The sequence below is a fragment of the Xiphophorus couchianus genome, chromosome 7, assembly GCF_001444195.1.
Source record: "Xiphophorus couchianus chromosome 7, X_couchianus-1.0, whole genome shotgun sequence".
Lineage (NCBI taxonomy): Eukaryota > Metazoa > Chordata > Actinopteri > Cyprinodontiformes > Poeciliidae > Xiphophorus > Xiphophorus couchianus.
The window spans coordinates 33642399-33786577 of record NC_040234.1 but is presented as its reverse complement, the minus strand read 5'-3'; the positions used below and the strand labels follow the sequence as shown (position 1 = coordinate 33786577).

General features: G+C 37.6%; 2 long non-coding RNA genes across 3 annotated transcripts; both read right to left on the bottom strand.

Annotated features, from left to right (window-relative positions):
* Window positions 1–79551: 79551 nt before the first annotated feature.
* Window positions 79552–85221, bottom strand: LOC114148850 (uncharacterized). Its single transcript, XR_003596366.1, has 3 exons — window positions 85206–85221; window positions 84814–84893; window positions 79552–79627 (listed from the first exon to the last, which is right to left on the bottom strand). It is a non-coding gene; the product is annotated as an uncharacterized LOC114148850 (long non-coding RNA).
* Window positions 85222–92757: 7536 nt separating this feature from the next.
* On the bottom strand, window positions 92758–134573 carry LOC114148477 (uncharacterized). Of its 2 annotated transcripts, XR_003596292.1 has the most exons (6): window positions 134293–134573; window positions 130574–130706; window positions 129470–129526; window positions 127130–127311; window positions 121570–121701; window positions 92758–93340 (listed from the first exon to the last, which is right to left on the bottom strand). It is a non-coding gene; the product is annotated as an uncharacterized LOC114148477 (long non-coding RNA). The 2 variants fall into 2 exon arrangements; XR_003596293.1 differs by lacking the exons at window positions 130574–130706; window positions 134293–134573 and adding an exon at window positions 129633–129766.
* Between the last annotated feature and the right edge of the window lie 9606 nt (window positions 134574–144179).

Sequence of the window (144179 nt, the reverse complement as noted above, 5' to 3'; positions counted from 1 at the left end):
ACTGGTTGGTTTCCTCCAGACATCTCTACTTTGGTCTCATCTGTCCAAAGATTATTGTCCCAGAAATCATGTTGGTTTTTTTAAGCCACGTAACTAGATGGTTTTTTTGGGGGGGGGGAGTGTTTAGATCTAAAGTGTTTTTTAGAATTTTGAAACAAGTTATCTTAAGTTTCCAAACTTTTTTTAGCTGTTTTGTAATAAGCTTAATCAGTCAACATGTTAGCTGAGTCAAAATAGTTTCAAAATGATCTTATTGCCGTTTATGTTTTTTCATTTTGACATTGTATGACCACAAACCTGAATGGTGATGATGGAGATTAGGTAGGAAAACATGTTTTATACATGAAGAAAGGTAAAATATCCTTAAAGTAAAGTATCATGCCTTGATTGAAAACAAATTTAAGAACAGATGAAATCATTGACATGTATCAGTGTTGATGGATTAAAAAAAAGCTAGCTAGAGTTTATCCACTCACAAAAAAAAATCATTGGGAGAATTTCAAATCCAAAACACCTCTAACAAAAACATACGTTTACATGACATTACATGTATTAAAACTAAATCTGTATTTAACTAATTGCAGTTTAAATAATTGCTTATGTTGTGAAAATAAACCTTAAAATGAAAGTGCTTCTTTCTGTGACCTTAAACAAAAGTTTAACAAATTAAACAGAACAAAGGAAACAATTTTACTCTCAAGGCTGAAGAACAATGTTGCAAAATCAGAACTGAGTTATTGTGACGAATCAACATAGTAAAAAAAAACTCGATGTGGAATAATAAAACCGTATAAAAAATACGTGACCCGGCTCTGACTTCTTGTTGAGAGACCGTCAAGGACAATTTCATCTATTCCCAACATTTCCCTTCCTTTGTATTTTATCAGCGGGATCCACGTGTGTCAAACAAGCCGTTTGGGTTATTATGAAGCTGTTTATGCGTGTGGCACTCAGCCGGATCACGTTTTCTCCGTTCTTGTTATCTTTTCTCCATTACTCCAAACACTTTCTTCTCTGTGTATTTGTCCTTCTGCCACCAGCAGCATTTTGGTGTTTTCGTTGGCTTTTTGTGTCATTAGCTAACAAACGCAAACATAACTCCAATTCCTCCCCAACCCGGTGGAGATCCAACCAACGGGTCGAGTGAAGGGTTATAATAAGCTTCCTCTGCTGCGAACAAACATCAAGCCGATGACGAGAAACACTGACGCCAACGCGAATACTGGGACGATTAAACTTAAAGATTCAAACACTGTTAAATGACCTTTACAGTCTGATATCTCACCAAGTTTTATTTGTTCAGTTTTAATGTCTGATTCTAAGATACACTGCAAAAACACAAAATATTGCCAAGTATTTCTGTCTGGTTTTGAGTGCAAATGTCTTAGTACACTTAAAATAAGACAAAACTAATTTAGCAAAATATATCAGCTTGTTTTAAGTCAACAATTCTTGTAAACAGATTTTAAAAAGCACCAGCTCCATTGGCAGATTCTTTTCTACTTAAAGCAGGAAAAATGTCCCTCTGCCAATTCAACTAGTATATTTTTTATCTATATAAAATAACGATAGACTTAAAACCAGCTCCTATATCTTACTGCAAAGTTACTTTTAAGTTATTTTTGTCTTATTTCAAGTGTACTAAGATGTTTGCAGTAGATCAAAATACTGAATAAGAAGTGATGTTTTTGCAGTGCAGGTTTAGAGTATGTCACTGTAAGGAACCAGATGTTTTTTATTTTGTAGGTTTGATTAGGCCTGTCATGATAACAAACTTTTCTGAATGATAAATTGTCCTATAAGTTATTACAATTAAAGATAATATTGCAGTTTTGAGTCTATTTTCAATTAATATAATGGTAATGTCCTCATAATGCAAGAAAACCTGATGAAAGATCAATAAACTTTAAATTCTAGTGAACATGTAACACTGGAGCTGGAAAATATTTTAAATATCCAAAATAAATAAACAAAACAACAAATACAATCAATTATGAAATCTCAGACATCCAGTTTTTGGTAGAAAGAGATAAAGGAGAGAAACAATAAATCGCCCATGGAAATTCTTCAACTCGTTTTAATTTATCATCCAATTAATTGATTTATTGCTGATCGTAGTTTGGCTGAAACTAGCTGATGCTAGTTGTTGCTATTTGATGCTAGTTTTGACTGAAAGTAGCTAAGACTACCATCAACTAGCATCAGCCAAACTAGCATCAGCTAGCTTCACCCAAAACTAGCATCAACTAGCATCAGCCAAACTAGCATCAGTTAGCTTCACCCAAAACTAGCATCAGCCCAACTAGCATCAGCTAGCTTCACCCAAAACTAGCATCAGCCCAACTAGCATCAGCTAGCTTGACCCAAAACTAGCATCAGCTAGCTTCAGCCAAACAATTTTGTAATTTGTACAAACTAGCAGTTTTGTTAGTATGCTGTACCATAAGATCTGGGAGAGAAACTACCATGAGAGCAGAGACACAATCCGGGATATTCACAGGAAAATCATAATATGGAAGCAAGGCGGGAAATGGGGGTAAAAAACATTCGTTTACCGACCAAAACGGGAGACTTGACAGGTATGATCCATATCTCTAATTGGTCAGAGATATGGACCTATCAGAGGAAGCTGAGTTGCTGCTGTGCTGTTTGCTGCGTCGCTGCCTGGTAATATTGCAAAACGACAGATCCAGTTGCTTCTGTGGCCCCGACAGAACCAGGGCTGTTCCTCTGCATGTCGTGCCTGCAGCCCTCCAGGCCGGTCGCGGTTTTCTCTGGGCTTCATCTCAGCTGACCTGCTCAATTTAAAACCGGGACGTCGCCTTCACTGCAGCAGGAGGGAATTCTCACGAGCTGCTAAACAAGAAGGAGTATTACATTTTGTCCAGCTTCCTTAAAAATAAACATCCACTGCTGATTACAGCTCCGGGAGAGAAGTTCCTCTGTGAAACCTCAAAGCTCGGCCTGCTGATTGTGGAGCCTGAATCCACACGGGCAGCGAAACAAAGAGAGGAGCCGGCCTCACATGTGGTCGACGACGGCTCAACTTACCGATTGTCCCGACCAATTACAGCTACGCATGAAAGGACTTTTTAAAATGGCCGCTCTTTTGTAGGTAGACGCTCTGATTGATGTTTATTTTAAATGTCCTTATCCCAGTGATGAAAGGTCAAGAAATCCTGAATTTGTGACTGATGGTCAAAAACGTAAAACAATAAAGGAGCGATCCACCTTTTCAACGCCCCGTTTCTGACAGTAATTGCTTATTTTCCCCACATTCAGTTTGACATCAGAACATCGGAGGAGGTTTGAAAGAATCCCTAAAAGTATTTTCTCGTGATTTAAACACACAGTGACGACCCTCAAAGAAACCTTTAAACCACCAAGGGGTCCCTTGTTTGTTCTTCAGCTTCCAAGTACATATTTTTGATGATGTTTCCATTGTTAACAACAGAAATCGTTAGGAGAATGCCTGAGGCGAGCAAGAAGACTGATTTGTTTTCTTGGAAAAGGTAGCTTCAGACTAAATGATGAAGAGAAGAAAACAGCCAGAGTGTTGTGGTTAAAGACTTTTGGAAAAGTAGCATGGAGGAAAAATGCAGACACGGATTAGGTCTAAAAATAAGCACCATCTCTACGGCTTGTGTTGGCTTTTTGTTTTGGGTGAAATATGTGTCTGGTCGCTTAGTTTTGCAGGTTTCTCAGTCGGTTTTCCACACCTGTGTCCCGTCTCTTCTCAGCTCACCTGTCACCATCGGTAATCACCTCCCACAACTAACAGCCTGTTTGTTTTCCAGTTAGTTTCCTGTTGTGGTTTGTTTCCGAAGTCGGATTTAACTGTTTAAGTTTATCTTTTCACAGATAGGAGTAAATTTTCCTTTTTCTCTCCAGCCAGAACTTGAATTTCAGATTCCACAATTTCAGGTTGACGTAATTTGGCAGGACACAAATACAGGAAACTCTGGCTTTCATCTCCAGTGATCAAAAGTCAAAGTTCTGAGGAAGGGTCAGAATTTTGACGTTTTCTTACAGAATTCTGAAATTTTCTCAGAATTTGATTTTTCCCCCCAAAATTCTGACTTCTTTCTCAGAATTCGGCCTCCATTTTGGCACCGTCCGACACCATCAGCCGTTTAAAATCAGAAATCAGATGCATGACGCCGCTCCCGCCTTCGGCCATTAGCAGCTCAGCTGGTGAGCGTTTCTAATTGGAGGTTCTGGTATCGCTTCAAGAGTAAAACGTCTCTCAAAAACATCCTGGTTATTATTTCCCCCCCGGTCAGAAGGAACCGTCTGCTCTGCGGTTTCATGCGTTACACCTTCAGACCACCGGCTGCTGAATCTTTTAACCCTCCTGTAATAAATTATGATTCTTTGTTTTCCGCCGCTGGCCCGATCATCTCCGCTGAGGAAAAACACAGAGCTCAGCACTGCAGGGAGAGGGAAGAGAAGCAAAAAGGAACAATTACTCTGATTTTAAACTGGGATGTTGGAGTGAAATGTTAAAGTATATGAGACAGCAGCATAAAAACCACGAGGGCTTACCGTCTGCACCAGCCTGCAGGAAGCTGCTTCGCACCGACGAGCGAAGGAGATAAAATCATAAATCTCATGCAAAAAATAAATAAATAAAACTATCCTGGCCTTTGAAGCCAAACATCCGCTCTTAAAACTTAAAACGGGTTTGCTGCAGCAAAGTATTTTGTATTAGTGGTTGTGCTTGGCTGTTCTGTTCTGATGGGTTCTGATACCGGGACAAATGGTAGTCAAGTCTGGAGGAGATAAAATCAGAGATAACCTTCAGCAGAACCACAGCGGAATATCAAACAGCCAGCCGAGACGCTGAAGGAGACAGGGAGCGTTTCCCGATCTGGAGGGGATGTTTGTGCTGCTCCATCAGAACCACATGGATATCAGAACCGGGCTTTCTTCACCTGTTAGCCCTCACTTCCAGGTGTTGATGATCTGTTTTCATTTCATACCAAATATCTGATTTTCCTCTCAGACTGCAGATGTTTTGGCGCTTCCAGAGGATTTTTAAAGTAGTTTATAGGTTAGTAATAAAGGCTGTCAGTCAACCTGCCAACTGCAACGCAAAGAAATTCAAAAATTATTCATTTAGTACAGGAAATATTAACAAGATGCACAGAATCAACAACTGAACCCAGACAAGAGAAGTGAAGAGAATCAAAAACATTGAAGTTTTAAAAGTAAATCACCTCACGAAGGTTTCAATCAGATTTCAAATATTCCCTTTAAAGTTTCAATCATTCTGTGGTTTAATTCCCTTTAAAACTATTATAACTTATTCAAGATCTCCTGGAAAACTATTCTGCAGCTTAACCTCAACAACAAAGAGACAAACATACTTTTTAATGTAATATTTATACCTGGTTTTTTATGTAAAATTGTTGATTTTTGTGTTTTTATGATGTAAAGCCATTTGAACTGCCTTCTTGCTGAAATGTGCTATAGTAGTAAACTTGATTGATTTTATTGAGTAGGTCATATTTGATATTTCTTTCCTTAAACAAGTTCTGAATGTTTTTAGGGAGCAGGTTTTTGTTTTTTGTTTTTTTGCAGTGTTAAATTTGACTAGTTTAGCAAATCTTCAGACCCTTCATTGGCTAAACAAAGCATTGTTGTGGTGATTATATTATGAACCACCACACTGATTGAACCAATGCTAACCAGAGTTTGCCCTAAATTATTTTCATTGTCGGCCATTTTGACTGCCAGACGATGAAAAAGGTGGGATATTTACAGATGGGAATGAATTTGTTTTATGTTGATACATTTTCAGATTATTGTGGTTTAAAGGCAACTTGTTCAGTGACTTATAAACTAACAGCAGTATTTTAAAGTCTGTTCTCTCAGTGTAGGGACTGTAGAACGGGGTGATGTGCTTTAACTGCCTGGTTTTAGTCAGAACTCCAGCAGCAGCTGCAACTGGAGGATTGATTATTTTAGGCAGATCTGTGAAGACACTGTGGCAGTAATCAATAAACACGGGATGAGTTTCTCTAAATCTTCCTGTGACATTAGCCCTTTATAATCCTGGAAATGTTCTTCAGGTGATAGAAGGCCGACTTTGTGACTGTGTTTATGTGGCTCTGAAGGTTTGATGTTGTCATAATCTTCAGGAATATGTGTGATTTCCAAGCAAGTTGCAGATTGATCAGATTTTTATTCCATTTGCAATTATTCTGGGATCTTTTCAATCATCACCAACACTATGGCGTTCTCATTGGGTTTGACCCGGACAGGCTGCTCAGCCTGGTGAGACTGAGCTCCTAACAAACAGTAACTGTGTGTGTCTGTCTTCACTGGACACCAGGTGTTGGCCAGCTCACCTGCCAGGTGTGCACTCCAGCTCCCAGCTATCGACTTCTATGAAAGATTCCCCAGGTTTCCCGTCCAGAAACAGGAAACAGATTGGTGCTACTTTCTGTAAACCTGCAGCCAAACCTGATTAAGCTGTTGACAAGAACTCTTTACTTTTCTTGCAGCGGGCTTAGAAAATACTTCTCAGCCAGATTCTGACAGCATAAACGGTTCCAAGAATCTCCCGGGTGTTAATGCAGCTGCATAAATGCCAAGCAGAGCTTTGTTGAAAAAGAGCATGCTCACTCAGCAACTCTTCCCTGCATGGACAAAAGGTTGAATTACTTATTATAACCTGAGCTATTATTTCCTTTCCCTCCGAGGCCAATTCATCTCAGAGTGAGACTTGTACTGGGGATTCATTTTCCAGGGCCGATGAATGTGCCGCCTTCCTCTTCCTCACTTCTCAGCAGACACGCAGTCAGCATCACACTTCAAGCTTTTGTTCCGACTCAACAGGATTCAGGTGAGATAAATCTGGAGACGCTTTGCCTCCGTAGACGATGCCTGCAGCTTCATGTACTGGATGAAACTTGTGCTTTTTCTTAATATTAACTCCAAACTGAACAAATTCATTTGAGTCCAAATAATCAAGAACTTCAGCATATTTATGTTGCTTCAGTAACTAAATATGTAGTTACATTTACTAGAGTAACAGTTTTGAAAAAAATTTCTTTTAGGAGTATTTTTACTACTCAGTACTTTTTTACTTTTACTTGAGTAACTTTAATATAAAGTATTTCTACTCTTAATTTAAAAGAAACTGATTTGGAAAAATTTTCTTTTGCCTAATTTTGTTATTTTTTGTTACTTATACAAATATTTTTAATTTTGGTCCTTAAAATATCAAAGTTTCCCCTGAACTTTATATTTTGGTCCATCTGGTTATCACATTTTTTTATATTTTAAATGACTGCTAATCTGATCAGTTACTCTATACATGAGTAGACTTTTTAACCAAATACTTTTTAAATCTTACATTAGTAATTTTATTATGAGGTATTTCTGCTCTTACTTGAGTAAAATTTCTGGGTTTTCTACCTGCTGAAGAACAAACAAGTTTTTAACCTGCAGTTTCACTCAAAGTTTTTTATTGAAAGAAACTGATTTGGAAAAATTTTATTTTGCCTGATTTAGTTATTTATTATTGTCATTTTTGTCCTTAAAATACCAATAGCTAAATAGCTTAAGTTAAATAGCTACGTGTTTAACTTTATATTTTTGTTTGGTCTGATGGTGAAATTTAAAAATTTTAAATTGATTGATAATTTCATCAGTTACTCAGCAGACTTTTTATCAAATACTTTTTAAATCTTACTTGAGTAAAATGTTTGGGTTCTCGTCTCACTTTTGTAAATATGTCACACCAACAATTATGGAAAATAAATCATAATTTCCATTTGTTGCTTTCACAAATCCTCTAAAATGGCTTTGTTCTTAAAACTTGCTGTATTTTTTGTATTATTTTGTCTTTAGCCATTCTTATTAAACGGAAAATTAAATCTAACAGTATGTGAATATTGAGCGATGATAATTAGGGCTGCATGTTTTTCTCATACATGCTGTGAGGAACAGATGGTTCCAATGGTTACCTTGTAAATAAAACCACCTCCATGTTTAGCTGCTTCACACACTCCACATCTATCACATGTAATCGTGAAAGAGCAGATGGAGAAACTGTGTGCTAAACATGAAAATGTGCTGAAACAATAAATAGATATGTGGTTAAAAGTTGACTGCTGTTGGTCAAATTAGCTAAACAGGCTTTATTTCAGTTAAAATAAGTTTAATTTGAACAGTAGTGATCAGCTCAAAAGTTTACTTTTTAACTTCATCCTATAGTTTTTCCAAACTTTTTTTAAAAATAGACAAGGGTTCTTGTTACTTGGAAGTTAGTTTTTCTCTTATTTGCACTAAAAACTGGACCAAACAATCTGGGTTTTTTTAGTGCAGTGTTCTGGTGCGGAATAGGAACAAGTTGTTTTCGCTACAGAACATGTTGTTCCCATGATCAGATTTCTGATTAATGAAAAACAAAAAAAAATTAATCATTCAGTTTAATAAAAATCCCAAATAAATTGGATGATTGAATTCATTGGCTGTTTCACAGCCCTTGAATCCTGCTGGTGTGACTGCAATAAAAACTAAAGCTGCTTTCAGGAAATATACAGCATCTTTTTCAATATGAGATGGACTGAGGTGAACATTTTTATTGCAAAATGCCAGAATGTGTAGAAGAGAAGCAGGTAGATGGTCTCTTCAGTTTAATATAACTTCTACACAACAATATACTTGGCACATATTTTTTAAAGCCATGCTGTGCAGCATCCACCGGAGCCGCAAACATTTCTGCAGTTCCCATGGAAAGTATTTTCTTTATTTAGGGTCCGACAGGCACACATGTGAAAGGAATCAGGACGGCGCTGAATCCGCTGCTAAATCACAGATTTACAGTCAAGCTCAGTGAGTGACATCTGTTCAAAGACACCGAATATCCTCTTGTCCACCCAGAAACGTGATAGGTGTGGCAAAGCAGCTATGTGTGAACAGAAACAAACTCCCAAACCCGATCCGCCCTGATTCACCCCGAAGCTTCAGAATTATCTCCCAGGCCGTTTCTGTTTCGTGTGCAAACTAATAAACCAATAACATTAAGAGCAGTTTTGTTTTTTGGCACCCTGACTAACAGAAATACTTCACGGCTGGCTACTGTTTGCAGATGCAGTTAAGTGGATACCAGAAATAAGTGCGCGGTGAGTCACAGACACTGCAGAGTTATTTGTTCCCGTGCTGCCAGCTTCGCGCCACACCGTCAGGACGGGCCTGAACCTGTTACCTCCATAAACAAAGCACACCGGCTCTGTGGAAAGAAAAACTTTCATTAAAACTGCATTAGTCGCAGTTGGGATGGTAGACAAGAGCAATATTTTCCACCCATGCTGCTAAAGAAGTGGAACTAATGTGTGGGGTGCAATTAAAATGCAGCTCAGAAAGTTTCATTTGTTCTAATTATTGCTGCATAAGGAGGTCACTGAGGAAAGATATATTCTGCAGCAGACACAGTCGTTTGGCTAATTAGTGGTTTATTATTTAAAATATTTAAAATTTTATATTTAGTATGTTTTTGTTAGGGGTTTTTTTTTCCACAAGATTTGAAGCGCAAAAAGGGTTTTGAAATTCAAAAGAAACATTTAAGCCAGTTAGATTGCATTCAGATTGTGATGTGAACTAATTAGGTTTATTAAAATGAAAGAAATATGGATATTATCTTTTAGCTCATCACATTGAAAGGCGTGTGCAGGGGAATGAGTATAATTTAAATATTGTAGTGAAGCAAAACATGTTCATGAATATAGAAAGGATTCAGTTTTACTGCTTGAACACAATGAATGAGGTGCAAATATTAAAATAAAAACTGAAACCTCAACTTATAGAAAGTCATCTCATGAACTGGAAGCTTTTTCTGCATATTTTTTGGTTTAAATGAGGTCAGGAGCTGATATTGTCCATCCAGAGAGCGATGGCATAACGCATGGCTACTCTTGCGTACTTTGTGGTTTGCACAGTAAGACCCATGTGACTTTCCACGCTCTCCCAGGCAGCACAGAGGTTTTCTAATACAGTCTCACTGCAAAAACACAAAATCTTACCAAGCATTTCGGTCTAAGTTTCAGGTGCAAACATCTCAGTACACTTTAAACAAGACAAAAGTAACTTACAAATGACTTCTCAGCAAGATACTGGAGCTTGTTTTAGGTGAATAATTCATTACTATTGAGGAAAAAGTTATTGTTCTATTGGAAGATCATTCTCATATGAAACAATTAGATGATGAGTATTTAAAAAAATCACTTCATCACGAGTAACCAGCCCTAAATGCAAGTTTGTTGAAAATAAATAAACTGGAAGACATTTTCCATCCATCCATCCATTTTCTGTCCCTTAGTGGGGTCGGGAGGTGCTGGTGCCAGCTAACGTTTCGGGCGAGAGGCAGGGGTCACGTTAAAACACCCTGGACGGGTCGCCAGTCTGTCGCAGGGCAACACAGAAACTCACACCTAGGGAGAATTTAGAGAGACCAATTAACCTGACAGTCATGTTTTTGGACAGTGGGAGGAAGGCGGAGTACCCAGAGAGAACCCACGCATGCACAGGGAGAACATGCAAACTCCGGGCCGGGAATCGAAACCAGGACCTTCTTGCTGCAAGGCAACAGCTCTAGCCGCTGCACCACTGTGCAGCCTTCTGGAAGACATTTTAAATATCCAAAATAAAAAACAACCAAAAAATAAATAAAAAATCTAAAACAGAAATAAAAACCATAAATGAAATGGATTATGAAGTCTCTGTATAAAAACATTTTTGGCCTGTAAGGAATATTGATAATCAGAACAGTTTTAAAATTGTTTGTGTGATTAATTGATTAGTTGGTTACCTGCTTATTGTGACAACAGGATTAGAGATAAGGAAGCCTGTAGATGTTATACTGTACTGTATTAATGAATATTAAGTCATATTTGGTGTTTCAATCAGCAGTTATAAACTTTTTTCTCATTTGTGTCACATGAAATGCCACTAAAACACGTTTGCAGTAGAAACATGAAAACATTGTGACAGAGTTGAACTAGCAGGTGCTCCACCTGTTTGCTGCTGATATTTTTAAAGAAATAAAACGGAGTTGCACTCTAATGTGAGTTTGCAAACTTTGCTTCTTCCTCCATCCTGTGCAACCCAGAACCTGCTGCTAGCCTCTAAAGGACAGCAAGCTGCAAGAGAACCTTAAACCACACGCAGCCTTTGTGAACACGACAAATGTTTGTGTTCTCGTGAACTTTTAGGGTTATCAATCAACTCCTTCTTTCAATTCACGGCCCCTCCGCTCCCACTCCCACCACCCCTCTAATCTCTGCGGCTAACCATTTCTTTGAAAAATAGAGAGAGAAAATTTCATGGTTGGTGGCGGCACTGTGAAAATGTCACTCTGTGGGTTATAAATAAAGAAGTATGTGTTTGTCTCTGGGAGTCATTTCTTTCCCCACTGGGATTTGTTCTGCTGTGGCTTTTCTTATTTCCAAGCCGTGAACTTTCTGTTTATTAATGTTCCCAAATATCTAATGTGCCCATGAAAAAAAGCACGCTCGCTTTTTTATCACACAGTCCCACTGCAGAAACGTTGGTGTGCCTGGGTTTCTGAGGCTGTATACAAAGCTTTCAATCACGCGTCCAATCGATACGAGTTTTGACACACCAATAAAACAAATCGAGTCACTCTGGCGCCATTCCTTCGCTCTGAAGCTGGAGTTCAAATGTTTAGGTGAGGATTATGAATGACTCAGTGACAGAGGGAGGGAAAAGCTGGTGAAAAAATGATAACCTAAACATATAAATTCTCACATGAACATAAAGGACGTGTGCACCCTGGGTCAGTCCAACAAAAGGACCTGCTGATGTCATATCCTTTCGAGAAACTTCCTACAAAAGAAATGTCTGCCTGCCTGATCTAGGCAGATGATGGATTTATACAAAAACTCTGTCGTGTGTACTCACAGCTGCAGTGGACTTTGCATGTTGGCCAAAGGTATGTCAAAGTGTCAAAGTGGGCCGTAGAATATTTGCAGAGCTTTGTGTCGGCGCTTGGAGTGATATTCAGAGTAAGATGTTAACTTGAAGCAAACAAGACTGAAGATGTTTTAAAACAAAAAAGCTGAGAAAATCCTAATTAATATTCTCCTTATGCAAAGACCAATATGTCAAAGGTGGTGAAAGAGCCGCATTATCCAGCCATCTGTTCTGGTTTCTGCATAAACAAGACAGAGGAAAAAAAACAAGTGATGATAAACAGCTCAGTGATTTGATCAAATGATGTGAAAAATATGCACTTCAAGCTGTTTTAGTGACTAAATTTGGTGAAAACAAATGTCTCCAGCTACTTTTGACGTTGCAATCAGTACAATTTGTGTTTTGACAAATTGACTAAATGCAATACAGTAAAATAAAAAAAAATAAAAAAAAGTCAAATATAAGTAAACTGTCACACAAAACATGTAAACTCCAGACAGAAAGAGCCTGGCAGGATATCAACCTCATTCTGCTACTCTGTGACCATATGGGAGGTACGTGGCATGAATTTTCAAAATAAGATGCTCAATTCAAGTTTTTCAAAGAAAAAATTCTTAATTTTGAGAAAAGAAAAATCTAAATTCTGAAATTAAAGTCAGAATTTGGAGATTAAATTCAAAATTCTAATATTAAAGTCAGAATGTTGAAATTACAGTCAAAATTTGCAGGAAAAAAAAGAAAAAAGTTTAAATTCTGGGATTAAATTCAAAATTCTGAATTCTGAGCAAAAAAATTAGATTTTTGGAATTGTAGTCAAAATTCTGAAGAAAAAAAGTTTAAATTCTGAGAAAAAAGTCAAAATTCTGAGGGAAAAAAAATCAGTATTCTGGGAAAATGTCAGAATTTTGTAAAAAAGAAGAATTCCAAGAGTAAAGTCAACATTCAGAGAAAAAGGTCAGATTTTTCTTTTATTTTCCCATTGTCCTCTTCTGCAGACAGATTCACCCTGTGCAAGTGATTAAAAATCCAAGCTTCCAGCCTCTCAAAGGAAATGACATTGTGAAAAATCTCTGCTTCCAAAAGGCCTTTAAAATCAAAGCAATAGGTCGTTTGTGCAAGAAGAATGTCAATAACCTCTGAAAAACACAGAAGCGTGTTCACGCCCTGTGTTAGAGTCAAACATTAACTGAATGCAAAAGGCAGAACAAAAAATTACACCAAAATGCAGAACAAGCTAAACCTGGAGCACAAATCCTTTCGTCTGCATGTTCTTGTCAGTCACTCCATTCCACAGTAATGTGCTGTGACAGTAAAATCCCACCAGATATAAATTGGAGATTATCAGCAATAGATTAGTCCATACTATTTGTTCACGGCTGTTATCCATGCCAATATGTGGAAATCAAAACTCTGAATGCCGTATCATTGCATTTCATGCCCCAACCCAGCATTTAGCTGCTTTATCCTGGTAATCAGCCCCTCCCACTTCGCCCCAGCTGGGGCTGAGATGCTGATGATACCATTTAGCCTCAGTGGCATTTCCCCACCCATACTTTGATCCAACAGCCAACATTGTTCAAGTCTGGCCCCTACACGTGTTGAGGGGATTGGACAAGCAATTGGCAGATGCTGTTAACTGGCTGGTCGCAGCCTAACAGGAAGTCTGGGGTGAACATGGTGCTTCGCACGCCAAGCTGGTGCAAAGTGTTTGTGTCAGGGAGAGAAGGACTTCATGTCTTCATGCTCAGACGCCCTCGCATGTGATCAAGGGTCTGAGAAGGTCAGTAATTATGCAAATATGTCCATATTTCTGCTTTCCTCGCAAAGATGAGTTGAGTTCATTTTTACAAGATTACAGGCAGACATGGTCACCGTGGCTTAACCTTTGCCAGTGATGGACTCAGGCCCAAACATTCAGACACATAAAGACAGTAACAAAGTCGGCCTTCTGAAGAACATTTCCAGATGAGAGGACGAACATTGCAACAAGATCTAGAGAAACTCATCCATGCATTTAATGTAGGTCGCATTGATTACTGCAGCGTCTTCACAGGTCTGCTTAATCGATCCTCCAGCTGAAGCTGATCCAGATTGCTGCTGCTGGTGTTCTGACTAAAACCAGGAAGACAGAGCACATCAACCCGGTTCTGAAGTCCCTACACTGGCTCCCTGTAGCTCAAAGAACAGACTTTAAAATACTGTTGTTAGTTTACGAATCACTGAACGGCTTAGCACCACAATACATTAAAGATCTGCTGCTGTTGTATCAACCTTCCAGAACCTCTCAGGTCAGGCATCAGAACCAGAACCCAACATGGAGAAACAGTATTTAGCTTCTATGCATCACAAATCTGGAACAAACTTCTAGAAAACTGCAAAACAGCCGAAACACTGAGTTCATTTAAAACCTAAAACACACCTGTTTAGAGTTGCTTTTGATTCATAATAAATGAAATATTGACCAACATATTTGATATTTATTGATGGATTTAGTGATGGAACTTGACAAAATACATTGTCTAATGTTTTTATGTTTTCATGGTATAAAGGAGTTCAAACTGCCCTGTTGCTGAAATGTGATATACAAACATACTTGATTGATTAATGTCAAAACTTTGACTTTAATCCAAGAGAATTCGTCGTGGGTATAAGTATCAATTTCACTTGTTTCCTGGACAATCATCCAGAAAAGACATGGTGGAAATCCTTTGTTTTAAATGCCCTCCGGTAGAATCCATGGACATATCACCTTTCATGACACTTTTTCTGTAGAAGGATACAGATGTCTGGAAGACGGTGGGATAGCAGAGGTTTCGCCTGGGCTTGTCACACCTTACATGTTGCATGCAATCTTTGGGTGTTTCACTCAGTCTTCTGTTGAGACTAAAACAGCATCGGGGGGCTTTCATCTCTGGAAAATCACCGTTACTTACCCCACTGTCAAAACCATTTATCAAATTTGTCTCGTTCAACATTTCACAGAAATTACGAGTCGCTGCCTTGGAGGATGGATGATTCACTTCGAGGGATACTTTAATAAAGCAGGAGGAAATTCGATAAATTTACAGCAGAGATCCCTGAAGCTAAACCTTTTACAGATGTTTAGGTGCAGCTCTAAACAGCTGTCCCCTCTGGCCTCTTTCTGAAACTGGTGCAGCTCTGAAAGACTAAAACAAACTGATGTATTTCACTCCCTTTCCTTATTATCTGGCAATGACATTGTTATTTACAGTCCTAATGCAAACAGACACTGATAAATCACCGTCAAACCACCTCAGTCACAACTTTACCTGCAGTTTTTTGAGTTCACTGCAAAAACACAAAATCTTACCAAGTATTTTAGGTCCAATTTCTGGTGGAAACATCTAAATACACTTGAAATAAAACAATATTCATTTACAAGTAACTTTGAAAGATAAAAATGTTTAACTAAATTCCCTAAAAAAGATAAAGTACTCTTCCACTAGCAGATTATCTCACAACAAGACATGTTTCTATACTATAAGTGAAATAATCTGCCAGTGGAACCGGGGCTGTTTGATAAATATTAAGAAATTATTGGCTTAAAATAAACACATTTCTTGCTGGAAAGTTACTTTCGTCTTATTTCAACTGTACTAAGACATTTGCACTATAAACTAGACAACAATACGTTTTTGTGAGATTTTGTGTTTTTGCAGTGTTAGTTTTGTTCTTTCTTCCTCCGCTGCACAATGCAAACACTTTTGTTTTATAAGGTTTGGAAAGCATGCTGCAAGTGACCTGAAATTTATCGACATTAATGTTTTTTCAAAACTATTAAGCAACTTTTAAATCATTAGAGTGACGTACATACTGCGCCAGTTCGATGCTTTGAAGCTTATCAAAAATAAGAAAGAAGTGCTACGTCGAACAAGATGGCTGTTAATGTATTTGGAAGCGTGGCGAACACGGACTGAACAGAGGAGCAGCTTCCTCCGCTACTAGCAATGCACAAAATCAACATTATTGTTCACAACTTCTTCTGTTCACTGATCGGCTCGGTAGACATTTTACCAGAGAAATCAAACTCAATGGGAGAAATCCCAGACGGAGCAGTGAAGAGAGATGAGAATCAAGCGGAATTGCAGTGGACATGCTAACAAATATGCCACGTCAACTGGTTTTTAATCTGTGCCTACAGGTTAAGCGTATTGTAACCTGGGTGCAGGACTTTTTCATCGTACCTTGGACACATTCAGAAGGAGTCAAACACAAAATCTTCAATCTGTGTATTTTGCAGTGATCCAGTTGACCAGACATTTTGTCTACCAGTTGTCTTACACTTATTCCAGATCTAGTCCCTTCTTATGGAACCAGACTTGGAGTTCATTTTGCCATTTGGTGTCTGAGGGTCACACCTTATGATGCTGAGATTTGACTCTTAGCATCATAACTCCAGCTGGTTGCAAATCAGATCATTTTCCTCCTTATTGACCGTCTACATGCAGAGCAAATTATCGCTGCGTCAGCCCATTCTGTCTGAGCGCTGAGCTGTTTTTCCCAGTCACTGTACAACACAGATAAAGGTTTAGCTGCAGTGAGCTGCACCGTCTCCTCAGCATGCCCTTTGACCCCTGGCTCAGCACTCTGCAAAATCCAATTTAAGTAATAAAAAATGAACGTAAACTCTACCTTGGCTGGTTTGGATACTCCTACAACCCCGAGGTGAGTTTATATCCTCATTAATCATTTTGTGTAGGGCTATTAATTGTCTTAACGTAAACCTCTTTTCATGTGAAACTCAGAAATCGGTGAACTGACATTTCAAAAACATGAAAGACTCTTTAAGGTTAATAAAAGTGGAACTTTTCAGAGGACAAAAAAAAAACAGATATAAACTGACGCCAAGAGGGGAGGAGGAGGAGTCCTGATCAATGCTCTGCAGGAGACAGAGAAGAAGAAAAGATGTTATTCATAAATCAGCATTGATGGGGGTGTGTAAGAATCCGCTGCACCCACCCACACTGCCTTCCTTCCCTTATATTACTTTAATTGAAGTTGTTTAATAATTCTGAAGCTATTTTGCCCTGAGCATGCACCCATAAATCCCCATTTCTGTACACACACTTAAGCTACACTTAACATTCCTCCATGCAACTTAATCTTTCATCTTCTCATCCATCCCTCTCTCCCGCCCTCCGCCCCCCTCGCTCTTGTCTCCAATGGCCTCTCTTCCCTCTTGGATCCTTCAAGTCTACCTCCTCTCTGTGATTCCCACCCTGTCTGTCTCCCCTTCTGTCTTTTTCCTTTAATTATCCGTCCTGTCGAAAAGTCTTCATCTTATTTGTCTCAACCTTTTTATTTCTAGCGCTCCGAGGGCTCATACAGTCCCGGTCAGAGGATTAAATGCGCTCATCATTAGCATAAATATAAGATATGGTGGGTTTGAACTGCTGCCTGTCTGGTGGTTTGATTTTACAACACTTACAAAGAAAATGTTTAAAAAAAAATTGCACCAAATCTTACCCAGTATTTTTGGACTAACTTTAGTGGAAACATCTTACAAGACTTGACATTAGACAAAACTAACCTTTCAGCAAGACATAGGAGCTTGTTTCAGGTCAATAATGATTTAATATAGATTTTAAATACAGATTATTTAAATTACAGCAAGACATTTTTCCCCATTTATGAGTGAACTAATCTGCCAGTGGAATGAGTACTTTTTCAATTATATTAAGGAATTATTGATTATAATAAGCTTCTATATTTCACTGAAAAGTTACTTGTAATTCAGTTTTGAGTTATTTCAGGTGTATTTAGATGCTTCCACTAGAAACTGGACCAACAATACTTGGTAAGATTTGGTGTTTTTGCAGTGTATTGTGAATTATCTCCACTCCAAGCAGGGTCAAAAATATAAATGCAGCCTCAAATGTACTGTATACACATCCACTGATATTTGGCAATATTTCCTTTAATAAGTGGCAGAATTACACAAGGTTTTGTTAAACTAGTTTAGCTCAAAGATCTCACTTTCAAGCATATTTCATACGTTTTCAATGGGTTTAACATTATCCAGCCCACAACATGTTTGGATGTTTGTTTTGTTTGTTTGTTGGTAGAGCAAATGTTTTCAAGGTTTTAGCCATCTATCTGTCTGTTGGGTGTAAATTAGATCTGGCGATATTTCACACTCTGTGTGATTCACCAGTAACATGACCAAACATAATATCAGATTCCACGGTTCCCGACACAATGATGTCAAGATGAACATTAGTGATAAAGCCCCACTCATTTTCAGTGCGTGCCTCCCAGATATGGCACCAGTACAAACAGAGCCAGCTCTGGTATGCTGCTGCTGCCGCCAGAGCTGGCATTAACCAGGCTGCTGTAAACAGCACTTCTGGAAATTCCTGTCATCGAGAGAGTAGGACAGATAGGTGTTTTAAATAGTTCCAAACCTGCTTCCAGCCAGGTGCAGATTTGGGGTTTCGGCGATGATAAGTCCTAGGGGCGGTCTGTCTAGCACAGCGGTCTACAACCTGAGGCTCCGGAGCCGTAAGTGGCTCAGAAAAACTAAAAATGATTCAATTCTATTTGAAATTACTTTATTGGTCCCCAAAAGGAAAATAAATATAGTTGTTTCTAATTAATCAAAGATGGGCAGGAAAGCGCTCCTGTAGCAGTTTGTATTGCAATGAATTTGAAGAAGCCTCTGACTGAAGACACCAAGTAATGTTCTTAATCATAGGTATAACAACAGAGAGGTTTTAAGTTGTTTGTTTTTTTGCCATGGAGTAATTGCATTGAATTTCCAGAATTATTTTTTTTTTGTCTTTTGGTTGGAATTGTGTTGTTTGTTTTTTTTACTTCATTTACATAAAAATTTTATTTATTTGTTTTGCAAAGTTAAAGTTTTTTCTTTACACAAAAACAGAGGTTCATTGGTCTATAGAGCAGTGGTTCTCAAACTTTTTTCAGTGATGTACCCCCTTAAAAATATATTTTTGGTCAAGTACCCCCTGACACGGGCAAAACATTTTTGGAATAAAAAAGAGGTACAGTGCCTTCTTTTTCACTTTATCTATACTTTCAGCAGCATTGCTCCTACGCTTTAGCCACGTCTCCATAGTTACAGTGTAATCATGATAACGGCAGGTCGTTGACAAGTGCCCTGGGTCCATGGGTCAAACTAACTTGGTGGGGGGGTCCGTTTTATTTTAAAGGATATTGAAACTAAATACTGAATATAAAATTCAGTGCATGAACACACATTTATATTTTATCAAACTTTTTACAAAATAATTTTTCCCAAAACTTATTATGAGGAGCCTACTGATTTTTTAAAGATATTTTGAAAAGCTTCACGTACCCCCTGCAGTACCGCCACGTACCCCCAGGGGTACGCGTACCCCCATTTGAGAACCACTGGTCTATAGGACCCTGCAAGCTTTTCACCTTGAATGTGTGCTTCACTTGTCTAAGTCTTGTGTGTGTGTGTGTGTGTGTGTGGGGGTGTGTGTGTGTGTGGGCGTGTGTGTGTGTGTGTGTCGTTTAGGGAACTGACGGTCTGACGGGATACAGTGCCCTGCTTCCCCAGTGTCCGACCTCTGCTGTGACTTTTTTTAATTTTTCATAGTTTGTTTCGTAGTTTTTATGTCTTTTTTATGTACATATACACCTGCTGTCACATTAACTGCCCATTTGAGACTTGAATAAATCTGAATCTGAATCCTCCTGAGCGTTGCGCTAAGACTGTGGGAGTTTTAGCAAAACATCTTGGAACTAAATATGTTAACTATATTAGAAATCTCACTGGAAACGGAAGACTTAAAAAACCCTGAGACTTTTCCAAATATGCCCCTGGAAGAACATTTCTTCCAATTCATTGTTTTGCCATTAAATTACAGCCAAATGGCTGTCTGAGAACAAAATGTTGCCTTAATTAAATCAAGCATATCCTCACAATTATAAGAAATACACAATATGAACACACATTGTTCTAAAAACTCAATACCAGTTTTAACAGCATTTGTCTGGATAAATGAAGTAACTGTGTTGAAGAGGTGAGAGTGGTGCTTTAGCATGCTAATGTGGGTTTGTCAGCTCCATTAAGGAGGTCCGCCGCGGCGCTGCTAGCCCGTGCTCCAGAACATGGCTTTTCTGCAGGAAGGCCAGGTTTCCCTTTGATCAGCCGGCGCAGATGTGACTGAGCGTGCATACATTAAGTCGCATTGGGGCCCATTAGGAATATGTGTGCTTTCAGGTGCAGCGCTGCCTAACAGGCAATTATACCGAGGAGTGAAGAGAAGTGGAGCCTGTGTGGTTTAATACAGTCAGATGCTTTAAATGTGCACATGTTGGCAATATTTTTCATGTTTGTATTCCAGTAAATGACATATTTATGTAAATGAGTGTCTCATAATCTTATCTATCCGCATGGGAAGCCTTGGCTTGTGCCATCAAGGTGAACATTACCTTGACACGTAACACTGACCTAAGACATTTTCCAGCCATTGCACACCGTTTATGGAAACGGCTGTGGCTTCTTTCAGCGTTCCTCCTGACAGAAACCAAATTCTGCAGGATTTCAGTCCAATCAAACATCCGTGGGATGTTCTGGACAAACAGGACTAATCCACGGAGGTCTGTCCTTGCAACTTTCAGACCTTAACCCTCCCACGGTCTTAGCAGACCGAGTCATTCAGACCCCACAGGATCTTTACTCTGTGCGCGGTCCGGCGGAGTCGCACTGACCTAGTGTGCACTAGTTTGTGTGTGTGTGTGGTTTTGTAAACCGACAGTCGGACTGCACAACCTCCCCACGTCCCAACCGTTACATTTTTCATGCTGCTTCTGAGGATTAAAGGTGCAGTGTGTAACTTTTATAAAAATAATATTTTTTTACATATTTAGTAAGATTATCATTACATTGTGACAGTATAAAGCAGATGATCTGTGAAAAGACATCGAGCTCCTCTGCCTTCTCCCAGAGCTAACTGCAGAAATACAAACTCAATCAGAAACAACCAATCGGAGCCAGGAGGCGGGTCTTAGCGCCATCAATCACTCTCATGCTCCTCCCATGCTGGTTGCTTTTTACTGAGCCACAGCTGATTCACCAAAACGTAGCCTAGCTAATGCTAGTCACCAACGACGGGCGGATAAACAGTTTTACTGAAACTGTGAGTTTTTTCTCCATAATTAGCACATTGAGCAGCATACAGGAGTTTGATTGACAGCGCTAAAACCCTCCTCCTGGCTCTGATTGGATGTTTTTGACCCGGATAGCAAATGTAGCACTGCGAGGAGGCGGAGGAGCTAAATGTTTCCACAGATTATCTGTCTCATATATCACTCAGACAGCATGACATTTGTAATAAAGATGGAAAAAACCTATTTTGTAAAAAAGTTACATACTGCAGCTTTAAGGCGGACACCCTGTGGAGTGAACTGATTCTTCTGGCCTCCATCCAGACCTCTTGACCGTAAATGTTAACTGGAACAGATTTGCTGCTAAACCAAGAGTTTCGCCTTTTTACCAAGCTCTGACAGACAGATGCAGCACTTCCATCAATCCGCCTAAACCTGCAGCCCACAGCATCAGTTTCATGGCTTGGGTGGAAAAAGTGGGGTTTGTTTTCCAAAAGCTCAGTAACTGAGTTGATCCATTAGCTAATCATCTTTCTGTATGCGATGAATCCATTCTTCTACACTTTATTTTCTCAGTTTTCTTTAAACTCTGAAACACTCAGGCCGGTACGCCACACACTGTGCCTTTAAACATGACTAATAATAAAAACCACACATAGCAAAAGTCCTGCAAAAACTCACTTTGTGGACAGAAGGAAAATAACAGTAAACATAGCCTACTGAAGTTAAAAGATATATTTTCTTCCAACAGAAACAAATCTAATATAAAGGAAGGTGATTTTAGAGGTAGTGTCTCAAACTGTGTTGATTTTCACATAAAGGCCATTTTTTATTAAAGCAAAAATGACTCTAAGATCTTTATTTTTGTGTTTCTGAGAAAAGAGGGAAAAAAACAACAATAAAAAAAACCTTCAGATGAAATGAGCCCCACTTAAAGGTTGAGTAAAAATAGTTCCACATCACCCCAAACTGTGAAGAGAAACACTCGGACTCGAGGCGCCATTCATCATAAACGCTTGGTGCGTTTGTGCATCAGTCCCGCCGCGGCTGTGAAGTGTCAGGAACTGATGAATAAGTCACAGCAGTCCTTCTTAAAGCCCATCCTCTGTTCCTCTGTGTGGAGCCGTGCATTTAGTTCACAGATTCACCTGAATGCACCGCCGCCATTATTCTCTGACATATATAAAGACGGCTGAAGAGAAAAGAAAAATGGAGAAAGGGGCTGTAACACAGAGCATGCCATCAGAAATGCAGGTAAAATGGTTCCTCTATTTAGCTAACGCCTCTGAAGGCCGTTCCCCTCCGTCGTTTTCACACTTTTTCTGCACTTCGTCAAAGTGCTTTGGAAGCAGAAAAGACGGCGAGATTTTTAAGGAAAACTACCCCACCTGAGGAAGACAGGTGGGCTGGTCACAGATAAATGCTTTAAAGTTTTATTTGGTCAAATTCAGTGTGGAAAGAAAACCTTTGACACTTTCGAATTTTAAATAAATAAATACCAGAGCTGCTCAAACTTTCTCCAGCCAAGATCAAAAAGTCAAAAGATAATTGGCAATTTATTGCCAAGTAAGACATCGGCAATAATGACTTCATTACTGCCGATGTAAAAAATTATTTTTAAATATTAAAATATTTTTACATTAAAAAAAATTAAATGTAGATTAAAAAAAACTTACGTTATTTTTTTATTAAATTTAAACAAATTTTATTAGATGCATTTTTTACTTAAAGAATATTTCGTTTCATTTATTTTAAAAGAATTTCATGTAATTAATTTAATTACATTTTAATTAATTGAAATTTTATTTAACTATATTTAAATTAAATACCAGAGTTTTAATTAATTATAATTAAATAAAATTTTATATTTCTTTTATTTAATTAAAACATTTTAATTAATGCATTTTTTATTTAAAAAAAATATTTCGCTAAATTTGTATTATTTAAGAAAAATAATACATTTTTAACCAAATCCCTTAGTTTCAAGATATTTGATTTCATAAACAATTTATTTGTATGATCTTTAGCATTAACTTTATATACAATTATCATAGCTTTCTTCTGTGTCACAAAGGTTAAGTGTTGGTTTTATATGTCGCCTCAATTAAACAATTAAAATCCCAGTTTGACTTTCTTAGGATTCAGCAGGTATGGAATATTTCTCCTGTCCTGCAGAATTCAATGTGGCTGAATAAAAGCTGTCACTTCATGAGGATCTTAAAGCCTTTAGCTGCATTAACACAAAGGGAATCTGTGTCTAAATGATGTTTCAGACCAGTAAAGCCTGAAACATGACAGTAACGCCTTACAGCACAGGCCTGGCTCAGCAACCTAATAACCAACCTGTTCTCTTGTCAAAATGTCCTTGGGCAAGACAATGAACAGCACATTAATGCAGAAATGCTCAGAGGGATCGCAGAAGCAGCTCATAAACAACGGCACATACAGAATGTAAATATGAAAGTAAATCTAAAGCACTTTTTAGACCTTAAAACTAAGTTAAAAGTTTGTCCTAAAAGAAGAGCTCCACTAAAAGCATTAGATTGCTCCAAAGCCAAGCTGAGATACTAAAACCTCTGGTGGAAAGTTGTCAAATAACGAGAAAGGTTTCCTAAAAGGAACTGCCAAGGAGAGTCGAGAGGCCCGCCAATGATCTCAGAGTTGCCCCAATGTTGCTGTTTTCTTATCATGTAATCTATCTGAGCTTTTAAAGTGGTTTCTATTCAATCCTCTTTCTTCACCTCAGTGTCTGGATGCCAGTCAACGTCCAGCGCAGACAGTATGTGTCAGCAGGCTGCTGAGAACTGGGATCCTGTATTCCCCTGTAACAGATGGGGGCAGATAAAACACAAGTACCCCCACCCTGCCCCATTACCACACGAGACAAACATCTACGGCTCTCTTACCGTCGCCTCTTCACTTCACGTCTATTTGTATGCCTGTGTGGGAAACTACAAAGCACATGTTTGGGTCTACATTGGAGATTTACTGTAAATATTTAGCAATTTTTTATTCTAATTAGTTGGACGTGCAAACAATATTTTAGTTTTTTCTGGTGCTACGCTGCAAAAACACCAAATTTTATAAAGTATTTCTAGTAGAAACATCTTACTACACTGGAAATAAGACTAAACTAATGAACAAGTAACTGTTCAGGAAAATATACAGGAGCTTTTTTAAGTCATTAACTCTTGAATATAGATGCAAAAATTACTAGTTGCACTGAAAGATTATTTCATATTTTTCCCATGGAATAATCTGCCAGTGGAACTAGGACTTTTATATTGCTTTATCATCTATATGTTGTACATAATCTTAAAACAGATGAGTTTCCTAAAATCCAAGGTAAATGAATCGGTAACCGTATCCTGTAAGGCGTGGGCACTCAGAGTCACAAAGCATCTATTTTACCCATTTTCATGTCCCACCAAACACCACTTACCTCCTACTCAAAGCTAAAGGAAGACTAAACATGACAGAAGGTAAGATTTACTCTTCAGAAGCCAATCAGACAACACCCAGTCATTTTGTGCAAAGCAAAGTCCCAACATGTAAACATGTGCAGTTTACATTAGTCGTCTTTAATCACTGCAGTCAAAAATACAAAACAAAAAAAAACAGTTTTACAGTTTGTCTTCACAACCAATGTGGGGGAAAAGACACATCTGAAACATTAAAGGGAAGATATTTTCCATTTTTCACAGTTTCTGAGAAGAACCTGAAGAGAGTCCTGTCATTATGTTCAAGTCACTCAGGTCTGAAAACATCTTGTTCATATTTGCAGGGTTTGGTTATGTGGAAGTGCCAGCTCAGAATAAATCATTCACTCCATTCTTCTCCACCTACAGTAACTCTACCTTTATCTCAGGCTGTGTTCACTGGCCCTCCAGTTGGGACTCATGACCTTTAATTCTCATTAGCTTTGTTTACTTATGCAAGGTTTCCTAGTTTTACTGGAAGCCAGAGGAATTTAAGTACTGGAAAATGCTGCTCACTTGATCGGTTTAGTTAGAGCCATTTCGTGTAACCTTTGGAGAGAGCATGTCAACGTAGGGTTAGCATCAGGCCAGGCCTCAACAACACCGCTAATTACCCACCAGTATTTTTATACGTGGCAATCTCTTTCGCTACCGGATGTCTCACTCGTTCAACCCACTCACTCTTTCATTTCACTCCTTCATTTCTCATCCACACGTTGAGCAACACATTCTCTGTTGCGATACGTCCAACTATCGCAGCAGAACTGGGTCTCAAGATCGAGTAGAGAGTTTCAAAATTGAGATGTTTGATTGGGAAATGATGGAGGCTAAGCTAGTTTTAGCATGATGCTAAGGCAGGGGTGAGCAATCTGGTCTCTGGTCCAACACACTTGAATCCAACAGCTGAATCACCTCCAGTCAAGTTTTCCAGAGTCCTGCTAATGACCTCATTATTTGACTCAGGTGTGTTGAAGTAGAGACCCATCTAAAAGTTGCAGGAGACCGGCCCTGGAGGCCTGGAGTTGCCCACCCCTGTGCTAAGGGTTTATCAACACACATGTCGGTGGGTTTTAACCCGTTAAGAACGAACCAGGGAGCTGCTCCAGGATGATTAAGTGGAAACAGATCCTAGTTTTGGTCTGTAAGGCAGACACCCTGTCTACTTTTAAAACTAGACTGAAAACGTTCATCCTGACCCATTTCTGTACTTATGCTGCCACTTTTTCCTCCTTTTCTTCTTCTGCTACTCTCCAATTTGAAGCTACGCCTGGTGTGGCATTCTGTTTGTGCCGAGTTTCCTATCTAATGCATCTACAAGACAGTAGTGTGTTTCCATTAACGATAAATCTGCGCAAATTGAAATTACAAAAATAAATTTGCTTAATGGGAAGACAGTACTTTCTACATAAAACTCAAATTTTTCAATAAAACGTATCTACGCTTGAATGAGGTGTTTTTGTTTGGTTTTTTTGTCCATATTGATGTATTTCACAAAACTGCAATGGAAACACTTTTTTCACATCCATTGAGTCACATGATCAAATCCTTGCTGTTACTACTGGCAGAAACGACACAGAAGACAACAGGAAGTGGTAGTTGATGTTTTTCTGGACGATGAGCAGCTGGCTCCACCAGAGCTCTCACAGTTGTGTTCAATCCACAGCTCTTCTGTAAAATGGCTGATTACAATTTTCCTATAATGCCGTATACGTAGTTGCTCCCAAGTTTAAGCGATTTGTCGTTCCAATACCTGAACAAGATGCCGACGTCTTCTCTGATGGCTGAATTTTGAATGTATCTCATGTAACTGTTTACATCCGTCACTCCCATTATTTTTAATGACTTATCATTAAAAATAATGATAAGCAAGCTTGATGTTACTACTGGTGGAAATTATAAAAAAGTCGACAGGAAGAAACACCACAATTTCAATTATTTTTTTACGTTAGCAAAACATAGACACAGATTTGCAAAGGAAACACAGCAACTGTTTCTGTTTGCTGGCATCAGACCATCAGATGCTCATGTAAATGCCTAATAACCTCATTCCTGACACACTGGATCCTTGGAAATAAGATAATATTTGATTTTATTATCTGATTAAATATAAAATCATATATATTGGTCTGCAAGTAAAACAACAGACATTTATGTTGAACCATTCCTGCACTTCAAAAATACTGAAGCTTATCAAGTCTTTTTGTTGGTCCTAATACAAACTTGAAATACGACAAAACTGACTTGTAAATAACGTTTTAGCAATAAAAAGTTGCTTTTTAAAGTTAATATTTATTTTATGTCAATGAAAAAGTTCTAGTTCCATTGGCAGATCATTTCATTTGGGAAAAATGTCTTGTTATAAGTGAAATAATCTGCCAGCACAACTAGTAATGTTTCATCAATATTGAGAAATTATTTACTTAAAACAAGCTCCTATATATTGCTGAATGTTACTTGTTAGTTAGTTTTGACTTATTTCAACTGTACAAAGATATTGTCTTTAGAAACTAGACCAAAAACACTTGGTAAATTGTATCTGTAGTGATCACATTGAGATAATGTTACTATCAACCTGTGTTGATAGTAACATTATCTGTGTGCACAGATAACGCGTGCAGGAAATTGTGAAAATAGATGTTATCCACAATAACGAAACATGAGTATTGTGTTATCTCAGTTTTGCATGTTGAAGTTCCTGGTTCCTTGTTCAGTTTGAGTTTCAGTCAAACTATTTAAGCCGGATCTTGTTATTGTCCCCCAGCAAGATAATGACATAAACTCAACAGTTGGGACTTTATCTGGCATTTCTAGTCTGTGGTCCCAATAGAAACGACATAGAACCAAATGTCACATAATTCATTCTGCCGTTCAATGATCAGCCCTAAGACGCAGGCTCTGATTTTCATGTCTAACCTGCTCCCAGATGCAGCAGTCGTGCCTCATAAATATTCAGGATACGGCGTTTCTTATCTGATTGCTCTGGTGGAGCAGTTTATTTCTTTAAGCCTGTTACTGAGAGCTTAAAGATGCAAAGAAAGATACTGGCAATCATAAAACAAGCACTCCCCACACAACATAACTTCAAGTGCTGATTACTTTCATTACAGGGGAGTAATTAGCCCCTGAAGGGGAAAAGGTAGCTTCAGAGATTTGATCCCATGCTGATTTTTAAAGCATTGGTTTAATCTCACAAGAGTTAGAATAAATTAAGACTTCTCACTGGGGGAAGCACTCGTTATCAGAGCAGACACTTATTGGTAAAAGCAGTTCGAATCCAAGCATCCAAAACAATGCTGGGATTAATTACACACTTCCTAAATTTATCACCCAAGCACAAAATTCCTCCTTGATGAAGTCCAGGAACAGTAAAATCCAGTTAATGTGATTTGGCACCAAAACTGCAGCAGAAGATCATTTCATTCCCGTGAGCTTAGCCAGCTGGAATCGGACCTCTTCCAGAAACTTCTCTGAGATGCTGTAGGTGGTCCATGTCGATTTGCTTCAGTGAACGCTGTGAGAAATTATCACCTTCAATAGGAACGAAAATCATTTTGAAAATATTCGACCAGAAAGAGGAATAAAATCAAACGATATCAAATAAAGGCTATTTACTGAAAAAACAACATATTCAGAGCAGTAATAAAGCCAAAACTGTACAAAAATATATACATTTTGCATGTAAGATGAAAATCATTCTTTTTCTGCAAATATATTTGAGCTACTAAATCTCTAATGGCAGATTTAGCCTCACCAGTTTAAAAAACAAAAATAACTCCTATTAAATTTTGTCATCCACACTGTAGAAAAAAGTTTGTGTATGCCATATAAACACTTAAACATTTCTGCTTAAACCACAGCTGCTGGTATTTTATAATAAATTAAAGATGTTCTTTTTTCTTTTACAGTGCATTCATCTAAAAAATAATCAACAGGTTATTAGACATCAAAGTAGATGCAGATGCATCCTTTGATGTCTAATAATTGAGCGTATTAATGCTTAACATGCTAAAAAATAATCTAGAAATTAATAAAAATGTATAGAAATTAATCACACGCAGAAAAAGTTACCTCCTGTTTGCCATCAGGTTACTTAACTCCAATCATCTGCCCACTTATACTGTCTGAAATGCAAAGATATTTATGCATTTAGCAGCATATTATTCTAGTTTTATTTTTTTTTACCTGCTGCATTGACCCTTTTCAACCACATCACTTAAATTTGAAACAGCTAGCTTAGAAACCGACTCATTCCTCCTCCCTCCTGACCTGTTGATCAAATTACCACATTGCCTGAATTCACACCACATGATTTATATCATTATGTCATAAACAGCGTTTCCTTTAAACCGGAGCAGCAATAAAAACGTACAGAAGACGAGATGCTGACCAGTTGGTTCCATACATTCTAGGCTACATGACGGTGCAGCAGTGTCTCCATGGTTACCAATGGTTCAACACCCCTTCTCCAAGAAAGATATGTGACATCTTTATAATCATACCTACCTACTTCTAAAGTATATGTACTTTAATCTTGTTACCTTGTAAAAAGCCTTTGCTGCAAATCTTGATTACACCGAAGGCTGACAGTCATTATGATTGACAGCTGCTGTATCTTTATTCACTTAAGTTTGGTTTGCATCCTTGTCTGTTTCTGAACGCGCTGCATCCTGTGACCATTTTTAAAGTGAAATCAATTAAACAGAAGCAATATTACAGGTTAGATGAGCTTTACAGGAGTGCAGTCGTTGTTTTGACGTGCGTAATGGCGGAGTGGGCGGGGCTCTACAGAGCGTGACGTCACATGCAAAGGGTCAGTATGTATTTATGGTCACGCTTATAGTTTTTCAGTATTTTTCTGTGTTCTGGTAGCCAAGCAACATTTCCTTGTTTGTCGTGTTTTTGTGCAAGAAATATAAAAGAAGTCTTTACAAATTAATTCATCGTTGTTTTTATTCCAAATCAGATTCTAAAGATAAAAGGTCCATTTAGGAAATGCCTGATATTTTCTGAACCTGTGACTCTTACCAGTTCATTCTGGGAAAGCCCTAAATGTTCCCAGCCCACAGGGGATATGTAGTCTATCCACCAGGTTCTGGGTTTGCCCCAGGATCTTCTCTCAGCGTGAAATACCAAGAAAACCTTCAAAGGGAGGCGTCCAAATCAGATGCCAACGCCACGTCAGTGTGGCTTCGCTCTGCGTTCTGTCTGCATGACACAGATCCTCACCTTATCTCTGATGTGGTATTTAGACCAAAAGCAGCGGAAAGCGGTGAGCTCTGCTTCACAGCTGCATTTCATGTGTTTAGAGGAGAGAAGAAGCAGTAGCATCGTTTCCATTACAAAAGTACACAAAATGTTGTCTAAAACACTCGATTTTGTAATTGAGGGGTTTCCATTAATTAAGAAATTAAAATCATAAATAAGTTTGTTCAGGCTATAAGACACTTAAAAACATGCCATGCATTCATCCTCTAGTGACTTCCTGCTTTCTTCTTTGTCGTTTCCGACAGCAGTAACGTCCTGTTGTTGGTCACATGACTCATGTAATGAATTTTACAGCATTTTATATTTTACAATTTATAGCATTTTATATTTTATTTTTAATTTTTATTTTATCTACAACTACTACTCAGTGGTAGTTGTTATTGTGTCTTGTCTCTATGCTGTAACTGCGAAGTAATTTCCCTGCTGGGATGAATAAAGTACTTCTATTCTATTCTATTTTATTCTATTCTATTCTATATGAAAAAAGTGTTTCCATTAATCAACATTTTAATGTGTAACAACAGCACAAAATGTTAAACTTCAAATGTTGACTGTGACGTGTTGATGATGTAAAGCACTTTGAACTGCCTTGTTGCTGAAATAAATAAGAATAAACTTAATTGACTGATTGCAGTTTTGCAAAGCACACTAATTTTAGTACAGCCTAAAAACCATCTCATCCTAGTGCAAAAATGCTATATTTAAATTAAAAAAAGATGTAACACTATCAGCGATGATTGTTTTGTCAATAGAAAGCTTTCTGCTAATGTCACAAGGAAGAAAAACCCGTTTTAACTCGCCTTTTATTTCTCCAAGATTCAGGTCATGAAAGATAAACACTGCAAGTGTGGGACAAATTAAAGCTACTCTTTATGAGTGCTGACAGAATAAATGCTCACTGCACATGTAAGAGGAGAAATAAATAAGTTGGCTTGAAGCAAATGTCAGCTTTGTGTTCCCTCAACAGAGAGTCAAGTTTCACTTTTAATAAACAAAGACTGTAAAACGATGCAAGAAACACGCAGATGCAGGGGTTTGTCACGTTAAAGCCAAACTACAATCTGTTGGTTTATTTATATGTAAAGATTCATGGTGCTGAGACACAGAAAAAAATGAAACAATCTGTACCAGCCTTTTGCTTGTGCTTTTCAGACATTTAGATTAAAAATGTCTCTGATTAACTATCTCTGGAAAACCAGGTTTTCACAGAAACCGATGCAGCAAAAAACCTTTGAGAAAAAAACGAAAGACGCTAAAGACGGCGATGAATGCTACCGATCAGCTCATCTGCTTCATGTTTAGTAGTTTCTTAAGTGTTGGTTTATAATAATGACAACATAAAGATCTATTCAGCTGCTTAAGAAAGTAAAGTCAGCGTAAAGCACAGCTTTAGGGAGGAATTGAGCAGCAGGTGATTCCAGTGATCAGACCTCTGATACAGACATAAAACACTGAAGTGTTTATGCAAAACAATGTTTTTCTGCAAATGAGGCCCAGCAACCTATTTATATTCTCAAGAGGCTCGTTTCTCACCATCACAGCAGAGAGGTGTTCGTCTGTGTTGTTTTTCAGATTCAAACAGTTTCTAAACTTCCTGTTGACCACAGCTCAAATGAAAAGCCTCAGTTTGCTTTTTCTGCTCCACTGCAGCAAAAAATAATGCTTGATTAGTTTTTTTGTTTTTTTAAAATCTTACGCTTCATTGTGCTTCTTTTCCAGGGTCTCTTCCAGGGTAGCTAACCTTTTAATATTGTGCTTAATATTTGCTGATTTCATGCACAGGCCACTTTAAGAGATGCATCTCATAAAATTAAATCAATAAGCTAATCACAAACTGCTACATTTTGATTCAGACTTCAGATTTGGGGTTATCTGTGTCTTGCTAAATATTTAACAACCATACATATTGGTTCAGTTTATACTTATACTGTATTTATGCTCTTTATATTTAGTTTATTTCATGAAATTTAGTTTGAATGTTCTCTTATCTCCACCATAATACCTCTGTAGTCATTATAATCTTTATTCAAAACAGCTTCTGGAGAGATACAGAGATTTTCTACATCATATTTAATCTGCTCATTGATCCACTCTGCAAATACTAAAGGAAATATAAAACTAAATTACTAATCTGGAGGTTAAAAAGCCTTGCAATAATATTTCTACACTTTGAACTTAAGAAAGCAGTAAATAATTGAGAAGAAAGATAAAATGATACATGATTTTCAAACTTGCTGATGAATAAAAATTCAATTTCTTGATTTATTCTTGTGTTGTGTTTCTGCTTTGTGTACTTTTTCTGTCTATTTTAGTTTATTTAGATCAATATTCTGTTTGATATTCAGTTTTGTTCAGCCTCTTGTGTTCCTCCCACCCTCACAGGTGTCCTGTTTTCACTGCACTAACTGTGTTTCCATTGGAAATGTTGCCAAACCTTGTCAATATTCCGCTAATGTCTGAAAAACATAAATTAGCAATCGCTGTTTACATTAAATAAGAAACGCAATTAAAATCACACGTGGATAAGTCATTAAAAACATGCAGCACCATAATCCCCTTACCACTTCCTGTCATGTTCTTCTTCGTGGTTTTCTCCAGTAGCAACATCCTGTTGCTGATCATTTAACTTGTGAAAAAAAAAATTCCATTACAGATTCGATATGGCCAAAAAAAAAACATCATCCTTGCTCCAAAATCTTTTATCAAAAAAATATTTTTTTATTGCTGTGTTCCATTTAAAATTAATAAGCAAAATTATTTTCTTAAAATGTCAAATTGCAGAATTATATGGTGAATGAAGATGCACCTTGTGAAGCTTTAAATCCATCATCCATCCTCAATTTTTATATTTTTAAACTCTTTTATGAATATCTATTCTGTTCTCTTTTTGTTTTTCGGTTCCACTTGTGTTGTCCTTCATTTTCTTAGTGAACATCTTTCATTATTTTTCTGCTTGATTCAACAGACTTTGCCAGTATGAAACATACAGTAGTCCTACTGAAATTTGGAAGTTTGTGGTTGTAATGTGACAGAAGGTGAGATTTACGTGGATATTTGTGTAGAACCCTGAAGGTTGTGGAGAAATAAAAAAGTCTCCACAACTGTTGCTATCAATACCAAATCATTACCGGTTTAGCAAAAGTGACAAACCTCATTTCAAATACACCTTTTCCTGTGATTAACTGTAACAGGAACTCATGTTAATGCCAATTTGAATTTAAGTCCAGCGCTCCCGTGGAAAAATTTTTTATCAGCACCAGCTCATGGAGGATATATTTTCGCGTTTAGCTGCTAAACGCTCCACTAAGTTGACCAGCTGCTCGTTAGCTGTGTTGCTGTTCGGTGCTTTGAGGCCAGTGTACTGTGAGTTTATTACAGCTGTTCTTAAAGCCCTGCATCACACAAATTAGCCCTGCAGGAAGAACTTGATTTGGCAACAACAGCCCAGTGTAAACATGATGCTCATTTCTTTAATATTTCACTAAACACAGTAATTAGAGCACGCAGAAAGTGACAGTTTTATTTTTAACTTACAATAAAATGATCAGTTGTTGTCATAAAATAGGTTATAGAGTAAAGATTTTAGAGAGGGTATTTCCATCATCAGCTGAATATAAATTTTCAATCAATGAAAATAAAAGTTGAACATCAACTGTAAATATTGAGTCATCAGACAGTCACCAGCTTTGTTTCCATTTACCTTAAAATTGCTCAAATTCTAATTACAAAATTTGATTTACTTAATGGAAACACGCCAATTTTTAAAAAATGCATATTTTTAGCTGTAGTTTATTTCATAAAACTGCAATGGAAACACTTTTTTGGTCACATGTTCAACAACCGGATGTTACTACTGCCAGAAAAGACGAAGAAGACGACAGGAAGTGGTGGGAGAGTGATGATCCTGCATGTTTTTAATAACTTTTTGCGTGAACAAACTTATTCACATGTGATTTTTATTTGCATTTGTTATTTAACAAAAACACAGCAATTGCAAAATTCTGTGTTGTTTTTTTTTTACTGAGTACCTACAACGTTTTGTGCACATTTGTAATAAAAACGCAGGTACAGCAGCATCCAACAGTCTGTCATATTAAACAGTAAATTTTCCATTGGCGCAACATTATTTGTAAACTCAGCATGAGGAATAAAATCTATGTGGAGGTCCTCTATACATGGGCTGCTACAGAAGTTTTGAGAAACCTGTAGAAGTTTCTGGCAAAAACTTTTTTACATCAGACAAAAGTCTAAAATGCCACAAAGGTTTTCAAATTGTGAGCTTACAGCTAAGTGTTCAGGATGTGAAAATGTTATTATGTTTCTTATGTATTAAATAAGAGAGATTCAGGAACTTCCATATTTTCTAACCTTTTTCTTCTGTAAATTATCATAACGCAACATAACTGGTTCCAATTAGACACATTACCGACCTAATTACATATCCTGCATTCAATAATAGCATCTGGCATTTAAAATGTCTGCTCTTGTTTTCAAACTGACAAAGTTCTGTTGAATTATGATGATACAAATTATTGTTTTCTTCTTTCTAACCATAAATATCTCAGCTGAATTAGAAAAATTTTAAATTTACTGTCACATTTAATAAAAGTTTTAAGTAGTTTGCTTTTTGAAATAGGAGAAAAAAAAACTGGTATGAATAAACTATTTAAAAAATGGCTTTACCTTTCGGTTTATGGAAAGTTTCCAGGATTTTAACAATTAAAGCTTTTGCTATTTTCAGCTTTTTGGCAACAATGCTGGTTTAAAAAAAACAGGCAGCCACATGCAGGCTCACTGCTGAGGCAGTTAATCTGTCTAATTAATTAGCTCGACATCAACATGCTATTTTACAAAGAGCAGAACGTCAGAAAAGGGATAATTTTCTGCACAACAAGTACTTTCAATTTAGAACTACAGCTAAATTTGTCTGCTGTCTGTTGGCTGGTTTTCTTACCGCAGTGTGTGTGTGGCTACAAGAAAACAAAACATCACAATCTTTTAGCTTCGTCTACGGATAATGGTGGTATTATAGACATTAACTTAAACTGATTTTAGAACAAGACCTGTGAGGACATGAAAAAGCAAAATCCAACAAGTAACAACATTATATCTTGTCAAATGCAATCATCAATATAATCAAAAATAATCTGGTTCTGGGGATTCAGAGCCGACCAGAACCAGAACCAGAAACAGCAACAGCAGACCTTTCCAGGCCGACTTTGTAACCGTCTTTATGTGTCTGAAGGTTCAGGTTCTGGATCGTTCCTCTTCAGGTCTAAAGATAATAATTTAAATGTAGTTTCTGTTCAGCTGGAGAAAGTTGTGGCTCATCCACACAGTCAAAACTTTTCTCAGTTCGGAAACCAAACTGAAAGGCGTCGGTCGGCCGTTGCTAAGATTTAATTGTTGAAGCAGCTTTTCAATCAGTTTACTGATAAACGAAGGTTGGAGATCGGCCTGTAATTCTGAAATACGTGTCTAAGATTGTTCTGTTTTACTGTTTTATTAGTGGTTTGACAAGAAGGTTGAGGTTAGGTTAATCCTAACTCTAATGTTCAATTTACCACTAAACTCCAAATTACTAGCAGTATTCAGTGTGGTGCAATAAATCAGGATAAATTAAAGGAATTATGGTTTATAGCTGAGGAAAAATTCAAATCAATAAAACTTGTTTTTTTTAAGGCCTTGTATTTGTTAGTGTTAAAGGTGATTTTTAAATTATTTTTTTCACAGGGAAACTGAGATTCTTTTTTCTTTTTTCAATCAACACACCTTATCTTTACTCGTGCTATTTAGAAAAACGACAGTTTATATTTCCTACGGGGCCGAGAGAATCCGAGAAGCCGAAGCACCAATTCAGCGTTGAAATAAATTCTGCTTCTCGGTGGGAAGTTGCCGTTTTTCTCCACATTAAACTCTCCAAGCTGCCGGTAAATTTGGCCCAGCGGAAACCAGGCCGCTGCAGACCGGATGAAAATGAACTTTCTGTTTCTCTCCAGAAAGACAGCAGTCCGCAGTGTGTGATTTCTGGAAGGGCAGGGAAATAAATAAATAAAAAAAAGCACACATCATGAGTGTTTGTATTCATGAATGTGGCAGCGTGGGCGAGTGAGTCTCCAGAAAGTGACAAAGATAACAGGGCGAGGAAACTGATAGACAATTGCTGGGTGACTTGGCTCCTATTTCCTGCCTGTCCCCGGTGATTACCTCGGCCTGCTCTGTTTTTCTCTTTATTCCTGTGCACATTGTCAAACAGCATCATCTCGCAAAGCCTCCCTGAGCCCAGATGAGAGATGGAAAGATTTATGTAAACAACATCTAACACCTCGACATGGTGGAGAGGGACAGAGGAAAGCGGGGCGAGGTAAAAGGAAAAGGCAGGCTGAAGCACATAATTCAGACGTGGAGGTGTGACAGAAACAAACCTGCAGAATATTGCACATTCAATTTATTTCTTTTCACTTTTTCTCTCCTGCTTCTGTCGGTGCTGGAGTGCTTATTGTCACTGTGTGGAGATCAGGAGCTTTGGATGCAAGGTGAAGACAGACCACCTAGTGAAGCAGGCGGCGTTCTGGACTTTATGAGCGGTTCAAGTGCTGTGTGAACGATCTGGGCGAGCTGGGCCGGCGGCCAGCGCCGATGACACGGCAGACGCTGCGCACGGCATAAAACGTGTCTGCTGCAAAACTGTTTTCTTTGTCTGCCAGAAAGTAAAAACTTGATTGGGAACAGAGGTGCCTATTACAGTCAGAAGTAATAATAGGGTCGGGTGACGGCGTACATGACAGAAGACGGGGAAAGAAAAAAAAAGGCCTTCTGGCAAACATTGTAGCCGAGCAGGGCGTGTGCAACGGCGGGAGTCGCTTGTGCTGTTTGGGTGCTTATTTACTGCAGGAAATGGTAGCAAGGTATGCAAAAAATGAAGAAGAAGAGTCAGAAGCTTTACAGACAGGCAGACAGAATCACTGTGATGATCGTTCTGTCTTTTGTCACACACACAGCAAGCCAAGAAACTGAAGCTGACGTCTCACAAGGGAGGTTTTGAAAAGAATAATGCTGTTTTTGATGGATCTGGACTGAATGTCATCGAAGCTTTTAGAGAAAAAATGGCTGCTGAAGCCGTCTGAGGTGAAAAAGAAATATGCATGTAGAAATAGTCGATTTAGTGGAGCTCATTTTCTTTTGTATAGTTCGAAACTCAACCACAGACATGTGGCCCGACTCCAGTGGTTCTCCGTGTTTGCGGGCCACACCCCACTTCAGCGGCAACAAAACATCCACACCACACCGATCAAGAAATGGGTCGTGTATAATTTCTGATTGGAATTTATTCACCAAACACTTTCCCCTCCACTTAAGACAAAAATGTTTGGTGTCTAAAGCCGGCAGACCGCTAAAGAGCGGATCCGTCTCCGGCTCCCAGGCGCCGCTCTTCATACCATAATCCCTAATCCTAACCCTAATCATAAACTACGTTTACAAGTCATAAAACATAAAAGGCTTGTTTTCCTGTTTACTCTTTCTCTCAGAAGCGACCTACAACTGTTTAGGCCTGTCACCATGGAAACAAGCCTGGCCGGTTCAGTATGACCCTTTGCACGTGACGTCACGCTCTCCAGAACTCCGCCCACTCCGCGATGATGGACGTCAAAACAACCACTGCGGCTTCTTTAGACACAGACACCGTATCGCTTCTAGTTAGTTGATTTCACTTTAAAAATGGCCACCGGATGCTGCGCGGTCGGAAACAGGCCGGGACTTAAACCAAACTTGTCAATTTATTTTATAACTCTTAATGAGGAAAGATTCAGCCGGTGGCAGCCCTCGGTGAAATCACGGATTCGCACTTTTTTACAAGGTAAGATAATTAACGTTCATATACTTTATATGTAAGTATGATTAAAGCTATCAATATAGCGTTATGGAGAAGGTAAGCTGCGTTTAACTATTGGTAACCATGGAGACAGTGCCGCACCGTCATGTAGCCTAGCATGTACGGAAAAAACTGGTTAGCATCTCGTCTTCCGTACGTGTTTAAGGCTGCTGCGGTGTAACGGAAACGCCGTTTATGAATCATGTGGTGTGAATTCAGGCAAAGTCGGTAATTTAATCGAAAGGTCAGGAGGGAGGAGGCCTGGTTCGGTCTCTAAGCTAGCTGTTTCCTAAATACCGCCCTCTGTGAGCCCCAACCAGGCCTGCTACGTTCACAGACACTTTAGCTTCGACTCGAACAAGTAAAAGTCAAGAATAAACTGGCAAAAACAACTTTGGGAAACAATTTCAGTCGCTCTGTTCAACATTCCCGTCCCTCACTTCCGTCATGGCGCCTCCAGTATATCCACATCGTTCCGACTCTCAGGATTCTTTATGAGCTCCAGAATATAAAAGTTACTATCCTTCCAGTTTGAGCAACGTTATTCCCCAGTGAGTGTTTCTAATCTACAGTCACAGGCCCATCCTTAGTCTATAGCCTCATTTCAGACCCAAAAGGTAAAATAAAGATGGTTTTGACAGCAGCATAGCTCTGCAGACTTCCTGTTCTATCTTCCCTCAACATCCAGGCAGCTTGATTTCTACTCTGGTTTTCACATCACTAAATAGTTTATAGACTTCCAGGTGGACTTTGCATTTACGTCTGTGGTTAACGGTTCCAACATGACGGTGAATGTTTCTGTTTCTCCAGGTGGACACGTCTTAACTCTGAGGCGTCTTCATTTGTTTGGACAGCATTTCATAAATGACCTAATGAGAAATACTGTAATATTAAAACATAAGACTGGTTCTTGTCAAATACAGGCTGTCTCTCAATGGGTTAGCTTGTTACTGCTTGGTGATATAAATATTGGAGATGAAGTTTGACATATTTATGTGTCTGAGGCTCTTATTATGGAGTAGGTTAATAAAGCTGGTTGGGCAACACTCCAACATTTTAAATCATTTGTGTTGCAGGATTTTGAGTTCCCAGTAGAAAATAGAAAGAGTTATAGATGAGAAATTATTTATCTTAAAGCTGAAAATATTTCAGCTGGCTGGTGCATAGTTTAATTTAAAGGACTATTTCACTGTTTTTAGAAAGCTGGAGTACATTTTATACACGCTAGCTAAATATTTGATTGGTTGAGATGTTTAATTGCACACTGAAAAGGTTGTCAAAGGTTAAAATGAGTTTTGGGAAACCATTTATTTTAATCATGTAAACGCAAAAGACCATTTTTAATGCTTCTTTGGCAGAAGGACCAACCTGCATGTAGACCGATACAAGCGTGAAAAAATAAGAACATTTAAAATATAAGTTTGTAATTCGCAAATCCTCTTCTTCATTTTATGATTTTCAAAACAAAAAACAGCAGAACAGCAATAAAAGCTGAATATGTTGTTCCCACCCTGTAATCTATCATTCTTTAAGAGTACTTCAAGTTTAGTTATAAACAAATAAAGCAATCACATCGCTGAAGGCCTCGCATTTTAGATGTTTTATGAAATGTATAAATGAGTATAAATATTTAAAAAGCCTGTGTTTTAGAATGGGAAATATACTTTAAAACACAACTCCAGGTTTAGAATAAATCTAGTTTATTTATGTTGCACCAACATGCAGCAAATGTTATCTCCAGTCACTTTACAAGACTCACAGCTCAGATTTATATACACAAAGATATATCTATAATAAGATCAGGCTAATTATGTAAACAAAATTCATTTAAATACATATATTACAATTTGAGCAATTTGATAATACGACACAGTTATGTTCATTTTTCCAGATTAAAAATAAATAAATAGTAAAATAAAATTCCTTTCTGGAGGAGCTTTTAGCATCAAGCTTGCTGTTCATTTATGTGATAGAAATAATAAATCTAAATGTTTTAGGTTTATACTGGCAGCATAAACCTGATGAAATCAGAGTTTTCCTGCCTTCTGCTGAAATATTTCATGCACTGTGTTGACTCAGCTCCTCTCAGACATAATAAGGACAGAACATCTACAACATGGTAATTAGGCGCCGTGCAGCTGTGTGTGGTCTGTTTACATGAGCCCATAATGTATTGTCGAAATGTACCTGAGGGATGAGAATTTCTCATGTACAGCGCGACACGACGCTGTGAAATGTTGGACTTTGATCCTTTAATGCAGCCCGGTTTTAGCGGTAAGCTCCTCGTTTATCCGCTGTGAGAAAAACTCTGAGGCGTCTCTGACCTTTGACCCGCTCAGGTTGGTTCAGGAAACCCTCCGGTGTGCAGGCATGAACACAACGCAACACAACGAGCTACCAAACAAAGAGTGAGACCAAAACAATTACACACAAGTGTCATAAATAACGTCAGTGACAGCCCAGATGCTCAGCCATCCCTGTTCCACTCAGGCCTAGTCAAAGCACATTAAAGGTGTTTTGTGTCGCGCACAGGGCTGAGCATTGTTCTTTGTTCAGTGCCGTCAAACTGGTGGTGTAAACAGAAAGGTTGGCTTTCAACTTGGCTCAGGTGTTCAGGAACAGAAACATGCGACTCTGTCACACGCCGTCACCAGCAGACTTTATTTATTCAGAACAAAAGTAAAACCGTTTCCATCCTGAGGCGTCAAGGAAACGTTAATTATGTGTCATGAAGCTTGAGATCAAAAATAACTGTGTGTATGTTGGAGAAATTAGATTTTTATAGCAAACATAAAACATTCCTTCAGCCACAGCTGGGTAGTAACTAGTTACATTTACTCGATTACATTTACTTGAAAAAATTTACTTTTAGGAGTATTTTAGACATATTTTTAAGTATCTGCACTCTTAATAGAGTAAAATATCTGGATTTTCTACCGACTGAATGAAAAAGAAACAATGTTTTTACCAAAAATTCACCAGACACACACACCTGCAGCTTGGTTAAAGTTTCATAAGCTTTTTATTGAAAGAAACTGGTTTGATTTGCCTGATTTTAATGTTTTTTGAATTAGTCCTTTCCATCCTTAAAATACCAAAATTTCCACTTAACTTTATGTTGATGATGCAATTTTTAAATATTAAATGACTGATCATTTAATCAGTTACTCCGTACCAGAGTAGATTTTTTTGAGTAATTTCTTGGTACTTTTACTTGAGTAAAAATATGTTGAAGTAGTGCTAGTTTTACTAAAGTATAACTTTTGGTTACTCTGCCTTCAACCAAAACTAAAAATGTCCTGGCATTTAAAATAATAAGGAGCTAAAAGGAGTTAACTTTTTCTCCAGCAAACATATTTTTTGATAAAATCCCCCAAACCTTCTCAGTTGTAGTTTCTGCTGTTTAGAAAATAAACTGACTCACATTAGGACCCGATGACTGTTACCCAAAGCCCACTTTGGCACATTTCTAACTTTTATTTGCTCTGGTTTTCAGTTCTCTGCTCCAGTCAACATGTTTTGGTCTTTTCTCATCAGCAAAAACAATCATGTCCTTCAGAAACCATCTTTGTGTTTAATCAAGTCCAATAAATGGCTGTGACCAAGGCAGTTTTAGGGTAAAAAGACACCAGATGTTTTGGATTTCAAATAAAACTAAACAAAAAGATGGCTAATAAAAGGAAAGTTCTAATGTTTTGCATTTAGGAAGATCTAAATACATTATGAAACGTTTCCATCTGCATCAGCTCCATTTGATGAACTGCCACATTCTTAAATTTCAGCCACACAAATTATTCAGAGGAACACAAAACAACAACATAATTAAAAACTTTTTCATTTAAACGCCAACAGTTTCATTTTTACATTTACATGTCATACATGAAAACCAATTTCACACTCTGCCCTCCTTTTTCCTTTCTCTGCTAAAACACCTACAGTTTTCTTACAAACCATTTTAAAAGGCTGACTGAACACAAGTGAACTCCATTTGACTCCAGTTTTCCATTCTGAACAAAGTTTTCATGTTTTCTCACCTTCTTACATTATCTGCTTAAGTAGAAGTACAGATACGTTTATGAAAAACTGTTCCAGTAAAAGTACAAGATGAACTGTTTTAATCAAGTAAAAGTAAAAATGTACAAGCTTTGAACTAATTTTCACCTTCAAGAATACAAAATGATTGAAATACTTAAAGTTCTAGTCATACAAAACACATTATGTTTTTCTTTTGCTGAGAACATGCTCTGTGTTGGTATAGAAATAAAAGAAAAACACTGATACGGTCCAGTTGCGTCCAACTGAATGGAGAATTACTGACATTATTACATGTTTTTTGTGCAACCTGTGGGTTTTTACTGTTATTAACGATACATACATGAAAATATAAGGATTAGAAAGTACAGATATTTTTCTTAAAATGCAGAGAATAAAAGTAAAAAGTCACCAGAAATATAAATACTCAAGTAAGGTGCAGATACCTGAAAAATCTACAGTAACAAAGTACACTGATAACTTAGTATTTTAATAGTTTTAACAGGAAATAAACCTTTAAATGAAACGTTGGCACTACCACAGAAGCTAACATCCGTCGTCTTCATCACTTTTTGATCCGACAACCAAAAATCACAGGTGAGAAAAGTTGAATACTTTTCCTGGATTGGCTGTTTTTCAAATGTTAGCCAGTAAGAATTTCAGCTTCCGAACTAAATAATAAATAATGAGATTTATTTCAAATATTTTTTTTATATGAACTGCAGAGAAATTCATGAATCTGTGAATCCACAAATAGGTGAGAGTCGGCTGTAGTTGGGTAGCAATGAAGAGTCAAATCTCTGTAAAATACTGTAGATTTATGAACATTTACGTGGCTTCCTGACGCTTCTGCCACTCAAAAAGCAGTTTGTAAGTTTTTAACAGCGGCTGGTTGGTTGAGAGTTTACCTTGTTTCCCTGTGAATAATTTCAACATTTCAGCAAAGCTAACTGAAGAAATTTCAGACATACTGCATGTTTTCAAGATTTGTTTTGGTAAATTTATAGCTTGTGATTTTAGCGATGCTACACAGAATGGAAAATGCAAGCAAGAATTTGGATCATGTGTTAAAAAATGTAATTGTTAGACACTAGTCAGCAGTAGGATTTGAGGATGTTCAGATGCATGTAGGATTGTTTGTTTTGAGGACATTTTATGCCTAAAAATCCACCAAACCGAGACAGTTTGAAGCATAATGAAGTTTAACAAACTGAGCCTCGTTTTTAAACCCACAACCAAACTGATGCGACCTTTTCGTTTTTCTCCATCTTAGAGCTGAAAATGACTTATTTTGTCAGAGTTAAATGAAGTCCTGGATTCCTCCATTAACTTATTTTAATGTCCAAGTTAAAAAAAGAAGTTATAATCCAGCTTTGCCAAACTTTTTTAAACAATTGGGGATTGTGATGGTTAAACAATAGCAGCACATGCGCAGCATTAATGTAAGAAACACATGTGCAGCATTTATGTAAGGCCTCAGAAACACATGTGCAGCATTAACGTAAGACCTCAGAAACATGTGCAGCATTAACGTAAGGCCTCAGAAACACATGTGCAGCATTAATGTAAGGCCTCAGAAACACATGTGCAGCATTAATATAAGGCCTCAGAAATATGTGCAGCGTTAACGTAAGGCCTCAGAAACATGTGCAGCGTTAGCGTAAGGCCTCAGAAACATGTGCAGCGTTAACATAAGGCCTCAGAAACATGTGCAGCGTTAGCGTAAGGCCTCAGAAACATGTGCAGCGTTAGCGTAAGGCCTCAGATACATGTGCAGCGTTAGCGTAAGGCCTCAGAAACATGTGCAGCGTTACCGTAAGGCCTCAGAAACATGTGCAGCGTTAACCTAAGGCCTCAGAAACATGTGCAGCGTTAATGTAAGGCCTCAGAAACATGTGCAGCGTTAACCTAAGGCCTCAGAAACATGTGCAGCGTTAACCTAAGGCCTCAGAAACATGTGCAGCGTTAATGTAAGGCCTCAGAAACATGTGCAGCGTTAACGTAAGGCCTCAGAAACATGTGCAGCGTTAACCTAAGGCCTCAGAAACATGTGCAGCGTTAACCTAAGGCCTCAGAAACATGTGCAGCGTTAACGTAAGGCCTCAGAAACATGTGCAGCGTTAACGTAAGGCCTCAGAAACATGTGCAGCGTTAACCTAAGGCCTCAGAAACATGTGCAGCATTAGCGTAAGGCCTCAGAAACATGTGCAGCATTAGCGTAAGGCCTCAGAAACATGTGCAGCATTAGCGTAAGGCCTCAGAAACATGTGCAGCGTTAGCGTAAGGCCTCAGAAACACGTCTTTCCCACAGCTTGGCCTTAATGACCAAATGATTGGCACGCCTGTTGTCTCTTTTTCCACTGACAGAAGTGCTGACCGGCCTGATTTCCTGGTTCCCAGCGCTGGTTCTGTCCAGGAGGCAGGAAGAGAGGCGCACATGTTGCAACACATCGTCACCAGGTTTCCCTCAATGGCTTTATAATGATCTTAGGGAGGAATTCTTTTGTCTATCCTTATGGAAACAGTGTCTGTTGGTGTCTGACGATGACAAATGAGCTGCATACCGGCTCTTCTCTCTTCCGGAAACTGTTTTGAAACTTCACACCTACATCTTGGAAAAATACTCTCTGCTTTGTTTACAGTTTGTGATGGTGAGTTAAACAAAATGTGATAGAGTAAAACATAACATGTGAAGAGATTCTTTACAGTATTTCAGTGTTTTAAATAAATTCAACTAAAGTAAAGACAAAAAGAGCAAAAAAAAAAGCACTTAGTTTTGTGAAGTGAAAAAACAACAAAAATTTGTTAGACTTAAACCATTGTTCTGGGTTTTTGGTGAAAATAGACAAAACTGGTTCAGAATCTTACTTTAAAACCAAATCTTTCTTTTAAATTTGAAAGAACTGTCAGTTTACAGTGAGCATCATTCATGTGCCAAGAGTTTTGCTTTGCTCAAATGAAAACCATTGCCTGTGGCTGATGAGTTCAAGTATCTTGTTGTGTTGTGATACGGTGAAGCCAGACGAATCGAGGTTTCATCTGCAGTAATGAGGAAGCTGCTCCAGTCTGTTTCTGAGGCCTTAGGTTAACGCTGCACATGTTTCTGAGGCCTTACGCTAACGCTGCACATGTTTCTTTTGATTTCCTGAACCATCTGCGCTGAAACCTTCACTAATGGTCATGAGACCCTGAACATCTCCAAAAGAACAAGATCTCAAACACAAGCTGATGAAGGTGAAGACCTCCATCATAGAGGAGGAGCTTAAAGTGGAACCATTGATGCTTTGTGATTGTAGAGGGGATTCAGACGTCTGATTAAATCGATGTTTTCAAAACACAAGATTCCAAAAAAGGTCCTGAAGTTTCTCGTGTTTATTCCAGCAGCCATTGTACAGAGTGGTTATTTGTTTGTAGACACAGCGGATGTGCGCGCAGCTTGACTGCAGAAAGAGACGGTTGGCCTTTAAACGACGTAGTTACCTAAATTTATCTTGATGTTTTAACATTAGCTAGCATGTTGTTAGCATGCTACAACTGTTTATCACCATGTGATAAAAAAAATTAAGCTACTAAATTGATATTTTTAGCGACCCGAAGCATTGAATGTAGATGAGTCGATAAATGACGAGAGAAAATGGCCCAAACGTTGGATAGAAAAAACAGAATCCATATTTAGCATACACAGCACAAATAAAATAAAATAATTTCTTCCTACTTTGGTCTCAATCAGAAGGAAAATGAACATGTAGCTGCATCCATCAGGTTAGATAATAAGCTAATCCTTCAGAAATTAAAAACGGAGCAGGTTGAACACAAGGCAGTGTGAAGTACAGAGACGATGTGCTAAAAATAAAACCTCTGACTGCTGAAGTCAAAGCTTCATGCGGGAGTTAAGCCGGACGAAGAGAGGCGATCAGCCAGGGCTGCGAGTTCTAAATTATTTTATTATTCTCATTGTAAATAGTTTAAATAGTTAGAATAATGTGTTCCTGCCCGCGTTCTGAAGGCGACACGCGCAGCACAGCGGCCGCTGACGCGACGCGTCGTCACCTGATAATCCCTCTGCAGCGCATACAGCGGCAAAAAACAAAAAAATAAAAATACAGCGGTAAAACCAGCTGACCAATTGTGCTGGAGTTCCACTTTGGTTGCTAGGTAACAGTGGAGTGCGTGTCTGTTGTGACTTTACAATCAAGAAGTTTTTGAAATGGTTTATTTTCCAGACACCAAAAAGCACCAAAACCATTTAGCCAAAACTTGAAATATTTGCACGTTTTTTGCACAAAAATAGGCAAAAAGTTATTTTTGCGTAAAAAGTTCCCTTTAATCCTTCAGTCCTCACTGCGCCAATCAAATTATACAACATCCTGAACATTCTTTCTAGTTCCAACTAAATTGCAGGGGTTGCTTCTGAAAAGTCGATCCAAACTTTCCGGTAACGTGATGTGAAGTGACTCCACACCTGCATCTGTTTGTGCAGCAGCTTCATCTGCGCTGCTGCTGTCAGATCCAGGTATCGCTTCATTTTCTCCTCTGCCCTTTCCCCCTCAGCACGTCACTTCAGCATCGCACTTATCTCTAACTTCAACCCGTCTCTGGCTCTTTTTTCCCTTCCCCGCTCTCCCCGATGGTTTGACATTTCTGTCTGCCTGACAGATAAAATAACCTCTCTCCTCTCTCCTACTCCAGCTTATTTTATTCTGCTCTCTCTGTGCTGTCAGGGCCAGTCAGTGTCGCTGCTTCCTGATGTTTTCTGACTCTGCCTTATCTTGTCTCTCGCTCGCCTAGTTTAATCTAATACTGCACAACAAGCACGCACACATGCAGCCACCAAACACATTGTCCTTCTGCTCCCCAGTCCTGCAGGCAGATCCGTTTTCACACGAGGCCACAGCCACATTGTTCTTCTGGGCCTGAAGAATAACTGGGGCCCATCCCGCAGCCCGCCTTTCTGTAACCTTGTTTTCTCGCGCAGGTTAAAATATTTTCACACCAGCTCTGAGCCGGGGTAGATAGAGATTCACGGGGCAGGAGGTGAGGAACGTTTCCGGTTCTCTGGTCGGAGCGGCGGCCCAGCGGGGCAGATAACAGACACCCCGAAGGAAAACAGCCAGGCAGCCACCGGCTGTGTGTCAGTAAAAAAAAATAAAATAAAATAACTTTAAAGATTCATGTGTGGGAGCTTGGCATACTACACTGCAAAAACTATCAAATCTTAGCAAGTTTTTCTTGACTTTCTAGTGGAAATATGAAACAAGACAAAACTAACTGACTTGTAACTTTTAAGGAAGATATAAAAGCTTGTTTTTAAGTCAATAATTATTAAAAACTCTGCAAAAACACCAAACATTACCGAGTTTCTAGTGCAAATATGAAATAGACTGGAAGTAACTTACTTTCAGAAAGGGAAGAAATACCTTTTTATATTACTGTGCAGTAAAATAATGTTCATATGAATGTAGATTGTTTCTCATCTTTTCACTTTTTACACAGAAAGTACTCCTGACCCTGTCCGTCTGTCTTCTCCTGCAAAAATACAAAATATTACCAAGAATTTTCTAGTGGAAATATTTTAAAATAGTGAAATAAGAGCAAACTCACTTACAAGTAGCTTTTCATCGAGACACAGCAGCTTGTTTTCAGTTAATAATATTGATGAAAAAGTTCTGGTTACATTGGCACATTATTTCATTTATAATATGGAAAATAAATTCTCGTAATTCAAATAATCTGCTAATGTAATTAGAATTTTTTCATCAAAATTAAGGAATTATTTACTTAAAACAAACTTCTACATTATTTCTAAGCTATTTTTGTTTTAATTCAGTCGATATTTGCAGTATAAACCAGACCTAAATGACTTGGTAAGGGTTTTGTGGTCTAGTTCCACTTACAGATTATCTCACACATAAAATGGAGAAAAACAATGTAGTCCTGTCATGATTATTCCTCTGCACAATAAATCATCCCAGAAATGATTGTGATTAACAATAATATTGTTGTTTTGAGACAATTTTCATGGTATAATAATGTGAAGTTACTCTCACAGATACATAAACTTAAATTTTGTGAAAAACGCTTAACATTGGAACTGAAAGACATTTAAAATAAAAAAAAGACCAAAAACAATAAAAAAAACAGAGATAAAAAGCACAAACAACCACAACCATTAATTAAACAGATGATGAAGTTTCTGTAACCAAAATGACCCTTAAAAAAATATTAATCATCAGAATGGAAATTACTGAGTTCTGTGATTAATTGATTATTGAGGCATTTTTCATAGAAAAAGAATCTATCAGACTACTTGACCTAAAACAAGCTCATATTTCTGAAAAGTTACTTCTAAGTTAGTTTTGTCTTATTTCAAGTGGGCTTAGATATTTGCACTGGAAAATAAACATAAATACTTGGTAATATTTTGTGTTTTTGCAGCGTTCACCATGTTTACCTTCTGCTGCATTGGAGATTTTGTCAAGTGAAAAACGAGAAAAACGAAAAACATTTCTACTTTGAGTATTTTGTAGAGCTGCTCTGATTTTTTTTTAAGACATTTATTTGAATAACTTATGCAATTGAAGTTTTATTTCCATCTTCAGTCGCGTCATTTTTCTTATCTCGTATCGATTCTCGGAAAACTTCATTACATCCCAGAGACCCTCATTGACGTTTAAGTCCGATCTCCACCGAGTCGTGTTCGAAAATGATCTTCCTCTCCGCTCCGCATTATGCAATCCCAGATGAAGCCAATCCTGCCACCGTCGGGTTGGGGAAGACAGACTGTCCCAAGTGGGGGAGTTTATCAAGGACTCTTGTTCATAACTGTGAAAGCACAGAGCAGCAGATCGATAAGAGAGATCGGTGCCTCGTGTGGAGCTGAAATGAAAAGGTTTACTCCTCAGTCTGGCCGCGCCATCAGCTTTCACCTCAACTCAGAAGATCATTAAGCAAAACAACATTTTGCTTATACTGAGGCAAACGTCCTTCACCGTCACAACAGTCAGGAAATTAACACTCCAATTTAATATTTGTAAAACATCCGAAGGTGCTTTAAGTTGAAAATGAAACTTTCCATCCATATGAAAACATATTTTTACTTAATAAAAGCTCAATTTCTTACTAAAAGGTTACTTATATGTCAGCTTTGACTTATTTGAAGTGTACTAAGATATTTGCTTTGAGAACTAGACAAAAATAAAGATTTTGTGTTTTTGTTGTGTAATAGACAAACAGACGGATAGATAGATAGATAGATAGATAGATAGATAGATATTTTTTGTTTTATTCATACAGAAGTTGAGTGCTTCACTTTATTTATAATAAAAACTAAGGCGAGATACATGAATAACTCTGATAACAAGCTAGTTCGCTAGCTTGTTATCTATCTACCTTGATAGATAGATCGATCGATCAATCAATCGATCAATAGATGGCTTCTTAGCTGTCTAGCCAGCTAACTCATGGCTAGACACTAGCTACAGTATGTATCTATCTAAGTAGATACATAGCTAGTTAGCATACCTGTTAGCTATCCATCTACCTTTAGAGATGGATAGGTATTGATCCTGAACTTAATGTCGTGTTTTGATTATTGATTCTATGTTCCATTGTGTTTCTGTGTTTGACATGATGTAAAGCGCTTTGAAATGTGCTATACAAATAAAATTTGATTGATAGGTAGATATTTTATTTAAAAGTTTATTCTTTATAAGACATCAAACAATGGTTTCTCAAAAGCAGTAATATGATGCAGAAAAAGCTTGAAATAATTATTTATAAATCATTTCTGTCTTTAATTTCCTACTTAATGTAAAAATAATCATAGTAGAGATTCTTTATAACTTCAGTATTCAGTGGAAAATGTTTCTATCGGAACCTTAAATGCTGACCATGTTTATGCATGTTTCTGCTAATAATTTGTTTGGAAAGGCCTGCTAAAACAAATAATCAGATTAATCACAATTAATCACTATGCCTAACTTGGAAAGCTTGAAATATAAACATGCACTCAGTTGTGGTTTTTGCAGGAATGGTGCCATTAAAATGCAGACAATTATCAGATTTTTTTGTAGCAGAAAGCAGGTAATATAATCTCCCAGTGTTCAACAGCAATTAAGGAAAATGTACGCCACTCTGTATTTTTATTTTTAAGTTCTTGTGTGCCTCACCTCTTCCTGATACCGCTCTGGGTAACTGCCCATATCATGCACATTTTCAAAAAAATGTTTTATTATCTTAAACCAAACATGTCTGAAGATTGTCAGTTTTCCAGGTTTTAATATTCAGGATTTTAATTTTTTTAAATTTTTTTACAGAAGTGTGGATGTTGACTCCCGTGCAGGTTGCCTCTCTTCCCCGTTGCTCCACGCACGTTGCCAATAAATCACAGCACAGGCGCTGAGAAACACATCAGAGTGATACTGCTGGCGGTACCGGTCCACATTAAAGACGAAAGGCGGGAGAACGGCTGGTTTTTCACACAATTCAGTTAGCACAGGATGAGAGGCTGACATCTAAATTACCCACAAAGTGGTTCAGATTAATCATTCATTCTCCTGCAAGCCCCGACAAGAAGGCACAACAGATTATTCACACACACACGCACGCACACACACACACACCAACTGTAAGTGTCACCATTGTTACGCAGCTATAGCAGGCCTTCCAATACGAATATGTTAATAGTTTATACCCATATGTAACAGCAGAGGCTGAAGGTCTATGAAAGTGGTTGGTAAATCACTTTTTATGGTCCAACATAAACAAAAGCTAAAAGTGGCGCAGTAAATCAGCAGAAAACACACATCTGTGTGATAAGCTGTAAATGAGGTTTATGTTTTCTCATGATTACTGCAGTTTAAATGGTGTCAACAGCTCTGAGGTTTGGGCAAGTACAAGCAGATACTGTTCAGTTAGACGAGATAATGACTCACATTATTACGCTTTAAAGACGAGAACCATCAAATAAGATCAGGAGCCAAACAATGTTCCTACTTCCCTTTGTTTACCTCCACCAGGCCGCCCAGTGTTCCCAGTATTCCCATCTGGTCAATGAATGAGAGAGATAATGACTAAATATGTTCAGGATTCTGTAACTCCAGATCTCCTCATCCTTCCACAACCAAAGGATTTCACCTGATCCTGACAAAAAGTCATGTTTTCTTCTGCAGGCTTGTTACGGTTTTTTAAATTATTATTATTATTATTATTAATAAATCATCCAACCTATTGGAGCAAGTAAACAAAAACTCTATTTAATTAATAAAAAAAATTAATTCAACCCTTTTACAAATGATTTCACTACAGACTCTGTGTTTGATTTCTAAAATTTTCTTTAAACAGTTTCTTAATAATGCAGAAAAGGTAAGAAATTAAAAAGAGGGAAATGATTTGGAGGAATTTAATCTGTAAAAATCTATAACAAAATCATAAAAAGTTAAACTTATTTAAAATGTGTTAGCATATTTTTTAAAAATTAATTCTAAAATAGCCCTTATTTTCTGTAAAAACAGAAAAAAGACAGAATTGGATAAAATGACTACAAAACAAGTAACAAAAAACATTTTATTTATTAATTATTTGTTTGTTTGCTGCAGTAATTTAGTTTAAAATTAACATGTAAAGTTTTGACAATCACAAATTTGTATGAAAAAATCAGTTTGAAGAGCAAAACTCAATTCACTTTAAGCAACTAAACGTCAGTCAAGCATCTTTAAACACAAAACAGGCAAATATATATAAAGATAATAACAAATAAAAAACATATATTACTAATTTACTGACTCAATACTTCATTAGACCTTGATAGAGAAATATATTTTATTTTATTAAAAGTAAAAATTGATCTACTGTCTTTGGTTTCTGTGAACAGATTCTTCCTCAGGTTAAAATATTTTCAGGTTACCTGAAGAATGCAGAAAACCCAAAACAAACTAATTCCTTCCTTCAAAGAAACTCCAGCTTCAAACACCAAACGTTTCGGTCCTTAAATGTTAAAGACATTTTCTTTGCGTATTTGTCCTGACTGTATTAATTTCTCTGTTTATGTTTCTCTTCTCTCTGCAGTCAGACTTCACTCGGTGTCTGTTTCCAGCTTGTTAACACTCGCCGTCGACTCGGCTCGTTCGCCCAGCAGGCACGTGAGCGGCCACCTAAAACACGCCAGGCAGCCATCAGTCGGCGGCTGGCTGCTGAGGAGGAGCGGCGGGGGCCAAAGCGGCGGCTCCTGGGCGTCAGCTGGACCTGAAGGACAGCGACAGGGACGCAAACAGACGACAAGACAGGCAGGGAGGTTTTCTGTGTTTCTGCTGAACCCAGAGAGGCTAAAAACAAAAGTGAACCTGTTGTGGAAACAGGAAGTTTCCACAACAGGTTAACGACACACATCATAAAAAAAAAAAGCTAAAATAATTCTTAGTAATCATTCAGTTTACCTCAAAGTGCATGAAGTTACTGCAGTGTTCAGAAAATGTTGCTTTTTACTCACCTTCACATCTTAAACGTCTAAAATGTTCATGAGGTTTTTAAATCCTCTGAGATGAAATCAGCAGATTCGTCAAGGACTTTCACAAATCAATACTTGATCAATTATAGATGACAGTTTTGTTACGGTCTATAAACATCTCGTCTGCATTTCAACCTCCTGCCTCTGCTGGGGGGCTTGCAGACAGTTTTTATGTGCAGCCAAAGTAAAAATTATTAAACAAAGATATAAAATATTAATAGGTCAAATATTTAAGTAATTTAAACTAATTATTTGAGTTTATTCATGACAACAATGAAAGTAAAATGAGTAAAAATATTAAATACTGTATTTTCATGTGCAGTCAAAGCAAAATAAAATAATTAAATTAAGTAATAAAATTAAAATAATAAGAATTATTTAAGTTTAATAATAATAAAAAAAGGAAACTCAAAATTAACAAAAACATAAAATATTATGGCATTTTCATCTGCAATCAAAGGTAAATAAAAATAAAGTAATAATAAATAAATTAAGTAATTTAAACAAATTATTTAAGTTTCTTCATAATGAAAAGGAAGAAACTCAAAAGTTGATCTTTTTTCAATTAAAAACTCAACATTAATAATTGACGAGATTAAGAGAATTATTTTTAATTAAACAAAAGACAAAAAATATAAACAGCTTTTCTGTTGAATGTTTATTTTAATCCTCTGGTTTTTTTTTTTTTGCTGTATTGAGACTTTATTTTATTAGTTATTTCATTACTTTTCCATGTAGAGTTTTGTGACAGTTTTGTCTGTGAAAAACAAAAATAACATATAAAATAAAATAAAAAGGATGGAAATAATAAACCGCATCATGGTTTAAAGGGGGAAACCAGAGTTGCAGTGAAGTGAAACCGACTGCTGGCGTTATGTAACTTTTTCTGCTGCGGTTTGACAGTCGGTTCTGTTGATCTGCAGACTGAATGTTCACAGAAAGGAGACAAATCGCCGCTCCAGCAGACGGCGTGCTTCGTACGGAAACAACAGAGGTTCAAACCCTGCAGTGAAAGGTTTTCTGTTTACCTCCAGTTATCAGAATTCATCTTCATATTCCTGTTATTCGCCCATGAAAGCGCGTTGTTGCTCAAACGATTGATGGAAATGAAGAGAAATAAGGTGGAGGATCTGGATCTTTTAGTTCCTCTTATAATTAATTAGATCCAACAGCTGGAGGCATAAATGTCATCAGTCTGGGTTTGTACAATCTTCTTCACAGTAAATTTCAAGTGCTTTTCAAACTTTGGAGATTAAAACGATACAAATTAACCAAAAAATACAGTTTAAATTCACTATTATACAATTTATTGCTGTTAATAATGCCTATGTATATTCTGCAGCAGTGATAAGGTTAAATAAAGAACAACAACATTTCATTTTCAAGTCTCACTCACCATCTACACTAATTTAACACAAATAAAATCCCCAATTTCAATAAAGTTTAACGTATAAAACATAATCAATCTTTATTTTAATTACACATATTAATAAGTTAGTGAGAAATTAGGAATAATAAATATTCAAAAATAAAACGAAAAATATTTTTGCTAAGTTTTTTAGCATTTAGCAAACAGAAACGACTGAAAATAAGAAACATTTTGTGTGATTTACATCCAGACAGTGAGGTTTAAAAAAAATGTTTCTGTATTTTTGTCTGTAAATATCTGATCCCAACTGTAAATAACTTTTTCCAAATTTAGGCTTCTAATCAAACGATAGATTTTACGTTACCAAAAATCTGTGCAGTTTGAATGTGAAGCTCTTTCCAAACCTTGAGAACATGTAATCCAAATTCAAGATTTTCAAGGATTTCAAGCACCGGTTAAAATCCTGATTGATGAAGTTAAACGGAGAAATCATGATTCTGTTACAAGAATACAAAACTCTCAACTGTGTTTGGAAAATAGTTGCTGAATCTGATCAGATTCAGCAATCTGAGGTTCATTTTCTCAGATTGATTCCTTGTGACAATTTTTAAAAAAGAGAAAATAATTTGATGTCGTACATCCAATTCTTGCTTTTAAAGATTCTTCTAACCTGGAAAAACATTTCAAATCCAGTTTAACAGTCAACCGTATAAAACCTAGTCGCATAAAAACACCAGAGACTTCCTGGTGGAAACTTTAACTAGGTCACAGGCGACTTTGATAAGTAATGAGGAGGACGACAGACAGATTGCCACACGAACGTTAAGCAGGAAAACTCTGAAAATATCTTTCCTACCTGTGAAATGAGGTGAGTTATTACGCTCCAAATCTGTGGAGATGGAGTTTCTATGAATAGGCCCCCACATGGATACACATCAGGCTACAGCCACACTAATTAATGAACCAAATTCATTATTATCATTGGCTCCAATTCAGGTTAATAGAGAATTAACACTGAAGGAGAGGAAGAGGAAGATTCACTAGAAATAATCTGAATATTATTGACTGGTTTTGTTCAATTGCCAAGTTGTTGCTGATTTTTATGGAACATTTGGTGTTTAGGGTTAATTTTTATCTTATATTTATTAACATGAGAGGCCAGGAGATTTGGATCGTCAGTGTCAGAACCAGAACTTGAAAGATTGAGTTTCATGTCGTCCAATTCTGAAAAACCTGAGCGATCACCGGAGGAGGGTGGAGAACCAGCAGCACAACTTCAACATATTTTTACTCAATTAAAGGTAAAAAAGTATTTGGTAAAAAGTCTACTGAGTAACAAAAATTATCAATCATTTACTATTTAAAAATTACATCATCAGACTGATCAAAATATAAAGTTAAGTGGAAATTTTGGTGTTTTAAAGACCAAAATGACAAAGATTCATATAAGTAACAAAAATAACAAAATCAGGCAAAAGAACATTTTTCAGTTTCTTCCAATTAAAGACTTATAAAACTTTAACAAAAACGTCTGTGTCTGGTGAATGTTTGGTTAAAATATGTTTTATTCAGTGGGTAGAAAATCCAGAAATTTTCTCAAGTAAGAGCAGAGATGCTTCATAATTTATAAATTACTCAAAGTACGATGCGGTAAAAAGACTCCTAGAAGTACATTTTTTTCACAAAAGTTACTCAAGTAAATGTAATTGAGTAAAAGTAACTAGTTACTACCTAACTGGAGATCACACACAAACCTCTGGTACAACAGGTTCGGTTGTACAGTGTGTGGCAGGAGCAACACACACGACCTGATTTCATTCACCAACATTCAAATCTATCAAGACCAAAGTTCAGAGCAAACAAACATGGCCGACTGGGAGGAAGCCATGGCGATGATTTATGGATTAAACGAAACAGAAAAAACAACACAGCGATGTTTACAACATCCACCAGACTTTCTGGGAGTTGTTTTGTTTTCTGTGTATTTTGGATTTCTCTCTGTATTTCCGTCGCTTCGTTTCCTGAGACTCCATTCACACCAGTTTGATTTAGTCTGATTTCATCCAACTCCAGTCCGTTTGTATAGAAAGTCCAGTTTGTTTGGGGAGGTGAAAATGAGTAATCAAACTCTGGTTCGCCTAAAAACCTCGGCCTCTGTTCAAATAAAGTGAACTTTTCAATTAAAATGAGCAGGAAGCGGACTACTGCGTAGGGAATTCTGGGTAAATACAACCAAAACAAATGGGTTAGCATAGCGCTAGCGGGAGCAATGGTTTGTCGTCTTTTACCGACGACAAAGGAGAAATCCTACAATCGCTAAACTCTGACGCCACTTCATTTTTGTCTACATTTTGTGAAGAAGGAAGTTGAGCTCAGTGTCTTCAATGGTTCTTGGTGCAGCGCCCCCACAGGTGAGGAGGGGAACAGCTCTTCCAAAGGGTTTGGATCATTTCACACAGTGCAGTGTGAAAGCGAACCAAAGCAGCTGAAAATGTAACAAATGTTGCAACTTTGTTCCCCAATCAAACTGAATCCACCGGACTATCTTTTCTCATTCTCCTCTGGGAAAACCACACACGCCACGATGAATATCCCAGATGTGAGATCGGAGAGGTCCAGACGTTCTTTCAGCTCTAGACACACCAACGCGGCAGGAATATCTCTTAAAACGACCTGAAGAGTCATCCTGATAACTGAGGCTCCTTCAGGGACAAATCGGCATGAAAATCTTGTTTACGTCTGTTTGCATCTGTCGCTGCCATGATTTTCAATAACCTATTGTGAGAACAAGTAGAACCACATGATTTTAATTTAATTTCCAATTGCAAAATTATAGGGTTCTTTACATTATATCTTTAGAGTATAGACAAAACTGTTCATATATTTGTAATGAAAACGCAGGTAGTGATCATGAGAAAGGTGATCAGGCCAGAACTCGGTAAGAGTATCGAAGGAGAGCAATCCAGGCACCAACCGGCCCGTTGCAGTGGGTCGACAGCAGCAGACGGGAAATGCAGCCAGATGGCAGCGAGATTTTATTTTTCTGAGGTAAAAACTTATAAACTGTTTCCTCCAGTGTTTGTTGCAATAAATAAAGCAGCGAGTGACTCCATCAACCTTTTATCGCTGCTTCCATTACAGTGAGAACAAGCGTCTTCACACCGTTCAGAGGTTGTGGCCCGCTCCGAGTTATTCCAACAGCAGAACGGTAGGAGTGAATGGATCCTTTTCCTCCTTCCTCTGAGACTAAACACCAGGAAACCGCAGAGTGGGATTTTTCTGAGTCAACCCCCCACCACTACCACCTCCAGTTGGCACAGACATACACACACCACCCTGTACACAGGAATCAATCTCCCCAGACATTTTTACTTTTATTACTCCCCTGCAGCTACTAAAGCCGGCTCCGCCTCGCTCATATTTGATCAAACCGAAGAGGAATATTGTTTTTGTTTTGTTTGTTTTTTTCCTCTGTGCAGCTGGATTCCTGTGTAATAAGGTGGAGCTGTGGGTTTGTAGCCATGTGTCACCATGAGGGAGGGCGAGGAGTAAACACGCCACATCGTTCATGCAGAAGCAGTTGGAAACTTTATTGAAAGCAAAGCCGCAGTTGTGTACACACAGCCGCTTGTAAAACTCTGTTTGGGGTGTTTGCAGGAGTTTCTGGAAGCTTAGAAACTTCCTTAATCTGCTGACTCACAGCGCCTGGGTTTGGACCCGATGTGGCACAGCCAGGCTGACATGTTTTATTTTTAAATTAGAGCGCATCAGCATTTTCTGAGGAGCAGCAGGCCTTACAGGATAATATCCCACAGAGAGGAGCAGAGCGCACATTTTCCATCGGATAACTCCACTTGTCTTGTCCGGATCAGAAATTTCGCTCAGCGCTAAACGTCATGTTTTACAGTGTAAATAGAAGAATAACTTCATAAATCACCACCGTCTGCTGCTTAATGAACAGCTTCCAGACTCTGGACACAACAGACATAAACATGTGCGAGAATCAGGAAATTACAATTAGGAAATGATTTTAAATTTATTAAAATCATGAGAGTTTTAAACAAAACGTCAGTGTGTAATGGACTGTACATAAAACAGAGACACGGAAGTGCAAGATTTTTAATTCTGCAAGGATAATATTCATAAATCAGTCTCAGTAAATACAGCTGGAAACTAAAGATCAGACCTGAAATCTGGCTGAACCTTCAGAGTCACATAAAGACAGTTACAAAGTCGGTCTTCTAGCACCTGAAGGTCATTTTCAGGGCTAGAGGACAAAACTAGAAACTGAAGTTAATGTGAAGGGAATAAACAATTATTAAATTTAAATAACTGAAGTTACAAATCCATTCATGTATGAAAAATGGCCGCTGCGTATCGACATTAAACACTCATGAACTTTGTTAAACTCTAGCCTCGTTACACCAAAGGCTAGTTAACAAAAACTATCAATTTAGGAAGAAAATCCATTTAAAATGGAAAGTTATGCATTAATGTTTGAATGAAATTGTTCAAACATTTAAACCAGGTAGTGCAATATTAGAAATATGAATCCAGAAGCTTTATGGTTCATGATCTCACAGATTATGCAGCAGTGTTTAAAAAGAACAAATTCTATTGAAACAATTTAAATTATTTCACCATATTCATCCTGTTTTCTCTGCTGTTGGTAACAGATGAAAACTGAAAACGTGAAATATTCTGATTTACTTTGGGTCCATGTTCAAACCAAACTGGTTCAACATCACAGGATTCTGTCCTTTCATGTTTGCTTATAACTAAGTAGAAAAAAATCAGTTATACTGTTAATGAGTTTCTTAAGAGAACATCTTGTTACAATTTCTGACATCTAAACAAATTTATTTACAACCACAATTTATTCAATCCTACAACAACACGACCAGGAAAGAATGTTGGACTCAATCATTAGCAACTCAGCAGATTAATCCACCGGGATCTTAGACAACTTTAAAATACATAAACACATTCAGGATGCTTTTAAAAGAAGAGACTTTTTGCTGTCCAGGTGACTGGGTTGGTTGGTTGGTGGGCCATTAAAATGCTCTGTTGCCTCTAAATGAGGAAACTGGCAACTGACCAAATAAGAACAAATGGGAGGAAAAAAACGCAACTGAAAACCTTCAAACAAACAAAACTGCATGAATGTTTCAGTCAGTAGTAAACGCCAAACGTTTCCTCTTTAGGTAATGTGTGGATCTGTCTTTAATACAAAGGAGGGAGCAGCAAACAGCTGAGAGGAAAGGCTACAGGAATCATCCGGGATAAAGAGCCGTTCGCAATGCAGACTCACAAACAGTAACACACCAAAACAACACACACACACACACACACACACACCGGCTGATCCGCTGACACAGCGCGCCGCTTTCTACACAATAAAGACTCCTAATACATTTATTCAAGATTTTAGATATGTGCATGAGCCAACGCCAGCCTATTATCTGGGTGTCATATTAATGCTTTCATTTCTCTCTCTCTCTCTGCCGCAGCACAATGGCTGCATTGTTCTGCCATCATAAGACAGATTATAAAACGGGTTAAGTGGTTCCCAACCCACTGGGAGCCCATCTTTGGCTAAAATCATTGTTTTCGTGTAATTAATATAAAATGAGGTTTTCAATAAGAGCGCAGCAGAGATAAGAGGTGTTATTGTTTGTGACTTGCAGGTAGGCAGCGTGACGGTCGGGGGGCGATGTGGAGCGCGACGCTCGGCCAGATGATCCGATCCGTCCGGTTCCTCCTGGGCTTAATGTCATGACTGAGTGGAAGCAAAAGCTAAACAAACACAAAATGTTTTTGCATGATGGGATTTTTTAAAAAGGGACGTTTTTCTGGTTCCTGTGAATTTCTACCTTATCAAACATTTCTTTAACGTTTAACTCACTTAAATCTCTACCAGTAGCATCCAGGCTGGCTTTTTTAAAAATTTATTAATTTAACTTTCCTCTGCTTATAGTTTTCTGTCCTGTAAACTTGTGAAACAGTAGGAAGCCAATCGGTTTTATGCAACAAAGAAAAATAGTTTTTCTATAAAGACAAAATGATTACAGTGTTTTTTATCGTTAGATTTGAACAAAGAGCTAAAAGAGTTGGATGCAAAGGTCATCCAGTTAAACTTCATAAGAAGAATGGAGCTGAGCTGGAAAGTAAATCAACTTTACAATATGTAGTTAATGTACTTTACATTGTACAATGTTAATGTGTGATAAACTTTACCATCTAAAGTTAACGTAACTTTAAGTTCATGTAAATTACCGTATTTTCCGCACTATAAGGCGCACCTAAAAACCTTCAATTTTCTCAAAAGCCGACAGTGCGCCTTATAATGCGGTGCGCCTTATAAAGCGGAAAATACGGTACACAAACTTTACACTGTGAAGTTTATTGTAAACATGTTACACTATAAAGCTACAAAATGTACATTAAGTTCACAGTAACAGCATAAATTACATTGTTAATATCAAGTACATTTACTTTACATTGAATTATAGTAAATATTGTTAATGTGGGATGTAAACACTGGAGGAAGAAAGGAATTGATGGAAAACATGCAGTTTTTTTGCAAGCTGTTTTTCACGACTCCATGTTTTTGTAAAATGAGAACTGAAACGTGGATTTGTGGACTAAATCGCAACTATTTTCAACTTTTTTCAGATATTATATTACAATCATTTGAATTTATGTTCTTGTTTAGGAGAAAACGGAAAAAGAGACAATAAAAGTAAAAACTGTCCTGTTTGAATTGTTATTGTACAGGCAGACAGAAAAACAAAACGGCATGTAAACAGAGAAATGTACAAGATTTGGGTTGTCAAACAAAACGCCTCCAGGAAACCACAATGGAAAACGGTTCGACACGGTCTGAGATTATGGAGATTATTTGGAGGAAAATGAATAAAATCCAGTGTGGATTATGAAGCTGAGTCATAGCAGAGTTGTGTTTTATGATTATGCAGCTTAGGGCTTAATGACAAACATATTGTTGCTGAGTAAGATCCATGACTTTCCCACTATTTCAATATTTATTTCTGGCTAAAATAGATTCATATTTAATCCAAGTTCCAGCCACTCACATCCTACATGTTTATAGTTTAGATTGAGTTTGAAAAATCTCTTTTAAAATCATTGTTTCAGAAATAATCTTTTCCTTTAGTCTTTTTAAGGAGCTTTGACAGATAATCTAAAATAAAGTCAGGTGGATTCATTTAGGAGAAACGTTGAAATAAAAGAGCCTCATTATTTATTCTTTGTCTTTCAAATCGGATTTAAATTAAATTGGTTCTTGAAGAATTAAACTGTTTAAGTGTCAAATTCAAGCCGAAAAATTGCAACTTAGCACAACGGAAAATGTTTTGTCTGTTTTTCAACAACAAAAAAGTTTTTCCCGCCAAAAGTGGAAATTAGTAAAGTAGGAATCTTAGATTTTTTGTCCCAAAACAATGTTTTTATTTACAAATATAACTTGATCTGACTCTTCATACAAACTAGAAGGATTAACAAGCCCAAATAAAGTGAACATAAATGATTAAGATAAATTCCAATAAGAGATCTTTAACATTTGACCCGGTCTCAGGGTTAGGGTAACTTTTTAAATTTCGTTGTTCTTGTGACAATGACAATAAAGATTTATCTTATCTTATCTCGTCTTCAAATATCAATTTGTCTCCTAAACATCATAAATACACAAACAGAGAAATCTTTGAGGTTTTGCAGCAGGAGTTGTTGGATGGACTAAAAACATTTAGCAAAGGAGGAGCTGAGGTTGCAAATTAGTAATAAACACGCCGACGTTTCTGGCACAACTGTGGAGGTAGAAAATTTACAGAGGCCATATATTTAGCAGTAATTGTTAGCCTGACAGTGATATATCTTTTCATTTTGATTTTAATTACCATTTTACACAAGTTTTCCTCTTTCTTTTTTCTTGACACAGGAGGCAGATTAGTAACATGTGCTGACGTACGGGAGAAACGGGGGTGCTTTCAGGTTGGCTCCGACGTCAGGCGCCTTATCTCGCATCCGACTCGCTTAATGAGACTCTGTCATTGTGCTTCTTTAAGCCACGGGACTTTCCACGCTCTGCAGAAGCTTGAGCGAACAGAAAGGGAAGAATGCACTCACGTCAGCACACGCCTCGCTCTTCAAAGACACATTCGACTGCAAGTGTAAAATGATTGCTCCTCAGTTTGAACCAATTATGGTTTGCATGATCGGAGCCATAAAAACCTCCCGACACCGAACCTCCGGGGCATTTTCTCTTCTGGTCCTGTCTCAGCGCTTCGCTTTGAGGGACCGCCTTTTTCTCTCCTTCCTTGTTTGACTTAAACAAGTAAAAACATAAATGTAATCCGCACTTTCTCATGCAAACAAACGGCGGTTTGGAGGATCAGAAAGCGGCGCTAAGAACAGCCAGGAACCGCTTCGTCTCCTTATCTGACTCACTACATGAATCTGGGAATGCAGATAATGACTGTAAAGATCAGGCTGATTAGCAAAGCTCTGTCCTGCAGATCGCTGGTACCATTTATGTACAAACTGTCAGAGTTCGACTCAGGTCAGCGCGAGGTCAGACAGTAAAACTGATCAGGCCAGCTTATATTTAAGTGCAAGTCTCCTGAGTGCGAAGTTTACACACTGAAATAACTGCAGTTAACCTCTGATTTGGTTTGGAACCTATAATTAATGTGGAAATAACTTTTTAACCAAAAGCTTAAATCAACCCGAGAGTTAAAAAGGCAAACAGAACCTTACAGAACTGCCACAACAGTTTTTAAACAACTTTATAACTTCTGACTGCAAAAACAAAAAGAAACACAAGTATTTGTACTATGAACAAAATCTTACACTATTTCGGTTTAGTTCCTAATGGAAACGTCTTACTACACTAGAAATAAGACAAAACTGACTTGGAAGTGACTTTGCAGCAAGATTTCTAAACTTGCTTTAAGTAAAAAAAAAATAAAAATGCTTTTTTAAATGTTAAAATGTAAAATTTTGTTTATAGGAAAAATGTCTTGTTACTTTTTCATCAATTTAAAGAAATTATTGACTTGAAACAAGATCCTAGTTCTTGTTAAAAAGTTACTTAAAGGTTAGTTTTGTCGTATTTCAAGTGATCTTAGATATTTGCACTGGGAAAGAGTTTGTGTTTTTGCAACGCTCATTTTGTTTAAATGTATTCCGTTTATTTAAAATGTGAAGAAAAAGCTGGTTATTAGTTAGTGAGGATTGAAGCATATCTCTGATAGTCGAAACATAAAACAAAGAGGATTTCCTATGAATCTGGTGAAACGGATCAGAAAAACCTCCGAGGATCAGTCATGCTTTACAGAGGAACTCCATGCGGTTCTGACAGGTCCAGGTGTCTCGTCTTTACCTGCATGTTGATGCCTTTAACGGTTTTATAGTGATCATAATTTATGTTTGATGATCATTTTTGAGAGTTTTCCCAGGAATGTTCAGGTCGGATCGGCCCGGCGTGTTTTAGCTCTGAACCAACGTTTCCACACCGACGAGGTTTTAGGATCAGCAGTTAAACTTGAAAACAAAGTGCTGTTGCCTCGTTATTTATTATTATTCATCAGTTATTTCAGTCTCTAATTCACTACCAACATATTTAAGCTTCTGTTTCTTTTCAAAGTTGTAACTAAATTGTTTCTTTACCTTGTTGTAGGTCAGAAAAACAGAAATGTCCACCAGAGTTGAGTAACTAGTTACATGTACCCAGTTACATTTACATGAGTAACTTTGTTTTTCTTTTAAAGTGTACTTTTAGGAGTATTTTTACTACTCTGTACTTTCTAGTTTTACTTGAGTAATTTCATTATGAAGTATCTCTTCTCTTACTTGAGTAAAATGTCTGAATTTTTTACCCACTGAATGAAAAACAAACATATTTTAACCAAAAATTCACCAGACGCAGACCTGCAGTTTTTTATTGAAAGATACTGATTTGGAAACTTTTTTTTTTTTGCCTGATTTTATTTCTTTGCTATTTATATGAATTGTTGTCTTTAAAATACCACAATTTCCACTTAACTTTGTATCTTTGATGCCATTTTTAAATATTAAATGATTGATAATTTGATCAGTTACTGAGTACCTTTCACCAAATACTTTTTTGAGTCATTTCCTGGATGTTTACTTTTTACCTTTAATAAACAGGTGTAAGTACTACTCTTACCTGAGTGCAGTGTTTGGCGCTGTACCACCTGTGGCAGCCACTCGGACTTAAGAAACTGTTTTGAAATGAATTTTTCTGGCTGGTTTTTGTACACTGGCTGTTTATTTAAGGATTAAGTTCCTGTCTGTGTTTCTGTCTGCCTGTCTGGGGAAAACAGTGGTGCTGTGGGCTCACCCTCCCTCTTGCTAAACAAAGAAAAAACAAGGGAAGTCGCCATGGCAACCAGTGACCCAGAATTATTGGAGACGTTCATTGGGCAGGTTTCTGTTTTTCTAATTTCCAAATGATTAAAAACGCGAAAAGAAAAAAAAGTTTTTAGGACTGTTGTTGAATTAGTACCTTTAAAGAATATATCTAAAGATTTTTTGTTTTTGCAAAAACTACATATGTTACCGACTTAGAGGACATATTTCTGTTTTTTCTTTTGACAGTTCATGATAGAAATGAAGCAAAGCAGATCTGATTACCCGCATTGTTGGAGAAATGTGTTTTTTCAGCCTAGCAGGAGTTGTTTTGATTTGTCTGTCAGTTGGGACGTTGCATTAAAGAGTTCATGTGAGGTGAAGTGTGCAGAAAAACTCCAGGCTGAGCAGGAAGCAGGCAGACGGGTGGACGGATTGGTGCACATGAACGTCCTCCTTCAAATTTACATTTTAAGAGTCAGGAAGTCGTAGAAATGAAAGATTGAGTGGAATAGAAAGAAAAGCAACATTGGATGAACATCAACAAATGATGTTACGCGGTTATATTGTCAAGCAACACGCTATAAATGTCGTTTTGCTGTCCTGCAGGATTCACGAATGTCAAGAAATGAATTCCAAACACAGCAAGAATTTGAGAGAAGATGGGAATCCAACAAACTCTGGACTCTGCAGACCAACATGAGCATGCTAAATGCTAATTAATGTTCATAGCAGAACAAAATTCAGAAAGACAGAACCAGTAAAGCTAGTTAGGAAGAGTTAACGAAAATAACTTTTTCAAGATTTGGGATTGGAACATTGGTTCCAGAAATGTCCTTTGGGCAGTTGATTATAATACAACCTTTTCTCACTTATCCACGTTTGGGTCGTTGGATAAATCAGTCCAGAAAGGAAACCCAGACATTCCTTGTTCTATATTTTGCTTTGTTCAGTCTGGACCCTCGACGACTGAGAAACCTGCTGGACTGTGTTGAAGTTTTCAGTGACCGGATCTGATTTTACCCCGTCGCTAACGTCTGGCCGTGACGTAATGCACCAACCGTGAAGGAAGCTTCGCTACGAAGCTTACCGGGAATTAGGTGAGCTATAAACAACCACCCTCCACCGCAAAGAGCATAAAGGAGGACGTCGATGTCAGCAGTGAAATATCTAAAATATTCATCTTGCTTTGACTTTAGTTTGACTGAGTTTGGCTTTCGAGACTTTCCTTGAACAGATTAGCATAAGTCTATGGGCGACGCAAAACAAATTCATTACAGTTTTTGCACCAAACTCATTCTCAGATAAGGAGATTTTAGCTGTTTTAGTTGTTACTTTAAATCCAAATAAGCTGCTGCTGACCACGCCCCCAACTCAATGTTTACACTCACATGTGAAAATGACTGCAAACAGATCGCTTTTCAAAGAACCATCCATCTTTGAAAAGCGTTAGTAGAGCCTCCTGCTCAGCAAGTGGTTTCTGGATGGTAAGTCAACAACTAAACACTTGTCTTTTCCAGCAGCCATTGTACAGAGCATGCAGCAGTAAAACTAGCTAACCAAACATGCTGGAGCTCAGCTTGGGTTGCTAGGTAACGGGGCAGAACTCAGGCGAGGTTGCTAGGTAACAGGCAGTGCCTGCTGATTTGTGATGCTACATTCTGAAGGTTTTTGAAATGGCTCATTTTCCAGACACCAAAAAACATAAACTTATTGCCAAAAATCGTCTGGGCTGTTTTAAGAATCAGTAGAAACCCAAATTATAGTCCAAAAACGTCCAAAATGTGAATTTTGTATAACGGGTCTCCTTATTCTTGTGTTTTTGAGATGCAAAGCACTTTGAACTGCCTTGTTGGCAAAATGTGCTAGACAAATAAACCTGATTGATTGGTTTAAGACCTTTATGAGAACCACATATTTAATCTTAAGTTTGGGATCGTAACCTAACCTCAACCTCCAGGTCTGTCAGAAACACATTGTTTGTCTCTTAGTCACATTTTAATCGTCTTTGGACGAGACTTTCTATTTACAGAACTGAGCTGCTGCTGTTAACTCCACCCTCCTTTATGTGAACCACAGTCATTAAAAATCATTTAGCTACTGTACCACTTTTTTCCTGTTTGCTGAGAGGAGTGAGTGCAGACATGTCCGACATGTCACATTTAAACACCGTCAGACGTGACTGAAAAGGGAAAAATAAGAAAACGACATAGAACAAGAAACAAACGGCAACTAAAACAAATGTGACGACTTGTTGCCAGGAGCTCCCCAGAAAAACGTCTCCCCGCTGTGAGAGAATCGAGATAAATACGACATTCCTCGGCTGTCGGTTCTGCTGCGTCTCACCTAACATGTAGTCTCATTTCCGCACCTGTGAATTTGTTTCACCGGTTCCCATCCGCTGACACTGAGCAGCCGCTCTCGGCTTTATGGTCTCCGGCGTCGGCGGCTCCTGCCACTCCCCGGCTTGATTTGCTGCAGGCTTTTGGCCACGCCGAAGTCTCACCTTTACTACTTGTCAATTAAACGTCTGCTTTCTGCAGCTGCGGGGTCGGGAGACAATCCAGGCCTTTCAGGAGCAACCTGAAGATGGATGCAACACGTCAGCTCGAGTCCAGCGGAGCCATGTAAACTAAACGAGTTTGGCCGCTTTTCGTGTTTCTGTCCCTCCAGCCGTCAGACTGGAGACACAGAGACGCAGGTGAGCCAGGTGAGAGGATGTAGAACACCAAATAAAGAGGATTTCTTTCACTAAAACTATATTTTTACATCTTCAAACGGGGATAGAATCATAAAAATTTACTAGACAGCTGCAATATCGGTTTTACCTCGTAAACTTTTACTCTTCTGGTCTTTCCAACTCAACTTCTAGCAAATTTCCTGCTGAGGTTTTCATCAGCGCTGTCAAAAGTCAACACATTCTCTACTAAAGTAGAAGTACAGATACTTGTATGAGAAAATACTCGAGTGAAAGTAAAAGTACAGGCTGGAGTCTTTCAAAAAGTAAAACGTCATCTTCAGCTTCAAGAATACAAAATGACTTGATAAGTTTAAAATATTTAAAAAGTTCTAATCACACAAAATTCTTCGTTTTTTTCTTTTGCTCTGTGTTGGTGTAGAAATTTAAGAAAAATACTGATACGGTCTAGTTTTTCTTCAAACCAAATCTCAGGATAATTTAGATTGCACAAAACACAAAGCTTTTGTCACTAATCCTTCTTTGAGCCAAAAACGTGGAAGGATTTTAAAATTAAGGCTGCAGACGGGGGAAATGTTACTCAGGGTAATGTCTGCGGCCATGTTGTTTTTCTCATGCTGCACTATGTTCTCCTTCTTCTGCTTTGCTTTAGTTGCATCCAGCTAAACAGTGAATTTCCACCACACACTTTTTGTGTGAGTGGTGGATTTTTTCCATCATGCAAGTAAAGAGTCATATGTGAAAATGTAAGGAGTAGAAAGTACAAATACTTCTTTTGCAACATTAAGAGTAAAAGTAAAAAGTTGTCAGAAAGATACTCAAGTAAAGTTCACTCTAGACAGTATTGTGTTTATTGTGCCATTTTAAGTAAGGCAAGTTCATACTTGTAATGAGATTTTCTCCATTTTGAGGAGCTGGAAACACAGCAGGTGCCCCTGCAGTTTCCCCCAAGTCCACGGTAGCAACTGGGAAACTGCCGTTCATAAGATTGAGGGTCAAAAATAATGTTTACGGGGCAAAAGGGAGATTTAGCGTCAGTCTTTCTGACTGTTTGGAGAGAAATTTAGACAGCTAGCTTCCAGAAGGGATTAGAGGTTTGTATGGGATGGGTTCTTCTCAATAAAAAAAGGATAATGCTCCCCTCTCTGTTGCTTAAGTGGGTTTTAAACATGGGACTGAAATGAGTCAGCTTTAGTAAATGAGTAATAAAGAAGGAACTTGTTGCACCAGCAGTGGTTTTGGTGTTTGTGAGTGTGCGTGGGGGGTTGATCTGGCTCCAACCACCCTGAGGGGAAGGGCTGGGTTCCCTCTGGAGGAGAACGCATTCGTGCATTTCTCATTTTTAATTAAAGCAAATGACTAACAGGCTCTCTGCTCGCAGTGTTTTCTTTTATCAATCAATCATGATAACGGTAAACCGTGCTCTAAGAAGGAAGGCCTTCTCAGGGTGTTTTCACACCTGATAGTCCGGCTGGGAACCAAAGCTGAAACATTTGTTACATTTTCAGCTGCTGCAGTTCACTTACACAAAAAAAAAACTGTTCCCCTCCTCACCTGTGGGGGCGCTGCACCAAGAACAACACAAAAACCACTGAAGAAGATGTTAAGCGGTGCCAAATTTGAGCAATTTCTCTTTTGTCTTTGGTAACAGATGATGAGCCTTTTCTCCCTCTGACCCATTTGTTTTGGTTGTGTTTACCCAGAATGCCCTGATTTGTAGTCCACTTCCTGCTTTTGGAGCAGATTAAACAGGACTCATGTGAACACACCAGTGGTGGTTGTACTGAAGTAAGACTAGAACTACTTGAACATATTTTTTATTCAGGTAAAAGTAAAAAGTGGCCGTTCAAGAAATGACTCAAGTAAGAGTAAAAACTATAATAATAATAATATGAAGTTAAGTAGAAATTTTGTAGAAAAATCACAATAATTTATATAATTAAAACAATTTTTTTTCCAAATCGGTTTCATTCAATAAAAATTGTATAAAACTTTAACAAAAACTGCAAGTGAGTTTGTTTCTGGTGGCTTTTTGGTTAAAACATGTTTGTTTTTCATTCAGTGGGCAGAAAATCCAGAAACGTTACTAAAGATTAGAAATACTTCATAATGAAATTACTCAAGCAAAACTAAAAAGTACAGCGTAAATATACTCTTGAAAGTTACCAAAGTAAATGTAACTAGACTACCAGACCCTAAAAGAGATGAGATGAAACAGAAAAATGCCTTAAACAAGGAAATCTGCATTGGGTAATGAATATTTAGAAAGTTGAAACGATGTTGAATTTACATCATAATCGATCTGAGTGGAGATGAAGCTCAGGCCAGTGTGGTTTATTTTCCCAGTGATCCCAGTAAAAGGAACCAAACTGCTGCTGTATTTGTGAAGACCAGCAGTTCATCATGAAACAGAATTAGCTTCGCCTCCCTGAACGCTCCCGCCGCGTTCGCCTTGGACCGTCTCGCTTTGATGACAGTAAAACTCCAACATGGCCTCACTGAAAGCTGAACGGCCGACCTCTGACCTGCCAATTTGGAGCGCTGCCCCGCGGGGTCGGGGACGAATGAGGTGTGACGACGAGGCAAAGCAGGAGTGAAGGAAGGACGCTGATGTTTGGGATGACTGCAGTCGGCTGGAATGTGACCTCATGTTTACCGTTTTTATGGATAATTTGAGCCTAATAGCTGTTTGTGTGGGATTAAAGCGCTTTTCTGTCCTTCGGAGAAATTGTCGAGTTCAAGATAGGTTTCAATGACGGCATCAGAGTAAAAGAGAGACACTGAACCTTGAGACTTGACTGAGGAAAATGTAAAATGATCTCAGTTCGGTCTGAGATAAACATGAATTTCAGGCACTTAAAATAATAAATTGCAGGAAAGAAAAATTCAAAAACTTTAAAACAGTTAAAATAACTGTTTAAAAGCCCATATTGAAAGTAAATTGTGCTTCTTTTATTAAGTTCATCCAGAAAAAATCCTAAAAGTTTCTATTCTATGATTTTATGTAGAAAAAAGTAAATTTCTGCCAAAAATCTCAGAAATTATTTCAATTCCCAAAATGTTTGAGCTCCAATAGTCAAACATTTGCGAGAAAAAACTCGCAGAAAAAGTCACAAAATTTTGCATTTAAAACTTTGATGTTTTTTTTTCTAGAAAATGTTTAACTTTTCAAAGTCAGAAATGTCCTTGTTTCTTCTAGAACTTTGTTCAAATTCACCTCAAATTTTTTCTCTCATTTTTCCAGCAAATGTTGAACTTTTCAAAGTCACAAATTTACCTGTTTTGTTTTTTTTCTAAAAACTTTGAGTGTTTTTTTGGAAATGTACTCCTCTTTTTTCACATGGAAGTAGTTCAAAACAAAAAATGTCCATAACTTAATCTGTGTGACATCATCACTCTGAGCCGTATGTTTTGTAATAAATAATAACAATAAAAAAGTTAACTACAGAAAATGTGAAAAAGGAATTAAATATCAAATTTAGTCAGATAAATTCATTTCTCTGTTTTTTTAACCTTTACATGAGTTTGTGCAACAAAATACAACTGAGCCTGTTTTCTCTCAACTCTTCATCAAAAATCTATTTTATGTCTGTTAAAAAACAAATAAGTTTATTACATAATTTATAAACACTGTATGTTGCAGCCAGACTTCACAGCATCAACCTGCATGTTTTGTTCTGTCACAGAAAAATGTAACAAAGGGAAACAAAAATAAGATGTTTAAATGTTTTAAAGTTCTCAGACTGAAATCCTGGGAACTTGTTCACCGTAACCCGGGAACTTCTAAAACCAAACGAAACTATTTGCCCTGATGATCGGCGCTGAGACATCCATCCCTGCCTCCTACCAGGAAAGCTTTAGTCATCGCGCTGCGCATCCTTCCCCGGAAAACGTTTGAACGGCGTCCTGAACCGCTGAACTCAAGCCTCAGGGACGCTTAATGCAACTTACATGAAGTCACGCTCGCCTGAAAGTAAAACAAATCCTCTGAAAACACGCAAAAGCCTGTTCAGCCTGATTACATCACATTTTGCATTTTAAACATTTCACTACACACAGCATACGGTGAAAGGTTTCCACTCTGCTGAAACCTGAGCTACATATCAGAAATAATGCACATGAAAACCAATAGAGCTCGATGATTACCTCCTTAAACTGGGAAAAGCGTTATTTAGAGAAGCAGTCGTAGGTCTCCATGGTAACAATGAATCAGCTGCAGTGAAAACATCCTAAAAGACGATGGTTGCACACAGTAACGACTCACATGACATTAGCATAAATACAAGCCGCATTGTTGCGTTTTGCGAAGAAATACTTTAACAATTTTTTGTGATGTGACAAGACAATTCTTATATCTTTTAATTACTGTAAAAACATAAAATATGCAAATAATGTCAAAGATGAAAATCTTTGTAATAAAGTTCCTCCATATTTTAAAGAGGATCTCTTATGTGAAATTCACATTTGTCACATTTTTTACTTCTATTTGAGTCTTTTTTGCCTCTAAAAACAGGACCAGTGCTTAAAAAACAATAAATTTAGCAGTATTTTAATTTTTTTGGTGTCTGGAAAATGAGTTGTTTCAGAAACCTCACATTTGTTGAGTTCCAGCATGTTTGGTCTGCTGGTTTTGTGCTGTACAATGGCTGCTGGAAAAGACAAGAGTTTTGCTGCTGACTTATCATTCAAAAATCACTTGCTGCATTCATGGTAGTTGTGCAGAAGGCTCCACTTATGCTTTTCAAAGGTGTACGGTTGTAAAACTACCCATCTGTTTGCAGCCATTTTTATGTGCGAGAGTAAACGTTGAGTTGGGGCAGCTTATTTGGATTTAAAGTGACAGGAGGCCCCTAAACAGGTAAAATCTCGTCATCTAAGAATGATTTTGAGCAAACAAAATGTAATGAACATGTTTCGTATCGCCCATAAATCTACCCTGACTTGTTCAAGGAAACATAATCGTCCCCATTTAACCAAACTCCTTAAAATAATCCGCTACATAAAGAGACAGCAGTTGCTTTGTGTGCTTTAGCGTTACAGTCATTAACGCTCAACTCTGTTTATGTCAGCAACAAACTTGTCACCCCTCGCCTTCCTTTAGCGGCGCTTTCACCACCTCTCACCTCAGTCATCTGCCAGCTAAAATTACCTCCATGTGACACATGCCGTCACACTGAGCCACACCCCCCGCCCCGGAGCGCACAAGCAGACTGAATGATGGCTGCACAAATGCGGAGCGTCAGCACATCACCTGACAACTTATTAAACCCCCACACAGGAATCCGAAATAACCCCGGGCCTTTCGGTAATTATACGCACTTATTAGCTACTGTGTTCCAAGTGTGAACATCAGCGCTCCACCCTGGAACTGTTTCTGAGCTTTAAGGGAAACGTTTGGACAAATAAGACGATTAGTGGAATAAAAACAAAAAAAAACCGGGTGAACTTAAAGCTTAAAGCAGAGCATGCATTTTGATTTTTATCATATCACAATGTTTTCACTGCACTCAAGTGTCCCAAGCAATCACACAGCTCTCAAGCTGTTGGTGTTGGCAGGAGAGATTAGGATCTGTGCACGAGGAAACTATTTTCTAATCATGTTGAACGCATCAAACTCTTGTTGATACACACACACACACACACACACACGTTCCCATATGTCTAATCTCAGCGATGAGGGAGTCTTTCACCAAGCATGCACCTCGCATTCCAGGATTCGACATAACAAGAGCCATATGGAGAGCTTGGAGAGCGATGAGAGGGGCCGCTGACGGCCCGACGAATGGAGCTGCAGATAACCGCGGCTACAGCAGCGCGACACGGGAAGATCAAAAATATAATGTCCGTTTCAGCTCCTGTCCTCTGACCTTTCTTTACATTTGGTCTAGATTCTTTACTTTTTTGGTTTCAGAGAGATTAACTTTATTTTGTACATACAAAATGAAATTTATGAAAGATCATTTATTAGGTGTTCTGCACTTTTGGCCTGCTCTTCTTTGCAGAACTGATTTGAAATTCAGTCATACTTTAGTATTTTTAAGCAGAAACAAGCTATTAAGATTATGCCACAGTGTCTAAATGGGATTTAGGGCTCTACTTTGACTAGGCCACCCATCGTTAAGGCTGAAGAAAATGTTCAAAAGCATCACACTTCCACCACAATGTTTGGTTGCTATGACCTTCATTATCTCATCTTGCTACTTTATTGCTGATGTTTCCAAAAGATAAGCAAGGATCAGCAGGATGTTGCTTTTTTGGGCGATGGGGGTCAAATGTAAGACAGAGAAAAAGCTCTGTGTGTTTTTGTCTGGAACTCTTTTCTTTTTTTGCTCAGTTTCTTGATTGCTTATTGACTGAGGTGAGTAGTGCCGACACTTTTTAATCTTTTCTCTCATCTTTCTTTGTCATATGATTTAGTGACGATCGGCTTTCACTGCTCAATAACTTTAAAATCCACAAACAAGACATTATTACTTCTCTTAACACTCTGAGGTCATAAAACGTTCACACATCAGTCTAATTGGGGTTGAATTTAATTAGTAACAACTGTGCAAAGAAAATCACATTTTAGCAAAAAATCTGAACTGTGTAAATAAGGAAGCTCATCTTGGCCGCTTGCTTCCCGAATCTTGTTCTTTTGGTCATAATTCATAAGCCATAACCATCTGAGTCTATAAAAATTTAAAACATTTTATCATGATTAAAAAAACAAAAAGATAAAACGAATGGGGAAATATTTAACGTCTTGTGGAACGATCTCGGTATGAAACGATCAAAACTAAAACAGGCATGTTGCTGGGATCAGGCGCAGATGAAGCCTGGAGTCGTCTTTGTGCACAAAAGTGTTTTATTTATCTGCTCAACACAAGAGAAACAGCCCAACGCTCCTGAGCCTAAAAAACCAGCAAACTGACGCAAAAAGTCACGTTCAACGAGCACACTACACATACTGTTGTAAAATACATGGTTCGCTTCAAGATTATTGATGCGTCTGCAGCTCTTTACATGCACCTGACCTTTGACCTCAAGAGAGATGATCTATCTGTTGGTCGATCTGTAAAACGTCTCCTGGCAGCAGACGTCTACTGTCCAGAAACACTCCCAGGTCCAAAAGCGAACACGGAAAAACGGAGTCGTCTGGAACGCATTCTTTACTAATGAGGAGAAAAGGGAAACCAGTCGAAGTCTGAGAAACAAAGACGAGGCGGTGGGCTCATTATTTTTCATTTTCCTCATCAGAAACACTAACAAACATTGTCTCAGCTCATTTCCACTGAGCGGCGCGGCAGCGTGTGTGGGTGAGTACCTGTTCCTGCACATTACACCCCACAGCGTGATGTGTGCATACGATACTGCATGTGCACATGTGCTTTCACGCCTGAGATTTCACATGAGCATGTGTGAGTATGTTCACTGTGTTGCAGGAATAATACGCTTATTGTATTTCTGACATTCGGGGTCACGGAGGCCAAATGTTCGTTTATCTTCAGGACATTGTTTGTGTGCGGTACTGGAGCCGCAGGGTCCTTTATCTGAAACCTAAAGCTGCTTCTGCTGCTGCTTTTCATTCGTTTTACAGTGACCTCCATTCAATCGGAACGCCGGTTTGTTGATTCGTTAGAACGGCAGAGAAGCAACGTACAGATTTCATTTCTTATTTCTCAACACAGACCTACAGTCACTAGCCGCGTTTCTATTGCTCAATTTTACATCTTGAAAATAAATTTACTGAAAAGAAAACTCGATTTGGTCGTATTGAAATTAGTTTATTTTTGCAAAACTGCAGTGGAAACAATTTTTCCGCATTACACAAGTCACATGGTCAACTGGATGTTACTACTGTTGGAAACCACGAAGAAGAAGACAGGAAGTAGTCAGACGCCATGATTTTCAAAAAGTTATAACAACTTTGAAGAATCTGAATTAATATGAGTTACAACATTTAATTTTCCTTTGGGATCAATAAAGTATATTTGAATTTGAGAATGATGTTATTCACATGTGATTTTAACTGGGTTTCTTATTTAAAGTTTATATATTGACAAAGTTTTCCGCACAATTGTAATGGAAACGCAGCTACTGACTGATCCAGTACGTCCTGTTGTCTTCTTCATTTCTGCCAGTAGTAGCATCTAGTTGTTGGTCACATAGTGGAGAGTTTCTATTTTTAACCAGGGTAAAACTATCAAAGTAAAATATTCTTACAATAGAAAATATTATCAACAAAACTACTGATTCATCTTATAAACACACCTTTTCTATTCTCTTCTATCCAACAAGTGCCTTTTAGTCAAATTCTTACTTTTAGTTAATTTATTAAACTCAACTAAATTAATAAGTAGGACCTAAATCATGATTTCATTACTCAGAATTTACACAATTCTGCTGGATTTTTTTTTTTCTAATTCACACCTAGAAAATTTGCTAAATTTATTTTAATAAGGCAAACTCACAAAAACCCTTTATAAGTTTTGGATCTGTAATAATTTACACATTCATTTCAAACAAGAAATCTGACAACTTTACATGTTTAGTTAAAGTACCTCATGTTTAGTTCATTGTTGAGAAAAGAAAATTCATTTTAGATAAAAAATAAAAACGGCGTGTCAAAGTTTTAAGAGTTTTCTTTTCTTTTTATCCCACTTTGTGCTGATGTTTGTCCCAGAGGCTCAGCCGCATCAACGACAGTAAAGGTTACACCTGTACACTGAAAACCTTCAATAAATGTAAACAGCGCTACACATTAGCTTAGCATGGGAAATAAATCTGGTGTCACACTGTAAATAAATGAACCAGCAGTTTTCCATTAGGTCTTTATTTCATTATTTCTTTCTGCTGACTGCTTTAAAAACCTCTTTAATGCTGCAGTGTCAATTTTCCGCGTTGTGAGTAAACTAAAAGCACATAAAATGTTATTTTTTGAACCAAAAGTCAAGATGAATACAAAAGAACAGCAAAACTTTGGGTTCCTTTTAGAAAGAGACACATTTAGCACTAATGGAAACATCCTGCACCTTAAAGCAGACGTTCCTCCCTGCCTTGCAGGCTCGTCCTGGACGTGTGATGCCCCTTTTCCTGCAGCTCAGTGTGTTGTTGTAACCAAACCCTCTCTTCCTCTCCCCTCCGTTTGGGTAAATATATACTGGCCTGGCCTGTCTGTCTGCCTCTGAGAGCATGAACTGCCCTGCCCTGCTAAACAAAAATACTCCCGTTCTGCAGCCTGGCTTCTCTACAATAACTCAGGGCCGGGATCAGCAGAGCAAAGGTTGCCATGTTTTGGTTGTTAAGGATTAAATGTCAGTCAATAATGATCCAGGAATAAATATTATGTTTTCAATGTTTGTATAAATTTAGCTTCTTTAAAAGTTTAGCCAAAAACAGGATGGCTGTTATTCAGCAGTATTTAAGTTTTACAAAATATATTTTTTACATATTTGTTGAAATTGTCACTGTGTCATAATAGTAAGAGAAAAGATCTAGCTGCTCTGTCTTCTCCAAGTCCTAACTAGAAACGACCAATCAAAGCCAGGAGGCGGGTCTTAGCGCTGTCAATCACACTCTTCTGAATTTAGTTAGCATAGCCACCGATGACGGTAGATTAACGGTTTTCCTGTAAACAGTCAAATCTTCTTCTGTTATTAAAAAAATTAAGTAAAATGAAATAAAATAAAATAAATGCTACTCTGTTAACACATTTAGCAGCTTGTACATGAAGTTGATTGACAGCGATAAGCCCCGCCCCTGGCTGTGATTGGTTGTTTTTAGTCTGGACCGACGCATTTCTTCAGACGGCTCTTAAAAAAACAAAACAATCTTTTTCACAGTTTATCTGTCTTGACATGGTGACAATTCAAACAAATATGTAAAAAAAACAAACATTTTTAATAAAAGTTACATTTAATAAACTTGGGACTTGCTGCTGTAATAGTAAAAATAAAAACAAATATTTAAAATAAATAAATATAGAAGTTTCTATTTGATTCTATATTTTATTGATATACAATTACATTATTTTAGATATTTTTTTATTCAGTTTGTTACTGTGCTGCTGTAACAAGTAGATTTTCCCCACTTAATAAATGTCTATTCTGTTCTAATAAATGGTTAAACAGCATTTTGATTTACTGTCACATTTCGTTCTTTATTATAATTCCTTATAGCTTCCTACTTAGCTTTTCTTTCTTTATTCCTGTGTTTATTTTCTATAACTGAGCCAATCTTCCTCATTTGTTCTCTGAGCCACTTTTCCTCTTACACAGAAAACTGCCTTTCGTCACTGTGTTTATGAAATCATATCTGAAATAATAAAACAAATCATGAAGCATATGTACTGCAGATCGTTGCATTTTTTAGTGTTACGTTTCTTGAGGAGACATTTGTTTTCTACAATGAGACCAACAAACTGCTGAATTAAACCATGTGCAATGAGGAGCTTAAAGAAAATAGTCATACTGGGAACAACAAGGTGGATTGATGGGTCTGGCTGTTCGGTGTGTGGATCTTTATGGATCAATTTGTATCTTGCTTATTGGAGAAATAAAACCAGATGTCTTTAATTATTAAAGGATTTATGAGTGACAATATACAGAGTACTGCAGACCAAGACTAGGGGCAAATCTGAACTGAATGTCTTCCCAGGAAGCAGCAAAGTCTGAGTATTTGAGTGGAGGTCACTGACATCGTTCGAAAGGTCGCCAGAGCACCAAGAGCGGTTGAGTTCTTCCTACGCTGTTTTCCCATCTGATGGTCTGTTAGATTCAGTTCGATTGACTCAATAAATGTTGCAAATTTGGCCCCCAAACAATCAAAACTAACTGAAAAACCTGTTTCCCTCCTCACCTATGGGGGCGCTGCACCAACAACCACTGAAGGAAATGACACGGAAACCTTCAAACATGACGGGAGCCCAAACTTTCTTCTTCGTACAATGTAAACAAAATGGACTGGGGTCAGATTTTAGCGGTTGTAAGATTTCGTTTTTACCTATTGTAAAAATCATAAGCCATTTCTCCTGCTAGTGCTAGGCTAGCATGTTTGCTTTAGTTGTATTTACCCAGAATGCTGTTCACTACGTACAATGTACAAACTCTTTGTATGAGTAAAAAGGTTCTGGTGCTACTTGTCCGTCTTAGCTAGCAGAAAAAGCTACATTAGCTAAGCTAAGGCTATTGTAAAACTAGCAAAATAGTGCTATTTATCTTAGTATTACAAATATTTGGGTAGAGTACTCCAAAATTGTGATTAAGTAACAGTTATAATGTACTTACACTTTATATAAGTTGGATAGAAACAAGGCGAGAGCTACTTCTAAGCTTGTGGCTTGTTGTCATAGCAACCGCCTGCCAAGATGGCTGTCAGATACAAAGTTCCCGGACTTTGTAACTGTGAGGACAGTGTATTACAGCAGTCTCTGGTCCACTTGCCGTCCACATATGCATTCGAAACATCCAAAACTTCGAAACTTCAACCAAACCGAGACCGAGGTTCGGTTCGGTTCTGGTACGGCCAGAGTTAGTTTTTTTGGTCGATTACACGTTCACACCTCCCAAAACCAACCGGACCTTTTAGACAAACAGAACTAGAGTTTGATTAAAGCGGGCTGAAGACTGTGGGCATTGTGGGACGCTCATGGTACAGATGTCTCTTCCATGTTGCATAAATGACGGGAACGACACCGGGGTAGAAAGGGACCTTCGACCTCCATGGGAAACTTTATTCTCAGGTTCTGGACAAGAGATCAACTGTCACGTCTTGGATTAAGGAGGACCAGATCTGTGGACTGCTGAGCGGGTCGTGGGAGTTTGGTTTTCTGGTCCAGCAGTGTGTTGTGGATCTGGACCAGGCTTAGGTTTGGGACCTCGAGGCAACCTGTAAGGGGATGCTGTGGGAGTGGGGGCTTCTTTCAGAGGCTATCGGGTTCTGGTGTCATCGGAGTAAAAGCTGTTCCTTCACTAGGAAACATCCAATCAGATTTGAGGACAGGATCTTGGTGGTAGAGGAGGGCATCTGGTTTGGACACTCAGTCACTTTGTACTTTAGCAGTTTTTGTCATTTCAGACCTGATTTGGACCGGAGCGGGCCTTCACAGGGAGTTTTGTACCAAACAACCGTTGGTTGATCCACCACTGACACATTTTGCATCCACTTTTATGAATTATTTTCTAAATTCTGCTTGAAATTCAATGTAAATAAAAGTGTTTCATGAATTAGGTACACAAGTACCATCCAGAGGTTGCTTAGAGTTTTTATCTTCTTTTTATCTGCATTTTCTCGACTGCATCATCTTTTTAATACTTACACTTTCCATGCATTTCGGTGTTTTTTCCTTTTGGGGAAAACTTTTTATTCTTTAAAGAATTTTTTTGTCTTTGTGAGTTTGTTGTTTGTAATTCTATGTAATAATTTGATCTGATTTTATAATGAAGGCTGCTTTATGCTAGTAAGTTTGATTGCTTGATTGATTCTGGTTCAATTAGAGTCTGACTAGAGCCTGTATCAGCTGCTCCGAAGGAAAACAGGAACTAAAATAAACAGAACCATTTATTTCTGTTTATTTCTTAAAAAAAAAAAAAAAAAAAAATTTAAATATATATTTTTTAAGAAAATAAAAAAATTCTGTTTATTTCCAAGAAATAAATGGTTCTGTTTATTTCCAGAATTAAACAAGATCTCTGAGCGAAACTGGCTTTAGATCCAAACTGTTTAACAGCAAATGGACGTCGTCCCAGTAACACCATCCACTGGTTTGTGGTTTAATTGGCGAGGCATTCTACTGGTGTAGGGATGAAATTAAGTGAGAATCCACGTCCACCACCTTCCTCACTGTGCATTTTAAACAGCTGTGCCTCATGAAGTTGTCCAAAATGTGAAACTTTCCAAACTTACCAAACAGCTTTTGTAACGAGGCTGTAAGCGTCTTTACTTCTTCACCAGTGGGTCCACTGGGAATGATGGGAAGAGCCTGAAGACCAAGAGGAAGAATTCATGAGAAAATCAAACGACCGTTTTGCATTTTAACGTTAAACGTTTGAAAATGCAGGTGTGTTCGTTTATAGTGCACTTTAAAAATGTCATGTTTTTAATCAAATTAATTCATGTTTTCAGAAGCAGAGCTGCTCTGCTGAGTCATAAGTAATGGTAACATATGACTCCTAATTAGCTCCCCAGAGAAACCTGATGTTTGCTGCTGGCCTTTAGACGCCAGAAGGTCAGAGGTCAGTGCAGTTCACTAATTCACTACTCCGAGGGGCAAATAGCAGTTCTTTCATTTTCCTTTTTTTGCAAACTTAAGCTATTAAGCTACTTATGAATGTTTAATTTTGTTACTATGCTACAGCATGTAGAAACAGCTAGATTAAACTACTAAAGCATTTAGTTCACAACTGTATTGTATCTTAAATTTTAACAAATTTGGAGAAATGTTTGTATTTGTACTTAGATAAGCAAGTAAGAGTTTCCAACATTTATGTAAAACAACTTGCAGCATTAAAATAGAATAGAAAAATTATTAAGTGACACACAATTTAGCGAGACGTGCTGATGATGCAAAATCCTGGCTGGATGTTGTTACATGAAGGAGGGGAACCTTAACTTATATACGAATTATTATTATTTTTTTTTTTAAATGCATAAATGCACACTGCAAAAACACAAAATGTTACCAAGTAAGTTTGGTCTATTTTCTAGGCAAGACGTCTTACTTAAGATGTTCAGCAGATTATATGAGCTTATTTTAAGTCAATAATTCCTTAATATTGATAAAAACGTTCTAGTTCCACTGGCAGATTACTGAATTTATAACATGAGGAAAATATCTTGTTATAAGTGAAATAATCTGCAAATGGAACAAGTTCTTTTTTAAAATCAATTTTAAGGAATTAGTTACTTAAAACAAGCTCATATATTTGCTGAAAGTTGCTTCTTAGTTCAATTTGTCTTATTTTAAGTGAACTAAGATGTCTCCACCAGAAACTAGACCAGAAATACTTTGTAAGATTTTGTGTTTTTGCAGTGTGGAATGAAGATTTGGTGTTTTTTTCTGTAAAAACACCAAATCTTACCAAATATTTTTGATCTAGTCTCTGTGAAAACATCTTAATACAGTTGAAATGAAACAAAACTAACTTACGAGTAACTTTTCAGTAAAAAAGGAGTTTAAATCAATAATTCTTGAACATCAATAAAAAACTACAGGTTGCACTGAAGTTATTTCAAGGAAACAAATCTGCCAGTGGAACAAAAACGTTTTGATCAATATTAAGCAATTATTGACTTAAAACAAGCTCCTTTAAATTGCTGAAAATCAATTTTTTATTATTTCAAGTAAACTGAGATGTTTCCACCAGAAATTAAACCAAAACTATCTGGTAAGATTTGGTGTTTTTGCAGTGCATCACTTGTTTGCACAATGGTTTCTCTCTAGAATACGCTAACAGTATGTTTTGTGTTCTTGTAATCCAGTCATCCAGTCCCCCTTACTCCACCCTTCCTCTCCACGCCGCTCTCTAAGGAGTTAGAAAGAAAGAAATCCAGCAGACAGGAGCCCAAACCAGTCATCAGCGAGAAGGAGAGCCCTTGGTTAGAGGCTTCAAAGAGAGTATTTTAGATGTGTCTGAACAGAAAACAAGTACCGTACATCTGAAATTCAAAAAAAAGAAAAGAAAAAAACTCCCAGCATCCTTGACCAAGTTCCAAGAAACGATGAAAATCTTAATTTATCGGAAGAATCTCATGAAACCCGTGAAGGGAGCGAACGGGCTTGATGGTTGGTGTTTTTTAGAAGTGCAGGATGTTTCACTGTGTGAGAGGAACGTCCTCCAGAGAAGAAATCAGGTGGTTTTTATTGTTTCAGCGGTGATGGCTGTGATTGTGTTTGGCATACTGATCAGGACAGAATTCCCAAAATTCATCCATAATTCAGGTCAGCATGACAGATGGGCAGGTTTACTGTTTTACTGATGTAGTGAAACGACGAGATGAAGCCAGGAGACATGAGCAGGAGAGATGTACTACATTTTAGAAACTAAATATAAAGTCTGGTGCAGCGATTTTCAAAAAATACTCAAACTGCTTTTAAATATTTCACGTTTTGTCTCATTACAATCATTTTTATTTAAGCCAATTAGTGTGAAGTGACAGAAAAAGTCTGAAATTTAACACCAATTCTATTAGATTAACATACATTTAGACTTTGACTAGGCCTTTCTAATACATAAATATGATTTGATGTAAATTGATGTGGCGTTGCGTGAGTTTTGTGGTTTTAGGGATACATTTTCACTCAAAAATTAAAGTCATCCTAAAATACAAGCAACTCAAAGCATTTGTCTTTTTATTTCTGTCTGTTTTGCTTTTATTTTAGTTTCTGCAAATAGGAAGGTGGAACTCAAACGAAGACTTGGACGCACCTTTTATTTCTAACTTGGCTAATTGAAGCTATTTTTTTTTAGAAAAGGGAACATATCCTGCTTTTCTTGATGATTATTGCATTAAAATTACTTTTTGAAGATCATCAATAAAAAAAATAAAATAAAATAAAAACATCAACCCCAAAAGATAGGAAACTGTCTGCCATTTTTAAGGCATATGTGCAACATTTTTAATAAATAATAAAAAAAAGTAAAAATAGGTGGATATTAGCATTTTAATGATTCGAGTCTTTGGGAAATCACTGTAGCTGAAAATAAGTCTGTCTTTTTGGTATTAATTGTTTTATTACTTTTAACAAACATATTTTTAATTAATTTTGATGTTGTGAAGTTGTTATAAATATTCTATATAAACATTGACTTATTTAGATTCCCTTTCAACAAAAGTCTAACTTCTTCAATAGTTAATGCAGTTTTTAAAACAAATAAAGAAATGCATCCAAACTTATTTTTGCATCATTTTTTCCAGGATCTTAGTAAGGAATTGAGATGAATATTTTATAGCGTAAACCATCTGCGCAGCGTCACTGTGTGGGTCCGGTTTATGCAGAGTGACAGATCCGTCAGGGTTCATCCCTTCCCATGTCAATAAAATGTGGAAAATCTGAGTTTGTACCACAGGAAGAAACAACAGATCGATAAGTCCTGAATATGAATTCTGCTTCGTTTGGGTTGTTCATGTTGTTGCCATGCATGGACGGCGAGTGGGTCAGAAACTCGCTCCGCTCCGAGCCACAGATCATGACCCCTGCTGTGTTTACTGCAACAGCACTGTTCAATAAAACATAACGTTTCTATATACATATACTGTGCATATACAAAAGATGCACAGTGGGGAATCCAGAGCAGGTACGCTCTAAATGTAGAAGAAATAAAAACGTCCATTTGGAAGAACTAGCCTTGATCGCATCGTTCATTTTAATCTCTAAAGTAATAATCTCTCAATGCTTACGTAGCTAATCTGCAGTCATGGAGAGTCTAACTTATTCTTACAAGTACAGAAAATACAACTGATGTTTGCAACTTCCTATATGACGGCAGAAACTACAGCAAAGCAGTTTGTTTTGGGATGTAATGATATTTATATTAGAATATGTGGTTACAGTGAAAAAACACAATCTTACCAAGTATTTTCATCTAGTTTCTAGTGCAAATGTCTTAATGCACTTGAAATGATACAAAACTAACTTACAAGGAACTTTCCAACAAGATGCACGAACTTATTTAAAGTCAACAATTCCTTTCTATTGATGGAAAAGTTCTAATTTCATTGGCAGATTATTTCACTTATAATATGGGGAAAATGTCTTATTATAAGTTAAATAATCTGCCAATGAAATTAGCAGATTATTTCATTAATAGTGAGGGATTGTTGACTTTAAATATGTCCCCATACCTTGAAGAAAAGTTACCGTTTTGTCTTATTTCAGCTGAACTAGGGTGTTGGCACTAGAAACTAGATGAAAACATTGGGTAAAATTTGGTGTTTTTGTAGTGCAACACAAAATCTTACCAAGTGTTTTGGTCTAGTATCTTGTGCGGTTATCTTAATACACTTAAAATACGACAAAACTAACTTATCAGTAGTTTTTCAGAAAGCTATATAAGCCTGTTTTAAGTGAATATTTCCTTAATATTCATTTTAAAAATGTACTAGTTCCAACAGCAGATTGTTTCACTTATAACAAGACATTTTTCCAATTTTATAAGTGAAATAATCTGCCAGTGGAATGAGAACTTTCCATCAAAATTCAAGAATTATTGACTTAAAACAAAGTATTATATCTTGCTAAAAAGTTAGTTGCAAGTTAGTTTTGTTATATTTGAGGTTTATTAAGATGTTCCACATGAAACTAGAGCAAGCATATTTGGTGGGATTTTATGTTTTTGCAGTGTAAGGTTATATTTCTTCTCCATGAAGAAATGAAATCCTTTCCCAATTACAACAAACCACCAAAGAAGAAACATCGGCTTCCCTACAGAATACGCAGGACTGAGAGTACTGTAGTTTTGGAATGAAAATAGGTCTGAGAAATAAAAAGTATGCACTTTCATCATTTTTATGATCAGTAATGACTCAGTAGTGCATGTTCAGCCCTACAGTAGAAAATTACCAATCATAAAAAGTCAAACAGAGAATGCCAAAAACATTTTCTACCTCTGTTCTTGTCAAAGTTAGTTTCTTCTGGTCACCTTCAAATCGTTCAAAGCTCAAAGGACCTATTTAAAAAGTACAACCATTACTTGTTACTTTTACGGTCCTTGGACAAAACACCAGAACTTTTCTGATTAAATTAAAGGAAAGTTCAGGAACAGTCACAATTTACTGCGCATTGCTGTGCTTTGTTGGCTGGTAGTTTGATAACTGCACTGCAAAACACAAAATCTTGCCAAGTATTTTGGTTTACTGTCTAGTGCAAATGTCATAGTACACTTCAAACGAGACAAATTGGCGAATTGGAACTGGAACATTTTTCCAGTTGTTTTTTTTCCTGCTTTAAGTTAAAAAAAATCTGCCAATTCAATTATTATTATTATTAGAATTGATTGTTGTTTTAGGTGGATAATCAAAATTGATTTACTTGCTGAAAATGTACTGTTAAGTTACTTTTCTTATTTCAAGTGTACTAAGATATTTGCACTGGAAACTAGACCAAAAAACCTTTTAAGCTTTATTTTTTGCAGTGTGTAATGTGGTGTTTACCATTATGTGTGTTACCTCTTGTAACCCTTCTATGTTCGTCTCAGGTCCGGTAGGTTGATTTCCCGACAGAAACATTCAGGTTCACCGAATTTATTCTAACAATAGAGGAAATAAAGCTGGTGGTTAACATCAGTCCAGCAGATTCTGCTCCTATACATTAAATAAAATATAATAAATGACCCTCAACAAACTGCAAAGCAATATCTACCAATGAGCAGTTGGCAGCAGTCAGGAGTTGTAAATTTAAATATAGCTAAAATGGATAACATTAATAATTATAACTGTTAATAACATATACAAAACATAGCAAAATTACTCATGAACACTGTATATGATTAAATCTGTCTAAAATATATGTTAAAATATAACTTTTGTAAAGAAAACACAGAGCTGATTCTGATACAAACCACAGTTTCAAATGGCAGCAGAGAAAAAGGGGGCGGAGCTGACGGTCAGTGGTTGCTACGGCAACCAGCAACTGCCAAAAGCGTCAGAACAGAACTCAAAACATCAACAACAATTGGTTGGAGAAACAACTTCTTGACCAAACAAAATACATTCAAATAATAAATAAACTAATTTTGACAAACTTAACATCTATAATGTTGTTAAAACAAATCCTGACACCTTTGACCTTATTTTACGTTGTAAGAAAAGGCGCCCCTTGTAAAGAGTCACAGCTAGTTCTATTTATTATCAAATAAATCTTTACTTGTGCTTCCAACAACTCTGTTTACTCAGACATTAGATTTGTTGAGCATCGATTAGCATTGTGAAGTTTTTCATTGCTTTTGTGTGTTTTGTAAGTGATTAAAAGACGTGGAGGAAAGATCTACACTTAGGAAACAAAAGTCCTTCTTTTCACAGACTGACTTAACGTCCTGCTGGTGTGTGTGTGTGTGTGTGTTTATCTGAGCTGGTGTCGACTCCAAGGCATCAGAATCAGCAGAATCTCTGTTTGGGAGTGTTTGTGTTGGTGTTTTAACAGACTCTGGCTGATTGTTTTTCTACCTTTTTTTATTTTTTCAGGTGGATTTGGTGTGGGAATCCCTGTGGGAGGTCAACACAAAAAGCTCGCGAACACACACGCTCTTTACCTTACACTCCTGGTGTAAACAGTGGCAGCGGCCACTTCGCTGTCGTCACAGTTTGTTTCTGTTGGGGCGCCTCACCTGTCAGCAGGCAGATGGCTGTGGGGGGCAAAGGTCACAGCGGGGGGTTACAGAGGGTTCACAGATGAGTGATTAGACAGAGAGAGAGTTACACTGAGGTGTCAGTTGGCTGTTTCTTCACTCATCTGATCATATTTGAACTAAAGCGACTCTTAATCTGAATGTTTACAGATAACTTATCTCTCACTAAGTGCTACTGATTCTTGTTTGCCGCCTTTATTGACAATAAAGCTATTCACTGCCAGCAGATTCAACCGACTGGAACAGAGTTAAGAACAAATACTGTGTTTTCATCTCCCACAGCATGATTCCACCACTCCCATGCTTCACAGCTGGTTACGCTTTGCTAGGTTTGGGTTGAAAGCCTCATACAGACAGCAACAAATATTCTCCGTTTCATTATAGCCAAAAAATAAATCTTTGGATTTTTAGTCACATTTCTAATAAAAATGTGTGAAAAAAAACATAATTTTACAAATGCGGTGATTCCATTAAATAAGAGATGCAATTAAAATTACATGTGAATGAGATAAATCATTAAAAGTCATTGTAGTGACTGATGTAAACACAGGAGATGTTCTAATATTTCATGTCATCATCAGAGGAGATGCTAACGTCTCTGTTGTGTGTTGGAGCCTCTTGGGAGTTTCTGCTGTGTTTTTGGCGAATTTACATGAAAAGCTACAGATTCAACATTTTCAAATGACAAACTTTGACAATGACTCTGATCTCTGGTGGAACCAGGAGGCCAGTGGCTACAATGTTTTACTGTTTTTCACCCATCTGCAAAAAATATATATATAATTATGCAACAATGCTGCTGTATAAGAATTGGTTTGATGCAAAAAACAAAACAAAGTTTTTCCAGTTTTGGGAGAAATACCAACTAGTTGTTTTTTTCCCAAAAACATTTTTGCCCCTCAAATAATTACTGTGTTTTTATTAAGCAAAAAAAAAAAAAAACTTTTTTAATTCCAATTTGTGCAATTTTACAGTCAATTGAAACACAGCTTCTGATCCCAAACACACATCGACTTGACTTTAACTTCTGAGTCCAGTGACGACATCATATTTGATTTTAATCTATATAGATCCCTATAAACTTATCTGCACATTTATTTAAAAGATAACCATGAATAATGCCTACACATAGCATTTTGTTTTGCTTAATATGAAACATTGTACATTTCGCTTTCTTTTAGCTTCAGAGAAGGTGGCAGAAATCTGAAAGTCAAGACCTGCCAGATAAGTTACAGTTCATCATAACATTTGCTTGGATGCATAAAACTATTCCAAAAATGTAGGGAAAGTCAGGTTTTAGTTAAAAAGTGCAAAAAGCATCTTAATTTCAGAAATGTCGAGTACAAAAATAAACAAAAACAAAACCATTGGACAGACTTTATTCAGTTTATAAAGGAAAACAGTTATTGTTCTCCAGATAGTGAAGGTGGAAAAACCTCAAACTTACATAGTTTTACTGAAACATGTCCACAGGACAAAACACATCCGAACTCATTCTGGGGTCGTGAAATTTAGCTAAAACTTAAGCATTCATTCCTCTCCAAGCCCCAATCCTAATGAAAAGCATAAACTTTATTTGAAATGAACCAATTCTGCAAATTATTTCAGTTTCCTGATGGCTATAAGAAGTACGGAGTCGAAGTTCAACTCGCTTATGAACTAAAAATAAATGTGGTGTATAGTTGACTGTGTATGAATAGTTCTGGCTCTGTGCATATTAGAGAAAAACCAAAATAAATGACAAACCTGTGCACCGTATTCTTGTTTATTTTCTCCTTTCCGTCCCTCATCTTCCTGTTAACACTTTTCTTCCTCCGCCGCCCCCTCACTGAAAGCCCAGTCCTGCAGATAAAGGGGTAGACCCCTAATTTACCATCTCCTCTGTTCCCACAGCCTACCAACACTCCCTCAGAGGTCAGAGGTCAAACTTAAATGCTGCCAGACTATCTGGGAATCTTGTGGGCAGTTACATTTTTGTTCAGCTGAAGTCAAATATAGTCATGGGTGGCAACTGCTGAAAGTGCAGCTCAGTAAACAAAACTAAAAAAAAAAACCCACACACCCATAATCAGACTTTATTGACACAAGTGCAGCCATTAGCAGGAGAAATAATCAAAGAGGTTCGGACAAAGGCTCCATTTTCCCCGTCAAGGTGTTGGAGCAGAACATCAATGCTTCTTTGATTACAGCCTGAGCATCACCTTCAGAGCTCCACAACAAACCATTGGAAGAAACATTTCACTTGCAGCGGATTTCAATAACTCATTTTGTGCAGCTTGTTTGCAAAAAAGTCAAGCGGAGGGACATTCCAGCGAGACTCCTCTCCTGGAAGGGAAGACGCCATGGGAAAACACGCTGGATTAAAAATAAAATAATGCTGGGGCATTCATGCCAGACCCTCCAAGCAGCGCGCATTCTTCTCATAAGTGCCCTTCATTGATCGAGGCGGTCGGCGGCGGAGCGCTTCGTTTTCACCCCCGTCCCTCATCCCAGACGGACCAGCGAGTCAACAGCTCTGGCTGCGTTTTTAAGTGCTTCCCGGGTATCCGTCGTCGCGTTTGCCCCGGCAGAGCGCGTTCCTTCGCCCGCGTTAGCATTCAGTCCGCATAGGTCAGCCTTTGTGCTCACCCGGCCGCCGCGTCGCGTCGTTACAGTTCATGTTTGGGTAAACAAGCGCAGAAGAAAGTCAATCGAAGCTGAAATCGAACTGCACACACACAGAACATGTTTGCTAAAAACACCGAGCGACAAGGATGGAGAAGAGGAACGTGGGGGTGAAACAGCCGCGAGGTAAAGATTTGTGACATCAGGTTAAAATAAATAAATAAAGGTTCAAATCGAAGTGAACCAGTAGACCAAACATGGAGAAGCAGCATTCAGTCGCTAAGCACCAAAAAACTGCTAAGATGCTGAAACACTGAGTTCCTTTAAAGGGATATCTATATATGGATATCAAATATGACTTAAAAGAAATTGGACTTTGTAAATTGGGCCTCTGTCTCTTTAAGAACATCCTGCTCTTTCTGAAACTCCATCTTCAGGAAGTCATCACAACATGGCTCCTCTATTAACCCTTTAAGAACATTTTTATCAGCGTTTCACTAAGAAGTAGCTGCTATAATGAGCTCAGCAGATGCAAAGCTCCACCGGGTGTTTGCTAATTGCTGCTGGCTGGTCTGAAGGAGTGAGTTATTCACAGAGAGCGCTCTTTGAGGAAATGGCAGCAAATTGGAATTACGAAAATAAATTCACTTACAGGAAACACGTCAGTTTAGAGGAAACTCTTTGTTTGATAAAAAGTTTTTGTTCTAGGCTGGGTTTGTCTTTGTGTGTCTTTATAAATCCCTCAATGCTTATCTTTACTGCCAGATTACAAAAGACAAACGAGATTGGAAATGTGAAATATCATACCAAACAGGAAACAACCAAATCCCGTTTGCAGGGATGATCCAGAGCTGATTAAATGAAAAACTTCCTCGTTCTGAGTTTCTGCTGACCCGTCTGCTTTGTCTGTCCTCGTTTTCTGCCTGCTTCAGCACCAACATAATGAGTCACACAGTTCACTTTAAAAAACACAGCAAACAGTTGTTAATATCCAGATTCAGACGTTCATAAATCCAAGACTGAAATAATCAGGGCAAGACTTTTATGTTGCTTTGTTTGAACTGCGGTGCAGCAAACTGCACCATGAACAGTGTGCAAAACGTAAATTAAATTTTGAAAATGTAAGTTTAAAGGAAGTTAAATTCAGCACAATGAGATGCATAAATCAACAAAAACAATAAATTACATGACAGACATCCCAAAATCATGAGATCACATGATCCTGCAGCCAAAAGCCAAGGCTTAAAAACTCCATTACAGGATTTACTTAAGAAGGTAAAAATCAATCTGCGAAATTAAAAAATGTGCTTCATACAGAAAAAAAAAATCCTGCAGGAAGAACGTCAAAATGTCCTGCAAAAAGAAGCTTCTACAAGATTATTTACCAAGAATCCACAGATGAAGGTAAACATTAAAAAACTTCTTTTTTCATGCGGTGTATTTATCATCTACCTCTAATGCTCGAACCTGGAGCTTTTCCATGTTCCTCAGCCAATCAGCAGATTTAACGTCCCGCCATAAGTCATTGGTTTTCCATGAAGCTTGAGTCATTTCTAAATCCTCCCCCCCCCCAAAGAAACCTTCACACCGACTTCACAGCCGTGTGTTTATATGCAGGTTGGACAGACAGCAGATCTCGCCATGAAGAGCTGCATCAAGTCACTGCAAAAACACAAAATCTCGGTCTATTTTCTACTGCAAATATCTTAATACACTTAAAATAAGAAAAAATGAACTTAGAAGCAACTTCTTATCAAGATATAGGAGATGGTTTTAAGTAAATTAATTCCTGAAAGATTACCACTTTGCCAGTGGAACTAGTGCTTTTACAACAATATTAAATAATTATTTACCTAAAACAAGCTCCTTTATATTGTGGAAAACTTACTTGTAAATTAGTTTAGTCTTTTTTCAATGATACTAAGACATTCGCACAAGAAACTGGACCAACATACTTTGTAAGATTTTGTGTTTTTTGCAGTGTGGCAGTTCAGCTACATTTCTTTTATTTTTTTAATCTGTTAAATAATCCTAAACCCACAGACGTGTCCTGCTGAAGCTCAGACATGTGAGAACATGCTCTGTTTGTGAATTCACCTTTTAATATTCACGGGACTAGTGGATAATTCTCCATTGGTAAGATCAAGACTTTTACACTGCAAAAACACAAAACCTTACCAAGTATTTACGTCCAAATATCTTAGCATACTTAAAATAAGACAAAACTAACTTAGAATAACTTTTAAGAAGATATTGGAGCCTGTTTTAAGTCAATTATTTCTTAATATTGATGATAGAAGTCATAGGCCCACTGGCAGATTATTTCACTTTTAACAATAAAATTGTTCTTATGTCCAAGTAAAATAATCTGCCAGATTATTGAGAAATTATTTAAAACAGGCTTCTGTTTCTTGCTGAAACATTCAAATGTAGTACAGTATATTTGCACTAGAAACTAGACCAAAGTACTTGGTAAGATTTTGTGTTCTTGCAGTTCTTCGCTCTCACACTCGGTGATGAATCCGTACCTTTTTCCAGCCGTACGCTGACACGTCCTTCACCGACCTTTTGACGGGCGCGCCGCTGCCGTATCTCCTGAGCAGCAGACGCCTAATTATTCCTAAAAAAAGAAGCGGCTGTTATGAACCGACAACAAGCTGCTGAGAAGCTCTCGATGCAAATTAATCAGGCCGTCCGCGAGCGCCCAGAACAAAAACAAGTCCGTCAAGAGAGCTAGCAGGAATATCACAGGAAGCTAAATTTAAAGCAGTGAAGGACTCGGCATCATCAAACTGAGGAAACAGAGCGACAGCATCCTGTAGCTTCAAAACTTTACCATACTGATACTTAATGTTTGTACAATATTATAATGCAGCACTTATTTTTTGCCAAAAGACGATTTAGGCAAAAAAGAGAGAAAAAAAATCACTTTTTGCAAAAAATGTCTTAGGCCATTATTTCAGCAACGTGACAATATTCATCTTGTAAAAACCACGGGTGTTCAAAACGGGGTGCAGGGGTCGTTTTGGGCCCCTGGACTGATTTTGTGTGTCCCCCAACCGCAATTTAAGAATGAATTAAATAAACTAAAACAAAACTACAGCTTTTAAATTAAAATCTGTTTACAAGAAAGTTAGATCTTTTCCAAGCTTTCTGGTTTCTCTGTTTTCTTTTTTCTTGTTGCCTTAAGAGTCCAAAATTTGATTTGGCATAATTTTATTTTCTTTTTAATCTTTTTCTTTCATTTTTATTTTATTATTATTTTACTGTTTTTATGGTTTTTAATATTTTTGAAGTATTGAGCACCCGGCCATTTTGAATCATGTTACATATAAATATTTATTGTGTGTCGATGTAAAGTTTTCTGTCTGGCAAGAAAGTTGAATATTTTATATATTTTCTCTCTTTTTTTAAAATCGAGTCCAAAATAAAAAACAAACTGGAAGACTTATTTAAGAATGTGGAAAAACCATTCAATGTTCTGGATCTACGATCGTTGTAGTAAAATAAAAAAAATTAAAAATCAAGCTTATTGCACCCTGAAGGCTAATTGTAAGACACGGTGGTGGCAGCATGACTTTTTTCCCTACAGGAATGGGAGGGAAAACCTCTTAGAAGTTGCAAAAGGTGTGAGACTGGAATAGAAGAAATGGTTTAAAAACAAAACATTTTCATGTGTTTGAATGGCCCAGTCAAAGTCCATATCTGCATTGAATTGGTACGAGATGAAAACAGACTTTTTCCAACCTATTCGACTGAATTTTGGTCATTTTGTAAAGTTTTTGTAAAATGGAAAGGTTGTTGGTTGTACTGATGTAAGAAACTTGAATACAAACAAACGACATGTAAATTTCCTTCTACTTGACGATTATGTGCCACTCTGTGTTGGTTTGTTGCATAAAATCCCAATAAAATACCTTTGAAATTTTTGTTTGGAGGGTGAGAGAACGACAGAGGCGTATAAATACTTTTAGAAGTCACAGCAGATTGATTCTGTTGGATTAATATGTAGAGAAAAAATAAAGTTAACATGCATTCAGATATCAAGAGTATTCAAAGATTGTATCAAGCTAAAACTTTAAAGAGTTTTAATATTAAATAGCATAAAAAGCATGTTTATTTAAAAAGGTTTCTCAGAATTTAATGACTGATGTGGTTCTTCTCCAGAAACTTGTTTGTTCTTGTGTTTTTTTTGATGAAGAGCTTCTCTCCAAAGACTCCTGACAAACACACATTCTCTGAGCGTTTACATGGAAACTGTGTGTTTGAATCAAGAGCAGAAAGTTAGAGGATGCCACTGTGAGGTGTGTGTTCTCGCTCCCGAGTGTGTGTGTGTGTGTGTGAGAGAGTAGCTGTGTTAACAGAAGTCTTTGAAGAAGAAAGGATCTGTTCGCTGTGCAAGTCTTCATTCCTCAAACACACTTCCAGCCCCAGAGGCATTCCTCTGATATCACACCAATCTGCCTCACCTGCCTGTCCAGGCCGCTCCTCTTTAGCTGTCCTAGTTATCCTGCGCCGCTCCTCCATAAACTGACTCCATTGTCGTCGTCAAAGGGCCCCCTGGGTGCTCAGGCTCCAGTTCTCCCACACTGTGTCTTCCTCCTCCACGGTTGTGTGCGAAGGTGTGATTTGTGTGATTTTTGAGGAGCAGACGGCGTTGAAAGATGAACTTTGGTAGGTTGCTGTCACACAGGGATTAACAACAGCTGAAGGCATCGATGTGATGTCAGGATTACGCTGGTTTTCTGGAAACAACAAAGAAAAAACCATGAGGTGTGCTAACAAGAGAGGATAACAATAATAATAATAATAAAGTGAATATCAGTCACATATCCTCAAAAAATGTGGGTTTTATTTCAAACTTCATTGGATCAAAGAAAGGTACATTTTGTACATACGCGGGAACCTTTCTGAGCATTATTTTTCCAAGTACTAATTTAAAGGGGACCTATTAAGCAAAATTCACGTTTTGCACATTTTTGTGCTTCCATTTAGTTTCCAACTACATCTAAAAACAATCAAAGTGCTAAAAAAAACACCTAGCAATTCTTTTGGCAACAAGTTATTGTTTTTTAACATAAAGTCACAACTCAGTCGGCACTTCCCGCTACCTAGCAACCCCAGTAGAGTTCTGTACATTACCTAGCAATGAGCTCCAGCACATTTGGTCAGCTGTTTTTATCGCTGTGGTGCGCTGCTGGAAAAGACGAGTGTTTTGTTTTGTGGTTGTGCAGGAGGTTCCACTTCTGCTTTTCAAAGATGTATGTTTGTATACTTGTGCATCTGTTTGCAGAAATTTCCACATGCGAGTGTAAACGATGAGTTGGGGGAGGCACTACGCTAAACGGCTATTTAAAAATTCTTAAAAATAAATAAAACAAATAAATAAAATGAAGGGCAGATGATCAGCTCGAGATAAAAGTTAAAAATATTTTTGATGAGTCGAACCTGGACTAAATGAACAGATCCTTAAACAACAACCTCAGTTGACTAAGTGTGGCAAAAATAACAAGACAACTACGAAAAAGGCAGAAAATACTAAAAGCTAATAATATGAATAAAAAACCAAGAAATACATAATTTTAGCTGCAGCGATTTCCCAAAAGAAATCTTGATTCAATAAAGTACTAATATCGGCCTTTTTTTGTAACTAGTGTTGAAGCCCATGGGAAAACGGATGTGTTTTCAGTCTGGACTTAAACTGACCTTTAAAATACAATCATAAATCCTTTCTGAACCAAAATCCTTTAAAATGGAATGATAAAGTTAAATAACATCTGAAATCAGTCACTAATTTCTGATTAGTGCATCCTCCCAATCCATGGAAAAGTAGCAGTTTTCTCACTTGACAGATAAAAACTGGTCTGATAAGATAGAGTGCAGAAAAGATTAGAAACAGCTGCTGGATTGTTGGGAATGATGATAAAGAAATGTATGGGAACACTTTTTTTTTCTGGCCAAACATATTTTAGGGAAAGTTTTCAAAAGGGAAAACCGTTTTTTTATCAGGATGCTACGGCTCTGTGGATCACCAGGCAGATTTAAGGCAGAGCTGTAATTGTGGTTATAAACTGTACACTGTTGATTGATGCTGGACAGCAGCGCTGCTCATAGGAACATTAACAAGCTTTCACTTCATAAAGCCTTCGTCTTCCTGCACTCTATTTAAACTGTACAGTAAATGGCGTTTAGTCACGCTGGCTGCGTTAGAATGTGAGAAATGGGACCAAGTTGTCCCACATCATATACACTGACTCAGTCCCTGCGCTGACATGTTGATTCATCTGTTGCTGAGGGAGACATTTCCAGACCAGAATCAGGATTTAATTAAATCCAAAAGGAGGATTTCTGGACTCTAAGTGGCGGGATGGCGGCATGCTCGCTCCGTCTGCAGCTCCAACACCTCGGGGTGTTTTTCTGCTGGTCTAACTGCTCCTCCTCGCTCACTGTAGTTTATTGCTTTCACGTTAACCGCACTTTGAGTCCCGCGCCCTCGCACTGACAGTAAATCAGTTCAGGAATTATCAGAAATACTTCAGATGTTTTCTGCAGCACGCTTCGAGATCCCATGACAAACTTTGTGTCTTTATGAGAGACATGGGGAGGAAATTAATTATAAACACATTTAAAAGATCTGAACAAGAACCAATATGAAAATACAACTGCAGAAGGGAAGATGCAGGGGACGACCTCTGACCTTTTAGCAGAAGAGCAGCAGAAAACGCTACAACTCAATGAAACTATGATGACTAAAGAAAGCTTTGTCTTCTACTGTAGCAGTTTTACATTTATTATAATCATATTCTGCTATTTGTTTCTAAATCTACAGATAATTATCACAAAAACTTTAAAATAAAGGAGCTCATCTTGTAGAAATCTGATTTTGTTCTTCCTTCTGCACCTTTTGCCCCGATTTTCTCATGCAAATGCAAAAATTTAGTTTACACTCAGTCTATTTGGATTTAAAGTGACAAGAGACCCTAAAACAGCTAAACCCTCATTGCCCTAAGAATGATTTTGTGCAAAAAAATGTGATGAATGTGTTTTGAATCGCTGATCCTAACTTGTTCAAGGAAGCATAATAGGTCAACTTTAAAACAAATACTGAACTCACTGGAAAAATAAAATAAAAATGTCCATTTTCTGTGATTTTTTTCTGTTCATAGCAACAGCAATCTCAGGATTTACTGACTAATCAGAAACTCAAACTAAAGAATAAGTCAACAACAAAACACTTGTCTTTTCCAGCAGCCATTGCACAGCGCATACAGCGGTAAAACCAGCTAACCAAACATGCTGGGGCTTAGTTTGGTTTCCTAGGTAATGGTTTGAACTCTGCCTGGGTTGCTAGGTAATGGGTTGGGGTTCGCTGGGGTTGCTAGGTGAGGAGGAGTGCCTGCAGATTTGTGACATTAAATTCTGAAGGTTTTTGAAACTGCTCATTTTCCAGACACCAAAAACCTTGATCTATTGCCGAAAATCATCTGGGTGTTTTTAAAAGAAGTAGAAATCCAAATGGAAGAACAAGAACGTGCTAAATGCAAATTTTGCATAATAGATCACCTGTAAATGATCCTGACTTCATCATTGATCATCAACTCCAGCAGATCTATTGATCTTCACTTCCGTCTCTATGGAAACGATACGAATTCTGTCCTCAGCAGAAATTTAGGAAGTCGCAATAAATGTTAGGAATCTGGTGACACAGGTTGTTCATTGTGGACCTCACAGAGGGGTTTCTCTGCCGTCGGATAATGGGAAGCTCTGATGGTTTTCACAGCTATGAACCGGCGCAGTGTTCGCTCAGGCCAGAGGAATGTGTGAAACTGGCAGATTGTTGCATCTGTGAACAGTTGGGGACGTGTGAACGGCATTTCTTCTCCTTTCTCTCCTTCCATTGTTCCGCCTTCTGGTTTGTCAGCCCTGGGTTAGTTCATGTTTGCAAATATATTGTTTTTCTGCATGTTTTAACCACCTTGGAAACGTGAGGCTCCAGACAGGTTGCAGTAAAACAGAATGACTGTGTGAATCATTGTGTGAGCAGTCAGGAGGAGGTATGTGTCAGGAAAGAATGGGGATTTTATGATTTGACCCGGGGAAAAAACAAGGGGGATTTTCTTAATGTGAGTGGACATGCCAGAGTGTACGCTCTAATTTTTTACAGGCAGTGAATTTGTGGTTGTCGACAGAATGTCTGATTTGAAAACTTCAGCAAAAAACAGGCAGTTAGGTCTCTTTCAGTAACTTCTAGATGCATCATAAAGAAGTAAATGCATGAAATACATGGGAAGATTTTGCCGTTTCGGGAAACATTTACGAGATGTGTGGGAGATAAACATATTTCAGCTTTACTGCAGAATGAACTGAACTTAAGGAGGAATTTTAGTAAATTAAATAAACATTATTTAAAACTTCACATTTCATATTCTGCAGTAAAATAATTTCCAGATGTAATCATAGTTCAGACAAAGACCCTTAAAAATATTATTGTGGTTCAGTATTCAAAGATTTACCTACTTGCACATTTCTCTATGGAACAAAGCTATTAATTATTTTCACATAACTCGTCTGTTTATGGATTTTCTCCTGGAGAAGCGTCAGTACCAAGGCACGATGCTTACCGACACGCTATTGGTCCAAATCTTTTGAGCAACTTGTTCCCCTCCTCGCCTGCGGGAGCGCTGCAGCAAGAACCAGCAAAGGAAATAACACAAAAATCTCTGAAGACACTGAGCACAACTTCCTTCTTCACAAAATGTAAACAAAAATGGAGCATCATCAGGATTTTTCTTTTGTCTTTGACAAAAGACCGCAAACCATTTCTCCCACTAGCGCTGGAATCATGCGTTTGTTTTGGTTGCATTTACCCAGAATTCCCTGCTTCCTGCTTTTGGAGCGGTCTCCAGTCTGCTTGGCGTTCACATATGCACTCGAACTGCACCAGAGTTCATTTTAACCGAAACAAGACAGAAGTTTGTAGACAGATCAAAGTTCGCTTTGTGGAGTACGATTACGCGTTCACACCTCCCCAAACGAACCAGACTTTCCAGGCAAACGGACTGGAGTTTGATTAATGCAGACTAAACAGGGTTGGTGTGAATGCACAATTAGTGGTTGACTGACAAGTTTCTTTTGAAGAAACTATGGTGTAAACTCGAGAACATCTGATATACACAAGCGCATATTGATATGAAATCAACAGATTCTTTGCAACAAGGATTTGCCTTGGTAGTTCCTTATGTAAATACTATAAAAATGTGGTATTTTTAATCAATGTTACCCATAAGGACCAAGCGATAGGGCAACATTGCCTTTCGACTTCATGTCACTGCGCCCATTCAATGTTCAGTTAGCACTCTGTGTCCAGTAGCTTATCGCATTTACTCCCAGAGGTCTGCCCTTTTGCAGGCTGACTGACTAAAGCAATAACTCCAGCCAGCTGTAATAGTGTTAATCAACTTCTTTCATCTCAATAGCAGATTTAACAAGAAATTTTAGCTGCCAGATTTTCTCATAAAGTCTGAGGCTTTTTATTTACTCCTACCAGACCTTTAATCATCAGAACACTTTGGAGTTTGTCCCAATCACAGTCCATTGACAAATCATCATTCATTAATGATGATTTGTAAAAAATGTCTCTCTGGTTTTATAATTGGTTTCCTCAAAAGTAAATGAGGTGAAAGGAACGCCTGATAAAAATGTCATTTTTGGAGGAACTGAAAACTCCCTGATTGTGACTAAACATAACTCCTGACCAGAACTGGATGTTACTTTTCCTGCTTTCCAGTGTTTGAAGGGCAGGAATCTCTCTTAACCAGCTCTTAACATTTCTGTCCTTCTGGCGTGATGAGAGACTCGCTGGCAGATCCCTCACAGCCAACACACACTCCCAACACTCGACACTGATCCCAGCATTCCTCATGTCCAAGTCATCGGTCGGTTTTGTTTTGTCAACAGTTCGCCCAGCTCTCTCGCCTGAGCTGCTGTCATACCTGTTCTCCATCATCTTTCTGAAGACTCCATCCAGCTCCTCGGGCTTTTCTCCCACCCACTCACAAACCGCCAAGCTCAAGGAGCTACTGCCCCCTCCATGCCTCAAACCCCCGCCGCGGGGACTACAACGCCAAGATCTCTGACCTTTCCCAGGATTCTCCTCGGCTGCCAGCCTCTGGATAAACTTTTATGCATGAAGGTCGTTTATCTCACATCTGCAGACAAAAGCACATCATACAGTCAGAGTTGATGCTTCTGACAGATTTCTCGTGTTGCATGGTGACTTTACTGCAGCTTCTCGTCTGTGATGAACTCTAAAGTTACCACATTTGACATGAAGGACTTTTATCACCATAGGGGGTTCAGTTGGAACTACTAGTTGTGGCCAGAGAAGGTTAAAACAGGCCTCTGCATTCCTGCTTATAGTTCAATAATAACATTTTAATCTGATTAACCACAAGGTTGCTGTCAACTAATCAAGACTAATTAATTGTTAAATGTTTTTATTACAAATCAATTGTCTTAGATCATGTGTTTATCGTTGTTTATGTTTTTTATGTTCACAGTTTAGTGTTGCTTCAGTCATGAATTGCTGCGTGTAAAATTATGCTTTGCTACGTTGTTTTGTCTACAACAGTAAATAAATTCTTGTGTTCTTCCTGTGGAGGAGAGAGTAGAGATGTTTTCAGAGATTACGGTTTAAGAAACAGAAGATTGGCTCCATAGAGAAACAGCTGAAACAGAAAAGGAAATTACACTCAAAGTGCAGAACAGATGATGTCCAAAACGTACAGAAACATGTTCAAAACATTTACGCCGTTAAAAGAATGCGAGTTAACGCATTCATTTTGACAGCCCTAGCTTTTTCCATCTTCATTTCTGTTTTTTTCTTTTATTTATCGTTGCACAAAAACTCACAGTTCAGCCTCTAAGATATTATTTGGATACATTACAAGTAGCTTAACTTGCTTACGGCGTTTCCATTTTTCACTGTATTTCTGGGCCTGAATAAAAACAAGGCAAAGTTGTGAAAGAGTCAAACTGAAATTATAAATCAATCCAATATCGCCTGGTAAGCATGCCACAATACACCGTAATCAACTTTGTTTTAGGACATTAGTGTGGTTGATATGTGCAATAGGAGTGAATGTAGTAATGTTGGTCAGCTGAAAGGTCTGTGGATTGTTAAATTAAAAGCTATGTAAACAAAGTCGTAACACAAAGATCAGCCAGCTCCGCCATCTTGCTGCTACGCTCTCCTGTCTCGTTGTGTAGCACTCAGTGCTAACGGCACAAGCTTGGTTTCACAAACTGATGGAAATTGGCCGTCAGCTCTCAATAAACCTCTTCCATTCACTGTAGAATTGAACAAATTTGAAGTTACAAAAATAAATTTGCTTAATGGAAACAAGCCGATTTTGAAAAAAACTCCAGTTTTTCGATAAAAGGTCTTTGGGTATGAGGTAGTTTTTCAGACGTACCAAAACTAGTGTATTTTCATACGTCCGAAAAACACTTTTTCCAGCTGTTACTACTGGCAGAAATGACAAAAAAAAGAGTTCTTTTGGTGGAAACACACAAACTGAGGACTAGTGTTCAGGTAACTCCAATCACTAATAGCACCAGGATGGATCAATATCACTCAGGCTTTGATCCAGATCTTCGTTTCCGGTGTGGCAGAGAGAGTTATAAAGAAAAGACAACTGGAAAAAGTTACTCAACATAACAGTTTAATGTTTTTGGTAATAAAAACAACAATACAAAACATCTGTGCCACCACCATAAGGACTGGTTTTTTATATACATGTTCCTTATTAGATTGATCTTAGAACTCATAAACTGAGTAAGAACCAGCAATAAAATGACTGAATCCAACTCTGCAGCCAGCTCCCACTGAACTCAGCAGGGTGCGCTGCTCAGCATGAGCAGCAAACAGCAGGCTGCTCACATCAATCTATGCTCCAGCTTCCCTCAAGCATGCATCTGCAGTCATGCAGCTCCATGTACAGACCTGCAGCTGTGAGGGAGCCATTACTGTGGTAACGCATCATAAACACCATGATGAAATATGACTGGAGAACATTTCTGATCATTTCTGTTTAAGAGATGGCTCTTCCAGAGATGTAAATGTGGTCAGAACCTCCTTAAATGTGCTCCTCAAAGTCCTCAAAATATCTTTCAACTCAACTCATTTCAGCTCTTTTCAACTTATTTATATGGCCCCAATTCACGAAAGTCGTCTCAAGGCATTTTTAGTCTAATTCAAAGTCAACAACTTCAGTTACAATTTGCTCCAAGTTATTAAACAAGAGTCGTACACTTTGACAAGCTTGTAGCCACCGTGGACGGTCGCTAGCTTTGTAGCTATCCCTCACAATGAGCAAACTAAAAGTCATTTCTTCTGAACAAAAAGTCAACAAAAGAGTTTCTTTGCATTGTTTAAAATATAGTGAACTTCCCACCTATTCACGGTTTAGTATTTGCTAATATTTATCTGCAACGTAAATCCACATTATTTGTGGAAAATTCATGAATAATAAAAAATTTTTGGTAGAAAAATACATTTTTTGAGCCTTTTGCACAACCAACATCATCGCGGCAGGTGGCTTCTGGATGGCAAGTCAACTGGAGCTCAGCTTGGGTTGCTAGGTGACGAGCAGTGCCTGCTGATTTGTAAAGTTAGATTCAGATTTAAAAAAAAAAATTTTTAATGGCTCATTTTCCAGACACCAAAAAACATGGACCTACTGCCAAAAAAACACTAGTCCAAGTGGGGGTTTTTTAAGCACTTGAACTATTTTTTACAAGTAGTAGAAACTCAAATGTAAAAACAAAAATGTGCAAAATAAGAATTTTGCACAATCCGTCCCTTTAATAATTCTGGAAACGGATATAAAAAGTCTCTAGTTTCCAAGATTCGCAGCTCAGGTAAGAGAATTTGCTGGCATATGAAGGAAAACTACTGGAACACACTATCTGCCCCAAAACAACACATAGAGCACTGAGAAAACATCAAATATGATCAAGTACGTTGGTCTGGCTTCTAGTGGAAATATCTTAGAACACTTAAAATAAGGCAAAACTAGCTTTCAAGTAACTTTTCAGCTAGATATAAAGTAAATAATTCTTTAATATACATAAAAAATTACTAGTTCCACAGCCAGATTTATTTCACTATATTTTCCCATGTAATAAAAGAAACAATCTGCCAATGAAACTAGTATTTTTATCAATGTAAATGAATTATTGACTCAGTAAACTCATGTATGTTGCTAAAAAGTTCCTTCTAAATTAGTTTGACCTTAAGTCAAGTGTATATTTGTTCTAGAAACTTGACCAAAATTACATTTCTCCAGCAGACAGAAGGAAGCTGGTCACAGTTGATGGAAAGTTGAGCAGATCTAAATACAGAACAGTTTTTGGAAGAAAACATTTAACAGGCTGCAAACCGTTGAGACTTGGCTGCATGATCATGACCCTGAACACAGTCAGAGCTGCAATGAAACGATGTAGATCAAAGCATATTTATGTGTTACAACGGCTCAGCTAAAAGTAACTCAATGTGAACCAAAGTCTTGAGACGGGTTGCAGTTCTGCATGCACTTTTAGTCACCTAGTTTGAGATCATAACTGTAATATTTTCCAACTAAGGCTCTGCTCATAATCATTTTCTCATTAAGTCTTTAAGGCGCAATACTTTCCAGTACTGCGGGGAAAAAAATACATAATTGGGATAGTCATGCAAAGTTTTCTCCTGAATATTTAATGAGAGCATGTACATGTATAATTTTCATCTGTGTAGATTTTTTTTTACGATCTGACATGCAACAGTGACCAATTAACACACATCCACGTCTGCTGTGATGCAGCTTAATCCTGATCAGTGTTGTATAAATGTGCAAAACAATTAGGACCCGTGTGTGTCTGAAGGATACAGCATATTTCCATGCGTGCAGGCTGTTCTTAAATACCTGCTAACGATCCACGAGTCATAAAACCTTCAAGGCAAACCAAAGAGGCCCAGCAGGCAGCCCACAAAGCGCGCAGCACAACCCCGCTGGCCAGGAAAAACACCACATCCTCCGCTTTCACACAACTTTCACAACGATGACTCACTGGCTGATATTAATGATATAAATCACTAATGCAGAATTAGAGCTTTCCATTTGGTTTTGTTGGAATTTATTGTGAAGGTAAAGGACAGGCTGAACTTTAAATTGGGGTACAATGTAATAAACATGCAACTGAAGCTTGAAAACAGGCAGAAATATGAGGTCAGGACCTGGCTGGAAGGGTTCAGATCCGACATCAATCAGCATTAGTTCCCGTGATCATCGCGGCCAGGGCTGAAATAAAAACCTAAATCGCTTTTCTAAAACAATTGTGAAGCATTTGCCTTAATCATGAGGAGCATCATTAACTGTCTAGCTGTCTAGTAGGAGGGACGAAGATTTAGTAAAATAGTTATGCCAGAAAATCTGTAATTAAAAACTTTAACAAATTCTTACTGCTGTCTGATTAGTTTGTTCTCAATGGGTGGATTCATGCACAGAAATATGTGCATGAATCCACATACTTTTTGTAGAAGATCTCTTCTGCAAAAACACAAAATCTTAAAGTATTTGGTAAGATTTTATTATTTTCAAATGCAAATATCTTTGTACACTTGAAATAAGACAAAACTAACTTACAAGAAACTTTTCTGCACAAGATACAGGAACTTGTTTTTAGTCAATAATTTCTTAGTACTGATAAAAAGTAAGAATTTCAAGTTTTATTCACAGATTATTTCACTTGTAACATAAAAAGATGTCTTGTTATACATGAAATAATCTGCCAGCGGAACTAGTACCTTTTCCAAATCATTATTAAAACAAGCTTTACTTATAAGTTGGTTTTGCCTTAATTCAAATTAACTAAATTATTTGCACTTGAAGACAGACAAAAAATAGATTTTGTTTTTGCAGTGTTCAGACACCTCTCCCTAAAGCAAATAGAAACACCAACTATTGTTTTTAGGGATAGTTTGGCCATTGTAAATAAAAAAAAAGGAGGAAACATCTCCAAAAACTTTCTAGAAAAACAAGGAAATGTATGCGCTCCAAAAGTTACAAATTTACAAGACAATAACTCCAAAATTTTGAGATTGATCTCAGAAATGCTCTAGTCTAATCTGAGCATGTAAAGTTGAACATTTTAAACTTTTGAAATACAAATGTTTCTCTCTTTTTCTTTTTTTTTTTAGAAAATGTCAATGTTTTTTGGTGGAAATGTACAACTCCTTTTTTCTTTCCATAATGTTTATCCTTTATTTAACCAGTCGCGTTATTCAGAACACATTCTTACTGATGGGGAGGGAAGAACACATAGCGACCCAAATTCGCCGTGTTACATCCAAACTGAGCATCATGAGCAATCATGAGTTTAATACTGAGCAGCGCCAGGAACATTTGCGTCAACTTTTGAATCAGAAAGATTGTGATTAACCAGCCCTGCAAGCAGAACGTCTCTGGAGAGAACGGCACAATGAAGAATCAAGAAACAGCCAAAACCTTCTGGTTAGCGTTCTGTCGGTCTGAAATATTTGATCTACATGACATTTGTTTGGCATGATGTGGATTTTTTTTCTGTTTGCGTGCATTGCAGAAACACCAAATTAAATATTTTCGGCCTGGTTTCTGGTGGAAACAGATTACTATGCCTCAAATAACATTAACCTAACTTACAAATAACTTTTCAGCAAAATATAGGAGCTTGTTTAAAGTCAATAATTCTTGAATATAGACAAACTGGCACATTGTTCCATGTTTAGCAAGCTATTTTTCCGATTTTACAGGTGACATAATCTACCAGTGGAAGTAGGACTTTTTCATAAATATTAAGGAATTATTGGCTTAAAACAAGCTCCTAGGTCTTGCTGAAAAGTTAGTTTGGTCTTATTTCCAAAAATATTTGAACGAGAAACTAAATCAAAAACACTTGATTTTGTGTTTTTGCAGTGTGGATATTGGCGTACATCTTTTGATGCTCACTTATATTGCGTATGTTTACAATATAAATAGATTTGTACGCATAGCAAACTAATTCACTATTAGGTGAATTGTTTTCATCACGTTTGGGCCAGAAATGAATTTATATAAGACAAAATTACATATCTGGTTTATTTGAGTTCATGAAAACCAGGACCTTGAGGTTCTCTCTCTAACTGGCTAAAGGCAGATTTGAAAATCATATTCATGTTTGTCCTGGATCTGGAAAGATTTCTCTAGTAATAAACCCAGTTTTGTTTTTAAAAAAAGAGACTTTCTGGGTAAAAAGGAAACTCATAAATGATTTTATTAGCAATAGATTTATACTAGCACTCTTTACAACCTCATTTTAACATAAATTTTAAGTTTTTAATGACAGGTTCTCTGTGGAGTGTCATATTTCTGCCACTGAGGTTCATGCATGACGAAAACATGAAGCAACAGTTTTAACGCAAAAGAGATAGAGAGAGAAATGAAAACAAGATTTTCTGGCAATACTGTAGCATCAAAGAGCCAGATAACAAAAACCAGAATAAAGATCAAGATTAGATGAAAACATGAAGTTGTTAGAAGGTGTCAGAGCAGCGTTAGGGGAAGGAAGCGGGGTTCTCTGTCTCATGGACCTATTTTTCTGCCACGATGTGTCCAGTTGTGCAGACAGCATGCGTCTCCTCTGGCTAACTACCTGACAACACAGAGAACCAGCACAGTGCCAGGCAGTCTGCAGACATCAAACGGCCTCCACGGTGGAGGGCCGCTCTCCTCAGAGCTGCAGGCCTGTCAGCAGCGACTGCCAAGCTGAGAAAGGCCGAGTCGTATTCAGAAGCTACGACAGGAGGAACAAACAGCAGCGGCAGCGGGAGCCATGTTGGAGGATCAGTCAGGAGGCAGGAGACCAAAGTCTAACTGCTAAAACCAAACGTCAAACAGGCCGGGAGCGGTTTCTCAGTAAACGGAGAAACTAGCAGGCTTCGCTTTAAAGAGTTTCTGAGAGAAGACAATAAACCGGATCTTTAGATGTTCTTCTTTACTGCTGGAACCGTAATGTCTTCTATTTTTCTTAAAGTAGAAAGCGATACGTAAGTGTAACTTTTTTGTGCTTTCCATCATGTTATAATGTTATTCCCTCACCTGAAGTGTTGCTTTGATTCCGTCATGCATGTTTGAAAAACCCTTTAATCTCCATTCCAACCAATCAGCTGTGCAAAACGCCTGGTTGGACCTAGCTCCGCCCCCACTCAGCTCCTTCAGACTAGCCAGCAGGAATTAGCAAACACCTGTTGGAACTGCACATGTGCTGAGTTCATTATAGGAGCTATATCAGGGTTAATAGAAGAACCACGTAATGATGACTTCCTGAAGGAGTTTCAGAAAGAGCAGGAGTTCTTAAAGAGACAGAGATCTAATTTCAAGTTGTTAAATTAGGACGTCCAATTTTTTAAATCATATTTGATAGATATAGCAACAACTGAAGGTAACATAATTACATGATTGTGCTATAAACTGGAACTATGTGCCTGAAAAACACAATTTGCAAGCCGTTTCTTGCTTCTAATGTCCTTTTAGGGATAAAAAAACAGGATTTATTTATTTGGACATAATTATCTGTTTAACATGGAAAACTTTAAGTCTACAAAGGTTTCCTGTCTTCATTCACCCATCATCCTCTGATTTTCAGAGATCAGGATGTGGCGATTATAACTCCTGGACATATTAACAAATTTCACTGGTTCTGTTGGATCCCAAGAAGCCAGACAGTCTCTTGAGACAGTTCTGGGTCTGTTCAGCAAATAACTTAAGACCCTCCAAAGGGAAACCTCCAGAAAGCATCCAGATTACATCCCTGAATCAACGTAACTGATTCCTTTCAATGTAAAGAAGAAATGGCTCAACACCGAGACTCTCCAGCCGATTATGACCATCCCATAAGGAGAAAACCCATTTAAGAAGCTTGTATCTGATCCCAATTTATCAGTACTTATCCAAATAAGAGACTGGAAAAACACTCATTACTTCAGAAGAATACCAGATCAGTTTATCCATCATACCTTACAATCCCTTAAATGGAGAACAATGACCAGAATCTGAGAGGCACTAACTCTCGTAGTTCAGTATCTCAATGACTGGCCAAGAAAATTTGCCTTAGAAGAGATTTTGGACCAAAGCTCTTTGCAGAAATACCACAGAAAACCAGATGCCTTATCTGGAAAAGGAAAATCAGTTTCCCAATGGACAGTTGACTCAGTTGATCTCAATCAGTCTCAGCAGGAAGTTTGTAAATCCTTTTCAAAATGGTTTAAATTTAGCTTTTTCATCTTGGTGGTTGCTGATAAGAAAAATGTCCGATAATCCTGGATAATTTTCCTCGACTTCTAAAAACTCTAGCTCTGTTCCAGTCTGTTTAATTGTTCCAGTTATCAGTGGCTCCGGTTTGTTGAAAAAGGCTTTTGCCTCTGATGTTGTTCCAGTTTTAAAGCAAGCAGCTGTTAGACTGTTTCTGTGAACCAGAAATATTCAGAGCATTCGTTGAACACAAAATATCTTCAAACGAGCATCTTCACAACAACAAACAAAACTACCAATGGAAACCAGTTTTTTAAAAATTGTGTTTTTGGCAGTTCTCTGATTAATCTCTGGCAGACGAAGTGGAACTAGGTTTCTTTATTTAACCTCATTTTTCATTATGTCTCTAACATTTTGTCAGTATTAAACTGTCCCTAATATTTTAATTATCCTCTCAGAGTAGGTCAGGACAATTATCATCAAGCGACAAGTTTAATCACTGTCACACCAGGCTCATTTAATATTGTTGCTCCTGAGTTTAGGTTGCATGATTTGTAAAAATTAATAATACATCAGCTTTTTTGGCAGGAAAATTTCGAATGTTTTGCGTGTGTTGTATTTTTAATGGTGTGGTAAGAAGGCCAAGCCGATGTTGCCTCGGAGGAAAAGGAAGGAGGAAAAGAGGAATGGTAGGAAAATGTTTTAATCAGAGTTCAGCATCATTTTCTGTTTCTTTACCACTTTATAATGCAGATCTTCCCTTAGAAATGTTCGGAGATGGGTAAAGTATCCAAAAATTGTATTCAAGAGTAGCATTTCCTCAACATATTTGTATTCAAGTAAAAGTAAAATGTACAATAAATTACTTAAGAGTAAAAATTTATTTGGTAAAAGGGCAACTCAGATACCTAGTAACTGATCAAAACATCAAGGGCCTAATACTTGAAGAGGACATATTGTGCAAAAGTTGCATTTTACAAATTTTTTTACTTCCATTTGTGTTTCTACTCCTTCTAAAAACAACCCAAGCACTTAAAAAAAAAAACACCCAGTCAGTTTTTGGCAATAAATTAATGTTTTTGTGTCCAAAAACCTCTGGAATGCAACGTCACAAATCAGCAGGCACTGAAACAGTTACCTAACAACCCCAGCTGGGCACCGCCCGTTACCTAGCAACGGAAGAAGAACTCCAGAATTCTAGCACTCAAAAAGTAAGAGTAGCCAAACCCCATAAGTAAAAGTAAAACATAGTTAAATACTAAAATAGTAAAAATACTTCTCAAAGTAGCTTTTTTCATACATTTAGTAAATGCAACTAGTTACTACCCAACTCTGGAAACGTTAAATGAACTGCTATGAATTGGACTTGTTTCCTTCCCCTGAAATGTTCACTGAGGGAACGTTTTTTAGGTTCACAGTCTTGAACCAAACACTTGATATGGCTCTCGTTTTTCTTCATTCCTTCCAGATTTCTCTGTCATCTTTACAAGAGATCTCGATCTACAGTTTTTTTTGCAGGTCCCTCGAAGTTTTTCTCTGGACGTTAGCTCTTCAGCTAGGCTCAAAACCTGACAAATCTTGCTGATTGGCCTGACAAAGTCGATGTCAGGAGGAAATCAGTTTGATGCATAAAGATGAGGGTTACATTTGCTTTGCTTCTGGAGCAAATTAGGAACATGAACTCACCCTGAGCTCATGGATCCCGGGATAGATTTTATCATTTCAGGGCAGTGATCCTGCATAATGTTTTGGCTCGGCTGCCTGACCCACACATTGTTGGAAAGCTAATGTTGTTGACAGATGTGGATACTTTAGACTTTAGTCTCAGGTCTTCAGTCTACTACTCTGTATTCAAACTATTTCCTCTTCTGGATTTCTTTAATTGTAAATCGTGTTGGTATTTTTTATTTTTTTCACACTGTTTGATAATCCAGTCCACATGTTTTGTGGATCTGGAGAATATTTGTGAAGCATTTGAATGTAATAGTACTTTATTAATCCTGTGGGGAAAATAGTTGAAGTAACTCATGTAACCAGGAATGGCTTACGCTGTGGTAAGTAGGGATCTACTGTAGCGGTCAGTGTTGGAGTCGTTTCCGTAGATTTGTTGGAAGGAGAATACTCATGGTTGTCTGTGGTGTTTTTGATTTTATGATGAATCTTTGGTTGAACTTTCTTTTAGTCTGTGACTCTGAGGTTGCTAGCCCAAAAGATGACAGCAAATGTTCACCAAAATGGATCATAACTGCTTACAAAATGCTAATAGACATAAAACACTTATATCTGCCTGTTTTAATAGTTCAAACACCATAAACACCTTAATATGATTAGCATGCACCATGGAAACTGTCTTAGCACTAAAACAGAAGCTAATCTCCACTCTTCAGGGTTCAGCCAATCAGTGACTGAGTGCTCCAAAATTGGCTGCTTTTGAAATGCTAGCCAATAGCGGGTCAAGTATCATTACATCTACGTATTTTTTTTATAACGTATAGCATGAACAAACTTTTTCACATGGGATTTTAATTGCGCTTCTTATTTAATGGAAACATCATTCTCAGTTCCTCTTTGCCGTTTCCTCTCGTCTAATAATTTCCTGTCAATTCTTAGTTCTCTCTGCTGACTTTTTGGTTCCTGGTTTATGTGTTTTTGTTCTTCTTTAGCTCCCTGTGTTCCATGTGACTTTTAAGTTTTTGCTTTTCATTAAATCTACAATTTCAACGTCTTAGCCTGCTGAATTTGGGTCCAGCACTCCTCACAACATGTTCCTCTTATTTCAATCCTCCAACCACATACGCTACTTTTGACCCATAAAGTGTATGAAAACATTTTTCCTTCTCAGTGCTTCCATATTGATCTAATTATCTCTGATTTTGTTAATGTGCTTTACCGTAAACTATTTGGTTACAGGCATGCTGCAAGGAAAGTCCCAACTGTTAAAGTTTAATGTTAAAGATGAAGATGCAGACTTCCCTAAGGAGGGTTCAGCATAAACATTTTAGAGATTCCACCCAGTGAATGTACCATAACATCACCAGCGTTCCCTGGAGTCCATGCTAAATAAAACTGGGATCTGTTCTCGTCTAAGCATTACAACAGAGTCATTCGCACAACATTCATTCATATTTAAACAGCTTCGCCTCATTGTTTGCTCTCTTTTGCAGTGCTACATCTACATCTTTAAACAGTTTTTCTTTAAGTTCAGCAACAGCTCAGCAGAAAAGCTGCAGCGGTATAACCATGCTGAATGTAGGAGCTAAATGGAATTTTTTTTTTTAAGTATTCTGAGGAATTATGTAATAAAACTGGTGGAGCAAAACCTCTACATTTCTCTGCAAACTCAAAGTGTCTCATTTGACCCTTGCAATGCATTAAAAAACAGATTACATCTACCCATTTGGAGAAAACACAACACCTCCATCTATATTTTATGACTAAGAAAGATAGCAAAAGAGGCATAGGCTATGCTTTTTAGGGAAGGCTCCAGTGTTTTGCAACTCTTAAGTCCTTCTATAATTGAACAGCTCTCAAATTCACACGATTGCCCACATGATTTCCTGGTACCACAATTACAGATGTCGATCATTTCGGGGAGAGCACACCGTCACCAGCTAACATCTTACAGTGTTTTTCTCTGGCATATTTGGGCATAAAACTGAAGAAAAAAATTGAAAGGTAAAATACAATTTCTGGTGAGGAGTAATTTAAGATGGCCCCCATACTTATTCCCATCTGAAATGGTGAGAAAAAAATCAAAACACGGCCATCAAATGTGTTTTCAAGAGCATAAATAAGCATATAGACCAGGGGTGTCCAAAGTGCGGCCCGGGAGCCATTTGTGGCCCTCGGAAATTGGGTTGCCGGTTCAGGCAAAATCAATATTAGTGAAATTTTCACTGATTCCAGGATGTTTAAAAAGACACGGTCAATTAAAATCTTAAAATGGAAAATCTTAATTCATCCAGGATTCTGCTTTTAATTTAATTTATTAGTAAAAGAGACCCAAAGCATCCAGTGTATTTTACTAAAATGCAGACTTGGGTACGGCCATTTATTAAACTTGGAAAAATAGAACAAGAGTGAGCCAGAGGCTGTTCATGTGGCTAAAAAGATACAAAAAATCTAGAAAAATATGTAAAAATTGGCACATGATTTACTATTTTATCTGGCAAAGCTGCAAGACCTTTTTTTTATTTTAAATCTATAAAGAGCTACAGATATCTGACTGCTTTGTATATTTCATTAAAATATTGTGTGCTTCATGCCAAAAAGTTTTGACAATATTTAGTTCGACTGTTTAAAGCTGCAGTATGTAACTTTTATAAAATCTGTGCAAAGATAAATTTTTTCATGGATTATTATTGAAGAAATTCAACACCTCCTATCAGAAAGTGACTGATCTCAGAGTAATTGTTTAAACTCAACCACCTTAAATCACAATATGAACATTTTCTTTGAAAGAAATTATTATTTAACAAAGTGTTCCAACTATTTATCATGAATTTAAGGGCAATGGGAGCATTAGAAGTGGTGGAGGTTTTGTTTTACAACACAGCAAAGAGCCAGCAGACTCCATTTCACAACTTTTGGTCACACTTTAGGCTAAGTAGGGTGTCGAGTGCTCAGAAGATACTCAGCTCCTCTCTGTGGAGTGAAGTAGAGCTGTGAGGCTCCATGAGCAGCTTGAAGTTGTGCCATTTCATTAACATGAGAATGGGTTGAGAAGGAAAAAGAGAACAACTGTTCACCTTTGAAATGTGGTCAAGCCTCAGGCTGAATTACAAAGCTTTCCCAGCTAAATGCACAGCTAGTCCCTTCATTCCTAGCTTTAGGATACAATTTGGAATAAATTTGGTGATTACATAAAGTGTACAAGGAAACATAAAGCGATATTTTCTGACTATAGAGACGTTTTTCGGTCTGATTTTACATCATTCTATCTTTAAGAGTTGCAAACCTCACTGGTGATAGCAAGTTTAAACACAAAACAAGTTATCTAACAAAAATAATCTACGATGGTCTTGGAAAAAAATTTGAATTAGCCATTTTTTTCCATTTCAAAGTAAAGATAAAACACATCTTGTCTAATTTTTCTTGTTTTCCAACAGTAATTCATCCAGAGAGAGTTGATTCAGGTTTTTTCAGACTTTGTGCTATTTCTATTACTTTATATGGAGTTGATAAACAATCCTATGAACGCTTGGTTAGAAGAGGAAATGGCAGCAGTTTGGGTTTGTGCAATGATAGAGCTTTAAGGAAGTGATAATTGCTATTAGAATGATGATTACATGTAGAGAGGACATCAGAAGTTGTTTGTTGTCTAAAAAGTAGATATTATTGCAAAAACTCAGAATTACCATGGATATTTTGTATCGTTTCTTGTGCAAATATCTTATTACATTAAAAATAAGCCAAAACTAACTTACAAGTAACTTTTCTGCAAGATATAGGAGCTTGTTTTAAGTCAATAAATCCTTAATATTGACAAAAACCTACTACTTTTACTTTAGTTAGATTTGTTCACTTACAACATGGGAAAATGTCTTGCTATACATGAAATAATCTGCTAGTAGATCTTGAACTTTTTCATCAATATTGAGAAATTATTGACATAAAACAAGTTTCTACATATCTTCCTCAAATGTTACTTGTAAGTTAGTTTTGTCTTATTTCACGTGTGCCAAGTTATTGTCACCTTCCTGAAATAGTGGCCTAATGTGAAAAAACATCAGCATCTCTTTCTTTCCCAATGATGTTTTAGGCCATTATTTTAGGACCATGGGCTGATGGAGCTGACCATTACTGATCTGGTGCTGCTTCCTTCATTCACAACACAGAATAAACACGGAGCACTGAGGGACAGCAGGAACTGCAGCTTAATAATTCTGGATGAGTGTTGGCATGCATCTACAGTAGCAAATCTGCAGAGTGAAGAGAGTTTGTGAGTGTGCAAGATGTACTTACACGCCAACATGCATTCAGTCTCAGCCGACCAATCAATAAAAACGCCATGAAAGATTTACGAGTCAAGCATCAGTCAAGGACCTGCATACATGAAAACACCTCTGCAGAAACAGGCCTGGGTTGAAACCCACACTGATTGCTGGCCGAGTCTTTGGACTCACACCAGCAGAGTTCCTGCTTACATACATTTTAAAAGTTGTTTAAACTCAACTTTCTTCATTCTGTTCCAGACCGACCTATTCATGTTACATTATTTCTAGCTAGCAGTCAGCTGGCATTCTTTCATTCCTGTACATCCCAAAATGCAGACAGATTACAAATTACAGAAAGCAGAGGTTAGTGATGTTCGATACCACCAGTGTTCTGTCCGATCCAATACTTAGTCAAACTCAGGCTGGTGTCAGTAATACCGATCCAATACTTATACGACCAAAGCAAATCCAGATAAAGTCTAGTAAATCCAAAGAAAGTGTTGCTGTTTTATTAAACGGGATAAAGTTTACATTTCAAAAGTTTTAATTTAAAATGTGGGTAAGAGCAGCACACTGCTCTTACAAATTATGGTCTACACCAGGCAGAAGGAAAAGTAGTTCTCCACCAACCAACAAATTTAGACAAGCTCTCAATGGTTCAGTTTCTTTCCACTGTATATTAATTTTATATGTTACCTCAAATAGTCGAAGTATCAAAAGTATGAATATTTTGATTTGAGAATTGATTTTAAACCATAAAGATTTAAAATTGGAGGTATTATTATTTCAAGACTGATCCGCATATCACTAGTTTCGTTCCATCTTTGAACGTTTTTAAAACGGTGACGGAAAATCCAATGGGCACACATCATTTTGAAATATTACAATTTACCCACTTGTCCACTTTGTGCAGACATGCAAACATTTTCAACTTCACGCACATTGCATCTTGACATTTGGGAGCTGAAGCCGAAGTGTTATGACAGGATGGTTTGGAGTGCGACCAGTGCAGGAGCGCATTCTGTGGGAAATGTTTCCCGATTTCAAAACTTTGGCTCAAGTGGCGTTTGTAATTCATGTTCAAAGTGCAGCAGCAAATTGCAGATTTATCCTCCAGATCGACATCAAAACCACATTTTATTACACACAACATGTGTGTAATTCAAGTACATGGTCATAATTTAAGTGTGATTGTTTAATTTCATTGTTTATCTGTAGCTACTGAGGCCAAAGTCAGTGGGGGTTTTTGTCACTGCATCCAAAACGTTACATGTATTCATCTGCTTGATGTGTTATTGCACAACGTGGATTCTCTGTTCAGCCTGTTAAATAAGAATTGAACTGAATGTCATGCAATTAAACGTCAATACTATCATTTTAAAGAGTTGGAAAATTTTTGACTGCATCGGTCAAAATGACAATGAACTCTGCAAAAACACAAAATCTTACCAAATATTTTTGTCTGTTTTGTTTGATAACTAAATAGTTTAAGTCAATAATTATTCTATATAGATAAAATATTTGTACTAGAAACCAGTACTCTTAAGATTTTGTGTTTTTGCAGTGAAACAGTCAAACTTAACCTCTGCCAGAGGAATTTTTTCAGCAGAATTTTTTTGTTAGATAAATTTGAGACACTCTGGCTGACATAACGTTACAAGGAGGACTCTGCAGACGATAGCAAGGCAGACAGTGGTAAAGGCAAAGGTCACAGCAGAGTGTATTACATAAGGACGTGATGAGGTCAGGTCACAGTGGGCAGTGGGTGCATCCCCCCCAGCTGTTTCTCTGTGTGATCTTTCTGCTGAACCGTGTGACCCCAGGGTGACATACCAACAGAGTCACATGACTGTCTGAACTGTAGCGTAAAGCATTCATGTTCAGCGTTTGGCCTGCAGCCATCCCACAAATAAAAACTGTCATGGGTTTGGTGTAGTTCCTGCTGATCTGAAGAGAGTTTATTGTGGGGTTTTCTCTAAACGCTCTGAGCAGAGTCTAAAAATAACATCAGGTAACCACAACCTTATCAATTACATTCACAAAACTTTGAAATCTTTCTTATAGTCATAGTTTGACTGAGCCCAGTTTGCCTGAGGGAACCCTATCATGAATTCTGTACTCCAACCAAAATAAACCCACTGTCACTCTAATCTCAGCTTTATCTACAATAATAAAACACATCCTCCAGTTTGTTGTGGTGAAGAACAATGTCTGAATTTACTGGGGTTTGTTCCAGCCTTCGCCTATGGTTATACGATAAGGACCATGACCAAAAGAACAGGGTAAAAGAATCTGAAATGAGCATGGTAATATGTTTCTATCTATCTAAAAATATCAGAAAATAACCATCATCTATCTGGCTAGATAGCTCGTTTTGAACACATATTTCCTTACTTATAGCAAGCAAGATAAAAATAACATCAGGTAACCACCATCTATCCAGCTACCTAACTAGCTACCTAGATAGCTATAAGTAGTAAGGAAATGAGTTCAAAATGAGCTAGCTAGCTAGTAAGCTAGTTACCTATCTAATAGCTAGTTTATTACCTAGCTAGGTAATACCTAGCCAGATAAAAATAACAGGTAACCACCATCTAACTAGCTAGCTAGCTACCTACCTAGATAGCTATCTAGCTAGATAAAAATAACAGCAGGTAACCACCTAGGTAACTATCTTAGAAGGATAGAAAATTGAATTTTAGATTTTGAAGTTGGTAGAGAATCTCTCTAACTGTATTCATGCAGATATCAAGCAGAGACGCAATCTAGTGTAAGATTGAGCAACAGTATTGATGTCTTTATGATTCATGATGAGTTTTGTTTTTACCTGTATCCTAGCATAGCCATTGTAGGAAAGCTATCAAAGCAGAAAGATTGTCTCTGTTCGACTTACCCATCAATCCTGTGTATGCAGGATTTTGGATCAATAGAACATTTAATGGCCGGATTGTAAATCTCTGAGGTCTTTGGAAGCAGAAGTACCAACATCTATTTTAAAGACATCTTAATTCAGAAATTTATTCATTTTTAGATATTTTGCTGATAAATAGAGTTGGGTCTCATGAGCAGCTAGTGTTCACATCAGTTAGACTGAAAAAGGCGTGCCTCCTTATACCGATATCGTACAGTAGACTCGACCAGGTGAGGGTAACATGGGGATGAATTAAATCATGACCTAATTCTCTGCATGTTAGCTCAGATTGTTAGCTCAAAAATAAAACCTATAACACTAAATCACCCCTCTCCCTTTCTTTATACTTCCTCTCAGTTTGTCAATAAGCTTACTTCTTCTCAGTTACATTTACTTGAGTAACTTTTTTAATAAATGTACTGTTAGGAGTATATTTACTCAGGTAATTTCCTGGATGGCTAATTTTTGCTTTTATTTCTGGGTGAATTTCTGTTCTTCATTCAGTGAGATTATTCATAGACGCCTGCAGTTTTGGTTAAAGTTTCTTTTAATACTTTGGCTTATTTATGTCAACTATTTCAATTCCCACATAACTTTATATTTTGGTCTGATTATGTAATTTTTAAATATTAAATGGTTGACGTTTTGATCAGTTACTCGGTACTTGAGAAAGATTTTTTATCAAATATTCTTTTATTTTTAGTTGAGTAATTTCTTATAGCTACTTTTTACTTTTACTTGAGTGTAAATATGTTGAAGCAGTACTACTCTCACTTTAGTACAAGTTTTGGGTACTTTATCCACCTCTGTTCTAAACATATTTGGTATTATTTGCGTCAAAAACCATTTTTAAGCCCAAAATGTTCTATATTCATGTTTGAACCCCAAATATAGCACACCCAGTGTGTGTTTTCACCTCTGCTGATGAGGAGTCCTACTTTTCTTGGGTATGGTAACAACAAAGGACAATGAGGATTGTGTTCTGGACCGTGTTTCACCAACCCGCCTCTGGCAAGGACGAGAAGTAATCAAGTCCACTCACTTTCCCTCCCAACAAGCCATGCGTGTAATTTAAGAGTAACGTGAAATTAGGGCAGTGCACACACAGCAGAAACAGGAACAGTGTTGATGCTAAGGTGATGCATTTTGTTGACTTCTCATGTTAATGGATAACCATAAACTTTCTAAGATCTGAGCGTAGAGGAGGTTTTGGCAACACTCCGCAGGTGTGATACCTGAGCAGGAAAGTCAGGGTGAATTAATGTGGGGGTGTGGGAATCTGTCACTCTGTGAGGGAGACTTAGCTCTTATTACCAAACAATCAGCACCTAACCCTCGTAACCTAAACCTTCCTCCTATTTTCCTTTCACTTAAATCCACACCTCAGATTTATGGACACACTCCCTCAGAGAGACAGCATTAAATGTTCTGGATTGAGGATTCTTTTTGTCAATTTTACCAAAGATTGCACATTCTGGATTGTTTGAACAGTGAAGCACATTATATCTATAATTACAGGCATATCTTAGTCTCCAAAAGAGGCTTAGTTGCAGGTGTTGTTAATTCCAGTGTTTATTTATAATGTCTTTTCGATGGCGTTTTATGTAGAAAGAAAAATAATAAACCATCAACCATCCAAGCACTGAAATATGTAGTTTTCGCAGCCAATTTTAGTGATAACATTTCTGAAGGGAAAACTGTAATATTTCCAGCCAGTAATTAATGTCTCAACCATCTGGACATTATTAATTTGTCTTCTTAATGGAGCCATCATCCAAAACATTCTGTCTTGAGAAATAAGGCTTTCATTCAGGAAACAGCTTGCAGGAGAACGACAGGAAATTACTCTTAAAAGTGGAATTTTTTTTTTGCCCTGATCCTAACATGCTTTTGCGCCATTTGTCCACATCAACAATATCTTTTTAAAATAATTGCACTCATATTTCTAACACTCAAAAGTATCAATTTTGTGTTTTTTCTCGTGCAAAATAAAAAGCTGAGCCCTTATTTCTCCTGGTTAGCAACAATATTTTGGAATGAGGTGGTTTTTCGGCTGTGTCAAAATTTGTGTATTTTGCAAAACTGTAATGAAAACACGAGTCATCAACAATTGGATGTTACTACTGGAAGAAACGGCAAAGAAGACGACAGGAAGTAGTGGGAAGATGATGGTGCAGCATGTTTTTTAATGATTTATCACATGAACAAACTTATCCACATGTGATTTTAATGGCATTTTTTATTTAATGAAAACACTAGGTTTGTGAAATTGTGATTACTGACATTAGTGAATATTGACAAAGTTTTGTTCACATTTGTAATGGAAACGCAGCCACTGTCATCAATCTCAAACCTTTTAGAATCCATCAAATCAACTACATGTGCTAATGAGTCTGCTTATGTTAACGTCGCAGCTCATAATAAATAGAAAAAGCTGATAATGTGCAATCAATGGACTGAAGGAAGCAGAGCAAAGGGAAGAGGCATGATAACGAAGCAAAAAGGTTACAGAGTTCAGAAATCTCAGAGAAGTTGCTGCTAAAGTTTTACTTGTCAGCTAACTTCCCTTAAACATTCAAAACTGTGGAGGAAAATCATCCTTTGATGTATGCAGAAATTAAAACGAGTTTTCTGGCTCCCATCTCCCTCAGCTCTTTTGCAAGAAACCAACATCAGGGACTAGCAGTGACAGCAAAGCTCCCTCTCTTATTCTCTCACTTAGCCAGTCACAAATACTTTACGGTTTGCTCTGAGAGTCATACACTCCCAACTAAAACATGGTGCTCCCACAACTTAGGAGGAAATAAAGAACCCAGATGCTGCTAATTAATGCACTGATTAACTGATTAGTCAGTTGAAAGTTGACAGCTTGTTGGTCTAGATTATACAGGTGTATTAGTACAATGGCAGGGTGGAAAGACACACAAAATGACACTAAAGAAAACAATTGTTGCCTCCAATCAATCTGGGAAAGATTTGGGGACTACTTTTCAAAACTTTGAGATTCATTACTCTGCAGAAAGAGAGAGAGTGTTCACAAGTGGAAAGATTTTAATTATCTGCCCAGAAATATAGGCAATAAGATAAGTCAAAGACAAAAAACGTTATCACTAAATTTTCTACTATTTAGTAAATATAAATAATTCTGGTAAATCTAGCTAACCTAAAACTAGAGAAATTTGGGCTCATTTTAGTTCACAGACAAAAAACATTTAATGTCTTTTAATTGGTGTATGTAAACTTATGGTTTTAACTTAAAGTGCAATGTTCAAAGAAATTGCAAAAAAAATGAAGAACCTAATCAGACTCTACGACTCTGAGTTAAGAGTTTAGTCCATGACAAGATAGTTTGAAAAAAATCTAAACGGATCGGTTTGTTTGGAAGAAAAAATCTCTTGAAGAAAGAACAGAGCAGGATGATGTAGGTGTGCAAAGTTGAATCTAAATTATTCTAAATCCTCCTGGAACTACGTTCTTTAGATAGGTGAGACCAGAGTACAGATTTTTCTCCAAGTTTTAGTTGTTGTAGATTTATTTTCTGTGTTTAGTAAAAGACAACAAGCCATTTTCCCCGTTAATGCTGGACTAGTGTGTTTGTTTTTGGTTGTATTGACCCATAATGCCCACAGTCCACTTCCTGCTTTTGGAGCGGTCTACACTGCTTGGTGTTCACATATGCATTCAAACCACACCAGAGTTCACTTCAACCAAACTGGCACACAGACCTTGTAGGCAAACGTACTGGAGTTGGATTAAACTGGACTGAACATTGCTGGTGTGAATTCACCAAAAGAGTTTAGAAAACACAAGACGGATATTCCTCAACAGAGAAAACATCCCAGCCAAACTAACTAACATCCCACCAACCATCAATCACTGAAGATACTAGGAAACCACTTTCTATTTTACACAAACCTGCACGATATGTGTTGGAAAAAAATCCCACACATCCTCCACAATGGCAGCCTTACCTATGTAAAAGGGATTTAGCTGCTGGCTTAACCCAAGACAACTTGTTGATAAAGCAGTAAGATGATGTATAGCCATGATGATAACATTCTAATACTCCATGAATCCTTAATCAAGGCCTTGACCAGACGATTCCACTGAGCCACGACGGATTAACATTCCAAAGGCTTCACCACGCCTGATCCCATCTCCTCTTTGCCTCTTTATGCCACTTCACCCCTGACGGCCATGATGAGCCTGGGACACGGAGATAAAGGAGGCGAAGGCGGTAAAATTATCGCACCAGTGAGCCGAGCAGAAGCCAGAGAGGAGAACAGAGCTCTTCTGCTGGATGACGTCTGTGTGTTTCACTTTGACTTCACCACTTTAAGAAAACATGCAAGAATTTAAACCAGTTGATTAATTAGCGGTGACAATTATCTCCATTTTCTACTACGTATTTTGAAGCTTTTAATAAAGTTTCATAATACATAAATTTATCAACTTTGCCCTACAAATATAGGTTTCTTTCAACATCACCACAACCTAAGTCGTGTGTTCACTCCAGTCTGTCTTGGGAAGCTTGTGAGAAAGATATCTTGGTTTCTTCAGTCCTGGACCTGTTACCACGGTAACACTGCTGTCCAAACTTCTGGGCCAAATTCACAAAAGTGACAGTATTCAGGGGTGGGTCATACTTAAAGTAAAATATTTTTATTGTGAACATTTTTCTTCTTTGTGCTCAGAAATTAATCAAATATTGAGTATTTTAATGGAACAAAGTAAAAACAAGAGAGTATTTTAGGCAGAGTTGTGTAGCAACTAGTTACATTTACTTTTGTAACTTTATTGAAAAAAATACTGTTAGGAGTATTTTTACTACTTGTACCTTTTATTTTACTTAAGTAATTTTATTATTAAGTCTTGAGTAAAATTTCTAGATTTTCTAACCACTGAATGAAAAACAAAATGTTTTAACCAGACACACACCTGCAGTTTTTAATAAAGTTTCTTAAGTTTTATACTGAAAGAAACTGATTTGGAAACATTTTTCTTTTGCAGGATTTTATTATTGTTCGTTACTTATATGAATTATTGCCATTTTGGTTCTTAAAATACCAAAATTTCCACTTAACTTTGTATTTTGTTCCATCTGATTATATAACTTAATATTAAATAACCAATAAATTGATCACTTACTCAGTACTTGAGTACACTATTTACCACTGATTTAAGGTCCGAAAGGTCAGAAAGGAGTCCTGGTTCCTGTTTATATCTGTGGCCCAATTTAATAGGATATGAAATGCCAAAAAACATAAATGATAAAATAAAAATGCTTTGTGTTGCACCTAATATCAATCTGGGCAAATACAACCAAAACAAAGACGCTAGCCTGGCGCTAGCAGAAGAAATTACTCGTGGGATTTTGCCAAAGTCAAAACAGAAATCCTACAACCGCTAAAATTATGACACTACTCCATTTTTGTTTTCATTTTGCGAAGAAGAAAGTTGCACTTAGTGTCATTTCCTTCAGTGGTTCTTGGTGCAGCGCCATCACAGGCGAGGAGGTGAACAGTTTTTTTTATTAATTTTGAACTGTCTGACAAAGAGAAGACAGTTCAAAGACAGAACAAACTGAAAATGTAAAAAAAAGTTACAAACCTAATGAAACTCATACAAATTTTCCATCAGCAGTCTTCTCCAAAAGATTTTGTCATTGTTTTTATTTTATATTAAAATTCTCAAATAAAAGTCTTTTTCGGTGGGTTTTATTGTTGCACATAAAACCCTCCAATTGGAATATCCATTAAATTTGTCGGCAATGAATTAGTATAATTTATCTTTCCGAAAGGCGAATCAGTGAAATAAATTACCTTTTGGATGATGTTCTCATTTATTAAGTAATATCTGTGCTGATCAATCCTCATACACCTCCTCCTCTCTGTCTTCCTCTCTTTTCTCTGCTGGTTGTGAGGGCGAGGGTCCTGACTGGTCTTGCAGAGTCTCTGCAGAACACAGAAACAGCAGAAACAAACACTTCAAATCAATGCGATCTGTAGGAACGCATCTCGTTTGAGAGTGTGAGACAGGAGGTGGGTGGCAGCAGCTGAGACGCAAAGCCATTTCTCTCTGCTTGTTCCCTAACGGGGCTGACAGATGGAGATCAGATGATCGGTCTTTATCTCGTTCTGTCCCTAGCTTTGTTTTTCTGTTTTGTGGAGTTAAAGACACACTGTGGGGGTGTGAGTCAAGTCTTTGGGAGGCCAGGAGTTTTGAAAAACAGAGACTGTATGGGTTTATTGTCTATGATGGCATACTGAGAAAATTTCAGCTAAAAAACCCAGGAATTTTGAGATGAATTTCAGAAATTTTCTACAAAAAACAAGGAAATTTGAGTTTCAAAAGTCAAACCTTTTCAACTTTGAAACTCAGTAAATTTCCAATAATCAACACTTTTCTTCTAGCAAACTTTTAACTTTTGAAATTCAGAAATACCCACTTCTTTTTTTTAAGCAATTTTCTGACTCATAAATGTCAATGTTTTTCTAGAAAATGTATAAGGTCGACCTAAAAAGTTTCAAGTTTCTTTCTAGAACTTATTTTTACATCTCAATTTTTTTTTCTGCCATATTTTCAACTTTTGAAACTCAGAAATTGCCTTGTTTTTTCTCAGAAAATTTCTGAGATTAATCAAAACATTTCAGAAGTTTTTTTTTGCAGATATTTACTCTCTTTTTCATTTTTATATAAAATGATAAGCTATCATAGCACTCCAGCCTTTATCGATGTATTGAAACTGGAACCGTTAAATGCGACTGTTCTGCTACGGACCAGTACTCCCATTATGGAGAAAGTGCTTACTAAAGAATAGAAACCAGTGCAGTATGACGACAGCTGTGAAAGCTATAAAATGTTCATCATTTTACTGAGAATGCAACAATACCCAAGAGTGATAAAATCTCAAACTCAATCAGACGTGTTTATTAAAAGTTGTGTTGGCTTCCTTTTCTTTTTTCTTGGCTGCTTTATTCCATCTTCAATTGGTTTTATTCAAATTAGGATTTTTTTCTGTCACTAGAAGACAGTTTGACAGTCTGCGTTCTCACAGTCTGCTCTTTGATTCATGACTCTGAAATGAGGATAAAAATATCAATGAAATCAGTAGAAAATTCACAGCATCACAGTGAGAAACTGATTAAAACTGACTACATTAACAAACTGTACAGTTTCAAACTGTTTGATCGTCTTCTGAACAGACGTAAATGGAACAAATTTATGTTCTCTGTGGCGCGTGTCAGATAGAAAGAGGGACAGTTATTATTCACTAGGAATATTGAGCTTTTGCAATATTAAAACAGAAAATTATTTCATGTCAACGTGAACATGAGTTGATGTTATGAACCCCAGATACAAAGCGGAAGCGGTGCATTTTTGCATCACATTATACTGTCATGACATGAGGACAGTTGTAACAAATATGGAAAAAACATTTGTAATTTTTTTAATTTATGTATTTCAAACTGGTTTTTAAAAACAGGAAAACAAGCAACCAGTAGGACAGAAATAAAACATGCGAATACATAACCAAGAACAAAATAATTTGTACTTTTCTGTTTGAAAAGGAGTAGGAAGAAGTGAACACTGATTTAATTTCACCCCTTATCTCAATTTAATGACATATGTTACTTACCGACAAAACTTTGTAATTAAAACCATATTATAATGTACATGTTCCTGTTCAACATACTGTGCTAAAGTTCCAACAAATAAATTACATAGACAAAATTATTAAAAACTAACTCTTATAATAATAAAAATCTATGGATACATAATAATAATAATAATGGAGACAACAGTAAATAACAACTGGACATAAATTCTATTTAATCTGTGTTATATAACAATAAACAAAAAATAAAAACTGAGATAAAAACGTAGACAATAATGATAGTACAACAATAATGACCTCATAATGTTAATAGTAAAACAGAGGAAAGGAAGGAAAAAAAAACTCGATTTGTGTTATTTCCCTATTTTTGTAAGTGACATCATACTGCAGCTTTAAAGTCAGACTGGTTTCTATTCATAGTCCTAATCATCTTGATCGAATGATATAACGCATTAAATCAAAATAAATAATACAATAATTCACCTCACTTGATGCTGATACCCCTAAATTAAATGCAAAGCAATTAGCTACAGGCCCCATGGCTGGATCCATTATCTGGACCGCCTGAATGCAGCGTGCTGCTGGGGCCCATTTTTCAGGTTGTCTGCAGGGGCCCCATAAGCTGCTGACACACTATTGTATCTTCCTGGCCCTGAATGACCCACCAGGTAACACCGCTGCAAAAACCCACAGACCGATTCAGGAGGACAGGGTTAGAAATTATAAGAGTTCAGTTTTAGTTTGTTGTGTCTTTTGTTTGTCTAATTCAGTTTGAGTGTGTTTGCTAGTTTTTATTAGTCTTTATTAGCCAAATATTTCAGTTTGGATTTTTAGGTGCAGAATTCAAAAAGTTTAAAGTATTGCATTGTGATTGACTAATGAATACTCAACAGAAGACATCATTTTCAAAACATTTATCTAGCCTAGCGTAGCGAGGAAAATGGAGTGCCGTAACTTCCTGATAAATGACAAACTGCTTGTGTGGGGGAAAAAATCTATTTTAAATCAGCTTAAAAGGCTAACAAACAGATTCATAAACACAAAAACAAATGATTTTATGTCTAATTTATGTTTTAGACATAGTTCCCTTTATGGTTTTTCCCGAATAACTGCTGTTTTTATTTATTTAAATTAAAAAATGTTTTCTCAATTTCAGTTTTTGTTTTGTGTTGCAGCAGAGATATGAAGATTGAGCTTTCTGTTATATTCAGCAGTTAATTCCTGTCCCTAAATGATAGCTGACCACATTTGCTCCACACAGTTTGAAGAAACGAAGGCATTTTGGGGGGTTTTAATTCAGGAAACGACAGCACTGAACATGGATGAGGCCTGAATAAACAGATCCAGCAGGAAGAGGTAGCAGGAAGGAGGAGTGAGAGCAGAAACGACAGGAAATATGGACGATTGGCAACTATGGCTGAGATAAGAGGGTGGAGAGGCGAAAAGGAGCCGTACAGAAAGGAAACGCTCGCGGCTGAGGACAGACTGCTGGGTTTCCATGGCGACAGAGTTTCCTTTTTATTTTTCATACTGCGTTCATAACCATGAAACTGTGAGAACCCCTTCATTTATAAAGAGGAAACATTTTTTCGTGTTTTTACAGGTGCAAATGGCAGGTTTGATTGCCTTATTCATTGCCTCACGATCTCAGACACGGTGACGTTGCCACTAACGCCGGTCGTGAAATTCAAGTCGGTATATAGGTACGTCTGCGTCCCAGGAAAGGGTCACGCCAACCCCAGGGGCCCTGCAGAGGGGTCAGACCGAGCAGCTCCAACATTTCAGACTAAACCCCAGCTAAGGAATTTACTTTATTTAGGGGTTCAGCTATTAGAAAACATGAAAGCTAGTGTTTGCATGTTGCACTGCAAAAATAATAATTATTTAAGATTTTATCCAAACTTAATCCTGGCACAGTTTCTTAAATGACTCGTTATTTATGTAAATCACAGCAAAAAGTTGTTTTTTAGCTGGAAACTTTTAGCAACTCCTGCAAGATGGCTGTAATTTTGATGTAGAAGAAAATTAAAAAACTGACCTGCTAAACTCCTGGTATTGGAAAAAAAAGGCATTTTTTTTAACTTAAAGTCAGGGCTTTTTATCAGCGGTGTGTGATAGTGATACTTTTTTATTATTTAAGTTTGATGAATCATTCAACCTCTGACCTTGAGGTGTTTTGATGATTTTTTTTGTCTGAATTATTGAATTAAAACCAAGAACAGACGCATTTGGCTAAAGTTTATAGGCATCTACAAAATGCTTTCGTAACACTTGATCACAATAAACAGAAACCAAGGAAAGAAGAAGAGATATGTTTTTTTTCTAAATAAATTTTTTTTTTTTAAATCACTGAAGAGCAAATCACATTTTTTTAGAGTTGAAAAACTATTTCATATACAAAAATGAAATAAAATTTCAAGAGGTAACTAAAGTATTCGATTCAAAACAGATTCCGACTTTGCATCAATACTAGCAATATTTTGGATAAATTGCCCTCTTTACTTTGTGTTTTGAGTTGAATATTGATCTTTCTATAACCTTTTAATCATTGATGCACCAACTGTATTTTTTGACCGAAACTGATGTTTTGGCGAGAACAGTTGAAGTCTGATGCTGTTAATCGCTGATTACTGCTGACCTTGATGGGTATTTTCACCTGCATATCATGGGAGTTATTTGTTTTATGAATACAGTGAGAGCAGATACTTTTTCAGAACCATTTCTACAAAGGACCACTGCACAGTTAAAGTTAAAATACACGCACCAACAACAAACATTTGAACACCTACAACACAAAACAACATTCCAGTTGTTTTTGAAGATGTTGCAATATATATCTAATTATTTATAAATATGAAATGTCTAAATTGTTAGTCATAAGCTGCCACTTTCCATTTAAATCAAGGTTTTGGTGGTAAATTGAGAAAACCAGGTCATACGTGTCAATGTAAGAAGTGTTGTTTCAGAGATTAAAGGGGAAATTCCACGAACACTGCCTGTGGCAAGAATACAGTTTGGGGTTATCTCGTGTCACCATCATGGAAATATTTCACCCACATTGCCCTCATATCAACACCTGCATGACTGCTGCCAAACACACCAGAAGTAGCTCTTTTAATAAAGAGTGAAAAGTGTTAAAATGTTGTCTCATCGCTGCTGCAGGCTCAGGATGTATCTTCAGATAAGCATCAGATGTTTCCCCACAGGGCAGAGCGTGTTTTCTGTTGCTCCTCTGTGATTTTCCTTTGAAATCCTACTAGAAACAGTGATTCACACTTTCTGGATTCGATCCATTTACGGTTGACTTTAATAAAACGCAGGTGTGTTAATCTTGAGTCACTCGGGTCACTTTGCTAGGAAATGGTCACATTAGCAGATTCCGGCACAGATGAAACTTATTTTTTAACAAAAAAACACACACTGTTAGTGAGCAAAAACGGTTGAAGTCTTAGATACATCCATTCATCCATTCAATTTTGCACATTTTTGAACTTCCATTTTCGTTTTGACTGCTTCTAAAACAGTTCAAGCACTTAAAAAAAAGCAACAAAAAACAGTTGTTTTCTGGTGTCTAGAAAACGAGCTATTTCAAAAACCTCCCGATTAAGTCCCATACCAAAGGCACTGCACGTTACCTAGCAACCCCAACAGAGTTCCCCCCTTGCCTAGCAAGCCCAGAGTAGCTCTAGCACATTTGGTCACCTAGTTTTATTACTGCTGTACAATGGCTGCTGGAAAAGGCAAGCGTTTTGTTGTTGACTTACCATCCAGAAACCACTTGCTGCATTCTAGTTGACTGTGCAGGAGGCTCCACTTCTGCTTTTCAAAGATGTATGGTTGCATAATGGCGCTTCTGTTTCCAGCCATTTTTATGTGTGAGTGTAAGCGTTGACTTTTGGGAGCGTAGCCAGCAGAAGCTTCTTTGGATTTAAAGTGACAAGAGGCCCTAAACAGTTCAAAATAAGCAGAAAGTCCTTAGGAGAGGTTTGGTACATCTACATTTTTAAACAAAATTTCAATAAACGTTCTTTAAAAATCAGACAAAGGAGGAACATCCCCAAAGGAAAAAATATTTCCAGTTTTCTAACTCAGTAACATGCGTCAGATTTGTTACACAAGGCCTTTCAGACACACCCCTGTTGGATATGATTACTAGTGAAGCAAAAACGAGCCTCATATCAAGTTACTGTTTAATCCTCATGAACTTTAACTTGTTATAAAATAAAGCAATGAAGGAGTGGTAATCATGACTGGACACTAAATTAATCCACAAATATTTGGAGAATCTAACAAATTTCATTCTTATGGGTTGAATAAAGTGACTCATGACTAATTCTGCTCCTGACTGTAATTGTTGAGCCTAAATAAAAAAAAAAACGCTTTCTGTTATTTATAAATAGACAATTCAATAAAAATAGCTTAGCTGGATAACATGAGCTTCCTTCATATTATTCTAACCAGTAAGACCAGTTAAGTGTTGCATGTTCTCACTTATTCAGTTACAAGAGGAGAGTTTTAAGCAATCAAAACAAACATTAAACAGCAAAGAAAACTCGCTGAGTGTCCTGCTAATCCTGTGATCAATGTAATCCCAAGGGAATTATTGATTTTATTAGCGAGAAGAAAGAACAATGAACTGTAAAAACATGCCTTCATCTTAAGAATATTAACATAAAGGTCTAATCTGAGCTTAATTTTGATTTAAATTAAATTCAAAAATACATTATTTCCTAAGGAAAATTAAATGTTGTCATAACTCAAATCATCCAAGTAGCTTCAATATTGCATAAACATGTGGCTTTGCCGTTTGCTTACAAAAAAGCACAGTACAGTATGAAAGCAAACTAAAAAGATAAAGTCCAGTTTTGGTCTGTTTCAAATTACATCTTTAAATTCAGCTTTTAATCCTGGGAAATCTACAGAAATCTGCGTTTGCTCTCTTTTAGCCTGATGGACATTCAGTAGCTTTTAGCTAAAAGACAAGTATTCACATTTTAGACTGATTTTAATATGTTATGAGACTGATCAGTTTACGACCATTACTATAATCTAATGTACTTTTAACTTCATTACAATTTTGACAAGCATCCCTTTTCCTGCAGTCCACGAAACACAACATGATGTTGAATTGTAGCAGGATGGAAATTAAGATGCAGCTGTTGTATAACTAAGGTGGTTCTGTCAAGTAACACAACCATACAGACATGATCGGATTACTGAGAGATTTAAAGGCTGAGGAAGCTGAAGACGCTCTAAAATACACTCAGACATTTCCTCATTTCCATAGGAAATTTCCATTCATTTTTTAAATAAAACAGAAACTAAATAAGCAGAACATATCCTGATTGCTTGTTACTGAATTAACCTCCGCCGGCGAAGGCGTAACTAGAAACCATGTTAGGTTAAACAGGTCGCACCTGTTTATTAGCATGGCTGTATGTTGGGAGATAACTGGTTGAGTAAACACAAACAGGTGTTGTGTGTTTGCTTGCTGTGACTGTGCTGTACGCCGAGACTTCACAGATCTGTGTTTATGCTAATTTGGGAGAGAAAATATTGCAGTGTTCGGACGCAGCTCTGTGATTCATTTCCACGTGCCTATGCCATAGTTTTGATGGCTATTTATGAATAAGTATGCTGTTTTGATAGGTGATTGTTTCATATAATGTGTGGATGTGCAATAATTATCTCCAGCTGAGCAGAAACAAAACTAAACATACTATCTTGGGGTCTAAAGAGGAAGAGTAGTAACTGAAGCACACAGCTTCAGTTACTACAGCTAGGAACAGGCAATCAGGTTGAAATCTGGGTGTAGTGATGGACTCAAACCTAAACCTTCAGAGCCACATAAAGGCAGTTACAAAGTCGGCCTTCTGTCACCTGAAGGACATAAAGGTTACTTTAAATCTAGACTAAAAACCTACTTGTTTATAGTGTCTTGTGAACCACAAATGTATCTTAAAATACAACGCATGTTTAAATAATATTATTTCACAACTTGCTAGCTCTTAAAATTATTGCTGAAAATTTTAAGTCTGTAAGCATGGGTTTAAAATGGCTTAAATATTTGCAAATTCAACAAAATTAAAAAAAACATTGCTCACCGATTTCAGAAGAGGGAGCACAACCACACAAAATGGCGCCGCCTCTGACCAAATACTCTACAACCAGAACGAGAAAATGCAAACTTGTTAATATTGGTGAACAAAACCCATCGCTCTAGTAGTAAACATACATCAGTTTTATATTGTTTTTATTCCTGTTTACCATGAATCTCCGTCTCCTTCTTTCCTTTAGCTGAATATGTACTAGCATTCAGTTGGCCATCTCCGTCTGAGAAGGAGGTGATGGGCGGGACAATGCGCCATTTGGAAGCAGCTCATTGGTTAGCTGAAACGTGACTTAACAGTAAACTCCGGAAGTACATAGTGAACCGAACTAGTTAATAACGGTGAACTTAGCTCATTGTTCTAGCCATAAAACATGCTATACATTAGCAACGTTTGCTAGCTATTAATTTAATATCGTTTTTGTACTCCTCTTCATTCAGTTAGCTGCTCAGCCACCACCGTCTGAGGTGGTGGGTGGGACAATGCGCCATTTGGAAGCCGCTCATTGGCTGGACGAAACATTTTACTTAACAATACTTCTTTCCTACTCCTGAAGTACGGAGAGAAACAAACTAGTTAATAATGGTGAACTTATCTCATTGTACTAGCCGGAAACATGCATAAAATCTTGTTAAGCATTAGCAACTTTTGCTAACTACTTATTTTAAATTTTTTTTGTACCCGTTTTCCATGAATCTCCGCCTCCTTCATTCAGGATCCCTCTGAGAAGGATGTGGTGGGCGGGGTAATGCGCCACTTGGAAGCAGCTCATTGGCTGCTTCCAAGTGGCATCAGCCAATGAGCCTTCTACAGACTTTAAACTGAGATCAATCAGATGTGAAACCGATTTTGCCATTGAAATGGTTTCATTTAGACTAAAGTCTGATTTGTTTAATTAGGTAGGTCAGATTTGAAAGTAACTATGACTGTGAAATAAAATAGTTAGTGAGAAACTATTACTATAGGCAGGTAACAGAGAAAAGGCCCACAGTTTATCCCTCATTGCTGCCATTGATTAAATTAGCACACAGCAAGCCGCCGATTGACTAAGGAGGCAGAGTGCAAGCAGGCACTCCATTAATATCAGCCTGTGCTCACCTCAGCTGTAACTTCACTGTTTGCTTAACAACAGCCATTCATCCTGATGTTTCCAGAGAGCAGTGATGGAGCGCCCAGGGAGGGCCGCAGCGCCCAGCGGGTCAGCCGACAACCGCTCTGTTCGTTTGTGTCACTGTGGGAAGGAGAGATGGAAGAAATGTGAAAATAAACCAAAACCAGAGGGGGGGACTTGGTGAAAGAGTGAGATGATGAGATGGCAGGGAGAAACTGAGAAAACAAGCAGAGGAGAGCTAAGAGTGGGAAGATGGAGGGCGAAGTGGACATTCTGAGATTAATAAAGGGTTTCAGATTGGTTTTAATGGCGTGTTAAGATAATATTTGAATATGTTCTCACATACAAGTTTCTATATCATGGAGACTGTGAGAGGGAGTCAAGTGAGGCAGAAAAAAATATTTTTATTGATATTTTTACAAGGCGCTTTAAGACGACGGGAGAGCAAGAAGAAGTTTATTTTACTCACACTTCAGTTCAATTTAGCAACATTTTCAATTGATTTTAGGTGCAAAAACCTCAGTTTTGGTTTGGTTTAAGTGAACTCTGTTGCATTCCTACTGCATGTGTGATCAGAGACGGCTCAAAAGCAGGAACCGAACTACAGCGCAGGGCATTCTGGGTAAATACAACCAAAACAAACACTAATGCTAGCGGGAGAAATGGCTCATGAATCATCTTTTACCAAAAGCAAATGAGAAATCCTGAAACCTCAATTTTTTACATTTTGTTTTGCATCACAGGCGATGAGGAGAACAGCTTTTTCAAAGGAGTTCAGCTCGTTTGACACAGTTCAGTGTAAAAGTGAACCGCAGCAGCTGAAAATGTAACAAATGTAATTTTGAACTGAATCTCCCAGACTGAGGTGAAAACTCCCTAAAAGAGTTTTTTTAATGGAGTGCTAAGGTAATATTTGAATATGTTTTCATAAACAAGCTCCTATATCATGTAGATTGTGAGAGGGAGACAAGTGGGGGAGAAAAATAAATTTTTATTATCACTTTCATTTCCCATTTACTTGCAGGGAGTTTTAAGAAGATGAGAAGCAGGAATCTAATCAGAAAGCAGAGCAGGAGGGAAAGTTAATTTCCCAAAATGTAACTCTGGACATTCTTCACACTTAAGCTTGATTTAGGGATATTTTCAATTGATTTATTATGATGGAAAGTACTTTCCTTTGGGGATTAACTGTTCAAACTGAATTTTTAATTTACACACTGCACCTCTGCAGTACTGCCAGCGTTGCAATGAGGTGACTGTTGATTCGTGGGTGTGGAAGTGGGTTGAAAAGGACACGTTTGGCTCACCAAACGGAGTTTAAGGGGGAGGTAAGGGGTCACCAGAGGGCTGTGAGGTGATGGTTTACTTTGCACAATTCCAGGGGATTAGAGGCTTCGCTTATTCAGGGAATGCATGCAGATCCTAATTATTCAAAGTCTTGCAGAGAATTGATGACACGTCGAGATCACACACCACCTCCGGAGAGAAAAACAAGCAGGAGCGGAGGAGTGAAAAACTTAGGGAGGTGACTGGAAGGCTGGGGGCGCAGAGGAAAAAAAAAAAGATTTCAGATTGAGAGTGGATTTGGACGAAAGAACTGGAGGTTAAAATGAAAATAAGTGTCACTCAGAGAGGAGGAGAAGGAGCGCTGTGGTGAGAAACAATAAAGAGGAGAGATAGAGAGGGATCTGCTTTTTCATTATTTAAAACACAGCCAGGTGTTGAGACGCTGTCACCTTCGCATCAAAGATTTACACACAAATAAAAAAACAATATTCCGGTTCAGAACTGCCAAACAAAGACATTAATAATGTGATATGCAAAGTTTGAAAGAAAATATAATTCAAGTTTACTCACACTCCGCTGGTTGCAGGTTAAAGCTGAATTTCTGAACTATGTGTTTTTGTTCCTTAGTGTAAGTAAGAGATGCGTATTTGTCCAGAAACAAAGCAAACCCGCAGCATCACACAAAATGGAGAGGCGATTTTAGCAGTTTTAGGATTTCTGTTTAGACTTTGGCAAAAAAAACATTTCTCCTGCTAGCATTAGAACCGCGTATTTGTTTTGGTTGTATTTACCCAGAATGCTATCTGCTGTAGTCCACTTCCTGCTTTTGGAGCGGTCTCCAATTCGCTTGGCGTTCACATACACATTCGAACAGCATCAGAATTAACTTCAAACTGAGGTTTGTAGGCAGTCCGCATCAGAGTTTGATGACAAATTCACACCTTAAAAACTACCTGGACTTTCTGGACAAATGGACTGGAGTTAGATTAAAGCCAGGGTTGGGTAGTAACAAGTTACGTTTACATTTATTGGACCTGTTACTGGGGTAATTTCTTGGGAGCCCACTTTTTACTTTAGTAAAAATATTTTGAAGTAGAGCTACTCTTTCTTGAATGTAGAATTTGGGTACGTTTGGCATGAATGTACTCTGAGATTGACTGGTCAGCTGAATAATAACACTCTACACCACTGGGAAAATAAAAGAGAAAAACACAAAAAGAAACAAAAATGAACTTTTTGTTAAACAGAAATTCTGGTTCATTGCTGTTGAACTCCCACATAACTCTTATTTTTTGAGAAAATCTCCCACACAACAAAAGTCCTGCTACCACTACGCTGTGCATTCATTGAACAAAAGCTCCACTGTGGCGTACACCGCAACACGGAAACACAACTCCAGTCTGGATTTTCATTCCTCCTGAAAAAGAGCTCAACAGGCGATTCAAAACAAAAAGAACACAAGTAGGTGTGTGTGTGTGTGTGTGCACCCACAGCCCATACTGGGTGGGAGCGAAGTTGTTTTTCAGGTGATGCATCACACACACACACACACACACACACACACACACAGATCAGGGCTACAGGAGACGTGTGGCTCTGATCATTTTTCAGCCCCTAGGAGTCTGTCAGTTGTAGGACTAAATGTTTTGGGAAACCACCATTTGAGAGAATAAACAGAAGTGTGTTAATGTTACGAGTGCTTTCAGTGTAAAAGTCAGCTGTAGTCAATAGCTGGTTTTCCATTACAAATGTGTGCAAAACTATAATATTCTGCTAAAGTCAAAAAAACACAAATTTGCAATTGCGTTGTTCAAGTTTGTTCACAGAACAAGTCATTAAAAGTCATCCTCCAGCTACTTCCTGTCACTTTCTTCTTCGTGGTTTGTGCCAGAATCAACATCTGTGTGTTGATCATGCGAAAAAAGTGTTTCATGGCATTTCTGCACAACAAACCACCAAACCTTTTTAGCAAAAAATTTTTATTTTTTTTTATTTGTCTACTACAGTTGAGCAAATTTATTTCTGTAATTCTGAGGTCAATGGAAACGCTGCTAGTGATCTTAAAGTCATTAGCTGCGTTTTCATTACAAATGAGCACAAAACGTTGTCAATATTCTGCCAACATTGAAAAAACACAATTTTGCAATTGTTGTGTTTCCATTAGGTAAGAAAGTAAATTAAGATCACACATGAATAACTTAAAAAACACTCATCATCCTCATACCACTTCCTGACATGTTTGGATTCAACCTTCTGACCAGCAGAATCAGAGTTTTATTTTCAAAGAAATAAACAATTGACAGATCTTGATCTTTCTGGAGGGTGTAAAGGGTCACGTGATCGGTGGCGTCTGGAATTAGAGTGGAGTTAATGGTGGCCTGAAACGAGTTGATCAGAGATGAAATAAGAGAGAGCTTACTTTAGGATGATTCAGAGTGAGACGTGGAGGAAAATATGGCCAGGGTCCAGTGTGGAGAATGATTGATGGTGATTCCTTAGACGAGTGCGAGGAGGGTGGTGACACAGAGGGCCCGGGGTCTGATGGAGCAGGGTGGAGAAATGAGGAACGGCAGAGCAGGCAGGCAGGTAACGTGCAGGTAGGATCCACAGGAGGAGAAACAGCTGAAAATCCAATGAGGCAAACCTAGAGCCAGCAAACACAAGGACTACAAAATCTATGGCAAATGCACAGGAGACGAGTCAAATGCTTGTAACAGTTAATCACCTGAGCGAAGGCTCTGCCGCTCTTTTATTCCCAGCACTATGATGAGTCTGATGAGCTCCACCTGCGTAGGCTGCCCAGGCTCTCCACCAAGATCTTCACTGGAAAAGATGCATCACTCACACACACACACACAGGGACCCTGACACTTCCTGTCGTCTTCTTTGTCATTTCTGCCGGTAGTAACATCCTGCTGTCGATCATGTGAGTCATCTCATCCTACTGCCAAAAGTTTGAACAAAAAATTAGCTTTATTTTATGCTCAGTGGAAATTTGATCAATATCCCCTGAGCAAATTTAGTTTTGTAATTCCAGTTTGCTCAATCAATGGAAACACTGCTAGTTATCTTAAAGTGGTTAGCTGTGTTTCCATTACAAAATACACAAAACATTATTGACATTCTGGTAATGTAGACAAACACACAATTTTGTGATACAATTAGATAAGAAACTCAATTAAAATCACACGTGAATATGCTAAAAAACTAGATTGCGCCATTATCCTCCTACCACTTCCTGTCGTCTTCTTTGACGTTTCTGCCAGTAGCAACTAGCAACATCCTGTTGTTGATTATGTGACTCGTGTCATGCAAAAAACTGTTTGGATTGCAGTTTTGCAGGATAAACTCGTTCCAGTATATCCTATTAGCTAAACGTTTTGTTGAAAATTTAGAGTTTTATTCTAATTTTTGTAATGGTCAACGTAAACTAATGAAGCTAATGAAAGTCATGTGAGATCAGGGGGGTTGTGGCGAGCAGAGACGCTGAGAGAAATGACCCTGACTCCAACTGACATGTATCCCTTCCTCACACTCACAAATGACTTTTAACAATTGTAAAACACACACACTGAGCGCTTTGTGCACACAGAGCTGATCTGAAGGCATTTTGTGCGTGATGGGTCGACACACGGTCTCGCTCACAGGCTGCACTCAGCAAAATAAAAATCTCATTATGCTCATGAACCTGAAGGTATGAGAGCAGTCTCTCATCTCAACTCATGGCCCAGAATATTAAAAGGCTTTCTGCTTCTCCCCGACTCCCCCGCACGCTCCCCCATCCCTTTCTCTCTCTGCATACATATGACTGAATCCCTGCATTTCCATTCTTGCTCGCCTTTGGGATCAAACGCACTCACAGTACCCCAGGGGCCCGGGCTGGAAATGAATTGCAATTACAGCCCTCTTTTTCTCACAGTCTTTTCTTATTATTTCATTGGTGTCTTCCCTTTTTTCTTTTCATTCTGCTTCTCGACTCCTGCTGGATCTTTTTGTTTGCCAATATATGTGACTGTGGGGGTGTGTGTTGGTGGGTTTTAGGCGGAGTGGAATGTGTGCTTTAGCTTTTGCCTCAACTGGGACTGCATATTGACCACATCACCATGTGGTGTAGTCAGAGGGTTCAGATTCTGTCTGCCTTTAACCTCTCATTTAATGCATCAGGACTCAGAACTCTTCTTTTGTTTCTTCCTCTTCTCGTTTTATGTTTTGACACACCCAAACTAAATAGCTGTGCTTGCAGGTTGCAGATGTTACTTGCTGGGTGATGGATGCACATTGAAGTCTGTGCGAATCAATAAACACAACCTTGGATGGACATAAAAGGAAAAGAGATTCTGACGAGGCGCTATGCAAACCTATCACTGAGTAGTCATCAAACCTTTAGTTTTACTTACAGAAGGCCTCCCGTTGTCTCTAGATCGCTCAGCTATTGGTGACAGGGGTTCAGTCAAAGTAAATTTACACATGCATCAATGGCATCGTAGAGCTGATCACCTGTTATGATGACTGAAATATCTGAGTATCATCTGCATATTGACATACAGTAAACAAAACAGGACATAAAAACTATAAGAAAATAGAGATCAAAACATCACAGGTACAAGGAAAGAGAACAACATTAAGACACAGATGCTAGCTCACTCTGAGTTTTAAAAACATAAAGACATAATGATGATGGAGCAGTAAATCAAAATCTTCCCCTCTTTTTCCTTGATCTTCAGCCCCAACCCGTTCTTCTCTCTTTAAGCGTCACTCAAGCACCAAGTCTGAGATATTTTAACTCCCCCACCAAATTACAGCTTTCACATGTGGAAGAGCTTCAGGAACTCCTTGATCCTGGTGGGTGTAAAAGTTTAGGATAAAAACTGAATCCTGCTTCTCCATGTTTGGTTCCGGGGATGCAGAGCAGGACCAGAACCAAAAGACCTGAGAGGTTCTGGAAGGTTGATCCAACAACAGCAGATCTTTAATGTTTTGTGGTGGTAAACCATTCAGTGATTTATTTTAAAGTCTATTCTCCCAGTGAATTACTTTAGTCCTGGGTTGATGTGCTATATCTTCCTGGTTTTAGTCAGAACGCCAGCAGCAGCATTCTGGATCAGCTTCAGCTGAATGATTGACTTTTTAGGCAGATCTGTGAAGATGTTGTTGCAGTAATCGATGTGACTAAAGATAAACGCATGGACGAGTTTCTCTAGATCTTATTGGGACATTGTTTGTTTGATTATGGAAATGTTCTTCACTTGATAGAAGGCTGATTTTGTAACTGTCCTTATGTGGCTTTGAATGTTAAGCTAAAAATAACAGACATTTTTCCATATTTTGCGACTAAATTAGATACATGTAATTTATCCCAGTGGTATAGATCGACATCAGGGACACAAGAGTTAACAACTAAAATACTAAACAGACTCTAAGGAGTCAGAAAATGTATGATGTTTCTATACTGTCTGTCTATGGGAGGCGATAATGAGCTGTAATCTGAAGTCACAGACTTAAGCTCTAACCTTAATGGGTCTGTTTAATCTGCTTTCTGTTTTTGTCTCTTTGGCAGAAACGTCTCAGTGAAGGTTAGTAGAACTTGGGTAGTCATCTTGATCTTGCAATCAGAAGTTGGGTAACCGTCTTCACCGATACAACTCTTCAGATCTAAAGATGAGCTCACCATGAATTAATTCATTAGCAGATGAAGTGGTGGTGTGAGGACTCACGGTTGGGTGGCCATTAAAGGAAGTGTGTGTGTGTGTGTGTGCGGCTGGAGTTTGGTGAGCTTATTGATCCTAAATAACGACCATAGGACTCTGTGATCTCAGTCAGACCCGTCGCCCCCCGATGGAGTGAGCTGCAGCCGTGACCGGTCCCCATGGAAACCAATCGCTGCGGTTACTACGGGGCAAGAATGTGTGTGTAGGTGTGTGTTGGGCTGGGACATTTCTGGAGATTTCGGATCATTCTTCTCTGGTACCAGAGCGCTAATCGGCTGCTCTCCTGGCTTTGTTTGGTCCCAGACCTCTAAAGACCTGCTTCCTTTGACAATTTGGTCAAAATAAATCTCAATGTTGGACAGTAGTTGCATTTCCATTTACCATACAGCTCTGGAAAAAACTAAGAGACCACATGAGAAAAATAAATAATCATGCAAATGGAAATTACCAAGGTCGTTTTAATTTGTCATGCGATTGATTCATTGCTTATTGCAACAGGCCTACTAGTTTTTTTTATTATTATTATTGCATGTTTTTCACAATTGAACAAACATGATCTGATTAAAAAATGGAATGAATGCTAAATATATTGTCCTATTGAAATCCTGCTGCTAAAGTTTGGTTAATGTGTAAAATGTAAGATGTATCAAGATCCACCACTTCACTCTGCTTTGAGTTTCAACAGATTTTAGTCTCATTTGTGGCCTGGTTATTGATGTGGTACCAAGAGATTTTAAAGGGCATTTCAATTATTTCAGCTGAGTTTTTCTTTGCCATGCTGACTCGAGTTTCTAACTTGGCTGCCCAGTCAGCACGACGGTACGATACAGCTTTTCCTGCAGGTGATAGGAGCACAAAAAGGTGGTTTGACGACACCGAGTCAAGTCCGCCAAAAAAACATCCATGCATTTCCACTGACCATCTAGTGGCGCAATTTGATATTCAAAAAAATGAATTTGCTTGATGAAAACACATCAGTTTAAAAAAAAAAAAAAAAATTATTTTAGAAATTTAGTTTTTTCACAAAACTTCAAAGGAAACACTTTTTTTGCATCACACAAGTCCTGGGATCGGATGTTACTACTGAAGGAAAAGACGAAAAAATTACAAGAAGTGGTAGGAGGATGATCCTGCATGAACAAAGTTAATCACGTGTAATTTTAATTGTGTGTCTTATTTAACGGAAACAACATTTGCTAAAGAATGGGGTTTTCTGAAATTAGGAAAATACAGACAAAGAATTAAAAAAAGATTGGGAGCTAAGTAATTTCTGAAAAGCTCAGGGTAGAGTTGCTGCTTTCCCACATCAGGAGAAGCAAGTCGTGGATGTCGGTTATTTGAATGTAACCGCAGTGGGACGAAGCCTCAAAAAACACGTAGATCTTTCCAGAAATATTTATTTCTCACAAACTCAGATTCACCCAAAATGAGCTTGTTACTCCTCTCGACTTCAATCAGGGCTCAATGTCGTTGTTGGGGTTCAACAGACATTTATTGTAGACAACAAGTCTTAATAATGCCCCCGAAAAAATGCAGTGAGAACTAAAAAAAGAAACAAAAACCTAAATTAACTCACAGAAAATACAGAAGATTTACATAAATAAATAACAAAACTCTACCTCATTGGCCGCATTAACTTTTTTTTCTGGTGAAATTTCTCTCCATGTGGCTCTCTAGGTGCGCCAGTTAATGTTTCCCCCTGGGCAACATGTAATGCGGAACAAAAGATAAGTTCCCCTTTACATTTTAATGTGCTCTAAACCAAATAAATGAACATTAATCACATGAATTTACTTAAGGTAATTACTTATTTATTACTTAATGTTTCATATTAAATACTACTATGGTAATCTCTAACTGAACATTAAAATAATGACTTAAATATATTAGAGTTTCCCTGACAGCAGCTACAGACCCTGGGAATGCTAAAGCTGCTGTCTTCAAACTCAGGTAAAATGGGAAATGTGTGGATGTTAATGAGAACACACTTAATTTAGGATTTAATTCTACCAACAAACATGGATTGCTCTAAAAGTTCTGCATGAGAAAAAGCCCAAACTGCAGGAAAGACTTGTACATTTTCTATGTGAGACAGTGGAGGGTAGAGGTGAAGACCGCAGAGCATCGTGGAGCAGCCACGGAAAACCCAGGGCAAACAACAAAACTAAGAGATGCTTCAGGGTCAAACAGGGAAAGTTTTTTTAAATCTAATGTAAAAAGTGGAGTGGGTGTTTGCCTGTGGAAAGCAAACCGAGAGCCGGTTCCACGGGGAAACAGCCGGATCGCTGAAGGCTACGCATCTCCTTCCACTTTCAAAACATCCAGGAAGAACAAGTAAGTCTGTCAGGGTAAGGATATAAATTCAGCACTACACTGCAAAAACACAAAACATGACCACATTGTCTTTGGTTCAATATCTGAATACACATGAAATAAGACAAAACTAACTTAAGAGTAATTTTTCAGCTAGATATAGGAGCTTGTTTTGAGTAAATAATTCCTTAATATTCATAAAATACTACAATAATACTAGTTCCATTGGCAGATTATTTCACTTATAACTTGGGAAATTTGCTTTTTGGAACCTTTATTTGTATTTGTTTTAAGAAAAACAGTTTAGTATCAAAGCTTGCACATTCATGACACATGTATTAGTTTTAATTAGTCAAGCAAGATAACTACCGAAGGAAAACATAAAGTAAAACGTTCTGGTTGAAGAACCGAACCCTGAGGTACATCGTTACTAATTCTGGAGTGAGTGGACATACAGCCATTCTACATCACAAACATATCAGCCTATTCTAGTGTCTATATGGACAAATCTAGAATATTCAAACTGTATTTAGCTTCTCAAAATATAATTTGAGAAGTTGCCATTGCTACCTGACATGCTATTGGCTGCCATTTACTTAACAGCCAATCAATGAGTGCCACTCGTTTATCTTCGCACTGATTAACCTGTAGAGCGGAGATAAGAAAGTCGTTGTTAGATGTTATATTTTAGCTTCTGTGGTAGTGCCAAGAAGGTTTCCACTGTGAATATTGATGCACCTTTACCCACACAGTTCCTCAAGACTAGCGGCAGCAGCAATTAGCAAACACGTGGTGAAACTGCACACCTGTTGAGCTCACCGTAGGAATTACTTCTCAGTCCAAAGCTTCTAAGAAAGGTTGAAAATGGCATCATGGAGGAGCAGGAGCTTCTTAAAGAGACAGAGGAACATTTCTTTGGTTAGCAAGTTATTTTGTTATAGCATTTTCATAATGACTAAAGCTAACTTGATTGTGACAGAAAAATACATAGTACTCAATGCCCTTCTATAAAAGTCACCATAGAGTTACAAATGTTCAAAAATGTTTGGAAGTTATTTCATTGGCTGTAATGGCTCATTTAAGTGGATTAAAAGTTATCAAAAACTTTTTTCTAAATCCTCTAGAAACATCTGACGTTTGTCTTCCAATTTCAATCTTCCCTGCGAGTTTGCTTCTGTTTCACACTAGCCCACTCAAAGTGGAGAAAACAATTTTAATTTTGATTTATGCACTTTCACCTGAAATATGTTTTGCAGTTAAGACGCCACACATTCTCACCCACATGCAGACTGTAACATAACTCTTCAAGAGCTTCTACAAACTTGCTGAATAACATTCTTCTTTCTCCCTGTCTCAGTCTCTCTTTGTGTTCGTTCTCTTTTTAATCTATTTTTGTCTTTTCCTTTGCTTAAAAACCAAAGTCACGCTGGTGTTTTGCAGAGAGGATGCAGAGTTCAAAGTGAGACTCCAGTTCCACACAAACAAACTCACTAAACCTTTTACAGCCTCATATGGACGCGACTAAATGCTCCAATGTGTCCTAACGTGTTTCTGTTGCCTTCAGTTACTGTTTTGCTATGACTATACATCAGATTGCAATCCATGCAAGTCTGCTTCTCCACCAGGCTGTCTTCTTTGTAGCAGCTTTCATCTGTGCATTAGTGAGCATTAGTGTGGGTGAGCGTGTTTATTCAAGACTTAATGCCTTTGTGAACCTAAATAAGGGCTCTACTGTATGTGCCTGTTGAAATTCCATCGAAAAATCTATGTTTGTGCTTTAAGCCAACACAATTAGCTTACTGTAATTTACTTTTAGACGTTTAGGCATGTTTGCCTAAATGTTGGAATTTTTTATTTTTATTTTCTTTATGAAATGGTTAAAAAATCAGACAAAGGCCAAACGAACAGCAGGAGGATCAGCGGATTTAATGTCAACTGGTTTGTTTTTCTTGAGTTAATGTGAAGCTGAATAACTTCTTTTTTTACCATTTAATGTCAAAATTAAATGGAGTGGAAAGAAAGCATTAATATTTAAATAAACAGTTTCTTTTGTTTCAGATAATCTCTGACAAAGACAGAAGTAAATCATCATAACGTGTCAGATATCTCTGATAAATGTCAAATAGAAGAAACTTTAACACTTCATCACATACAATGAGTTTCATTGATATAAATATTCTTTATTTAAACCAAATTAATAAAAAAACAAAAACAAGAATACTTAAATACATGTAAACACAAACATAAAAATACAAAAACAACATTATAATGAGTATTACTTTCAGGCTAAGAAAGAAAAATCTAATTATTAGGTTAAAGTTGCAGTAAACATCATGATGTGTTAATAGATTAAATATTTTCAATACCATCCAAGGTGCTCAACATTCCTCATTTTACCAGGTATATGGCTGATTTTGACTTTATTACTGACTTTATTCCCATACAACTATATTCTTTTAGTATTATGACTTTATTCTCTTAATCTTATGACTGTTTTCACCCTAACACACCGCCTCACCCAGGAGCTGTGATTCTATGTCGTTCTTCATTCAGCTTCTATGCACCACAAATCTGGAAGAAACTTGTAGAAAAATTCAAAACGGCTGAAACACTGAGTTCCTTTAAAACCCAGCTGGCTGGAGTTGCTTTTGGACCATAATAAGTGAAACATTGACCAACGTTTTGATGCAAAATGTGATGTTTTAATTTTTCATTTTAGTGTTTTTATGATGTAAAGCACTGTGAACTACTTTGATGCTGAAATGAGCTACAAATAAACTTCACTTATTGATTGATTGATTGATTGATTGATTTAGTTTGTTCCCCTCCAGTCTGAGAACGTCCGGTTCCTACAGAACCGGTTCCTCTTGACTCCCATCTGAAGTTCTGGACCCACTTTGTTCCAGTCGGTCCGCGACACGGTGGGCTTTTCATGCCGCCGGGGGGCAAACGCTGCAGCAGATCGTGTTGCAGCGGTCCTCCTTCACAAAGGTTGCCTTTGTCTGAACAGACCCTTATCTGTCCCGCAGCATCAACTTACTCCTCCGGCTCCGAGGCGCTCGCATAAAACCCCGCTTTACGCTGCGACCGCACACAATCAGCGGGAAATGTGCGCAGATGCCGCACAGACAGTAAAACTCATGGATCACATCCGCACTGAAATACGTCCTGCTTTTATTTAAATGTGGAGTACGCTGTGTGTGTGGGTGTGATTTCATGCACACATACGGACCGTATTAATAATAACAGAGGTGTAAATAAGAGCTGCGACTCTGGAGATCATATTCATAAAATATAGGAAGGCATATGGTCACACAGAGCAGATCTATTCAGAGGTTCAGCTGCAAGCACACATTTCCATCCGCCCACGCTGCCGCTACATCATCCCTCAGCAATTAACATCTCTGCTGATTGCTGTGAATATGCATCAATATGCAGCTTATATTTCAACTTTAACTTTGTTTGATCAGGGCTGCAGCCTACAAAGCCTGGAGAAAAAAAAGTTCTCTAATAGTTTCTTCTTCTCATGCATTTTCATGAGTTAGTATACTTTTTGTCAAAGGTGATGTAAATCAGGAAGTGTTTAACCGACAGAGATCAGAAATAAATTTAAGAGCAGCCTCTATTTAACAAGAGTTTCCCGTCATAAAGAAACTAGTTTTATAACTCGAAACGAGTTAAAACAAGAAAACGTCGTTAAACTTGTTATAAAGAGAAAGTTTCTCGTAATGAGATTAGTTTTATATCTCTTCATATGAAACCTTTCTCGTTTAACGACGAAAAGCTTCCGGTTATAAAGAGAAACTCATTTAACGAGTTTGAATCTCGTTATAACGGGAAGCTTTTCGTCTTTTAACGAGAAAGTTTCTTGTTATAACTAGTTTTGAAACTAGTTATAACAAGAAAACCTAGTTAAAGTTGTTAAAATGAGAACGTTTCTCATCATAATGAGACAGGTTTTAAATCTCTCCTGTAGAAACAATAAACCTTCTTGTTATAACAAAAATCAAACTGTTAAAATGAGTTTTTCATTACAACATGAGAAGTTTTATCTTTTTAAAATGAGAAAGTTTCTCATTAAAACAAGAAAACCTGATTATTAGATGTGAAACTTGTTAGAATCAGACATTTTCTCATAATAAAGAAATTTTTTTGTTAAAGTAAGAAAAGTTTAACAAGTGCACTTCAAAATAAGAGCCCAGCTCCGCAATATTTTAAAATTATTACTAAAATAGAGTCCTAAATTCTGAATATTTATCTTTCAAAAATTGGTTTTATTTTTTAA